We start from the raw sequence: 144,179 nt of genomic DNA, 5'->3' as shown, positions 1-144,179 counted from the left end.
AAACTATAGTAGCTTATAGTTAACATACCTAGAAAAATGCAAATTCGGCCCTTAGTAGAGTTTCGCTTTGTGCTACCCGAATTCCCTGAAAGGCTCGCCAGTAAGTTTCGGTAACAACCAGAACTCGAATATCAAATTTCAAGAAATTTCGTTAATTCGTTTCGTAGATATGGTAAAAAATGTAAAATCGCCTTCAGATCAGTTTCCGAGCCCTGATTTTCCAAAAAAATTATATGTTCATTGTTTAAATACCTCGAATTTAAATATTAAATTTCAATGAAATTGGTTGATTATTTCTTCTTTATACGCCTCATTTCTCCCAAAAGTTAGGAGGTTTCGCGGACGGTCGAGCGAAGCTTATATATGAAATTTCAAGTAAATCTGTTGAATATTTTCCAAAAGTTGATCAATTCGAGACATAGTCGAAATAAATTTACATATAAAATTTCATCAAAATCGGTTCAGCCGAACTTGCGAATCGTGCACACACAGACAGACAGACCAACGGTCTGACAGATCGACAGACTGACAGCTTGCTAAAAATAGTTTATTTACGTTTCCCTACCACGGAGAAGTGCCCACCAAAAACCCGATATGCAAAATTTGTTGCCATCACATAACCTACCTATTGTATACACAATGTGGTCGGTAATGAGTAAAGCAAATATCTCAATAATAAATTCTATGAATCCTTACGATTAAATATATTTTGGAAAATATTTTTGCAAAATCTATATGTCGGCACAGTGATTTATTATTAAACACAAATTATTTAAAAAAATTTTATTTTGAATTTATTTTTCCAATAATTGTACCATTTTTGATACAGGACTTCGATTATTCCTCAAATAATATAATTTAGTAAGAAGTCGAATAGTTAAATGTCAGCCTGGATTTATGCAAACTGTATTTTTAGTGCATAATTTCTTAAAAGACATACAGCCGAAACCAATGTTAAGTGGAAAATTGTCCAGAAATTTGTAATTTTAAGAGGGTTATGTAAGTAGCAGCCTATATTTTTTTTATGGAAAATTTTGTTTTTAGCGCGGATTTTCTTTAAGAGATTTCTTAAATATTACTAGTTATTGAAGTTTAGAGTTACTTAAACAATTCAGTTTTCGCATTTCAAACGAAAACCATAAACGTAAGAAGAGAGTACACCAGTGTGATGTGTTTTTCGAATATACAAGGTTAAAATAACTTTTTGAGCTTCAACTTTAACATGAATCTTTTCTATATATTGGTAGTCATTTTTTTTTCTTCTATTTTAAACGTAAATAAAAACTATTTATACAAGGTAAAGTTAGAATTTTTATTTTTCTTAACAGGATTTGAAATTTTATCCTGAAAAATTATTATAGATTACAGTAATGTTCTTCCTACAGTAAAACAAAAAGTATAAAGAGGGTGAAGAAAAAAAAAAAAAATTGAAATCAAAATTGGGGGAGTAAAAGTATTAAAATATACTATCGTAATAAATCGTTAAGTTGGAGAAAAGAGGAAAGAGATATTACCAAGAGAATTATTACAGTTATCGCTATATGCGTTGATGTGATGATGAGTTGTAAAAAATCCATCAAGAAGCCATTTGGCGAGGTAATTAAGTGTGTAAAAAGATTACGGTTATTTTAGTGTTCTATAATATATTTTTTTTTTTTTCGTCACTTTTTAACTTATTTTTAACGAATTACGTCTGGGGTCTTTCCAACAGTTTCGTTTTTTTTTTCTTATTTTACACTTATATTTTATTCAAAATCTCATATTTCTAATCTAAATTGCTTAATAGTATAAATGTATATACTTACATACATATGTATGTATAAGCGTTACGCTGATTATAATAATGGCAATGAAGATGTGATTATTAGTGATGATAACAATTTTCATTCGTTTTGTATATGAATTAAAAAAATAAATGTTAATAATGACATCATTTTAATGACACAATCGTTATAATTTAATATTTTACTGATTTCAGTTATAGGTACACGCTTTCTTCATTAGAATTTTATAATCGGGGTTGACCATTTTTTTTATATGGGAATGTAATTTTGATTGTGTATTGTGAGAAATAAGATAAAAATTGAATAGCATATCGTGTGTATTACAAGAGTTTTAAATGTTTTAACTTTTGTTTTACGAATTTGTATAAAAATTAATTATTATATAAATGTGTTTGTTTTAAACCTATACGTAATGAGAAATGTAAGAAAATTAGAAAGGAAAAGGTTACTTCATGAAACTGATTTTGATGTTGTAGAAACGCGGGAATAGTAGCTGGTGAATTGATTCTTATTGCAATTATTTGAAAAAATGTAAAAAACTCCCAGTGTTAAGAATTATAAATTTTTCTTTTTAAAAACTCGGATTTTTAAAATCAACCTTTTTTTGATTATTCTCTTTGAATTTATGTTAAATTATAGATGACTGTCATGCAGAATGTAATATTTTTGACTACAGCATATACAATAATAATTGCCTATAACTATATAATGTAGTAGAATATGTCTGTTTTGTCAGCTATTTGTCTTGAAATTGAGGATCTTAGATTATCTTATTTACAATTACTTGATCGAGTTCCACAATATTTAAATAAATCATAAAAATACCTAAAAAATTAGTTATTTTTTTGAAAATTGTCAATCTTAGCTTACATTACTTGAACTAAACAAGGTTAATTTTAATAATTTAAACAATTAAAATACTGGGTTTTGATTTTTTCCGGTTTTTGAAAATTCATTGTTCTTTAGTTACGTTAATGTTTAAACCTTTAGTCAAGGATTAGAATATTTTGGTAAAAAAAATAATGTAGTATAAGTTTAAAAATTTTATACTCGTATAAGGAAAAATATTAATTAAATATACTCAGGATAATTACAAATCTAAAGAACAAGACAAAGTAATGTATGTATGAACTATAATGTAATGTAATTTTTGTAAAACCAACTGTTAAATATTAAAAATTACTGATAACTGTAATTTTACTGGGTTGTATACTATTATAAATGTTGTATTTTATTGCAAAATATGCATACAATGGAAAAATAAAATAAAAACTTATTTAAAATTTTTATAAAAGAAATTAATTAAAAAACTTATAAATATCAATTCTAATTAAAAACAACTTGCGGTTATGAATTCAAAAAAAGAAGAAAAACGTCATATTTTAAACAATTAAAATCAATTAATCTGATTCGATCTAGTATGCATACAAGTATTGTGCATCCTAATATAAAGAATTGAAAAGGCGAACTGCAAAAAATAAACTATTTAAATTGTGAATATTGTGACGTTATCTCTGTTGATTTAATATAAATTTTCGAAAAAAAAACCAATTTCCATTTTATTAAAATTTAATTGAATTTTTTTTTATTACAATTTGTTTTCCATCATTTTTTTATTTGAGTTTTCCAATTATCTCAATCATTTTATATTGAAAAAACAAAAAAAAAAATACCTAGAATTTTCAAAATAACAAAAATATATAATTTGTACACTAGAAAAAGAAACGACGCAAGTCAAGAAAAATTTGTTTCTGCAAGAGTTTGAAAAATTAATCAATTAAATAATGTCTTTAATGAAAACGTTTTTGAAATAAAAGCGTTTTCACTAATGCATAGTGAAAACGCTTATATTTCAAAAATTGTAACAAATATTTTTATTTTACATTTCTAGAAGTAATTTTCAATAATTTTTATTGTGACATTATGCGCGATAACAAAATAATCGCCAACTTTACATATTCCACTTAAGTGGCAACAAAATTTAAATAAAACAAATTTACAAAACCACCATTGTCCTTTTCTACTCTTTTTAAAGAGAGCAATATGAAATTTTTCGGGAAAATCGGTGAGATTCAAAATTTCTCAAATGCGTAAAATATTTATGTCAGAGTCAGGAATTTCGATTTTTTGACTTATGCTATTATTCTTGTAAACGAACGAGATTCTTTTTAGCATATAATATAAAAATGAATAAAAATAAAATTATAATTGAATCATTTCCATATCATGTGAGCGTATCTATGTGTTAAAATTTGATTATTTCCTCTTTTACGTATACGTAACGTACGTATGATTGCATGTTTGAAAAGAAGAAGAGTAAAGAAATCGTTTGTGTCGATTTCAGGTAGGGGTGTGGTGAGTTGATATACTGAAAAAATAATGAAATATTTTATTTTTTTAATCAATTTGTGTGTCAGAATATTTTTACCTTTATTTTTCCAATATTTTTTTTTTAATTTTTTTCATGAATGCATTTTATTTTATTTGTTATTAAATAACATGTCGTAGCTATTGTGGTAAATAAACCATTTTTATATAAAATATCAACTTACCACAAGGGGTTTGGATGTAAATATGTATTTGCTTATGTACATATTATATTGAATAATGCACAACAAATTTATGTGCTTTTATAATGTATATATGTATATGTATATAAATATATGTCATCTTTTGTTCTGATCATTATTACATGACATAGAATATTGAATGTTCTTCTCATTATTATTATATATTTTATATATTTTGAAATTAACATACATACACAGATATGTATGTATATTTTGTCAGCTAGGAGTATTCCATTCAATTTGAATTTTTGTCTGTATTTAAATTTTTTTTTTATTTTGTTATTTTGACTCCGTCACAAATGTGTGATTGAATCCAAATAAAAAATAATGGGGCTTGTATATTATTATTTTTTCATTGAATTCATAAATCGGAATACGCTTTACATTCACCTGTGTATGTATACATATGAGTTATATAACATAATAAAAAAAATTAAATAAAATTATTAATAAAAATAAAAAACAGACCAAGAGAAATAAAATGTTCCTTTTTTTTATCTCAAAAATAATTTTACAAACATTACAATTCAATCCAATTCCCATCCTATTAGTGAATAAAAAGCCAATCAAGATTGTACATACATAGATATAGGTTTTATTTCAATTTATTTTATTTATTTCGTATTATGTGTTCTTTTTTTAACAATATGTTGATGTAAATATGGTTAAAAAAGATTTAATATATTTGTGAGTATTGTAAATTTAAATTAAATCCTTGAGTTTTGTCTTCACATTTTAAATAATACTGTTGGTGTACGTCAGAGGTTTACACATCAAATTCTATTCATGGATTTGATTTCATGATGATTTTGAGGAAATTTAAGGAATTATAAATTGCCATTTAATTTTCAGATAATTTTAAGGCAAAAACTACTGCAGGTCTAACTCTCAGATCACTTTTATCGAATTTAATTCAAATGTTCACACATAATATAGCTGCCTATAGGCTTTCTATAAATCCAATTCAAATCAAAATGATTCTGTTATTTTCATACTGCCAGAATTGTGAGTATTTAAAGAAAATATTTTAAATGTATTTGTGCATCTTCCGAAATTCACCTTTAAAACTCTTTGTTATTTTTATTACATTTCTACAAGAAATTAACTTCTTTTGTTTTAAATTTTCCTTATTATTTTTATTCTAAGTATTTTTCATTTTATTTTTTTAAATTTATTCCTTATATTGTTATAATCGTTTTACTGTTTAAACTTAACAAATCGTGAAAAGTGACCATATATATGAAAAAAAAAAAGAAAATTTATATGAAATTTATACAAAACACAAGAAATTCAATTCAACATCCAATTCTCGAAAATGTTATGAGCTAAAGTGTCGTGTGGTGAATTGTTTATCAATTGGCTAGCAATAAACATCGTCCATTAGTTTGGCATTCAATTAAAGCATTCTTCATAAAGGCGCTTATCTTCTTTATTTCTATTTGGAAAATTTTTTAAACAAAAGTTTACAATATATTCATATTTACCTATATAATATTTATAAATAATTTGAGATATTTGACAGAGTCGGGTAAAAAATTTAAAGGTGAGGCAAGTTGATTCATAAGTGTGAAGTAATCATGTGCGAAATTTCGTTCTATAAATTTTTTCGATGAGCAGATGGAAAATAAATTGTCCTAGTGATTTATAAGTTAAAAGCAAAATTTTATGCAATATTTAAATAATCTTTGTATCTTTGAGAGTTTTCTACACATTACTTAACATTTTTATATCTACTTATTTGGTATGTTTCAATTTCTATGCTTAAATAAGCCGAAGCTGGCAATTTTTGTTAAATATTTTAATACACACAAAAAAGGATATTAAACATTACCATAAACATAAGCCTTCACTCGAGTACAACTCTGTTATTGCTTCCAAAAATACACATCTTTTAATAATTCTAAAGACATATCCAAATATATAGATAACTCTTAGTGCAAATTCAATATTAAAGCGGACATATTTATATAATATTAAACTCAAGCGAAAATAAAAGAAAATTATATACAAGGTTTATGCCCTTGAAATCTTCAAGTGATAACCACGATCGTATAATTTTTCTCTAATTTTTTCTTTTGATTTTCATAAGTTTTTGTTCGCTTATTCTGAATTTTTTCATCATTATTTCCCATTAAGGTAGCAAGAAACAAAGAAAACAAAAACCTTCAAATATATTCACCTTTAGTTATTGCTATTCTTCTTTGTGCCTTTTCTTTTGAATTATTTTGAGTTGCAGTTGATGGCTCAATAAAAGTATGTGTATATACGAAAAAAGATTTTCGTGTAAACGTTGGAGTACCATATATTAGAGTGCATATAATATGCAAATTAATGAGCATTTTCCTCAATAACAAAATATTGAAAACAGCTTCCAAGAAGATAAAAATTTTTCTTTTTATTATATTCTTACTAACTGCTATTTATTGAGTTAATAATCTTGTTAAAATTTTGTTTTTTCAAATTTAATCGACGTTAATACTTAAGATACACGTAATTGTATGTTCTCGCTCTTAGTAAAAATATGCGATTAGTTCGTTGCTTCAATTTTAATTTTGTTTTTAAATATAAGCAGAAGATTTAATTTTATATACTAAAGGTAACAATTTTTAAAGTTCATTAAGTGTAATTGAGTTATTTTCTTTTGGAATTACATGAAGATCAATTTAGGATATTTCAACCTATGTAAAATTTCATATTCTACTTTCGAATATTGATGATAATTTTATCAAGGTTTTATTGCGAATTTCACAAAAAGCTTGGCTTTCTCTTTAGAAATTTTGAAGTTTATAGATATAATTTTCCTAAACTGTTAAAAATTTTGTGAAAATCCAAATATTATTAGTCATTTTAAATTTTTTGTTATCTTATACTAATTGGAAAGTGACACCAGAGTCCGCAGTGGTAGATAATTGGATGAAATTATAAATGCATAATGAACTACCATTTCGTAATTATAATTTTTGAATTCGCATTGTATAAAATATCTAAGTTTTCTGTCTCTCAGGTTCCTCCCTCCTGAATATTATGATGTTAAATAAATTAGTTTTGTTTTTTTTTTTTTAACATTTTAACGTTACACACGAGCAGCGCTTTTGTAATCTAAAATTTAATAATTTTTATTTATCAATTCACATTTATTATTTATCAAACCTACATTTAATATAATTACAAATAAATTCGGATACATAATTACTTACTCCTCGTATGTAAATTGTATATATTCAATATCAAAGATCATACAAGGGAATATGTATTGTCAAAACACTTTATGTTAATTTTTGCTCTAAGTCTTATATAGCTTTGCAAACGTAGTCATTTTTAATAAAAATTGCCAATTTATCTCCCAAGTCAACTCCCTACAAAAAATTGAAAAAATTTCATATCTACGGCTATAGTGCAATGCTACAATAAACATTAGTTTTTAAATGTTGAAATAAAGAAAGTATGATTAAAGTGAAGGGCTGTGCTTAAATCTAGCAACTAATAATACAAAAATTGTTTCATATATAAATGCATAACACCTGAGTCCCGGGACCCTAAAAGCCTTTTGTTTTCATATTCCAAATAAATAAAACGTTATATAGAAAATACTATTTGGACTTTTATTTCAATTGAATACGAAGGAGAATAAATCTAAAAACCACTGTTTTGCTTTTCTTGTTTTTTTTTTCAATAAAAAAAAAATTAGCAAACAGACTTATTCATACTTTCAATGAATTGAAATACCCAAAAATATACATACATCATGGACAGACCTCAGGACTCTTGTGTTCTTCTTCTAATTTATTTTGTTTTCGTTTGTTCTTTTGCTTCTTCCTATATCTGCCATTATAAAAGAAAACATATATGTACACCTATGATCCCTTAAATTGCAACAATCGACTGTATTTTTTTTTCATAAACAATGTACATATAAGTAATATTTATAATGGAATAGCATATTGTGCCATGCCATCATACAGATAGTTTAATTCCTAATATATATGTATGTTTTTCTGATATTTTGATGTCTTAATTCTTAAGAAAAAGCGTGCGTTTCTTTTCAATTTCATTTTTATAATGTTGTCTTGTTTTAATGTAAGCAGAGAAAAAAGAAAAATTTTTTACCATAAAACAGAAAAAAATAAAATATTTTTTTATTTAATCACACAATAGAGACCTTATAATGCTCAATATGTAAAATATGCACACAAACATACATGTGTATACTTTCTTAATATCAATATACAAATGACTTGAAAGCAAGAAGCAAAAAATCGACCAAGTATAAGAAAAACAAAATAAAATCCACAAAATATTAAAAGCATCTTAAATTTACGTCAACAACGAAAAAGAGAGTAAAAACTTATCCGAATTATGTTAAAACTAAAGATTTTTTCTTTAATTCTGTTATGTTGTTGTTTAACTATAAAAAGTCAGTGTATGTCAAAGACTCAAAGGTATGTATATATATGTATATAGAAAAAGGAACAGCAGCGCTACCTATTGATAAGAGAAAAATAAAATTAAAAATTATTATTTTTTTTTTATTTTTTTTTGTTCTTTTTACTTTTAAATAGTAATGTTTTTATTATAAATTTCAACCTGACGTTAAAATGAACTGCAATACAAATTATTTGTACATGTGAATTCACTTAATTCGATTTATTCGATATTAAATTTTCATTAACATACATATAAACACACATCCATATATTATGTACATTTAATGAACATAAAATTTACGAAGAAAACAACTTCTTGTTTTCAACTACATTTACCATAAGAAGTGAATATCTACATCATAACGTCAACGTTTTGGATTTTGGAACTTATTTCCTGTGCTTGCATCGTATATGACTGTAAATTTATTGCAGCTTGAATTGACATCAATTACTTTACTAATGTAGCATCACCCATTTAGTATAATGCAGATGTTCATGGGTGGATGCCTGAAATTTATGTATAAAAAATTTAAAATTATTTATTATATTGCATCCCTTTTATGGCTATAGTAACTTCGCAATAGTGACCGCAGCTATTCCGCGATTCTGTCACTAAGCTTGTTTAGGGTATCATCGCTGTTGGTGATGGGGTTATACGTCCGCCATAGTGTTTCACTCCTTCGTTTTCGGGCCACCATAACGTGGCGGGAGTCGTACGGGCGGATAAGCTCGCAAGGTTTGGCTCAGCTATGGATATTTCTGTAGCGGGACATCAAAAAGATGTAGTCAAAACATGACCTCAGGAAATCGAAGGGACTCCTGGCGATGTCTGACAACGTGATGCAGATGCCCGGAAATGGACAAGAAGGAGACCATTTTTCATTCTCTGCGAACGTAAGGTTCTGGGCGGGATATACTGGTTATGTGAGGCAGAGCATGTGTGATTGGGCCGCATGAGATATCGAAGATTTGTTTCGGGGTTTTAGATAGATTCCTCAAGAGAATTGACTTATAATAAGTGCCTTAGATAGGACACATATAGCGCACTCAATGACGGCCTAGTGATCATAGGCTAGTCATAGCAAAACGGCACATTTGTGCTAATTAGGATGCGGAGTACCTGATGCATCGGCCACATCAACTAACCAACCAATATTGTATTATAATACATAGTGGAATTATGTTGTCTTAACTGTTAAGGAAAATAATATTATAATATTGAAAAATTGGCAATTTATTATAATGTTTATAATGTTAATGTTATTGTAAAATTATTATAATTTGTTTTTGCAAACAAAAAATATTTAACATTGATTAACAGTAGTCTCAAAAAAACATGATATTTTATAAAATAATGTATAATTTCTTGTAATCTAAGTACCTTAAAGATTCCTTCACAATTTAAGGTGATCGATACTTTTTAAATTATCAATAACATTTTCAGATTTTTTTGCAGGCCCGCACTAATATTATATACGAAATATAAATACATACATACGAATTAATTTTGTTATTTATTTAGGAAATTATTTTGTGAAATAACCATTATTTCAGATGACACCAATAATGAGATCATTATTTTCAAATTTCGTTTAAATGCTTTCACTGTTACTACTTGTAGTTTACTTTTGAACAAAAACATCTACTCATAGGTTTAATATATAAGAGCATTGCAGCAGCATTATAACTGTACACAATACATATATAGAAAAATATATTGAATTTAATTATATTTGTTGCAACTATATTTTGACTAAAATTAAACAATTTCGCGAATAATTTTAGTTGTTGCATAACATGGAACATAATTTAACTATACGCAATATAAGACTTAAAGTCTTATATGCGTAAATGGTTGCATTTTCAATTCTAAATTTTCTACTGTTTCATCACACTGTAATTTTAAAATAAATTTCGTAAAAAATATAAAATTATAATAACCGTTATGTTAATAAAAATTTCCTAGCTGAAAAAACATTTTAGAGAATATGTCATCCAATTTTCGCTCACAAATGCAGTTCGGAATTTTGACCACACCATTACAAGTGATTTTATATGCATACCAAATAATTTTTAAGTGTTACGAAATCTGTGTAAAATTCTAATCAGACCTCAATTGTATACTTATCACTATGCAGAACTAGGCCAGTGTTAAATAAGTTCTATAAAATAACCATATTAATTTTATACATTGAAAATATGGACAAAAAATTTTAATTTAAATATTTGAAAAACTTTATTCATAAAAAATTTTAAAATTTATTATTTAATTCGTCTATATTATTTAATACGGCTTATAATGTAAAAATGTCTATATACTAAAAAATTTTATTCTTATAAATATTTTATACAATATATTCTATTACTATTATTAATCACTATCTTTTGCTAATTTTTAATCATTTATTAATCATATTTTTTGATTCATAATGGTTTTTTAAAATTTCTACAATCCTTTTGTATTTTTTAGCAATACAACATGGACAATGACCAATATCTAATATTGTTTGACCACGTTGGACGTAAATATCTCCTGATTCCATATTATGTGCCGAATATCTCCAATAAGTAATTTCTTGACCAAATATAATATCAATTGTATTAAAACAGTTTCCATTAAATTTAAAAATAGAATCATCTCCGGTCACAATATGACGATGTGGTAAAATAAAAATCACCTTTTCTATATCCATAGTTATATCTGATCGAATTCTATCTGAATACCAACTAACTGTATTGTCATCTAATTCGTGATTTAATTGAAAGAAACCAAATGTATACGTTTCTGATTTCCATGTAGGCAAATTTTCATTATATTGAATTCGAATTGATAAAATTTCTATTTTACATGATAAAGTGTCACTATTAGACGATGATATCGATAATGTTGAATCATTGTCACTTGAATCATTAAAACTATTATTGGCAGACATTTTTCTTTATAATATTGAAAAATTTATATATAATTATAATATATTTTTTTAAAATTAATTTTTTTAATTTTCAAGCTACTGTTTATCACTCTCCGATGACAAATTGAAACTGTGCAATATTGTCTTTTGTCACCCTCTTTATAACAACAATTCTTTTCAAAATTACTTAGGTATACCATGAATTCTTCAATAATCATAATACATCCAGTAATTATATTAGAATAAAGGATTTTAGCAAAACACCTGTTAAAATTTCATCAAATTTTAAAAAAATTTTTTACCTGTTATAATTGAATTTTTATGACCTGAAATAAATTTTAAATTCTGACGATTTTGAAAGTTACAAAATTTTATTGGAAAAATATTTTTATGTACCTGAGTAAATTTCATGTTAACTTTATCATTATTTTACTTATAATTAGACTGTGTTATTATGAAAACCATCATCCTAATGAATATTATGATGGCCTAAATTAATTATGATGTATGTACACCTTGATAATTTATGACAAAATAGATATATATGTACATGCTTTGAATGTAGTAAAATAGACACACATGATTTTGGGAATCCTTTAAAAATTTCTTTGATCCTTCTTATAATTCTTATACGAGTAATATAGTATAAATATGACTTCGGGAATAAAAATAAAAAAATTTTAATTCAGAATGGTTTTAAGTAAGAATTTTTTGTCTAGAACAATTCGGAGTGCATTAATTGAGAATATTTGAATTTCAAAAACGGAATTGGTGTAAAAAGTCAAAAAAGCATATAAACAATAACGATTTGTAATAGAATTTACAAAATTTTTTCTTTACAAATGAAGCTATAACATCAATTTAATAACTTTTAGATACCTTGGTTATTTTTACCGACCGTATTGTGTATACAATAGGTAGGTTATGTGATGGCAACAAATTTTGCATATCGAGTTTTCGGTGGGAGCGCACTTCTCCATGTTAGGGAAGTATAAATAAACTATTTTTGGTAACCTGTCGGTCTGTGTGTACACGCGTGTATCTCAAGTTGGGCTGAACCGATTTTGATGAAATTTTATATGTAAGTTTGTTTTCGACCATGGCATAGGTTTTTGGGATATATCAGGCCTCGGGAACTGCGCTTTTTAGAGGGCCTGTTTTACATTTTTGACTATTTTGAAGAAAATATTCAACCGATTTACTTGAAATTTCATATATATGCTTCGCTCGACCGTCCGCGAAACCTCCTAACTTTTGGAAGAAATCAGGCGTCAGCAACTATATAAAGATATTTGCGCATATAAAGAGAAATAATCAACCGATTTCATTGAAATTTAATATTTCAATTCTTCGTACTAAAACAATTAGTATATAAATTTTTTGGAAAGATCAGGGCTCGAAAAATGATCTGTGAAACGAATTGATGTACTTTCTTGAAATTTGATATTTGAGTTCTGGTTGTTACCCAAACTAACTGGCGAGCATTTCAGGGAATTCGGGTAGCACGAAGCGAAACTCTATTAAGAGCCAAATTTACATTTTTCTAGGTGTGTTAATTATAAGCTTACTAATGCCCTAAAAATTGGAAAGAAGTATTTAACAGGCATTTTTATAGTATTCTGTAACAATTTCACTTAACTGGACAATACACATTGCAGTCGGTTGTGTGCTGAACACATCAGATTTTTTTAATAAATTTGTTTCAGAAAAATTTTTAAGAGTGGCAATGCTGAGTAGAACGTCGTATGTAGAATTTATAAAAGCTTGTTATATTTTAAAAGAGAACATACCTAAGTCTTCTCTACTATTATGAAAGGACTGCATAATTATCTTTAATTTGGTTACAAAATGAAATGAAGTTTATTTAGCAATAAACAATTCAAAGAAAAATTTATTTAATAAAACCAGGTTTAAGGAATATGTAACCACCCAGGTAATGTTATTTTCAATGCGAATTTTAAGAATTGCAATATTATTTTGTACTTTTTTGGCAATATACGATTGGCATCTTCCCAGTCTTAAAGAAAAAGAGTGGGGGAAAATAACACCTGCAGAAATTAAGATGTTATGATTATTCAAAATTGAATTATTTGTTGGCATTCTTAAGTAAAATTGAAATTAAATACTAGTAAAATTTCATTTCAATCTACAATCAACAAAAAAATACACGTTCAATAAACATCATGCTCTTAAATGCATTGATTTTTCACTTTCTTTTTATAAATCAGGGTAATCAAAAGCCTGCAATGATAAAGCTTTGTACCAAAATACTTCTCATCAAAGCCGATCCATACAACTACATATTTCTTTTACATTTTGTTTATTTTTCTCACAGTAATTTAGCTGTTAACTATTTAATCCTTAATTTATCTTTGATTTTTTAATATTTTCTAATTGAAATTGACCCACTCGTCTATACATAAAATCTTTTCAAATAAAAAACTTAATAATAAAAAAAAAATAAAAAACTAAAATTATTTTTATTTCACTTCCTAATATGTGAAAGTCAACAATAATATTTGTTATATAATATACAACCCCTTGATGTCCTTTTTCCCCTATTGTGATAAAACATTAAACATCCTTTAATCCGATTAAATACAACACATAAGTTTGCCAGGAATAATTATTCCTTGCAAAGGATATTTTATATAAAAAAAAGGATATGTTATGATTGAAAAAATTGATTTCAACAAAATTATTTTTTATAAGGATTGCTTTGCGCATTGATAAGAAGACTAAATAAAAATAATTCCAATTGTATACTATTTCTATATACAGAGTTATCTCAGTGTACAGTGTAAATTTCGCGAATTAGTATTAGTCAAAAATCATCATTTGCGGGAATAAAAAATGTGGAAAACGTTAAGGATTATATTATTCAATTAAAAGGATCACTTAAAGCATACGTTTTTCATTGTTTACTTTATTTAAAAGTTTATATACGTACGTAAAAAACTATTGTTTGTGTACAAATATTTATTTAAAGAGTATAACAATTTTTATAATGAAATTTATTTTTTTTGAATTGTATATGCAAAGACCAAGAAAAATTTTAATTAATATTTACATATTATATCCTTAAAATATATCCTTTGAAAAAATCAAAGGGAAAACCAATGTTAAATAGTTTTGTATTTTTTATAATTTTGATTAATTAAAAATCATTACATGATAAAGAGTATGAGCGGATGCATTGTACAAACAATAAATTTTCGGGAAAAATTAATATAAGGGAAAATTTTATACGTGTGATAACGAAATAAATAAATAAAGCATTTTTTAGTAAGAACAGTAAATAAAGGTCTATGCCGTTTTATTGAATAATTATGAAAGAAAAATAAAAACTTCGAAAAGAAGAGATTTCGAAATTTAAGTAAATAATGTAAGTCTATACCCTTTGTTGATTGAATAGGTTAGAAGATATACAACATTTTGAGTTTGTAGAGAAATTTCGGAAAATATACCAAATTATTGGTTAATTAATTGATGGTAGAAATTTACTGCATTATTATGCTTACTTGGCACTTATGTAAAGTTATTCATAATCAAAGTTACACTTATACTTAAATAATTAATATAATTATACTTAATAATTACACTAAAGTTTCACTTAAAAAAAATTATGGCACAATATTACTTCTTGCCTTTACTACGCTTTTGTGTCGATTAATTCAGCTTTCAATTTTCCTAGTTTTTAAACTCATCAAAAGGCTCAAATTAGCAAGAAGAAACGCAAAATACAACATATAGTTGAAATAAATAAGCAAGTCTCTCATTATTTCATCGGTCAAGCACTATTAAAATTACAAATGTTTAACATAAAAATCTTTGTCGAGTAAATAACTTGGTTTCATCGTATACTTCTTCAGCACTGAACAAATGTACAGTAAATATTCTTATTCCGAGTATTTCAAGTACGAAACCTTATGTTAAGTAAATTAAGTAGCCATAAGTTTTCCAAATATGAAATATCCGAATATTATCTACCTCCTGACTCTTATTAATTTAATTTGTTTTGTCAAGTTGAAAACAGTAAGTTGTCATCGGCTAATTAAGTTGCTTGATATATGAAAAATATTTTAAGGTACAAATTTATATACACTAGTAATACATGCCAATATAAGTACATACATGCAATACATACAACGCAAACATAAGATACTTCTATTCTAAAGATGCTCCAGTTGATTTTTTTTTAAATTTTTCAAGCGTTTGAACTTTACATAAAATTGAGTGGTTATCAAAGTCAAAAACAAGATGAACAACAAGAACAAGAAATTCATTCTCAAGATTCAAAGTGTCCTTAAATAAGTATACACAATTCAGTATAGATGCAGATATGCTTCTTTGGACACAATTTCTATTTAGAAAACCTTAGAGGTTTTTATTTGTCAAAATATTCCTATTGAAAATTCAAAAATTTTGTAATATTCAAAAGTTACTATGGCTGTGCCATAGTAACTTTTCACACGGAATTCAACATTAGTTTTTTATCAAAGATAATTTTTATGAATCTTAAACAATTTTCTAATAAAAAACAAAAACCCTAAAATATGTTAGAGTACATAATATTATTTATTTGTAGATGCTTCGATTACAACCAAATTATTTTCCGGAAAAAAATATTAACATTCTTCGCCATAATGAACAATTTGCATTCCCATAATTAAAATTAAAAATGTCTCAGAAAAATTCCTTGAGAGCAGTTAAAATGTAACATTTTAATAGCTTGTCCTATATCGTGGGACATTATAATAATGAGAACAAACACACACACAAATACTTCGTTTCATATTAATTTACTTGTTATGACCTGAAAATGATTTAATTAACTTTTACACGTCAAACAAACAGTTATAGTTATTATTTCTCAGGTGGTTGCACACCTTTATTATATTCAATATAGCTACTTAGTAGAAAAAGTACACTTTATTAATTTCAAGTTATTTTTCTGCAATTTAATTTAAGTTCTTTTCATTTTTTTATTTAAGGTGCACGCATCCGTAATTACAATAATAATAAAAAAAAACCATTTTTAACTTAGTTACTGTTGATTTTAATGGTTTTTTTTTTCTAAGTTACTTGACGGTGTTCCCTGATAATGACTTGAAAAATAAATTTTTATTTGTGCGGTAAGTAAATATAAAAATAAAATTAAAATATTTATTAACAATTATTGCTGCAATATTTGAATAATTGGATTCAAAACGAAATGAAAATTTAATTGTTAACATTTTATCTCTTCGAAATTATTCAATTATTTTATTTTTAAAAGTATAAGTAAATAAGATCGTACATAATACTTTTTTGAATTTGAATTACTTAATTAATTAATAATGGAAATATTTTCTTAAAATTTGAAAGCAAGTACTCAAACAGTTAATTGGATTTCATGTAAATAGTCTATACATAAAATATAACAAGGTTATTTTATACGGAATCATAGCGAAAACACTATTTACGACGGCAATTTACTTATTGGAATAGTTCCCTATTTGAACTTGTTGAATATTTCATTAGGACTTTAATTGCTAATTTGCAACGCTGAAGAATGATTTTTTTTTGAATAGCCTATTCTATAGGAATTTATATACTTCTATTCTATAGGAATTTTGAAATTGTAAGCTAACTTTTAAAAATTACCTTACATGTTTATGACTATAACAAATGATTAAAGACCAATTTAATTCACTCAAGAATCTGTCACAGAGAAAAATTTATTTGAAATTACTGATCTTCTCAATTGCCTCATAGGTTTGTCAGTGTTAGCACTCTGAGCGTTTGAAATTTTTGGGAAAATTTAATAAAAATCAATTTATACTTATTATAGAGTGTTGATAATTGTTATTTTAATCTATATATTAATTGACGTCGTTATAATGACAAGGAATATGTAGTGTTTTTTACTGAAATTATTATTTAATCTATTCTCATAAGCAGTTTTCTATCTATATATTAAAAATTTCAACAAAACTGGTGCGGTACTCTGCTTTAAATAAAAATTTATTTTTAAGTTTTTCAATTCTTTATTTTTTACTCTACTCATTAAACACTTATTATAATATAGGCCTATATTAATAATTAAAATACGAAAAAGTCCTTAAACTGCGATAATAAACCAAATAAAATTTAAAAAGGAATGAAAAGAAAAAAAAGTATAACGAAAAATTAATTAAAAAATTTTCCATAAAATTTTATTTTATTTTGCGATAACAGTTTTTACGAGAAAAGTTATACATATCTTGCCCCAAAGACACAACAAACATCGTTCTACATAATTAATGCCCATGAATTATTATAATTATAAAATTGTTAAAAAGCACTCAAAATAAACAATGAATTTTGAAAAAATATTTCATTTTATGTGAATTTTATCTAATTTCCATAATTTTAATAATTTTGGTAATTAAAAATTTAATTTTAAAGTCAAAGAAAAATAAATAGAGAAAAAAAAATTACCCTGATTATTATCTTCGTACACATAAAGTGTAGGCAGTGAAATAATAATTTTTTTCATAGAAAAAATTTTATGAACAATTTTTTTTTTAAATGATATAGGAACCATTAGAATGCTCGAAAAATATTTCGTTATATGGGCTGCGGGACTTTGCCAAATTATTTCAAATTCAAAATTTAAAAATTGCAATACAGTATAATTCATTCGAGTACCTTTGTACTTTTGAATTATTCGCAAAATATTGGCTAATGATGTATAAAGATCAACTTAAAATATAATTGGTTCTATTGTGATTTCAATGCGTTTGAATGTTATTGCAATTTTCTATTGCCGAATATACAAACGTAATGATTATACTAAACGATTGAGAACAGACCAAAGTTTTTTATTAAGTTTTTATTAGAGAAATGCAATGTTATGTCAGTCGAAGTAAGCATGAAAACAGGTATGCAATTTATAACAAAAGTTGTTTCATAACAAAAAGTTGTTTTTTGTATGAAACCGATGAAAAGAATGAGGCCCACTTATCCATCCTCACTTTGGCGCTCACGATTTCTGTTATTACAAAAAAAAAAAACTGATTAAAATTCTCGAGTCAGTCAGTCGATTTATATGCTATTAACATGACATATAAAAATTGCATTTTTTAAACTTTGCTTTGCTAAGCTTTACTGTTGTATGCACATTTTCTATTCGTCAAAATCATCAAAGAAACGAAAAGGCGGCGAAATGAAATATTTTTTAATTGTTTTTTCACTTGTTTCATAATTTAATTTTAATTAGAAAAATAAAATCGCGATAAGAATATTTAAAAAAAAAATTTCTAATTTATTTTTTTCAAAGCTTCAAAAAACAATGAAAAACTAGAATTTTTTTAAAATATTTTTTCGTTCTAAAAGATTCGCATTTTTTTCTCAAATAGTGTGGAGTTTTTAATGATTGTTTAGATATTGCAATTGATTTTGTTTTAAAAAATTCAAATTGTAGTGTGCGGCAGAAATCCTTTGAAATTTATTGAAACAAATTGCCGATATTTTATATTACCATGCTAAAAATGTTACAACATTAAAATTAAATGCAAAATAGTTTTAAACACTTGTAATAATCTTTCAAGCGTGTCTTAAAGTAATTTACATATTAAAAACATATTATTTAAGTAATATAGAAATTATTAATAAAAAATATATTAAATTGTTTATATGATTATTGATAAATAATGGGTCTTTTGATGAACAGTTGAAGCCGCTTTGTAATGCTAAAAAAATTTTATTATAAAATTAGTTAAAATTCTGTTTAGCTATGTAGTTATATTTTTGCATGACCTAGACATTCTATATGGCAAATAAATTGAGTACAAATATTTATTCATTTTTATATAGATCTATATACTCATATTGAAATTAAAATTTATTTGTTTAGCTAATTGTTACACATTTCATATTTTTTTTGTTATACCATCATGGATTTGAATGCAATATAATATTTAAGTTGGGCAAAATTGTTTTCACAACACACCAACACTTCTGCAATCCTTTAAATGTTTTGCATTAAATGTTCAATACATTTACTTCATGCATTAGATTCTATCACTCTAAAATCTTTATGCATTCTAATATATATTTTAATTTTAATTAAAACAAGAACAGATATAGTTGATCGTGATACGCGTACGAATAAATGATTTTAAATGTCGAAGACAGTTGACATACAATTTCGTAGAAACTCCTGCTTTTATATAAAATGGTAGTTATCATATAAACCTAGACAATCTAAAGGAGATTTATTGAAAATGTTGACCACTTCACCAAATCCGTTTCTTTAACACTTCATAGCTTTATAGCTACGTATATTATAACACCTTATGAAGTTGAATGGCAGCTACCACATGCAGTCGAGGAATTTCAATAACTTTTTTAAAACATAACAGCCTCAACAATATATTTGCTTATGAAAATTTTTAAAACTATGCTCTGAATGATTTTTGAGATATGATCAAATAACTTTTGGAGTGGCAGCTATCATGAGATCTCAAGAACATTTAACGAATAAAGCTGCAATTTATCATCGTCAAAATAGCGAGTTTCCGAACTATAGATTTTATTTTATTGCAATGATTTTTATATGTTGCCGAAAAAGATAGTAACAGCTAATATGCATGATTAATTTTCTTAATTGAAATCTAAAAATTGTGCCTGAAATCTAAAAATTGTTGCTTATAAAATTTTCATATTAATTAACATTCTTGATTACATCGAATAACCATATTTATAAATTATTATTCAATATTAGTGTTACTTAAAAAATCTGTAAATGCTACTTTACTTCTCAAAATCTACTTTATTAATAACTTCATGAAATGTGTCATTATTTAAATAATCTACTTCAATACTATCCCTAATCTAATTTTAGATTTCATGTATTTATTTCAATAATTAAAAAAAATGTAATAAAATTATTAAGAACCTTGTGAAAATCAATACAAAAAATTCATCTTTTTGTATAAAATTTAGTCATAAATTAAATCCTTTCTTTTGTGTTGCTCTAAATCATTTTACTCTAAAACATATTACAAGCAAGCATACACATATACACTTATTTATTATCTTTGCATATATCCTACAAAAAAAATGCAATGACCCTTTTAAAGCATTTTAAACCATAATAAGAGAATTAAAAAAAATATTTTAATTTTTATTTTTTTTTGCTTCAAATAAATGAAAAGCCACAATATTCTCAATTTTCCATTACAAAAACTATGTGTTGAATTGCAAGAATAAAAATATCTGATAACATTATTATTTTTCGCCAAAAATTGCAACATAAATCTAAAGTTTTTTTTCTGTTTTTATATTTTTTTTTTACTGTTTTTATGTACTTCTTTTAAAGCCTTTTTTATATCATTTCAATTTTATATACCACAAACACATTTGTTATTTGTTATAGTTTTTAATGTATACGAGCTCAAAAAAATTCATATCAAGGAATATGTTGCATATATAAATCTACAATTTGCATACTATGTATGTATACACATAATATATATAAAAATATAGATATAAAACCACAAAATCCCGTTCGTTAATATTTCATCGGAGATCGTTTTATTTTATGACTCCTTTATTTACCCTAAAAAAATATATGTAAAACGAAAAATTGAAAAAAATTGTGTTCCTACTTCTTTATTTTCAATAATTTTCATACTCCCAATCAAATTCTCCTCTTCTGAATCCCTAAAAATACAATACAAATAAATATATCGACATACACACATACCTCTTTCCACATTATTTTTTTCCCATTATTAATAATAATATTATATGTAAAAATGTGATGTAATATATAAAAAGAACACGTCAACACTACCTCCCATTTTCAATCCCATTTGCTTTAAAAAAAAACCAAACAGTAAAACAACATGAAATATTAAAATATCAGCATTCATCTAACCACCCTGTCCCTCCTCCCACAAATAATAATCAGGAATTGTCACAATATCCTTATTCATTGAAATTTGATTATAATAAAAGAAAAGAAAAAATGTTAAAAATCCTTTCATATTTTTACAACAAGATGGTACCTACCATATTATACACTGTTTACTTATTTTATTCTAATTTTTTTTTGTATTTATTTTTTTGGTTCAAACCCTATAACTCTAGCACTTGTATTGTATAACTACTTGTATAAATATTGCATCACACCAATATTATCTCAAAAATTCTTTAGAGAGCTCATTTTTATTCATTTTTCAAATTTTCATTTATAATATATTGTTATATATACATAGATTGATTTATGTACGTGCTCAAAATACATAATACACATACATAGTTTATTATATAAATAATGCTTTTATTATAATATTAAAAGGATGAACAAAGATAATGAAATTATAAATATAAATTGTATACAATTATGTACATATATATGTATGTATATATTTTGTTATACTTTGTACATAATATTTGAAAGTACGAGAAAATATTTCACCTTGGAGACCACTCAGTTGCTCGTTCATCGTCCTTAATTACGTAATTTTTTAATTACGGTTAATATACTTCTAATTGTTTTGCCCCCCAACCAAATTTTCGATTACTATATATTATAAAAATTCTGAAATTATAAATGTATGTACATATTATATATAGAACTTCAATTATATTCAGTTCATTTAGAAAATAATATAGAGATATATTTATACATAACACCATTTATAGACATTTTATGTAGTTATAAGTTAAGTTTGTGTACCAACACCTATTTCCTTTTTCATTTTATTTTTCATCCTTCCGTTTATTTTTTCATGCTACATCACAAGTCTAATACTATTGTAGTGCGTTTTTGTACATAAGGATCTCTATGCACAATGCCACACTTTATATACATTAATATAAATACAAATATACGTGCCAACTTTATAACATTTCATTTGATTACTCTTTTTTTAAAGGAAAACCATTAATAGTTTCCAACTTATTAAAAATATTATTTAAAAATGAAAATTTATTTAAAATTAATTGTTTTAATATTAATTATTTTAAAAATACTTACTCATAAACTTAAGAAAAATAAAATTTAATTTTCCTTTTAAATTGAGCATACACCAAAAAATCTGCTAACATGCATTCAAAGGATATAAGAATTCTCAAAAGAAGCACTTTTTTTAACTACGATTATATTACTCGTAGCTATTGCTCTAAGCAATTTTCGAAGAAAAAACTTAAAAATTTAGCGAATTTTTAACCCATATGATTAATGTTACTGTTATACATAATATATTGCACCACTAAACTCAATAAATTCATTTTTTTTGCAAAAATTTTACTTATAAGTATGTACATTGATCATGAGACAACCTCTGAATTATTGAACCTACATATGTAATTCGAAATTTGTTAATATAGATTTTAAATATATTTAGATACAGCACTGAATTTTGAAACATTTTATTCAATAAAACAAAATTTTGTGCGATAATTCATAAGCACAAATGCTAAAATTATTGTTACTCGAACACTACTTAATTTGAATCCGATTGAGACCGCAGGTGAAAAAAAGCTTCAAAAGTAAGGGAAATAACGCATTGGTTGTGTCGAAAACTAATTGCACTGAGTAGCTCTAAAATTTGAATCGAAGTATATTTTGCAAAAAATTGGCATTTCAAATTTGAATTGATATTGCAAGGAGTTGATAATATGATCAAGTCTACAATTTCCATTCTGAAATGATTTTACCTAATTTTTGTTATTTCTCTTTGAAAATTTATAGGTTTCTTTAAGCTGTTCTATTATAGTGCTAGAAAACTAAAATTATTTATTTTTTTTTTACATAACATAATTTGCCAAACAAAAGTAATTTTTTAATGGAGTTTTAAGCATGTACCAATAAAAATTTTTTATATGTATATAAAAAATATAATTATTTAATATAGATATATGTATATGTTTGCACTCTTTTGCATTACATAAATTATATAAGCACACATATATAAAATATGTGTGTGAATCTATATGTGAAAAAAAAAATTCCAAACAAAAAACCAAAAACTGACAAAGCATTTTAATTTAATAAAGAACCAAAAATTATTATTGTCTCACTTTTATATTAAAGCTGATAAAAGTTAAATTTTGCAATGGTATAAGTAAATTTTTTCATATTATCCTTGTTCTACTGAATACTATTGTAATAATAAATGTACATACTGTATATTATATAAAAAAAACCATGAAGAATAAGAATTTACACATATTGAGCGTACATATTGAGCGTACGTGCACTCTTAATACATATGTACAAAAAAGGAACAAAGAGCAATCAAGAAAAAAAAAGAAAAATTTTAAGATATTTTTTTCATATATTTTCATGCTTTAACACATAATAAAAGAGAGAACAGTTGGGAAAATCTTTAAAACATGGAAAATTCAATAAAATTTCCATGAAATTTCTTTTTAATTTCTTATTTTTCACTAATACTCACTCATATTATAAGAAAATTTTATATATAACGCATGCGCATCAACTCATTAATTTGCAATCTCCGTGTGTCAGTAGATTTTACGAACACAAAGAAAATATTGCAAAAAACCTGCACTGCAATATTTAGAACAAGCGTTTTTATTTTTTTATAATTTCTAGTATAACTTTTAAAATGTCTATTTAATAATGTGCGGTTGTATATAAATTATATTTTTTGATTATTTTATTATGTTTTATTTTCTATTTTTTCTTTCAGTCAATAAAAAACTAATCTTTCCAACAACTCTCTTGGGGCAATAAAATATAAGAAATATCAATATGTCCAAATGTGGAAAATAATTACATTGTAACAAATTTTTCACTCAAACCCACCATAAATATTCTGAAATGGAGATTTTAGTTATTTCTACTTTTGTACATAAGTATAAATTTGAATATATGTAACTAGTTTATGTACATATGGCGAATACAGGATAAAAGGTATTTATGTTGTTATTTTATGTAAATAATAGAGAAAATAACAATAATGTGGCAAGGAAAAAGTTTTTAATTTTTTTTTATTTTTTTCGAATTTTCTTCAGCCTGTGAAATTTAATATAAAAATGTCATTATAATTTAATTTACTCTACTAAACTTAAGGATAATTAAGTACTCATACCAATTTTGCAAAATTTTAGTACAGTTAAAGGGAGGCATTTTATTTAAAAAAAAAAATCGGTTGCCATTATGTAGAACTAAATTTAAAAGATCTGGGATTGTTTGGTTACAATATACACATTGTCTATTTGTATATATGCGTATATTGTAAATTACAATTAAAATATTTAGGTTACGTTTATAATAACCATTGTATGATAGTGTAAAATGTAACATAAAAAATATAATTTAAAGTGAAGATGTAATAAATTATTATATTTTGTAGGGGTTCTATTTTTATAAAAAAATTTTAAATTGTAAAAAAATTTATGTGAACTAAATATTATTGAAAAGCATATTAATAAATTTTTTATAAATTAGGTTTCAAAGAAATTTGAAAATAAAAGTTTCTGACTAGAAAATTTAGAAAACTGAATTCATAAAATACGTCTGTATTTTGTAACAAAATCTTGCTGTATATAAGAAGATTTCTTATGTACACTGTAGGTGCAATAAATTTTGTGAATTTTGTGCCTGCAGCACATTTTTACCTCCATAGGAGGAATATTTTGCTCTCGAAAAATGTTCGTGAGATTTTGTTTTATTTAGGAACATTTTGTTTTTTTCGTCCATTACAGGAGAACTTTAAAAACAAATTGAGAAAAATCAAACCGGACCATCAACAAATTCTCTAAAATTATTTTAGGCAATTATCCAATTTAGATTTTATTTGAATAATTGAGTTCGGATCTTATTGATTCAGCTATTAATATAATATTATGTAGCTATTATCCACCTTCAAAAATTCTATCAGACAACTTTTGAAATAAAGTCAATATTTAGATATAATTTTAAATTCTGTTGCTCAAGTTTTTATATTTAGTTGTTCAACAGATAGCTCTGTTATATTTTAGAATCAATTTTGAATTTCAGAATCAAAAATTGCAATGCTTTCTGAAAATATCTACACAAATACCTAAGAGTTGTAGTGGTCTACATTTTTTTTCATCACTTTTAAATTCAATAAAAATACACATATGTGTATATGGGTCAAATAAAATACAAAATCTTTTTTTTCTTCAAAAAAAAAAATATATTCTTGTTTTCAAAGCTGCCAATAAATGAAAGCAATCTGTTCTATTCCATAATTGATGTGTCAAGAGATTTATAAATGCGACGATGAATAAATAATGACAAAATTCTTACATAAAATCTCGTATAACGGAATGCATTACAGATGATTCGATTGCAAGATTTTATTTAATTGCATTTTTCCATCTGAACACGTACCTGGTTGCTTTCGGTTTTGTTATGATTGTGTATAGCAGTAAATTGATGCTAACACAATCATTATTAGTTTTTATTTCTTGAATCTTTGATATTCCGCTAATATTTTAAAGTTTTAAGTGATAAAATAAATAAAATTGCTGTACCAAACAAAAACATGAATTACACAATCACTTATATTTCGTATAAAAACATCTTTTTACCATTTGATCGTGTGTGTGTATGAACGACAGAGCTGATATATTTTTGACAAGGAAATTCAATTTATAATTTTAATATAAAAATCATAAAATAAATTAAGTTCAGAAAGGAAATGGCAAATTATTTTAAAACTTAATCCGTTAAATAAATTTTTAAGCATGTAAAAGTACAACACATAACTTACATATATATAGGGTTATTCAGTAATCAGTAAGATAAAGATAACATCACTTAAAAGCATCAAATATGAGTAAAATTTTTGTTCAGGACTGGGTGTCAAATTTCAACGGTTTCCGAGGTACAGGGATTTCAAAGAATTTTCATGAAATTTCTACTTGCCCATGCTCTTTTGCTTGAAAAGATAGAAGCTTCTAATAAATAGATTTTGAAAGGGCTAAAACAAATCACTTGATTTTGTATTTTATGTACATTCGGAATACCAAACATTCCAACTTTGGAATAAATCTAATCTTTCCTTTCATTAGTTTCTTATTTTTCTCCAACCTGATAATTTCGTACGAAATTTTTTTGAAACTTCGAATTTTTTTTGTAGAATTTGGCTACCTTTCTAAACTTTAATTTAAGTTGCTAAATGTTAAAATATTTTGTATGGTATAGGAGACAAGTGAAAAAAACCATTTATAGTTTGATTGTATTGTAAGATTGTAAATGCCTAAATAAAATGTGTAAGCTCAAAAAATTATCGTTATTTTAAATATGTATGCTTGACATACATGTGTCATGCATACATATTTATAAGTAGATACTCATGTACAAGGTTAGCATTATTAATACTTATATATGTGGAAGTTTGAAATTAAACTATCAATTTCTTCTAGCTAATCTCTATATAATCTTATTATTAAAGTAAGTTATTATAAGAGAGTCATGATCAAAAACTTTCCTATGCAACTATAATTATACACAAGATGTATTTAGAGGTCTTATTCTCTATCTCACTTTTCAGCTCACGGAATGAAAGGTAATTTCTCACAATATTACTCCTAATGGAAAAGAATATGCTTTTTGTATTACTTATAACTGTAATAAATGAAACATTTTTCCGAAAATGGGATTGAAAGATGGCAACTTTTTACTTACGATACTTGCAACGTGTTTAACCGTTTAAGTATTAATTTTAATAAAATAAGCTAATTTAGAAAGTAATGAAATCCTAAAAATTTTCGTTGAACGGATTTTTAAATTTAGGTTAATCCTCTGGTATATTTTTATCCAAACAAAGAATTGGTGTGATAATGTTGCCCTTTTGATAATTGCTTGAGTTAAAAATATTTTGAATTATACAAATTTTTAAAGGCTGGTCTTTAATATTTTTAAATTTTTTAAAGTTTATCGCAAAAATTATTGATCAAACAAAAAATAGAAGCATAAAAAATTTCCTCTTTAAAAGAAAAACAAAAATAATCGGATTTCACTTCACCATAGAGAAGAAGACTTATTTTGCAAATAAATTGCCTGATTTTTCATCTTTTTCGTTTTTTTTTTTTCATTTTCGTCTCTTGTTCGTGTTTGCCTTCCAACCAACCATTTTATCTAAAAATTAAATCAAAAAATCGATTCTATTCTTTTTATTTAGTACACCTACAACATAGAAAATTTATAAAAATAACGGTATATGAATGCGGAGGACATTGTACTTTTTTACTTGCATACAACACTACACACGTACTTATGTATGGTATATATTAGTATTATAATAACGATTTTTAATTTTTATTTTTTTTCTTGGTACATAAAATCACTTGTCGTTTTATTTTCAAATTGGTTGCTAGGAACCATTTAGACAGAGAAATGGTGTATATCAAATGGTGTTAATGTATATATATACAAAATTCAATATCAGTATAATCAAGTACTGCTGCTGTCAGTTATAAAATTTATACAGACAACAAAATATATCAATAAAATTGAGAGTAAAAAAAATTTACAAGTACCTTCACTGATAACAAAGAAAGAAAAAACAAGTGAGACAATAATACATAGAATTTCTCATAGACATACCCATTCGATTACACCTACACATACTCCTGTAAATTTATGTACATACCAAAGATGAAATTCACCGATATAATTTCAATTAAAATTGTCTTTTCTAAAAAAAAAAAAGCATGAACTAATTCAAAAAGGATAATAGATAATTTTAAATGTATATAATTTTTTATATAGCGCATACGTGATATACAATGTAGCAACTGTTATACAAAAAGCATTTATATAAATTATATGACGGCTATAAATTCGAAGAGTTTTTATGAAATAGAGATTTCATAATGACTCTCTTTAAAACAGAATTTGAAAATTGGTTCTCTTATAAATTGAAAGTAATTCAGAATTTATTGAATAGCAAATGGTAATTAATAGGGATATGGTAAACATTGAAAATATGATCGAAACTAGATTGTCTTAAATAGATGAACTCATCTATTCTAAATCATTGTCATAAGAATTTCGTTAGTGAAAATTTAACTTTAAAGAATTTCCCGAATAATAATTAATTTAAATTCCAAATAAATAAATTTATTTTTAATTACTTACATAATATGTTCTAAAACAGCAATGTTATAAAGCAGGATTTAAGAAATTAATATTTTGTAACGAATTCTAGTCCTTTTTGTGATGAATGAAAGCAATAAATGGGAAACGACTCAGTTTAGTTTCTCCTTTATTGTAGAAAGACTCTTGATTCTATAAAACAAAAGTTTTAGGTCATTTAATAATTGAAGTATAGAGATGTTTCGATGGTCATTTAACCTCAGGTTTTCGAGTCGCGTTTGCTCGTTTAAATTAATAAACGTGTGACCTGCCCCCATTTCAAATCATCAAAAATATTTTTTCATTAATAAAACATTTTTTAGATGTTCACCATATATTTTTAATCTCTTTATATTTTTTTTTTTCTATTTCTGAAATTTTTGCAACATTTTTGTTTTTAATTACCTTTGATATTAATTATAATTTTATTTTTTCATTAGATTTCAATCACGAAAATTTTCAGACATTAAAAAATATAATTTCCATTTAAATTTCTCTCTCTTTCTCTTTCTCCTTTTAATTTTTTCCATCTTTATCTTATTAATACAATTTCCTTCACATCTTATCAATCTTTGCACATTGCCTTTTTGAACTCTAAATTAATTTTAAAGAAATTTTTCACTAATTGCGTAAATTTTTTCGCTTTAAATTTCTATATAAAATTAAATTTTTGCCAAGAATTTTTTAGACTGTGCAAAAAATATAAACTTATATGATTTTATGTATGTATATGTATGCTTAAAATTATTTATATAAATTGTGTTATTTAAGGGTAAATAAAATAATTATGTTGGCAATTATTTTATATTACGGTTAATTTACTTTATGTCAAATTTATCAGTGTAGTGTCATCTCTTAGGGTATAACATTGTGTATTCTTTTTGTTTCTATATTAAAAACTTTTATAGCAACTATGTAGGGATGTGCGTGAATAAAACTAGTAGCATTTTAATCTCAATATCTATATGTAATAGTGATTTAATTTTTTTTATTTAATTTAATGAAAGAAATATTTATTCTAGTGAATTAAATTTGACAAGATAACAATAAATTTTAAACGTCGTACATTTACGTACAAATATGTGTATGAAAAATTACATACAACTCATATATTTATTTCATAATTTAAACTAAATCAATTAATTTCAAATTTTAAGCAAATACCAATATGTATATTAATAAAAGCATAAGTCTAAATAGATTGCTAAGATTTTCTCATAAAATTTAGATTAAAAAATTTCAAAATTATTTAAATTAAAAAAATTTTTACAACACTCTTGCCTGTTCTTGTATGTACTCAATATCAGTGATTTTTCCTCTTTCTTGTGATATAACTAAACTTGTTTTTAGACCCGCCTATTTATGTAAATGATAGAGGAAAGAAATTCTTAAAGAAATAATATTTTTAAATATTTGAGTTTTCTTAGTTCAGTTGAATTCAGTTTCTCTTTCTTCGATTATAATACTGCTGTTAATTTCATCATAATCTTCGAGAAGCAAAACTACATAAATAATAATGTATAAAAAAAATTTTTAAAAGAAACATCAAAACTTGAACAGTGACAAACAATAAATGACATATAGTTTGTTGCTCTTAAAGCACGGAAGCCGACAAACCTCACTTTCTTGATTTATTGGGAAGTTGTAAAAAATGTTTAAATTGGGCTTTAAGGAAATAATCACTCATTGCTAAAAAAAAAAAAACTTACTTAAAAAAAAAAAAATTCCTTCACTAAAATCAAATTGCTCACCAAACTACGAGTATATCACTTTATCACGAATTTTGCAAACAGACACGAATGGAATCGGACAGAAGGGTGGATAAAATTTCTTGGAAATGTGCGGAAAATTTATAAAATTTACAAATTAAGAGAATTTTCTTTTAAATTTTATCTTCTTTTTCATATTACATTTGGTTTTGAATGTATTCAATTTTGATGTGAAAGGTATAATTGGAGAGGAACCAATAATTTATTGTTGGCGACTTCTGTAGGTTTTACAATTACAAAATATTGATATGTGTTAAAGTTGATGAATTTAACACGGTTCACAAAGGGAAATCCCCTTCAAAATTCTTTCAAATCAGCAGATTTGAAAGAAGATTATGTATACGGGCTTACATAATTTTTTTCCAAAATTTCTCGCAAGCTTAAAAATATGCAATTTTTTTATAATTAAATAATTGTTTGAATTATGATTTTTTCATTAAAACAGTGTGTTCTTTTAGGTAAAGAAAACTCATTCAAATTAGTAGTTCTGATTTTTTAAAGGTTGATAAATTTTTCAGACTTTTCATCCCTTGTGAACAAAACTTAATATTTCTGGGTCACCATTTAAAATTTGTTTATTTCCTCACTTTTTTCATTTAAAAAAATTTTCAATCAAAATAATTATACTCAGCAATAATGTCTTTTAATAGAATTTCCAAAACTGGCAATGCTAATTCTATGCTCGTTCATATATTAATCGAAATCAATTTTCCTCTGAAGTGTTAAATGAACATTTAAATTGAAACTCTGAAAAGTGGGAGAGCGTATGTAAATTTTGTTCAGTTAATATTTTTCCCTGGGTATCAGCTCTCCAACAAACAAAACTACACAAAAATTTGTCAAAGTTGCAAATGTTTTTTGTTTTTCAGATTCAAATCAACATGATTTCGCGAACCTATTAATTAATTTATAAACTCAAGTATTTATGTCATACTTACATTTTTTTCATATTATAACCGTTATAAACGTAATTTATGTTTGGATAGCATATTTCACATTCGCTTACAAAATAAGCTAAAGCTAAAAATTCATGAATTAAATTATATTGTAAAATTTTCCTTAAAAACAGACACTGATCAATTCCATATCAGATTACACTTCTTCACTATAAAATATCTGATTGTAGTTTATGCTTGTTTTTACCTTTTTTACCTTCATTCTAATAAAAAAAATATATTCTCAACCGTTAAAAAAAATTAACGACAAGAATGGTAAAATATGAATAAAAATTCAAAGATCCGGTTTTTAATTTGGCAAACAATACACATTCACATATACCATTATTTAGTTGAGAAAACTATAACGATTTGAACATCGAATTAATTCTTAAATCTTGACAAGAAGAAGAAAAAAGCAAAAGCCTAGTGAAACTAAATTGAATTTATGAATGAATTTATATGAATGAAATTTTTTGTTAAAACAAAACGAATAAAAAAAATAAAATTTTAAAAATAATGTAAAAATGAGATTATCACCTTGTTGTCGCCAGTTGATTCCTTTAAAAATTTTAAGTGGGGAATTTAAGATTAAAACGATCTGTACCTTTTTTTAACATTATTAATTTCATTTCAGGTACCTGGAAATTTATTCAAAACTTAAATATTTTTTCATATTAACATAAAATTGGAGTAAAATTTGCATAAATTTGCGTTCATTACAGTATTCTATTATACATAAGTATTTGTATAACTAGCTGTGGGCCCATATACATTATGATCTTTGTTTAGATACGATAAAATTTTATTCGAAACAAATCTGACTTGATAAAGCATAATTGAAGAAGAAGCAACACAAATACAAAAGTAATTGGTTCTTGGCATTCTACATGTATAAAATATAATAACATGTAAATATGTGTGTGGTTATCAATACGACTCTCAATCTATTCTCTCATTCATAAGTAAAAACTTTAATTTCTGTGATTTTTAAAATGAAATTTCTTTACTTCACATTCAAAATAATTTTAAATATTGTTAGATCTCGAGATAGATTTACATTTGTAACATATTTTTAAAAATTGAGAATAATCAAAAAAATTCATAAGCGTACTCAATTGTTCCATTCTTCTATCCCAATTATATTGTAATCCATTTAATAAACTACTAATTTACAGCTCTTACCATCTTAAGACGCCTAACTATACAGCTCTTACTGAAAGTGTCCGGTTAAAATTTGGGATATTACATTACAATGTCTAGACGGAACTGCATTTCCAATACGTTTTACTCTGCTAAAAGTATATACAGAATGTCTTTTGCATCTTTTCTTTAAATTTCTTGTAGCATTCTTAATTAGTATAGTTTTTTCATTACACTTTTTTACAATAAGATTCAGGTTTCGGCTTATTTGATTACCGATAAAATTTTCTCGCAAGACTAAAACGTAATAAGTCTAGAAGAAATCAGAACGAGATTTCTTTGAGAAGGTTATTAATTTTGTAACTAACTCCGTACTGTTCAGTTCGGTTTTAACAATGTTCCAACTCAAAATCCTTTATATAATTGAGATTTTTCAAGGTTTTTGATAAACTCATTCATTTACAAGCAAATATTTACAGTTCGACAGTCACTGTAATCTACAGAAATATTCATTTAACGTGATAGAAAACAAAAGAAATGCCTCATTTATTTTCCTTTAAACATTATTGTGAATGGTTCGCTTCCACTGTTGTTTTCATATCCACTAGCAAAGTAGATCTTATTTGAATTTTCGCAAAATTGATGCGCAACTAGAACAATATATTTTTTGTTTTTTATTTTAAAAAATTTAACAAAACGCCACACATTTTAATGACTTGTAACTACAATTTAAAAGATTTGTTTAAATTTAAATGATTTATAAAGAAAATTTAATTGTTCTTAATTACAATGAATTTGACACAAAACATAAAGTATAATTAAATGAGCTGTGGCATAGTGTCTTTTTTGTTATTATTATTATATCATTTGCTGCTTCTGTTTGTGTTTTATAGTTAATTAAATTACTAGAGCCCCGAATTTTATAATTAAGATTCACACATAATTACATGCACTTGATATGAGGCTAAAATAGAACAAAGTACTAAGTGTAATTTGTTTTTAAAAAAAATAAATAATTAAAAAAGATATATATATATGTGCATATATTTTTCTATAAGAATTATTTTTCAGATTGTTGAAAGTAAATTAGCATTTTATTTTAAAATCTTCTAAATTATATGCCTTTGGTTTATCCATAGTACACGTTTGTGTCTTGTACAATTTAAATTTATTTTATTCTGAGGCGAAGTTTTCCCAGCGTGTTATTTTTAATTCACTTCCGAGTAATTTTTGGTTTCAGGTGAAATGAAGTTAGATCTCAGCAACGCAAGTGTTATAGAAAAGATGACTAAATATAGCTTCATAAAGAAATGAAAAGGACAATTTGATGGATTAGTTAGAGTCATCGGGGTGGTTGAGAACCTTTATAGGTAGGAATACAATGAGAAGAGATTCTTTGAACCTGATACTACATAAACATCATGTCAGGAAACCAAACTGAAGTTATTTTCGAGAGTATATTCCATTCCAACAATTCCATATCAGATTACACTTCTTCACTATAAAATATCTGATTGTAGTTTATGCTTGTTTTTTCCTTTTTTACCCTCATTCTAATAAAAAAAATATATTCTCAATTCACAACAACAAAGCTCAATGTAGTTTGCCTTGAATTCTTCTTTTTAAACAAAAATTTTTCGCTATCCACTACCCTTCGATATGACAGACAGATTTTCTATCAATTTTGCCGACTGATTATCTTAAAGTTGCTATGAACGTTAAATATTTAAATTGTATGTAAGATCAGAGTTAAAAATATTACTCAATTTTCTTAACACAAATAATTTCCACGAATCGTTGTAATTATATCTTTCATACAAATTTGTAAATCATTTTTGATTTACTCTCCCAGCTTGTGTTTATATGGTATTAGACCGACGTACAGTACAGATAATAAAGACGTACAGGAGAACAAAGTATTATATTTTAAGAAGGGCAAGGCAACTATATAAAACTTGATATTGTCTCATTGTATTTTAATCAGGATTTAGTCATATCTTGAATTTAGTCATGAAAGTTGGGTAGTTTTAACATGAAGGAATGCGTAATAGTGGTTCAAAGTTGGACCTCTTATTGTGTTACTGCTGAACGCTCTTGTAGTAGTAAAATATGGTATCCCAATTTTATACCAATTTTCCAATTATTTGGTCTTGGAAGTAATAATATCATTATTACTATATTTTGTTTCCAATTTCCCATATTTCTTTTAAAATTACAAAATAGTTATCACTCATCTGCAACTTCACAATTATAGTAATCCGAAAGGTGTACACAAGAAAAACAAACAAGAGAATTTAATTTTAATCCTCAATCTATCATTTTTTTTAAATTGAAAGAAAAAAAAAATTTCCAACTTATTAAAAAATTATCAAATTAACGAATAAAGTATTTAGTGTTTTATTTTTTCATCTCGTATTGGAAACCAACCTAATATATAATTTTTGTAAAAATCACCCAGCTGGATATTATTTTTTAAAAACACAAGATTACTATCAATAACTAATTTAAGACTATCTATAACATTTTTCGATACCCTGGCATTAAAAGCGCACTTATTGTTATTTTGTTAACTGTAAATAGTTTTTAAAAAAAAAAACAAGTCTTAAATAGCACAACCAATTTAACTTTATTTTTTAAATTTTTATTTGAAAAAAGTATGCGTCTAGGTACAAATTTGGTATCGGAATATTTTATAATCCCATGTGAAATTTTTAATATTAAGAACTAAATGAAAAAGTATTTAAAAATTTATTTTTATAATGCAATCTGTCAATCTTAAATATGACATGTGTCAATGCGAAAAAAATAATTTAATAATGTTAAAAGAAACCATCAAAATCCATATTGACTTAAATGAACTGAAATGGATTTTTTTTTTGTGAAAAAAAGATAATGATGATAGCTATTAAACAGTAATATTTCAAACGGTTTAAATTTTTCCAAAATTGTACAAAACATATTATATTTTATCGGTATTCAAGCACATTCATACAACCAAACACATTCCTATGTACAAATTCTTATTATCTACAAGGGATAATCCTTAATTGTTCTAAACTGTAACTTTCTTTATTGATCTCATGTTGACTTCTAAAGTTTATAATACTTATTGTGTTCTTTATATAGATACCACCCTCATCACAAATCAAACAAAAGGAGTGTATAACTTATAAAAATTTAATAAAAACAAATACTTGAAAATTTCAAGAACCGTTCAGGGAATGAGAATTTAAATTTTAAAGGATATTTTTTCTAGTCAACAAACAAAAAAAAAACGTAAAAGAAAAACAAAACAGAATACAAGAATTAGGCATGCGTCTTTAAAATTATTCTCAAAAGATTGACTTCTTTTCAAGTGCTCACCATAGGTAATTCGATTGTGTTATTAAAATGACAAAAGTTTAAATTTCAAGATGGTAATAAGTTTTTCACATATAATTTTAAAGAATCTACTTTCTCAAAAAAAAAAAGAGAAATTTTAATAAACAAACAAAAATAATTTAAGTATTATTCAAGGATTATAGGATTTGAACAATAGAGTGACAAGATCTTTTATTTTTGTAATTTTTGTAAGACTTTAAGCGGTTTAACACAAAAATCAAACATTATAGAAGAAACACTCGCATTGTACACATTTAAAAAATAGTAATAGTTTGACAATGGCAATACCTGAAATAAGAAAAAATTCATTTTACAGGACCCTTAAAGTACACAGAAATAACAACAATCGGTGTCCTACAAACACCATAATATCTACACCATACATGTCCAATGCACATACACTTCACCTACACATTAAACTTTAAGGTTTAACAAATAAATTGGTTTGATAATTTAATTCCCAATTGAAATTAAATAAATTTCATTTTTGTCAGTTGTTCTTTTTTCAGGATAACATGAAATTTATTATATTTACAATTTTAAAATTTTTTTCTTTTTATGAATAACATTTTAATTAAATGAGAAATGGCTAAATGGAAAAAATTATTTTTTATAGGATTGGATTATAATTTGACAGTCAAATGATATTTTAATTTTATTTAATAATTATTACAGTCTACTGCTATATTAATGGCATGTTTGTTGTAAATGTGTACGGCATGTAACTAAGTATAATATATAGATATACTATTTTAATAAACGCAAGGCTTGACATGATATCATGTTCATGCTTAATTAAAATAATTTCATTAAATTATTTTAAGTATATGGGAATGCATTTTCAAATTATCCGGGTTAGAAATGAACATATTATTATAGTTTAACAAATTTCATGTCGTCTAGCTTTCATTAAATCTTACTCATTAAAATTAGAAGTCATTATATTGCAATATACCACATGTAGAATACAGCATTAAAGTAGCTGCAAGGAATATTAAACTTTACTGGTCGAAATTAATAGCAAAATTATTATAGAAGTTTTTCATTGCAAACCAACTGCCGGAAGAACTGAATTGATTAAAGTCTTAGGTTGAATTGGTGTTTGCATTTCTGACTGCGAGCAATAGAACTACTGAAGCAGCGCTGCGAACGAAAACACTATAATCATTTTTTAATTATTAAAAAAATTTGACACTATATTATATTTAAATAATGTGTTCTCTACTAATTGAAGTTATGAATATAAAAGCAGAAGAAGATTTCATGGTGTCGATTTGGAAAGAAATCTTTTGCAGTTCTACCAACAAAAACGGAATGCTTTTTGCAGCAAAATACAGAAATGTGCTGCATTTGCAGATTTTGTTATTGAATCCCAAACTCGGATTCAATCTAATTTAATTCAATACTATTTTAAAGGAATTTAGTGTGTTTTTTGGAATAGATATAAAAAGTACTTTGCTTTGAATAACATAAAAAATATTTTATATGAAAATTTTAACTTTAATAAAACCGCGATTTTGAATAAAGTTAATAAAACTGAAGAAAAATAAAGAACTGCAAATAAATTACACGAAAATTTGAAAATTGAATTTAGGTGAAATTCTAGTAACTCCCCGTTGCAACAATTGCATTTAAGTGTAATTACAATTTTATAGTGAAAATTTTTTTCGTGGTTCGAGTATGTAGGCGTCATGCCATTCATACATCCGAACATTCTGATTTCAATAATCGACGAATAAGCTTTTGGTCACATAAAGTCTTTATAGTCAATAATAGTAGAAAATCTTTTAAGTTGAAAGAAATTTTTTGTTTTAACTTAATTTTTTTAATAGTTTTAACAAAAGCTAGTTTTTAAATTTAAATTATTAAGAATAAAAAGATAAACGAAACGTAATTTCTATTTTATATAACTAGAGTAAACAATTAATTTAAAAATAAATCAGGCCTGTTTATGTCGAACCCAATCCTACTTTCCAGCAAATACTACTTTCTTGTTACTGAAACGGTAAACAAGAAAAATCTGGTCCGTGTCGTTTCTTTAACCTAAGAATTAAATTATTCTTCCAGGGCTCACATTAAAACAACTTTGATATTTAAAGTAAACAATTTTACAATATAAATTTAAGGTTGCTATTTGGTACATAAATTCTCCTAAAATATTCCATATTTAATTCATAATTAATAAAAATAATTAAAAAAACCTACTTAAATATAAAATTGTATGTCTTTTATAAGTTCCCGCATTGAGAAAAAAAACAATCAAAACTAAAAAAAAACAAAATTGAACTAATCAAAATTCAATATTAATTTCTGATCGGTCATTATCTCACAGATGGTGGCGTATGGTTTCATATTTGCCTTGAAATTATTTCACATTTAAATCACGTTGTTCAACGAAAAGAGTATATAAAATCCATACAGAGGAAAATTTACGAATGAAAAGAATGTAATCCTGTTGGGTAAACCAAATAATTCTAAATATATACATACAATACAATTTACGTGCATATGCTGATATATAAGAGATATACAGAAATAGTTGTATATAAATTTTATATATACAACATTTTTGAATCAATGATGAAAGCATTTTAAGAAAGAAAATCCTTATGATTGCATATAAAATCAAATTAAAATGATTGCGTCAAAGATATCCAACTGTGTTGGGGTGGTTGATCACCCGCTGGGCATTTTGTGTATTTACACATATCTATATATAGTATTTATATTGGGTACGCATACGTTGGTATGTATGTTAACATAAACAATTCATAATGTATTTATTATATACAATATTGTTGTATGACTCTCAATATCTGATTATTATTATTATTTATACTTTCATGCACACATCTAAATGTACTGCAAATATTTAGTACGTATTTGCAACACGAGGCAGAATGATTTTGGATACAATATAATTATTATCAAAAGAAAAGGCAAAAAAAAATTATAAAACCCAAAATGAATAAATAAAATAAAACCTTAACCCCATTTAACGGAAATTTTTTCTTAATTGCTTCCCAAACAAAAGTCCTGCGGGGTACCAAAATTACTTCATTATTACACCATTTATGTGTATGTATAGAGTGCATAAAATTTTTCAATTTGAAATTTAATTCGTAAGTCAATTTCAAATTTAAGTTAAGCAGAAAAATTGTGAAATCATGGCCCTCACAAATTATTGTACTTATTAAAGGAGAGAATGCTTTTCCTGAAGCCCAGTTTAAAACATCTGTAATTTTCCTAAATTACCCAAAAATCCACGAGTTACTAGGAAACTATATAAACAAAAACTATATAAATTTCACAATATGGTTGTGGAATGACTAAATTGTAGTTGTTATTGTTCCGAGTTGTTACCCCCTATCAGACCCTGCACATTATTAGACCTATTCATTTATTTTGAAAGAAGTAAAGGTTTCTTATTAAATAATTCTTAACATTTTGATTAACGTCAATCACTCTGTCCAGTAAACGTTTTTTTTTGCGTGGTAACGCATATTAATATTTAAATAATAAAACAAGAGAGAATGAAATAATGTTGGTGATTTGGCGCAATGAAAAGAAAAACAAAATAATTGAAAATAAACAAAAATATCTTTATTTTGTGTGAATTTAAGGACAAAATGAGGTGGCGCTGTTTATGTGCAAATACAAACAAAAAATAAAAATTATTTCCAGTTATCAACAAGAAAATCACTTTAAGGAAAGAAATGAGAACAATTGTATATTAAACATACAATATAAATTTCAAATGTTCATGTTCCTTATTCCTTTAAGTTCCTGAGTATAGCTACATGGTTCATATTTTTGTTGGTTTTAGAATTAAATTTTGGAATACGCCGTGTAGAATTATTCATTATAAAATTTAATTTTTATTATTGAGCAGAAATATATTTTGGGCAAATGTTAAAGGAAGTTACTTAAGTAATATGCGTATAACAAAAACAAACAAAAAAACCGTAAAATAATCTTTTATTACCTCAAAAATTTTTCTACTAAATTTAGAATAAATTTTCATTAAACTATTTAAAATGGAACAAAGTTGGAAAATAGTTGATTACCTTACCTAACCGTGAAAGGGTATGCAGACACTTGTATTTATTTGATGTTATCATAACTTTTTTACAGCCCGGAATATGAAAATTTTTCAAATTATTAAAAAATTATTTGGTCCTATGAGATATATGTATTTTGTATCTATGTATTTTCATCTTCAATGTCAGAATGAAAATTTGAACCTTACGACCTCTGTATTTGGCATTGATATTGTAAATTTGTAACATTTATTTTCTTGTTGAGGCATAATTATTTTATAGTTTAGTTTTTCGCCATTTATGTTAAATAAATTTGAGAATTATCCGCCATGTAGGAACTACGCTTTTTTAAACTTCTTCAGTAAAAAACAAATTTCATAATATTGTCCTTAAAGTTAGGCTTGAAATTTCTTATTCACATCCGGTATTGATCGTAGATTTTAAAAAATATTTTCGAAACACAATTCGATCCAAAATGTAGAAAAAACTAACTCAAATGTTAGCCAGTCGAGTGAACTATTTTAAACATGGAAATGAATTAAATAGATGTTACATGTAAATTTAGAATTTCTTCAAATGCAAAAAAAAAAAAACAAATTTATTTAAAATCTTTGTTCTGAAAATAAATATTTAGAAAATTTCAATTATTTGTTAACGATGCAGTTATTATTTTTAGTTTAACTTTTTTAAATATAGTTCGGTAAAGAACACCTTAAAATAAACATTAAGTTTTCCACTCAATAAAATTTTAAAACTATTTGAATTTCTTTTGAAGAACGAAAAAAGAAAATCAAAGAAAATTTCTTGGAAAATCTAATTAGTTTTTTAATATTGTTATACAATGTAGAATTTTTAAAGAAAATAAGAAAATTATTTTAGAATGTTGAAGTATTTTAATTGCTCTTTTGCTTTAATGATAAGCAATTTATGTAATTAAATTATATTTCAATATTTTATTTTTTACTTTTAAAAAATATTATGCATTCATACACTAATTTATAATGCATTTAATCAATAGCAATTAATTGATTTTTAATTTTATAATAATCATTATTGGACTTTGTTTTGTATTTACTCTAAAAACCAAAAGGAAAAAAATTAATAAATTACGCAATATACCAATTATTAAAAATGCAATTTAATAATTTATTGTCAAAGAACATTAAAATTTTTATTAATTAAAAATTGCCTGATTAATAATTATCACGACTTGTAAGGGCTTGTAAGATTAATCCATTTGGAAATTAAGATTTTCTGATGAGATTTTCACCAAAGCGTTAAAAATAAAAGCTAAAAAATTAATGCAGCTAAAAAAAATCTGATGTAATCAGCATATAACCAACTGCAATATCTAATATCTAGTTAAACGGAAGTGTTACAGGCAATTATGAAATCGCCTTTTAAGCAGTTATTTCCAATTTTAAAGGCGTTAGTAAGGTTTTAATTATCTTACCTAGAGAAATGTAAATTTGGTTCTTAGTAGAGTTTGACTTTGTACCTTGAATGTAGAGTTTCGCTTTGTACCACCCGAATTCCTTGAAAAGCAAATATTAAATTTCAGAAAATTTCACCAATTAGTTGAATAGATATGATAAAAAATTCCGTCACCAGTTTCATTTTCGCCATAGTCAAAACAAAACTCACATCGGTTCAGCCGAAATTGAGATACACGTGCTCTCACACACCAACAAAACGACATCTTTCTAAAAACAGTTTATTTACACATCACTGACATGAAGAAGTGCGTTCCCACCGAAAACTCAATATGTAAAATTTGTTGTCATCACATCACTTTCCTTATTGTAAGCAATGCAGTCGGTCATAATGAGATGAATCAAATAATGTAAAGCTGCACTTCGTAACTACCTAAATAGGTCACTTAATAAAGATAAATTTTTCTTTTGTTTTTTGAAACTCTTGAAAAAGATGACAACTTGTTACAGTTAAAAGATAGAGGGGAAACACTACGAAATTTTTAAGTATCTTCAATCAAAACTGAAACGATTAAATTATAATAATTATCGCAAGTACACATGCACTGTAAATGTCACCAAAAATTTCCATTTTCCCGAATGAAGCTAAATTTCCGTATGTTAAAATTAAAATGCTAAAAAATTTTGATAATATAACTTTATGAACGGGCAAAGGAAGACGAAATAGTCCCCCAGACAGAATAAAATTCGTTAAGAATTTAGCAAAGCAACAAAGTTAAGATTAATTTCAATGAATAACATGATAAGAATTTCAATAAAAAATGGAAAAAAAACTGACTTATTAAAATTAAAAATAATTTAGCGATAATTTAGAAAAATGTCGTAATTAAAATTTATAAATTAATTTTTCAAATTAATTTTTATATTTATTTTTATAAATTTTTTTTTTTATTTTCAATTTCTTTTTTTTTTTTGTTTTGTTTCATTTTGCAACATTTTAATTACTTAATTAGTTTCTTAACTTGAAAAAGGAGACCAAAATGAAATATTTATTATTTGTTCTAGACTGCCCTCATAACGATAAGAGTGCTCTTATTCAGTAGATGTTTATAAATTTTTTGCCTTTGATTACAACTGATTTATAATAAAACTTTGATGATTTATTAACTTACATAATAAAATCAACAAGTTGCCTCCTAATTAATTTTATAGAAATAAAATATAAGTATAGTGTGAATAAAATGTAAGCAGAAATGCTAGGTAGTCCGAGTATGTTCTATAGATACACGTACAGTATACGTATAGAACGTGGAAGCTTTTATTTAAGGCGGTTACTAATATAAGGAAATATGGGAACCGTTTAATAAAGAGCAGCTCTTGAAAATTTAGAACTTAAAATCAACTCCAGTATAGTATAAAACATGTAGTCTGTATCAAAGACTATAAGTTCAGTACTAGAAAGACTATTTTCATTGTTGTTGGATGAAAAGCAGAAGGCATAATTTCACAACAAAAATCTTTGTCTGCAGATGTAATTTTTTAAAACTTTCTAAAATATATCAAATGCATTGGACTGTATTTATAGGGACCTGAGGCTTATCACCGCTGAATCATAAAAATCTCAACTTTAAAGTTAAGTATAACCGAATTTAAAAGCGATCAAATAATTTGTTATTACTTTCGCAACGACACGTTTTCGAAGTTTTTTTTCATTTAATTTTTTTTTATCATTACGGGACTGTTTTAAAAAATTTGACGAAATTGTTTCAAATGAGCGATTTATTAGTGAGGTGTTTAATAAAGAGAAGTACAATATGGTTGTACAGAGGAAACCTCGAAACGAACCATTTAAATATTGACATTATAAAATATTTAGTTATTGAAATTTCGAAATTTTATCACAAGAAAAAAATGAACGTATTTGCCAATATATCACTGAAAAACATTGTGGAAAAAATTTTTATTTTTATTTCATTCAAGTGAATGATGTCAAGCACAAAATTTTGCTAAAGAAATCATTCAAAAAAAAATTAAAATTTTAAAAGTTACTTTGTTGCAGTTTGAAAAATTATAAATGGAATTGAATATTTTTTGGCAATTTAAATAGCAAAAAATAGTATTATTAGCAACTACGTATAATTTGTAATGGGCATAGGTATACTTACATTAATTGAAGTGCCAGAAAACTTTGGAACTTTTCTTAACAGTTAAATATGTTGTTATAGGTATGACAATTTAAATTTTAATCTGAACAAGGTGTATAGAAAAGCCTAATTCTATATTAGTAAAATACGAATTTTTCACAAAGTTCACAAGTTTTCGTGTACTTCGTCTTGTACCCATAGCAAAATTTTATTGTTACGTTTCACTTTAAAAATCATTTCTTTTTGGAGGCACTATCGATTTTGTAAACGAATCAAAATGCAATCCAAATCGAATTAATCTATAAAACTAAATTTGAATAAAAAATAGCGAAAAACGGATTGCATATTCCGAATGATCATTATCGAAAACCTGTGTTTTTAAGTCAAACATCACGAAAATGCCGTCAATCAAATTAACGAAAGTGCCATCTAATTTACCTTTGATCGGATTACCTTCATGTATCTTAGCTGTAACAAAGTCATTTTTAATTAACAAAACCACGAAAAGCATATTGATGCATTTCTTTCGAAAGTTCACCTTCAAAGGTCCCCTTAGATGTAGATAAAATATTTTATGATTTGGCATAATTGACCAAATATTTGGCATAATTTGGCATAATTGATGATTGACAGTAGGTACCACTACTGTGTCAATTTAACAACATAATCAATATATCCAAAAAAAAAAACTCTGCAGTTTAACTTGTTATATATACATATGTATATTTATTTAAAAATTAACGTGTATGTGTATTGATGATAAGCACTGTAAACAATCGTATATAATTATTAATGAAATTTGTTTTTTATTCCCACGATTTTAAAGTTTTATCATTGACAATATACCAATAACAAACTGGCTTTGTTTTAAATATTAACAATAAACATAATACAACAAATCAAACCACAGGAAACCAGAACTAAAACTAGAAAACAAAAACTAAAAAATACCAAAAAAAAACAATTCCGACAATTCAATTATTTTTAAATCAAATATTTTGATCTCAATTTAAACAAAAAAACCACTAATTTAATTTTATAATTAAAATGTAAAAAAAAAATTATAAAACAAATTTTAATATCACAATAAAATACAAAAAAAAAAAACGAAAATAGGTGGATTTGATCGTGTCAACCGAGTGGTACCCGTACGAATCAATCATTTAAAGAGTTAATTAAACTACATTTAGTAGCTACCACGTATTTTTGCTCAAGTAATTTTTATCGAAATTATTGGACATACTACTAGATTTATATATTAAAATTTTCATTACTGTTGGTTTAAGCCGAAGATGCAGTAGGTTCATCGCACCTCAATTAACACAAACGTGCCGTTTTGCTACCTATACCCCTTGATCATCAGGCCATATCATTAGGCGTACGATTACAAGTGGCCTATCTAAGCCATCCGGTTCTCTTTAAATCCGCGATGCTAAATTTCGATATTTAATCCAGCCCCTTCACACAAGCTCTGCCTCATTACTGTTCTTTCAATAGAGTTTCTAAAATATGACACAAACTACTTTTGAAATTCTATGACATTGAACTATGAATTCCATGATTCTACTCGATCATATTCTTCATAAAATTTGGTAAGCTTAAATCACTTTGAAGTTATTTCTGGGACGGTTGGACATACATAGTATCATGGACTGTATCAAGCCAAAGTTTCACTCTGAACAAGAATATACATAATATGCATAAATACATTCCTATATCTTAGGTTGTTATTTTTCAGCATTACAAACGATAACATTAACTAATAACAACCCGAGCAAGCGTTCATACCGGTATAAAAACCCACAAATACCAAAGATTTGATTTTTTTTTTATATTTTGAATAATTTATGACACTAATTAATAATGCCAAATTTTTATTGAATTGACAAAAAAAAAAAGCGGGCCAAAAATTTTTTTAAAAAAAAAAAACAACAAGAATACCAACAACAATTCAACTCTTATAGATTTCTCTGTACGCCCTAAATTGTTTTTGTGCTTAATTTATTCAAATTAAATTCAAATTTGAAAAACTTTTTTTTTTGTTTAATTATAGTTGTATTTATCAAAATTTGGCATAATCTGCCATTTTGAGATCGAAAACATAAAAATGTTTTAACGATTTTTTTTAAATGGTCAAATTGTGTATACGAAATGGAGGCAAAAACAAGGAAAAGAAGAAAAATTTGCTGTAATTTTCCAATTAATATTTTTGTTTGCTTTTGTTTTTTTAATTTTCTATCCTCCTATTTCTGATTTCATACAATATGGTCTATACTTACGTACATAAATAATCTTGTGTCATAGAAATAATTTAACAATGTCAAAAATGGTGTATAATATGTCTAAAATAATAATGGAGGTTTTAAGTTTACTGTGGGGGCATGTTTTTTTTTGTTTAATGGGTACATAAAAATCTTATGCTATGAATGGTATTTATTTTTCACTTTTCATGTATAATTTTTTTAAATTAAATGCGTAGGATTTTGTAAAATTTGATGACAAAATGTTTTATTGCTTGAAATTAAAAATTTAAGGTTTTTAGTTTATTAATACCAAGGCATAGGCAAATTGTCATTTTTTTTAATTTTTTTTTATTAAACCAATATATGAATGTTAAAGTCGCTTTACACTGAAATCTACATAAATATAATGCAAAGGGAAATTGGTAATTTTTAAATCAAAATTAATTGGAAAACAAGTAAAAAAGTTAATTTTGGTGTTTGCTAAAACTGAAATTGAAATCGAAGAACTTTAAAGCTTTTATACTAGATCGAGAACCCTACTGGATCTATTTTCAAAAAAGTTGCCGAAAAAAAGTTCAAGATTTTTTCGAGATCTTTTTTGAAGAATGTGTATAAGGCATATAAGGTATATGCCACCCAAATTTTTTTAAAGACCTGGCTGTGACTTTAGAGAAATAATGTTAAAGAATTTGTACAACAAAAATTGTATAGATTTCGCTGGCTTTTTTTAAATTTAATCTGCTTAACCACATACTTGGTGAATTTTACCTTCTAGCTTTTACCGGGATTATGCAATTTTGGTCCGATCTGTATGCTGTAAAAATATGCATTTGTATCAAATTTCAAGTCTTTAGCTGATAACGTTCTCGAATCAGTTCTTTCGAAACAGATGGACCGATAGGTATAGTTAGCTAGATCGACTCAGAATATAAACTATTATTGCAAAATGCATTATTGGCTTTGAAAATGGAGTATACAACTCAGTTAATTTGTCTGAACTTAAATATCAAAGTTTAAGTAATCATAAGAACATTATGACTTCAATATTAATAGAATTAATTTCAAACTAAATATGTATAAATGGAAGGAACTTTTTACGAATATGAAATTTTTTTTTATTAACTTTTATAATTTAATGTTGGATTACACAATTTCACTATAATGATGAAATTTTAAATAAATAAGTTATACATTAACGTCATGTAATATGAAATTTATAGGAGATTCTAATAAAAATATGATAACAGAATAATATAGATAATCTAGATAAGAAGAAGAAAGCGAGAAATAGTTCACCACTAAGAGAATTAGTGATAAATATTACTTAGAATTTATCGAAGCTATATATAATCTGAAAATTTGCTATATTTGTTTGTCAATATAACATTAAGCTAGCGGTGTGTTTCTTCTAAATTTCCATAATATATATATATGTACATTATATATGTGTATGATTGTTAAGTGAAGCAATTTAATCATAATGTTTTTAGAAAATTAAAAAAAACTGCCTTAGCTACATTCAAATCACAATTAGTTAAGTTTCACTTTAAAATTATTTTCAGATTTAAACAATGCTAATTTTTTCACAAAATTTTCTGTGGCTGCAAATTTATTTTTAAAAAGAATTCTTTGTAAATTAGATAATATCAATTTATAGGTGATTTCTCTAAATATTTTTTGTATAAAAATACAAACTATAAAACTGAAAATCTTGATGTTTATTGAAATTGCAATTAAACAGACCTGCCTTATATCATTCAATATTTTAAAATTATAAAATCTACTTCACGAATCAAAAGCAAACAACTATATATGAATATATTTTTTGCGTATTTATAGGCGTTTATATACAATATCTTAAATCTTGTACAACATACCAACGAGTACCTATGCATATAAATAAGTAGTCTAATTATTATTTTTAAGTTAATAATGATAAAAGATAAATTTTAATAAAAATTTTTAACATTTGGGAGACTAAACTTGTTTTCAACATTTTAAGATTATTTTTAACAAATTAATTTTTTATTTTGTGTTCTCGTGCTTTATATATTATATAAATGTGTGTTTATATATGTATTTGTAGTTGTACATACTACGTTATTATTAATATTGTTTTTTTTTGGCTGAAAATAACAAGTAGGTGGGCCTTTATAAAATAATTTAAGTTAAAACTCAAAGAATATATTTTATGTTTTATGAATAAATTAAATTCAATATGACTGAATGAAATAACCACAATAATTTGGTATTTAATAGCTTTTAGATTAACATAAATTTTGATAAATTTAAAATGAAAAAAAAATATAGCTAATTCTATTTTAAAAAAGTTTATTTTCTTTGATTAAATTATTACATTAATTAACTTAAATAAATTTATTAGGAAATTTCTATTAAGAAATTAATTTAAATGGAGTTTAAAAATTATGAGTCGTCTTAAGTGAATATTGTCATAATTTAATGGGGATCAAAGGCGATTTTCTCAATACATATATATATGTATACAAACATGAAATATTGTTGATTACTTTATTTGCTGATTAGTCATCTAAAAATTTGAATCATCATTTGGAATTTAAGAGGTTAATCATTGAAATTGAAAATTCTATACATTTTTCTAATATAAAATTTGAAAATGTTTTTTCTTTTTCACTTTATGTATGGTACTTTGCTTTTACTTTAGAAATTAATTAAGAAACTTAATAAATAAGTGGTACTCAAAATAAATTGTTACACTTAATAAATATGTTAAGTTACTGAAATAATAAGTGAGATTCGCTCAAATAAAATTTAGAATTGCCCAAATTTTAAAAAAAAATTTGATAAAATATTTGGCTTAAAAAATAAAATTGAGATTTCATTCTGATTTGAGATAGTCATGCAAAAATTGTAGTTCACAGAGAAGAGAATGTTTGAAAAAAATCTACAGCATAGCAAACAAATTTCCTAAAATACTTGCAACATAAACTTGTTCTTTTTTTACTGATTTTCAAGTTTTAGTAATTTTTTATTTTGACTGGTTCTCTAAAATCTCAGATACAATCATATTTTTAAAATTAAGGTATACCATAAAGCTCCACGTCCCGTATGAAAATAAACTTATAGTTTTATGATTTTCTAACTACTATAAACGCACTTATTGTGTCATAGACTATTATAAAATACTCACTTTTTTGCATTTATAATACTCTGGGATCATCTAAAACAGCTACTCTTTGCAAATATTCATATTATTTAAAACTTAAAATTCATTTAAATGCAAAAATTATGTTTAGCGATGAAGTTCATATTTTATCTTCATGAGTTTATTGATAATACTGAACATTGTTTTTGTAATAATACTTGAAACGAGTTTATTGAAAAACCTTGTACTGATAGAAGCTCTCTTAAAGTAGTAAATATGCCGCTTGTTGAAGCTTAGAATTAATGACTTTGTGAATCTTATTTTTTGTGAAATCTATAAGGCTGTGAACGTTATAATATGGAAATTGGTACTGCATCCCAATCACATCTTCTTTATTTCCAAAGTATAGGTAAATGAAATATGAATTTAGCGAACAAATACACCGCACTATCATTTCATTTAAATCAAAATTTATAGAATTCCCTTATATGAGGGTCCTGTCTCATATTCAAAAAATTTTTCAAATGTAAATTCTGCATTTCTTTATTTTTTGTTATTATTTTATTTCTTTTAAATTTAATTTCAATTGGGTTCAAAAAATACGTTATACTTTATTTTAATTTATATGCTCTTAATTTAGGATTTTGATTTCTTTATGAGTGCCACTGAAATTAATTTCTATAATATCGTTGCTTGTTACCCTCATAATGAAAACATGGAACAAAGTAGTAATTCATATAAATTTTAGATATATTTCAATAGTTCACATTACTTGATTTCTTGCAACGATTATTGTTCCTTTTGTAAATTAAATAAAGATAGAAACCTCTCTCATGAAAGACAAATAATATTCAAAAATTTCGTCTGCTCTCTCTGTTCAAGCAAATTTCAATATAATTTTATTCATCGAAATGAAAAATGAAACACGTTTTATTTTCAATTAAAATTCTTATAATTTTTATTTATTCACATTAAAATTCTATCTTATATTTTTTTTATGTCATCATTTCTCTCTTTGTTTAATATGTTTTTCATAGTTTTTATTTTTTGTTTAATTAATTCTTTTTTGTTTTCTTTGTTTATTTCATTTTTAAGTACTAAAACGACTTTCCAATATTTTTAAAATTTAATTTTTACATTTAAATATTTTTTTTATAATATATTTTACTTAATAGACTAAAATTAAATTTAAATATTATTTATTTTATTTTTTTTTTATCAATTAATTATTAATATCAATTAAATTTTTTTAATATTTTACATACTCTTTTTTTTTTCTTTTTTTCCTTTTTAATAATTTTACATTTAATTTTTTAGCTATTTTTGTGTTTTTACTTTAAAAACTATTAAATAAATATCGAAACAAATTATAAATTTTTCTTTATTTTTCCCATATTTAATTTTTGTTTTTTATTTTTATTTTACAAATTTAAAAAATGATATTTTACAATACAAGATTATTGCAGTGCAACAATATATACAAACATTTTTTTAAATTTAATTACAAAAAAAAATAATTATTTAATTTGCAATTTTTTTTTTAATTTTCATCTTTGATTTTTGAATTTAATATATTTGAGTTCCAAGATCGATTGAAATCCAAGAAAAAATGTATGTATGTGTGTATGTATTTGTATAATAAAAATAAGAAACATAAAATTTCTTAACTGTTAATAGGAAACTAAATTATGTAAAAATGTATGTATTTAATGGGGAAGGTGGTGGCTTAAAAGAAAAAAACAAAACAAACATAAAAATGGCGATTGACTAGTATACAAAATTAAAAAATTTTTATTATTTTTATTGAATTTTAATTAATTTTAAAAAAAAAATAAAAATTATAAAATGAATTCATATTTTATTGGATATTTTTTTTCTCAAATGGTTATAATATCTATTATAATTTTAATGTTTTGCAGAATAAATTTTGGGAGCGCACAAAGTTATAAAAATATTATTAAAACATTAAAATTTTATGCAAAACTGAAGAAAAAAGTGTCAAAAGCCGAAAAATTTATTATTGTTAAATTTCTTGATTGAGTGTTTTTAGTTTATTAACAATATTAGCATTTTAGGTATACGTAATTAAAATTAATTAATTCAAGATTTTTCCAAAATTTGCAGGAGTGTGAATAATATTTTTTTCAGCATATTGTTCGATCTCAATAGAACAATACTCGTATTAAAGTAAAATATGCGAATTTAACTAAAATCACGATCATACAAGATTTTTTTCTATTTACATATTATCATTCAAAAAAATAGCAATAAAACATACATTGGAGCACCATAACTATGTAAGGAAAAGTACAATGTAAGGAAAATATATTGTATACATATTATGTGAAAAATTGTGCTGATATCATGTGGCCATTCTAAAAATTATGGAACCAGTAATTTCATATCTTTGCTTTAAATTAATCTAAAAATTATTTGGGATTCGTCTTAAAATTTTTCTTAATTAATTCGAATTATAATATTTAACAAATTTTCATACGAATTAAAATTATCATTTTAAAAATTTTTCGCTTTAAATTTTGAAATTCTTAATTAATTTTTAATTTAGTTGAATGAAATATTTTGTCAATATTATTTTTAATCAAGAAATTTAACAATTAATTACGACAATTTTAATAAATTTTATTTATTGTTATGTGATTAAACTGGAAATAAGTAAAAATAAGAAAATGTAGTTGTTGCATTTTATAAATTATTTAAAATAAAATATTTTCAATTACATATATTTTCATTTTTATTGATAGATTTCTTTCCTATGCCGTTTTATTTATTAAAAAATATTGAAATTTTAATCTTAATTTATAATTAACTAATAATATAATATATAAAGTATTTTATATATATACACAGTTCCGTTTTTATTTAATTTTATTAACTAATCTATACTACATATAGCATTTAAATTTGAAAACTAAAAAATCTTTTAGTTTAATATTTACAATTACTATTTACCATTTTTTTCAATTTTTTCAACTTATTTTGCTTATTATTTGCTTCATAAACACGTTTTGTCTTATAAAAAAAAACATTTTTTTTTTTGTTTTTTTATTTTAAATAATAAATTATAATTAATATTGAATTTAATAATTTTAAAAATAATAAACAATTATAATTAATTTGGCTCGATTTTCTTTTGCACATCTACACATATACAAATATTGTTATGCATGAATATGCATTATTCACTGGAAATTTTTACAAAATGAATTTTGAGCGCATAATAATTAATAAAATAATATAGGCTTCAAATGCGAGAGTGAGTGTTTAATTTATTGTGCTCTCACATTTCTCTCAATTTTTTTGTTTTTGTTTTGATGAAACTCCTAATTTTATTTAATGAGACTTAGTTAGATTTTAAGAAATTAAAAGTAAAGTTTTACATTTTTTTTAATTGTATTAGAATTATGTAGAACAGATCTAGTGGTGAAATATCTCAGTCGACAAAATATGGTTTTAGAGAAAATTGGATTTTAAAATTTTTAATTATTTTAGTTTTTAAGTTTCTGTAATTCATTAATAACTAAAATTCAAACTATAATTGCTTCATCACGTAAATTTTAATTTTGTGCGCTTGGACTATTCAACACTACTTGGAAAATTAGAATGTTGTTCTACATTAGTTTCAATAACAATGTCTTTTTGTTAGGAAATTCTTTGGTTTAAATTTTAAATATCTAGTTTATAATAATTAAAATTATACTCTGTTTAAAATTTTATAGGAAAAGAAATTTTTAATTGAAATTTTTTAACCATATGTTCTTTAAATTTTTCTTTATTTTCCGGAAATTAAAATTTTTAGGAATTATTTTAAAAAAAAAAAACAAATTGTTTTTTATAATTTTGAAATTTTATATAATGTATAGTATTTGATTTATAATTATTTATAAATATAAAAGTAAATTTTTACATTTAAATATTTTGGAAAAAAAAAATCATAATTATAATATTTTAAACTTTTTACCCTAAATGCATTAAACTTGGATGAAAATAGCCCATATATAATTGTGCAGCACCAGCTGGTCCAGCTCTACCTAATGCTGCCATTTTAATTTTTTCAATTTCAGCTTCTTGTAAACGTTTCGCTTTTGCTCTTCTATTTTGAAACCAAATTTTTACTTGTGTTTCAGTCAGTCTCAATGATGATGAAAATTCAGCACGTTCAGCAATACTTAAATATTGTTTTTCACGAAATTTCTTTTCCAATGATAATAATTGTTGTGTTGTAAAAGGCGTTCTTGGTTTACGATTTGGTTTATGTTTTCGTAAATTGCACTTAATACGTGGTGGTTCATTACTATCTATAGATTTAAATAAGAAAAAGAGAAAGAAAATAAATTGTTAATATTATTTTTATTTTTGATATATAAAAATAAATAAATTAATTAAATAATTTTAATTATCAAAAACAAAAAAAAAATTTTTAATTCTAAGAAATAATTTTTTTAATTGCTTGTTTTTTTTCCTTCGCATTTATATAATATGTTTTTGATTTATTGCTCGTGTATAACGCGTTTATATATATATATAAGCTTAAATTTTTAATGACATCAATTGTATTTTTTCTCTTTTTACCAAAATTTTTATATAAATATTCCGCTTTCGTTATCAGTTTATATTCAAGGTCAAATATTTGTTATTAATTAAAAATTAAAAATTGTATACAATTTATCAGTATTATTAAAAATAATATACACATATGAAAGATACATATACATACATTATGTTATTTTTAAAATCCAATGTTTATGCATGTGTAAGCATATACTCAGAATCTTATTGGAAACTATCAACAATACTAGCATTTAGCTTAAAAATTATTTAATTTTGCACACATCTGCGTATACACAATAATTTATATTAAATAAAGCACTCACATATTTTAATTAAACTCATTAGATACTATAAAAAAATTTAATACAAGATTAATAAAATTAATAATTTATTACAGATTAAAATTAAATATTTATATGAAATCGATTACTGATTTTTTAATGAATTTATTCATAATGATCTTAATGAAAATTAATTTTAATAATTAATTTTAAATTAGTATAAATATGTAAATAATTTCCGATGAATATTGTTTTTATTTATTTTTTTTTAAATAATTATTATAGAATTAATAATCTGACCTAATAAATTCTTATTATATAAAATTAACATTATATTTTGTATATAAGAGAAAATAATTTTTAATTATCGTGTATAATAAAATGCGAATAGAAAATTTAATTTCAAAATACATTATTATTATTAATTATATACATAATCAATTTAAATTTAAATAATACGAGACATGAATTTGATTCTACTTTAATTATTTAATGTTATTTAATTGGATAGCTTATATCCAATGATATTTGAATATGAAATTAGGAGGAAATAATCAATTATAGTTCCAGAATTATATTTGCAAATTAAACTATACAAAGTTACAAAAAAAATTTTTAAAATATTTTTGAATTAAATATTTTGATAAAATATTGTTTTATTATTGATAATTATCCAAAATAATATACCTAATTCGCACGAATAGTTCTAATGTGTCAAAACGTACAAATATAAAACTGTGACAACAATTTATTGCTTTAATAGGATATTATTCGCAAAAATATAAGATTGAATTTTTCATGTAGCTCAAAATCTAAATAATCAATATAACTCAAAATTTCATTATTGTTCCCGATATCTCCGGCTCTAGTACTAATTAGAACTCTTCATACAAACACTGATCAAATTGAATAATAATAATTGAATTCTTTCAAATGGTTGCAATAAATTTTAACAATAAACTTTCATTATAATATTAACATTTTAAAAACATTGAATAAAATTTTAAAATTTTAAAAATTTGTAATTCCGACGGCTTACGAAAAAGATAAACATAAAATTTTCACAAAATTTCGATAAAATTATTTACGAAAACCGAAAATTAACAAAGTAACTAATGAAAAACAACCATTCTTTATTTTAAAATTGAACAAATTAATTAAAAACAGAAAACCTAAAAAGTGCATTAAATTAAAAATAAAAGAAAAAAATTATAAAAATATGTATTATGTATGAATAAACAAACATCAATTGATAGAATAAAATCCCAACAAATTAAGCAGTAATTTGCATTCACATTGCACAATTTCACTAATTTGATTAACTACAAGTCTAAGTTGCGGCATTGTATAGAACATTGGAAACATACAAATATGTATTTTGGTGGAGCAGAATCAGAATAAGTAGGAATTAACATCTTCATTATTATCTTCTGACATCTGGTAATCTGGGAGCATTCAATTTAGAATTTCTTTACATTAAAAAAAAAATTTTGTTTTTTCCTTAATAAATTCTTTCCTTCCTCTTTGTTAATGTTTTTCTGTTACACATAATTTTTATATGTATATAGTTTTATATTTATATAGTTTTTTAACCCTCTTACTCATATTTCTGTCCAAAACAAAATATAATACAGAATAAAAAATATAAAAAAATTTGTTAGAACACAAAAAAAAGCACAATTTTTTCTTTCCTTATTAAAATCCTTAAAACGCCGTTTTTATACACATCTGACAGTTATTGCGTTGAAACTCACGCTAAATTTCGTCTTAAAATGAAAAACAAAGAAAAAACAACAAGCAACAAACAAGAAATGAGATATTGGAAGAAAATCAGGACTATAAATGAAGAGATGTTCTAAAGATGCGTTGCGGTATTTCAAAAATTTGTAATAAATCTTTTCTCCTTGTCTTGTATTTTCTTCTTTCTGCTTGTTTTTATTTTTGCTTTTTGTTATTACTTGTTTTTCTGTTACTCTATATACAAAAGTAATATATTAGTTTGGAATAAAACACTTTTATAAACGAAACGTTTTTTTTTTAATATCATTTAATTTTTCACTTTCTTTGCGCCCATTTCAAACGTAGAAGCAGCACTAAAAAATAATGAATTACCACCAATAAAATTGAAAATAAAAGAAATAATTAATACCAATTGCAAGTTATCCATTACATTTGTTCCAAACAACGTTTCTTAAACTGCAATCTAAAATCTAAGAATTACATGAAAATTTTGTTTTCCATTGACACAAAAACAAGAGCTGCCTTTATGGGTGCATGGTAGTATAAAAACTTTTTTCTAAAAATATACTTAATTTCTAAAATTGTGCTTTAGGAGAAACTATATCAAAATTGTATTCCGCAATGATGAAAGTGTAAAATCCTTTAATCTAATCTACAATTCTCGACATGTTTAATATTTTTTAAATTAAGTTTAGCACTGCGTTGAACGAAATTAAATTAAAAAACAAAATGCGCTTGAAAAACGAAAAAAATTTCGATAAATCGGCAATAGGTGTCACAGCCCAGTTTGAAACTTTTCATATTTATTTTCATTATTTTTTATCTTTAGTAAGAATTTAGTTTTACAATCATTTAATTCTCTTCTCCAAGTAAACAAACTGCTTTAATTTGCTCAAAAATGTCGTAATATACGTACGCATTCGACAAACAACGTTTTATAATTTTTTGCCATAGTTCAATATATTTAGTTGTGCTAACCTTTAATATTTCAATAGATTGAAAATATCGGTTGGTTTCAATAAAGTTCCTTTAGTTACACTTTATTGTTATACTTGTATTGGGTAGAAAATAATTGCCTCTCTTTAAAAAATATTATAAACCTTCTGTCAAAATATTTATGCCTATAAAAATAAAATAAACCCGTTATCATTTATTCAAATTGAGAACAACTTTTTCTTAAATCAGAATTGCGTTAAGCACTTTTGTAAAATATTTCATTAGTACCAAAAAAAAAAAAAAAAAATGTTAATACGTAATAATAAATAAAAAAAATGAGAAATGAGTAAAAGAAAACATCCAAAATGCAGTGAAATGACATTTTCACTTGTGGCGGAAAAATTTCCTTTTAAAATACTTTTTCCATTTTGGTTTGTTTTTTTTTGTTTCTGCTTTTATAATTTGTGTACACCAATTTATATTAGAACTAAAAAGTATTGCACTAATTTATCTATCAAAAGAATTTAAGAGAATAAAAAGAAAAAGAGAAAAAGTAAAAATTAAAAATGTGAATTGTCATTATTAAAATTTTAAAGTATACGAGTACAAAATATAAAAAAGTCGAACTTCTGAAATGTGATTAAAATAAAATACGGCATTTTGAATTTATTTTAGTTCCACACACACGCATGGAAACACACACATACATACATATATACGTGTATAAAATGTAAAAAAAAAATTGAAAAGAAAGAGTACGGCCGAAATTTGAAATTTCATGTTCCACAGCTTATAACAGAAACATTTTTTGCACCAAATTTTTCACTTTATTTCAAATAAACTCAATAAATAAGACAGTGATTTTACTCTTCATTTTTCTCTGAAATTTGAATGAAATTTTTCAGCGAGGTTCTATATTGCAGTAATACTGTCTTTTAATTCAGTTTAAGTAGAAATTGTTGAATTCAGATTGAACATCATAATTATACATACTATACATTATGTAACTCACGTGTAATGAATATCTAATCTTAGCGGCGCAAATCTGCTTACTTAGATACATAGGAATTTTACTGTATAAGAATAGGCGCATAAAATATATGACGTTAGGTTTGTGTACGTACTTATAATAGCTTTGAAAATACTGAATTAAAACATTTTTTGCTCCTTAAAAATATTTATTTTTTTTCATTTTATTTACATATTTGGAGAAAATATTTTGAAACAAACAAAATTTTATTTTGAAGTTTAATGCATTTTATATTTTCTAAAAGAAATAACAAAAAAAATAAAAAAAATTTATGAGTTTTTCCAGTTCCCATATTGTGCGTGCATGGTGCAAACTGCAAACACACACACAAGATGCCCATAAATGTGCACTATTTTGAATATATAAAATTATTTATATTTATGTAATGTCAAACTTCTGTTTTGTTAATAGGTATTAATGGGATCGTAAATGATTTTTTTTCTTCTTACTTTTTCTTTTTTATGTTTTTGGTATTTTTTTGGTATTTAATGCTTTATTATTAGTGTATTATAAGTACACTTTCTTATATAGTGATATTTTATTTCTTTTGAAACATTAAATTATCACCCAACATAATTTAAATTTTAATGAACTGAAAAGAAATAAATTATTTAAATGAAACTTTTAGTAATAGTGGTGTGCGTATGTTGTATGGAGTCTTCTATTATTGTAAATACACATTGATTTCTTATGGGTGATTATTACATTTTGTATATTTAAAAAAATTATCATTAAAATCAGATTTTTTTTAAGGTATAAGAAATTTCGTTATTGCATTAAAAATTAGAAATACTTAAAATATTCAAGTAAAAATTTTTAATTGAATATTCAATAATGTATTTATTTTACTACAGCTATTATATACAGCTTTTTATGAAGCGAAAAAAATTAATTGCAAAATTTCGACATATTCAGTAATAGTCATAGGGAATATAAAACAGGCACACTGTTAAAATTTTATAATTTATTCACATATATTTAATTACAGCAGACCCTATGATATTATCTGGAATGTTTGTAATTATTTTATATAATTTTTTGTAATTTACACTGATATAAATTTATTGTTAGGTACTCAACTTCAATTAAAATTTTTAGATATGTGAACTTTAATCGAGGCCTGAATTGAATTTTCTCAAAATAGGTTCTGTTCATACAACATTTGACAGTAAACATTTTTAAATAGGTCGAAAAATTTGATTATGCCGCAATTCAACTTTTAAATTCAAATTTATTGAATACATTGGACCAGTTAACAGAGTGTAACCTATTTCAAAATTTTAATAGAACGTTTTAAACTCTCTTTCCAACAATGACTTTTTCTAGTACTTTGTCTTTGAAAAAACTGGAAATTGGAATTTTTTTGACTTAAAACTTTCTGTCATTTCACTTCGAAAATATAAAGATTTCAATATTTTATACCATTATAAAATTTAAACTTATCACAATTTATAATGAAAACTTCCCTAATCTTCTACCTTTGAATTAGAAATAAATTATAGCATCGAGTCCAATGTAATGTTACTTTGCCTCAAATAATTTTATTATAGAAATAAATAAAATTTATTTCATAGTAAGTTCGAGACTATTGCATTGTGCAAGCACAATTGATTATTTTTGATTTCTTTCTTCTGTTTTTTTTTCTTTTACAAAAATCAACTATAATTTGATTACTTTAATCTAAAAAAGAAAATCTTTAAAAATTTTAATTACAAATTACTAAAATATTTTAAATTTTTCTTTGAATTTAATTGAAAGAAAAACAAAAAAAACGAGAAAAAAAATAGAGTTGACCTTGTCAACTCTGTGATACCCGTACGAATTTGTTATCCTATGTGCGAATAACTAATGTGCCATAACTAACTATGGGGCAGACTGTGACTTTAAGTTGCCGTATTACCATATTAATTTATGCAAAATTTCAGTACTATGTGTTTTTCAATACTGGTTGTGCCAAACTACTATTGAAGTTGTATGGCAGCTACCAGAAAGAGCCAAGAAATTTTAGCGAATTTTATCAAGCACATCGGCCCTGCTAATATAAAAGTCGCTTGTGTGAAATTTCAATATCACAGCTTTAATAGTTTCTGAGATATAGCCAAATAACTTTTGAAGTTGTATGGCAGGTACCAGAAGTAGCCAAATAATTTCAACGACTTTTATGAGACACATTGGCCTTACAAATATATTCGTTTGTGTGAAATTTCTATACCATAGCTTTAATAGTTTCTGAAATATAGTCAAATAACTTTTGAAGTTGTATGGCAGGTACCAGAAGGAGCCAAGTAATTCCAACGACTTTTATGAGACACATTGGCACTACTAATATATTCGTTTGTGTGAAATTTCAAAACCATAGCTTTAATAGTTTCTGAGCTATAGTCAAATAACTTTTGCAGTTGTATGACAGGTACCAGAAGGAGCCAAGTAATTCCAACGACTTTTATGAGACACATTGGCACTACTAATATATTCGTTTGTGTGAAATTTCAATACCACAGCTTTTATAGTTTCTGAGATATAGCCAAATAAATTTTGAAGTTGTATGGGAGCTACCCGAACCGGTACCCCGATCATGTCCAATTTAAATAGGGTTCTGGCACTTACTACAATAAATCATTTGTGAAAATTTGGTGAATTTAGCTCAATTAGTTTTTGAGTTATCGTTCGGACGGACGGACGGACTGACGGACGGACAGACAAAGCTAAATCAACTCAGAATTTGACGCTGATCAAAAACATACACTTGAGTCTATATCTAAGACCGTTATTTCTTAGCGTTACAAACGGTAAGGCAAATTTAGTATACCCTTCGAACATACGTTCGTACGGGTATAAAAAGGGACAAATGAAATATCCGCGACTTTAAATTAATCTTTACAGGGAAAATTCTTAAAAAACAGAAAAAAGAAAATTTTCTTTTTTTTTTGGCAAAATTTCAATATTATTTTTATATTATTTTTAATTTTATCTTGATTGAAAGAAAATTCATTTTTTTTTGTTCTGTTCAATAAAATCCTTTAATTATTCAACCAAAATATTTTAGATTGGATAACATATATATATACATAAACATTTAATAGTGCATATTTTGCATGACATTACATTTGGTTGCACCTATCTTGCAATGAATTTTTATTTACAAATTACTTTAATCAACACCTTTAAATTAAATAACTAATTTGATTTAATTTTAATTAAATTTATATTATGTTTGTGTATGCTCAGTTTTTTTTTCATTTTTATTTCGATTTAAATTGAAATTTAATTGAAATATATTTAAAGATTGACATTTTAATGTTTAATGTACATAGGTATGGTATGTACATATGTATACGTGAAAGAAAAATTATTTACAATGTAGTAGACAGAAGATTTAATAAACCATAATATTTTAGGAGAAAAATTAAAAACAAATGGCTACATATATAAAATATTTTAATTAAATTCATTTAAAAATATGAAAACTTTGAAATTGCTTAATTTAGGATATAGCGGGTTTGTACTGCTATTTATAAATGAAATATGCTTTTATATGAGTAAAACTCTAAAGATCTTGTTCTAAACATAAATATAATATATAGAATTTTAGCATCATGGAAGACAATATTACTTACAATAACAACAGTAAGACATAAAATTTGAGGAGAAGTTCAGGTTGAAAAATTTCGAATAAAGAGAGCTTAATAGTATAAAACATTTTTTTATAATAAATTCAGGGTATTAACAGTCGCTAATAAATTGCACACAGTATAATTTAATAGTGACTGTTATGTACGAGTATAGAATATAAAGTATATCAAAAGTATCAAGATTAATATAATAAATAAAATATGGTTGAACCTGTCTTCTTTTATAAAATGTTAATTTTCTTTATAATTAAAATTCTTTGCAGAAATATTTTGTTATTAGAATTAATAATTTTGCCGATTTAATTGCATATTTATGGTATTCGAATACCAATATTAAAAATTTCTATATATAAATATTTCTGTAATAAATTTTGTCAAAACTAATGTAAATAACTATATAACATTATCAATACATAATCAAAATAAAGAGGCGGGAATGTGAATATTGACGAGATTCTTAAATTAAATGTTTCAATTAAAAATCTGCATTAAAATTTATTATTTTTCGAGAAAAATAATAAATTCATTCACTTTAAATGTATATGTGGAAAATCAAATGGGATCTAAAATCTATGTGTTTATAACATTAAACTATTGAACATATGTGCATATTTCGACATACACGTACAATATGTATATTAAAACTTTTAAAGTTCAATTACGTTACCACAGAGTTTCTTTATTTTTTTCTTTCTTAAATCTTATTAATTTTGTTCTCACGTTTTTATTAAATGAATTTTTATTTGATTTTTAAATTTGTACTAATTTCGCATCTCTGTTTTTTATTTTTGCTATACATAATAATGTGCAATGCATGAAAAATTTACAAGATTTTAATATGAATGTTATCGCGTATATACATAAATACTTGCATTGCATGCTTCTGTATCCTATATACGAGGCCAAATCTTAAATTATTTAAAACAATATAATCTATAATACTTGTAATACTATACTCTAATGATGAGATCTTTGGTCACAAAATTTATAGAAAAAATATTTTTTTTTTTCATTTTTTTATCAATTGTATATATGTAAAAGTAAGAGAAACAAAAATGGAATTTTCAAATTAATATTTAAAGGCTTGGCCCGATATAACTACTATCGCGTTGTATTCATTAATAAAATGAGAAATAAAAGGCAAGAACAAAAAAGAAAAATTTCATTAATAATGTGACAATTTTCACAAATTATCCAAATTGCAGCAATAAATTTTTTTATAGCATTTTATAATGTCTTCAGTGTTAAGGTCTTAAAATTTATTTGATTAAAATAATAGATTGATTATAAAAAAACAAAAACAAATTATTTTGTAAAAGAAGTTTAATTCGTGTTTTTAGATAAAAACTAAATAATAAAAAAAATTTTATTATTTGTGTAAAGAATTTAATTTGAAATTTTAATAAAAATGCTAAAAACATTTTGTACAAGATGTCATACATATAAAAAAATAATAAAATTTATTTAATATATATGTAAGTAAGCATATAATATAAACTTGTTCTGAAAAAATAGTTAATGTTTAATTCAAATATTTGTCTGGTCATTTTATTGCATAATTTTAGGGAAATTATTTAATTTATTTAAAAGTTCGGAAAAAACAAGTTTAATATTACTGTTTATTTCAAGACCTATCTTGTCATTGTGACTTTAGAATGTTACCGTAAAAAATGTTTGTTTCTATGAGGGGCTCAAAAGCAGAGTGGCATATCCCACATTCACATTATTTTGCAGAAAATTCAATTCAACAAAATATATTACACCAAGCAAAATCAGTATTACAGCTCCATTGACTTAAAAAAATATATTTTTATTCTTAGTTTTTTTCGTAGTTTAGCTAGTTTAATAGAGTACGTAGTTTAGAGTGTACTAATACACTCTATTTTAAAAAAGTCCGCTTCTTTTGTGGCTTACACCACTCTGCTTCTGAGCCACTCATGTATGGGTCAGTAAAGGAGACATGAAATTTTTTATATTAAACCTTTCATCTATCGATACCCATATTAACTGTAATAAAAAATGTTTTTATATTATTAACCTGAAAATTTACAATAAGAAATATTTGCAATAAAACTTCCCGTCTTTAATATCCGATTTTTTAAGTTTTAATTAAATTTAATTTTGCTTAAATTTTTCACTAAAATCATGGGTTATTTAAATTTTTAGTTAAATTAAATTAAAGGAATCGTAAATTCTTCACCTAGACTTCATATTTCTTAAATAATTGTTTTTTTTTTCATGAAAACATTTTAATAATTTCACCGATTTACAATAAATTATAAAAACCAAAGTTAAAAAATTAAAAATGTTCTCGCCTCTTTAACATTAATTACAAAAACTATTTAAATATCCATTAAAAAAATAGAGAATAATGTAAAATTATATTATGTATTTCATTAACTATAAGTATGTATACATATTTGAAATATTTATAGTAAATTAAATACACCATTAATCAATTTTTCACTTTCTCCCCTCCATTATTACACTCATACTCATTTCTATATTTAAAAGATCAAACGAAAATAATTAAATGAAATTGAAAAAAAGTAGAAGGGAAACTGAGAAACTGTAATTCCTTTTTCTCAGTTAAGTATAAAAATATTGTTGAAGCAGTGTTAAACACCCAAATGCAATAAAATATTTTATTTGGCTCAACAGTTTTCTTCCTCTTATAATTTTTATGTTATGCTTAACGTATATTGCTACTTAAATATGAAAAATTGTATATACCTAGTCATACACAACACACCATTAATATTGACTTTGAAATGGAAAAGAGATTTTTCCAAAAACCAAAATGAAAAAAGAAAAATATTTAAGGGAAAAATTTCTTATTAGTCAAAGAGAATGCAATGTTTATTAAATTTATACTGTCAAATACAATAAACACACTAACAAATATATTTTTTTCCTTGTTTAATATTATTATTGTGGCACATAATTTACGACACAATTATTAAAGAGGTGGGGAAGGAATTTAATAGACTATGTTGTTATCTCTATTAATAATTCCTATATTGTATTAAATACGAAATTTATACCAATTTTATATTGTATCCATATTTGTTTTATATGATACATGCATTATGTTAAACGCGATATTTAACATCAACTTAACCAAAACATATTATCGTATCTAATAATATTATTATTATGATTGAAGAATATATAGTTGTAAAATATTTAAATTACAAAATATGTATATATATTATTATTTCAAATGATTTTTTGAGAATGAAAAATATTTCCTCCTTCAACACTCCATGTTCTTTTACATCTTCTTGATTCTCTAGAATAGAAAGCAAACAATTTTAAATTTGGTTTTTTGTTCCTAATAATGTTTTTCGAAAAACGAAAAAAGAAAAACAGAAAAAGACGATACGACTCTATAAATATTTAATTGATCTTCCGGTAAAATATAAAACCATCATCAAATGTATTCATCGTCATCTTATATTTTAAACGCGTGTATATTTACAGTGCGAACAACGTTATTACAGAAATAAAAATATTTAAATGCTAAATAAATATTTTCAATTAAGTTATAAAGAAAGATCATCTCCAACTATATTAATATTAATAATAATTTTCTATAATAGAATAAAAACAATTATAGTAAAATATCCAACAGATTAGACTTTGGTCAAAAATTCTATATTTAAAAAAGAAAATGAGAGTTTTATGATTTAAATTCGTTATGGAATACTCTGAGTTCAAAAATACGGTGTTAGTACGTTATACGGTATTAGTATTTAAGTGTTGAAAACTTAACACAGCTATCCCTCAATTCTAAATAAAAATTTGTAAAAATTGCATCTTTAAAATATCCAAAAGACTTTTGATTACGATCCAAGTTATCTGAATAAAATTCAAAACATATATCGGTTATGCCGACGGCTTTTAAAAAAATTCAGGTTACTCTTTTTATTTAAAAAAATTTAGACGGCTTTAAAAAAAACAAAATTACTCTTTGATGACAAATTCAAATCCATTTTTATTGTATTTTAGAAATTTATTATTTAGAAATTAATTCTAGATGTCATGGGGCTTGGTTAGCATTTTATACGTCAAATTTATTTAAATTAATTGGGGGCAACTTATTTAACCCGGTTTTCGAATTTTAACAATTTACTGGTACACACATATGTGTACCAGCCGGTTCGAAAGACTTAATTTAATTCTGTACTATAACAAAGAAAGAATTAAGGCAAAACTTTTCTAAAATTTTAATTAAGTGCTATAATCCCACTGTATTTAGTCCATTTGAAATCTAGTTGCATTTAGTTCGACATCAGAACTGTCAATACATTTAAATGCCAACAAATTGTCAAAAATCACATAAATTGTCAAAAACATTAAATTAAATAACCGTTGAAAATTCTGATATATTGAGAAAATATTTTGGAAACATACAACTTTTGTATCAACAGCAACGCCTGGTTAAATAACAATATTTTATTTCCTAATTTCCTTTGGAATTTTATTCCGGAAAACTCATCAAATTGTTAATTGAGAATATATGACCTACGTACATACCTCATGATATGCAGTGCATATTTATAAACCTATAAAAAATTTTCTAGTATTTCTAGTATAACCTATAAAATATAGTCTAGTAAAGCAAATAATATTTTCTCTAATCGGGAAAAAAATAAATTCAATTGTACGTTAAGTAGCGCACACGAGTAAAATCCAGTCAACATTTTTTTTCTTTAGAAGTTGAAAAGAATAATTTTTTTTTTTATTTTATTTTTTAATTTTTATTTTTTTGTTGTAATTTTCAAAGTCAAAAATTGTTACCAATTTTTCAATTTACATTTATCATTGTTCACTTATTTTGGTTTTTATTCTTTTATTATATAAATAGACGATAATTTAAATGGAAGTAAATTACATATATAGTTAATAATAATGACATTTTAATATAAATTAAAGGCCATGTCCTTTACCAACATATTTTTTACTAAGTAAAATAATAAAAATACTTAATATTTTACATTAATATATATGTATATAATTTGTATATACGAGTGCATATATAAATAATACAATTATATACACTTCATATATATTAAGTTTATTATCGTATTAATAAATTGACATTTTGTATAGTATAAATGAATCCAATTTATTTTAATAAATTTAATAAATCTTCATAATAAAATTCTCATATATAAAATTGAAATTGATTGAAATTATCAAATTTATTATGAAAATGAATGGATTTCGGCGATTTTAAGGGGGATATCTTTATTATAGTGGGATTTAGAATAAAATTAGATTTTATTTATTTTTTTTTTAAATTATTTTTTTAGTTAATTTTATTTTATATAATATATTAAATTATATTTTATTATCATAATATTAATCTTGTTTATTTTTAGCAATCAAATTAAAAAAGAAAATTTTATTAAATTAATAATATAACCTACGTATATTTATGTAAAATTTTCTATATGAGTGTATGAAACTGCGTCAACTAGAGAGAATTCATATACGATAAAAGTAAAATTTCAAAAAGTTTTTATAATTTTTATAACGAAAATAATATGTTTAATGTAAGAGTACCTTATGGCACAACATGAAAGTATAAAATTGAATTTAAATATCGTGTGCGCGATAACAGCTTAATTGAAATAAATTGAATGTAATGTAATAAATATTTTAGTTAAGAGGAAATAAAATAAAATAATGAAAAAAATTTGAAAATTAAATTAAAAAAAAAGAAAGAAACGAACAATTGCAATTTGTCTATTTAAGAGTAATTTTATGTAGGTGGTTATTTTATTATAACACTTTAAATTTAAATAAATTATTATTAAATTGTTAATAATATTGTTTGGAATGTGTATAGGTACTTAATATTTTTTAAGAGTATTTTATTTTTTTTAACAGAAAAGAGAAAAGATTTTAAAATGTTTTTTATACCCTGCACTTTGTGAAGGGTATATTAACTTTGGTATGGAGTTTGTAACTACTTGAAGGAGTCATCTACGGTATGGACATATATATATATTCTTGCTCAGCGCAAAATTCTGCGGCGATTTAGACATGTCCGTCTGTCCGTCCGTCCGTCCGTCCGAGCGCACGATAACTCAAAAACGAATAATGCAATCGATACCAAACTTTCACAAGTTTTTTCTTTTGTGCCAAGGACGAGCTCTATTGTTATTGGACTAATTCGGACAACGGGTTCGGGTAGCTGCCATACAATTCAAAGAGTTTATTTTAAATATTTCAAAAACTAATAAAGCTTTTGTATACATGTGTCCAATTATATTTTACACATGCTCTAAAAATAATAATGGCAAAATAATAAAGTCAGATTCTTGAAACTTAGCAGTCATGTGTCCAATTATAGGTCAAATATATTTCTGAAGTTTTAGAGGAATTGCTTGACAGGTTCGGGTACCTGCCATACAACTCCAGAAGCTAATTTTAAATATTTGGAAAAATAATAAAGTCAGATTCATGAAACTTGGCAGTTGTGTGTCAAGTTATAGGTCAGATATATTTCTGAAGTTTTTGGTTGAATTGCTTGACATTTTCGAGTAGCTCCCATACAAGTCTAAAAGCTAATTCTTAATATTTGGAAAAATAATAAAGTCAGATTCATGAAACTTGGCAGTTGTATGTCGAGTTATAGGTCACATATATTTCTGAAGTTTTGGTGGAATTGCTTAACAGGTTCGAGTAGATTCCATACAAGTCCCAAGGTTTAAATATTTGGAAAAATAAAGTCAGATTCATGAAACTTGGCAGTTGTGTGTCCTATTATGAATCAGACATATCCGTGAAATTTCTATAGAATGGTTTCACAGGTTTGAGTAATTGCTATACAACAACGAAAGGTGCAGGGTATAATTCAATCGGTTTATACCGACTGAAACGTTTTTACTTGTTATATATTCGAATTGCAACTAGAACATAAGAAATGCACTAATATGCATTGAAGTCGTATGTTAAAACTGTCCTGTAATGTGAAATTATACACGTTTCGAAGTAGTTATTTTCTCTTCCGACTCATACTTGATAATAAAAAGAGAGGCGAAATATTAATTAATACTAAGCTAAGCGTATATAAAAAAAATTTAAAATGTAAAATTTTCTCTGTTTCTCAATAAATTACCCAAACTAATATTGGAAATCAAATGATAATATGAACTATATTGCAAAATGCGACAATTTACTCCTTCACCAGAGTAGAAATCTACAAATCTTTGAGATTTTTAAAGTTTATCATAATCAAATCAAGTACATTCACTCAAAATTTTCAAAGCAATAACTATATTTTAATATTGTAAAAAAAAAATTTAGAATGCCTATAAATTTTCATATTATCGTAAAATTGTTCATTTACCGACGGCAAGTTTTTATAGAGAGGAAAATAAAGCATATCTTATATATAATTTGATATTTCGAGCTTTATACGTCAAAAAAATTTGCAAAATAATTCTAATTTAAATTTAGAAATATTTTGCCCGTAATTTTTTAACACATTGTTGATATAATAAATTCAAATAATAATTTATAAAACTTCAAAGAAGTGAGAAAAAACTAAATAAAATGAATTTAAATATTTCGAATTCCTTAAAAACATTATATCGCAGTTGATTCATATAAAATGGATTCTTAAGATTTCAAGTTAAACTTCTTTCATTATTTAAATTCTATATTCGATTTCTTATTTTTTGTATAAAGAGATTGAAGCGATTTTATATCAAATATCGTCAACCGCACATATTGCTATCTTAACAAGGAATTTATTGTCTATATATTATGATAGTATCGCTGTTACATTTTATCGTAAATATCATGGAAATCAAAATATTTTATTCTCCTCTTGTATTTTTGTTTGTATTTAGTTTAAATTTATAATGTCGTTTGAAGTTTAATAGCTGTCATGAACTTTAAAATGCCAAAAACATTAATTTGTATCCGTTAATATAAACGTGACTCGAACGAAACACAAAAATTATTCGATTTGATGGGATATTCGAAATTTGCCCAAAAAAAAAATAACATTTTATATATCACAATTTTTTCTTTTTGTTTTTTGCTGTTCGTACTTTTAAGAGCAGTCTTTCATGAGTAGTGTTGTCTGTAATTTGCAAATATAATAATTTTGTAAAACTTTATGCGAAACCAAAATCACTTTAAGGAAAATTGTTTTGTTATCAGACGCCTTGTTCTATTGATGGGAAGAAAATGGTGTATGTGTGTATGCAAAATTTGTGGATAAATATTTTGGCATGACGAAAAAATATTTGCAGGGATTCAAAATTATTTCAGAGGCGAAAAATATTCTTTTATTTAATTTTATTTTTTTTGTTTTCATTGTATCTTGTGAGCCTTCGTCTTAATTTTAATCAGTAGAACAAACAGCAGCAGCCAAGTTCCCAGACAAATATGTATATGTAGTTTTCTTTCTTTTCTTTTATTTTTCCTATTTTGTTTTTATATAAATTTCGGCGTTGCATTAAATTTGATTTTTAATTTTTATTGTCCTGTTTTGTTTTTTTTTTTTTAAAGAAAAAACAGCAAAAAGTCATTTGTTTTCACTCCAATTTTAAGAAAAAATGCTGAATTCATTTTTTTTTCTTCTGATATTTTGAATTTGGTATCATTTGGCTTTTTTTCTTGTACAATATTTACGAGAAATTAATTCAGACCTATTTGCTCTGAATACAGAAAACAATAAATTTTTGCAAAAAAAATAAAAAAAAATAAAATAAAATTTAAAATAAAATTAAAAGAATTCGCGGTAGACCATTTTAATTACACACTTAATTAACAATTTGATGTGGTAAATTTCCAATTTCATTTATAACCTTTTCTTGTTGAGATATTTGACATATTTTTCACTGAAGTAATCGACTCATAAGCACAAAAGAAATAAAAAATAAAAGTGATTTTAAGTGAACAAATTTTTTCGTAAATAGGGAAAAATAAGAAAACAGCAACAGCAACAACAACAAATTTTTGCAAAATGAAATACGATTTGGTCCTCTCAGACACAATAAGAATAAAAACAAAAAAAAAAACTTTTTAATTTATTTCTCACAAAAGAATACAAACATTTTATTTTATTTTTTATGGAAATGTTCCGAAAAAAAAATTTGGGCGATCTCGTTTTTTGGGAAACTATTTTAACAGTTAACAAAGAATTCCAGTGATGTTTATCTAGTCATTCCCTAAATTAAGGTTTAGAAATCAATAATTTTTCTCGGATTTCCTTGACTAAATTTGGATTACGTTCAATCTTATCCATCAAATACAAACAAAATTCATAAACCAGTTTGATATCAGCTTTAAAAGTTTGATATAAGTTTCGGTATTTGAAATACGGCTAATTCAAGTTAAATTGTCCTTATGCGTGTCAGTAATTGCATAATTAACGCTATTAAATAAATTTTTTAATTAAACAGGTATACGTGCGTATGGTTTACAATGAAATTATGCCATGCAATGATAATATAATGAAATACATTATTTTTATTCTACTTTATTCGGATATACAACACGTATATAATGTTTATTATCACAAAACGTAACCTTTTCGAAAACCAAAAGAAATTATGAAATTCATTTAAAGTTAATTTTTACTTGAAATAGATTGATAACACTAAAAGGTTAATTTTTTTATCATTTTAATGAATTACTCTCATATTGCATTAGTTTGCTTTTGACTAAATGAAATGTACGTGATATTGAAAATTTTTTTAAAACTTGAACTTAGAAAATCTTCACGCATCTTTAATTCTAATAGCTGATAAGATTTTTTTTTACTTCATATTACTTTTTCATAATATTTCGTTTTTCAATACAATGCAAGTTTGAAAATGAATTAAAAATTTCAATAAGTTGAAAGAAAACTAAGTTTGTTCAATATGTGTTGAAATTATGAAGTTACGTACAAATATTTAGTAGTCCAAAGAATAGATGTGTATGAACAAAAAATTATATAAATCCGATGGCTGAGAAGTCAATCGATATAAGTATAAAAAAGAAACAAAATGAAATTAGACACTAGAACAATGTTAAAAACGTAGATAATTAATTTTCCTTTTACAAAATACCAACAACTAAAAAGATACGAACGCAGAAATCGAAAAATAACTAATTTTTGGTTTAAAAGTAACTTACATTGATTGATTTTTGAGCACTTCAATTATAAAGAGACATTCTATTCGAGATTTATATGAATATGTCTCACCTACAAGAATATTCCTACTATTCAAACTTCTCCATCGCGCCCAATTACATATGTGAGCAAATAAATTAGTACATGCATAGCTTATTTATAACCTACCTATCTTCCGCACTATGAATAGTTTTTAAATTTCGAAGTTTCATTAATACTTTAGGAATGAATTTTCACATTTCTTGGTCAACGCGATTAACCTTTTTGTGACACAATTTCCATTTTTTTTTTCACAAATATTTTCAATGTATATATAGGAATAGAAATAAGACATCATTTTTATGAATAATGTAATATTGAGGAACTCAAGTATATCATAAAATTAAATTTTTAATTATATTTTATAAAATCCCTTTATTTTCATTACAAAATTCGTAGAAAAATTTTCAAAGCGATTAATAAGAAAATGAAAGACAATATGATTTCAAATGAAAAATTAATTTATTTATTCTTTTGAAATTTTTAAATTTAAATGTGCTAATTTTTCACTTTTGAAAAATAGGATTTTAAATTAAAAAATTAAATTTATGACATTCTAAATTTAATACCAATTATTTAACATTTTAAATTTATTTAGTTTTTCCCTATTCTGTGGAGCAAATTTATTTAGTTTTTCCCTATTCTGTGGAGCAAAATTTTTACGTTTCACACCATTCCTTTAAGTTATAGTTTGATATACTATTTTCACCAAAATCGTGAAAACAGGTTTAAACTTTTGACAAATAATTGTGTCAAAATGAAAGGTTATATCATTTAAATTTTGGTTATATCATTTGATTTTGAAAGTTAGAGAAATAGGTATGAGATCCGTATTATTATCTAAATTTGTTAAAGAAGCTAATCTACTGGTTTTCCCAACTCTTAATTGAAATATTTTAATCAAAATATATACACTTGCATACATATATGTACGTTTCTTTTATTTCATTAAAGTTTCATTTCTACAGCAGATAAAGCACTTTCTACTACAATTTACGTTCGAACAAAGAATGATAATTTTTCTGTTAATTTTACTTAATCTTCACTTTACATTATTTTGAATTAAATAAGTAATTCTTAAATTTATTAAATGATAATTAATTTAATTACATTTCCAAATTTAATTTTATTTTTTTTTAATTTATTATTGCTACGCCATTGCACATGCATTTTTAATATTTTTAATGTCTCTTTAAAATTCTTTTACCCTTCCGTTTTGTTCTATGTTTTTCACATGATAACAAAACGATAATTAAATAACACAACAAAATGTTAAAATTAAATTTATAGATCTCTAAAATGAGAATTATTATTTTAAAGACAAATAAAGATAAAAGAGATAGAAAAATTACAAAAACAAAAAATTAAATTCTCAATTCTCATATCAATTAAAAATTAAATAAAAAAAATAACAATTATAAGATGTGAAAAGAAAATCCCAAAATAATGAAATAACAGTAAAAACAAATTTATGAGCATATCAAAAGACATGATAATTACTTTTATCACATATTATTACAGCAACAGTAATCGTTGCAACTATACAAATTATATGTACAGCAACAATTTTTTTTAAGTGTTACCATTGTTAAAAAAAATTTTTTCTGAGAATATAAAAAGTGAAAATAATTTGAAATAATATCATTGTCAATTGAAATTATAATTTTAATTTTGAGTTTCATAATGCATTAATATGGTTTTCAAATTCAATTCAAAAATTTATCTTAAGCCTTAATTTAATTATTTTAAAATTTTAAAAGCTATCTTGAAAGTCACGGCTGCATCATACTTTGTTTAGAATAAATTTGACCGCATTCTTTATTCTTATTTCATAGCTTCATATTGTTTTTAGTAAATGAATTCTTAATCATATGGACCGTCGTCCTGACTTGCTGACTTCAGCTTACATAATATGTAAGCTTATATTATAAGTTGAATAAAACTTAAAAAATTATATTTTGCATTTTATTGGACAATCGAAGGTGATTCGACGGGAAACGAGAATTTCTCTTGTTTTATTAACACTCTCAGTGAGCTGTTGACAATAGTCTCCAAAATTTCTTATAATTGCATTGTATTATTCAATCACTTTTGTCCTGCTCTATATAATATTACTTTATTAACCTTCTACAGCTCTTCTTTTTTTTTACAATTTGAATGTTCTTTAATTGCCATATCTTCATTTTATTTTAAATAAAAATACCTAATTCTGCTTATTTAATTGTTTCTTAATTTTTTTTTTAGTTTTTATTTAAAATCTTCCCTTTTTTTCTTCAATTTTTTTTTCATTTTTGTACGTATTCCATTCCTCCACTAAGTTATTAGATTCATTAAAAAAATATACGGGCTTCTGTGTTAAAAACTAATTAGGTGTTAAAATTTGTGAATCTTATCTAATTTTAAGAATCTGTTCTTTTCTTCTTCTTTCAATATACTTAAAAGCATCCAAATTTGAATATAAAAATTAACTTTTAGTTTTTAGATTTCATTTTTTTTATTTTTTAGTTTTCCTTATGGAGACCCTTTAAGATAATAAAAGAGTTTTAAGTTTAATATTTTGACTTCATTAGACTTCTTTAATCTTAAGTGCATGTTGATTTTATGTTGTATCGTTTACACATTTATGGGATCATAAACTAGTATGTACACATTTATTTATACTTATATAATTCTATACTCAAAATAGCGTTATATTTATACGAATATACAATTTACTGCCTGTCTTATTGAAATGAAGCTTCTTTATAATCTTCAGCTCAGTTTTTGTATTCTTGGTTTTTATATGAAATTTTAAAATTTATGAGATTGTTCGTAAATTATATTTATCAGTTCTTTCCTTCCAAATTTCAGAATACAAAAAATAATGTTAATGATAATGGTAGTTTAGTTATTGGACGATTTATCGAAAAATAAAAACAAAGAAATAAAATACAAAAAATAAAATATCTTTATTTGACGTTTTTATAATTTTGAAAAACGTACATACTTTTATATTAGTGAGTAAATAAAAGAATTAAAACAGTTAATAAAAAAGTGTGTGTAAAAATTAGAAGAAAAATAGAAAAATCATTCGAATTTTTTGTTTTCCTTCTGTTCCAATGTTGATATTGACAGTTGGTGGACTATTTTGGGTTGTTCTTTTAAATTGATAATAAGACAATTAATTAAATTCAAAGGGTTAACAAAAATTTTTAACCATTTCGGTTTTATTTTGGAAACATATAAGACTCATGATTATGACCAATACTTTTTATGTTTTAAATTTATAAAATAAAAAATAAAAGGATTGAAAAACAATATTTTTGGGTCTTTCCTTATATTTATTGCTTCTTTTTTCTAAAAAAAATAAAAACCAAAACTATATAAAATTAAAATTATTTGATTGTTTAACCTTTTCCTTTATTGATTATTTGATTGTTTCGTAGAACGAACAAAATATATTGTACTACAGTTTGGAAGGGGATAAGAAACCGAATATAAAAAATTGATTTTCTCGTCTAGTTTATTGTATTTTATTGATACACTATTGAATTTTTTTTCTTAAAGGTTATACCAAATGTTAAACAATGGTTCTTTAGTAATAGAAATAATTAATTTCAATTCTATTTTCATACTGTTTTTCACTCATCAATAGAATTTTGTTTGATAACAGAATGTTATAGAGGGCATCTATTAATTTTTTTGAAATTGTCTACAAAAAATAAATAATTGTAAACGAAACGGTTGAATTATCAAATTTAAAGATAAAGTTGGGCCTGAATTAAGTGAAAACTTTTTTACGATGTAAATTGAGGCAAATATTACGATGTAAATTGAGGCGACCTGGAACGATAATAATTTTTTAAAATATAATAGCAAAGATATAATGAAAAACGTTCTCTGGTACAATTTTAGGAAGCCGGAAATACATAATTCCTCAAAGAATCGCATGTGGCTCGTGAACCTTATAGTTTGAATACTTATGTTCTAAAAATTTAATAATCTTTAAGAGATATTCCTTTGCCCTCTACAAGCCCATCAAATTTTATTAAAACTACTCTAAATTTATAAAGCTTTTAAAACATCGAAGCATAAGAGTAAAGTTAAAGGACGTTTAGAATCGATTGAACGAAATCAGTCGATTTTAGTTTGTTTCATCTCGGTTTTAAAAAATTCCCTTTTGTTTAAGTTTAAGCAAACTCTTTTACTTGCTATTTGTACATTTGAATATTAATAATTAAATTAATAAATTTTGGTATCATAAGTGATTTTTTCTATTGAGTAAAAAAATTATTTCGAAAACTACACAATATTATTAATAATAAATAAAAATAAACCCAATCAATAAATATAATTGAGAATTAGTAATGCCACCATATTTCATAATATTATTTAGAAAATATTTACATATTTTTATAAAATAAAAAATTTATTGTAAAATAGTTAAGCAAATATTTTTATTTATTTTTCTTTTTTTTATATTATAGCTGCAAGTCTATTTTTTTAATATGAAATCAGGTACATACTTAAATAGAATTTTTAATTAAAACCAAAATTGGTTATTAAATTGATGTTTTAACAAATTTTACAAGTTGAAAAAATTCCAATTAAAGTCAAATAAATTACAAATTACTTGAAAATTAAATATAAAATTTCCATATTTGAATTTTCAAGTTTCTTAAAAGAAAATTTATAATAAAATGAAGAAAAATGGGATCGCAATTAAAATTATCTAAACATAATGAGGAATTTTATTTTTTATACTCAAAAATAGTAAAAATTTATAATTAATTTATAAATTGCCATTTGCCGCCTTTTGTTTTTTCTTTAGTTAGTACAATAATTGCAATGACTTCGAAAACATTTAATAGATTGTAAAAAATTATAATTTGCATTTTGTTATACGCGCATAAGTGGAAAGAAAAAGATAAACTTGTTTGATTTTTTTACGTAGATTTTTTAAAATCTACGTAAAAACACGATTAATCAATACGAAACACTTTCGAATTTTATGCTTGATTTATCCATTTCACTAACTAAAATTTTAAACAATTTACTGTATATTATAGTTTGGGTTTATAACATTATGCGACAAAGTGGTAGAAACAGGAACTACAATAAATAATCAGCAATTATAATAGTTGATAATTTTCTTTTCATACTTTTATATTTTATTTGTTTTTCTTGAAAGCAGTTTAACGTACGAGTATAACAAAACAATTTCAAAATTTTATTATTACTAATCAGACAATCATTTCCGATCAAACAACATTCTGTTTTTCAACAATAATATATCAATTTAGATAATTTAATAAAAAATATTTAATTGTACATCTTTTATGTTTATGAGCATGTTAAACAATTGATTACAAACGCACACATTTATAATATATGTATATTATAGAATTTTGCACCCCAAATAGTATACTGTTAAAAATTAGCAAAATTTCATAAAATCTAGATATGTAGATGGAATATAGATATAAATATCTGGTTTTTGATAAAATTTTTAAGGTTGCATTCATTATGTTGAAATGTTGTCGTATATCACGGAATATATTCCGAATCTTAATTGCAGAATGTGTGTAAATCAATATGAATAATTGCACATCTAGAAAAGGTATGCGACTGAAACATGCGACACTTTTGATTGAATTAAAAATACATTTGAGTAATTATTTTGATAGAAGTAAAATTTAAGAGCTATAAGCAAAAAACTTTTTTACCTAATTAGTTTTAAGAAAGCTAATGGTAATTTTGTTAAGAAGTAGATTTTTGAATATCACACATTCTTAACAACATTCTTTTTCTTCAATATTTGAACATTTGCGTATTATTTTGAATTTTTAAATTTTCTGCAGCAGAAATAGAAGTTTTTCAAATTTGGTAATAAATTTAATTTTACACTTGATAAATTGTAAACTAATTTATTATTTATTTATTAACAATAAAATCTAAGAGCCCCCACTCCTTTTGGGTTTCCGTGTGCTTGTAAACTAAATAACCTGACTCACAAACATTTGTATATTCAACGAACAACAATTTTCATACTGCAAACCTTTGCAAACAGTGTAGATGAATTTAATTCGCATTCTTTTAGAGATGCGAATCATCCATATTTTATTTTATAAAATATGTATTAAATAATTAATATTGTATATTATATAAATGTATGTGTGCGATTCAAATTAATTATGTTATAATGTGCTTACATTTCAATGAATTTAATGTCATCTATATGTGGAGTTTTTGTCAAACAAGTCTTGCAATGAACTCGTAAAATAGTGTAAAAGATGCATTCAAATTTGACAATCAATATAATAATAATATTTCGCAGTGTTACATACATAAAACATTAATTAATAACATTTTTGTGAATGATTAATATTATCGATTAATTAATTTAAATTTAATATTATTTTTTTATTGTTTATGTTTATATTAAATTTCAAATTATTATTTTTTTTCCATGTACATTTTATGAGATTACAAGGTTTATATTTTTTTTCTACTTATTGAATTTCATGTTTTAAATAAATTTTTATTTGTATTTTATTTTTCCTTAAAAATATTTTTTTTTTTATTTCATTTAATTTGTGTATAATTATTATTATAACAATAATTTATGGTAAAAACAAGTTTTATAACAGAAATCAAAATATTATTATAATAATAAAATAAATGAGTGATTTGCTCAAAATGCAATAGAAGCGGTAACATTAACAGAGAATTTGTTTTATCTCCGCATAAACGCTAAAATAAAGGGTGTGCCAAAATTCACGCAAGATTTGAATTTCGCGCCATTTGTGCGGTAAAGTACTTCCAACCAAAAAAAAAAAAATTTAGCGTAACAGATGACCGTTCAGGGTTATTAGAAATGGAGCGCTATACACAAAAGAGTAACACATTTTTATTGTTGTGGAATATTTTGTAAATAATGAAAGTTTTTGAACAAGCGATTAGGCTCATTTTCATCTTGATGGCCTTATACTTTTTTCTTTGGGGTTTATGTCAACCTGTCCATGATCACCCACGCCTTGAAAGACGTAATTCAGCCCTGTTTCAACGAAATTCAGCCACATTTGTGCAAAACAATCATGGAAAATTTCAACAAAAGTATTCCATATACATAACCCTGTACTGTATAGTATAGGGTTATGTATATGGAATACATATACAAAACAATAAAAAATTATAACATATATAAAATAATAAAAAATTAAAAATTTTATTTATAAACCTGTGTTTTCTATCAAAATAATTTCTTGTGTGAATTTTGAGACACCCTTTATTATGAGTTCAAAATAATTTCATGCTACTATATACTTACATTATAATATGTAAAATTTGCAACATTTATTGTGTTTATTAAATGTATTCAATTTTATATTATTGTATATAAATATATATATATATATATATATATATATATATTATATATTAATAGTTGACTATAATTGAATAATAGATGACAATTAAAAATCATGTTTTAATGTTTAATTGGATAACTTAATACTGATTTATGGCTTTTTTCAATAAATCTGTACAAAATATACAAAAAAAGAAAAAAAGTCATTATAGGTGCGTCACGATCTTTAGCTTAGCTGGCATTAATTTGATTTGAATGCAATTTTGTATACACAAACAAACTAACACAATTATTATAAAGAATATAAGTACTTGTATACTTATATTTTTTACATACTTTTATTATTTTTACTCTTATACTGTTATTTTTATTATTGCTCTTTAAATATTTTAATATAAGCGAATCTAATTTTTTTTCTTGAATACCATAGACAACTTGTTCATGTCAATAAATGGTAAATTGCAACACGTTTCTTTCCATATCAAATTGTGTATAAGTATGTATAAATAAAGTGAATAAAATATGAAATTAACTATTATAACATAGCAAGAAAGGACATTGTATAGTTTTGTAGTCAATGTTCAATATATTTAATATTTTTTTACTAAAATTTATAATTTTTAGTTATAATTGAATATCTATGTATGTATACATAAAATTAATTATAATATTTAATATAAATTATAAAATTTGAAGTTTCCATTAGATGAGTTTCGTTTTTCATTGAAAATATATATATAATAATAATTTGTTGTCATTCTAATGTAATTTTCATTTAATTCTTAAGTTGGCTGCCAATTTTAGAATATTTATAAATTACTGTTCTCTATATATTCATTCAATAAATTATTCGCTAATTCGAAATAATTATTAGTAAAAATTGTATGAAAAAGTCATAAATATAAAAAAACTAATTAATTGATTCGTTAAGATTTTCATTTTTTCGTATGTTTTTATTAAGATTAAATTACTTACATTTCATGGATATCAGCATATTCTAATAGTAATTTAATTGTTCCAAAATACCTCCTGTGGGAGGCGTCTTATTATTCACAATTTATCTGAATGCGTCAGAATGGGATTAATATATATTAATCCAAGTAATGCATAGGAAAATTATTTATTTTATCATCGTTGACAATCTATTTCAATATAGATAATGCAACAAAGCTGATTGGCAGTAAGAAAATTACATGTACGTGGTTCACCGTGTTTGCGAAGTACAGTCTCACGAGGGCAATATCCAGTAAATCTAAATTAATGAACTCATTTGTACATTAATTCGACGAGTGATCATCTTCCCCCCTACAAGTTCTAAGAAATGAAATTTTAATGTCTATTAATATTCTACTATTCTTTTTTGTGCTTTCTACACCTTTATCTTTCCTACTCATGCACTTTAAAGTGACGAAGATCAAAGAAATTTATTGAATAGAGATATAATTTTGAAATCAAAAATTAATTATGATTTTTCCAATATATTCTTGATTTGTAAAAAAAGTTTGCTATTAAATAGCGTGTGTACATAATATACATAGATATATACATTAATATATGCACATAATAAGTAATTTTATTAATTTAAAGTCATACTTTTCCTCTATTTCATATTAATTATAGCGTTATAATTTAACGATAAAGAAAAAAGTCTCTAATTAACAATTTTAATTATTCAATATGAGTACCGAAATTCAGTTTTTCTCACTTGTAAATCAAATTCAACTTAACATTTAATAATCAAATCCACTCAATTTTTCTGACGTTCGATATTTTCCGGCTTTTTTAGCACTTTTCCAAAAAATTTTTGAAAAAAAGTGTTTATTAGTTTCACTCTGTCCGTCCATCCGTGGACACTTTTTTTGTTTACAAAACTTCTACACCCTTGAAGATAGAAAGCTGAAATTTTACATGTACATAGATCTTTACTAGAAACTTATTTTCGTAGAACAAAATTTTTACCTATCTCCTCCCCTCTAGAAGTTATACCCCCTCAAAACTCTAAAAATGGCCTTTTTTAACTATTTGTTGCAATGAAGCTATAAGTATTTTTGAAATTTTTCAAACGCAGAAAGGCTGTGGGTTGCATCCCCTAATCCAATATACTATAGTTAAACTTTAGAAAAACAAAATGGCCGCTCAAATTTACCGTTTTCTAAAGTCCTTTTTTTCCAAATTTTTGATTTCGTTTTTCTTCTAGACCCCAGCCTGTAGAAGCTTGAAATTTTAGAAGCTTTTAGACATTAACCAATAGTTCATTTTGTTAGAAGAAAATTTTTTTTCATATCGACCCCCTCTCAAGGTATCGCCTCGTGAAATTTGTAAAATTTGAATTTTTGACACCTTATAATTCAGAAACCGCAAGCTTTTTCAAATTTCTATAAACGCAAAAAGCTAACGGTAAAAAATATAACTATTTATATATAATTATTTTTCTTAACTGGCACAATTAACCCTTAAAATCGAGCATTATGTTAACCCCACTTTATATTAATTTTTTCTTTATTTCAAAGACTGCATAAATCGTTCATCCTAAATATATGCAATCCTAAAAATAGTTTTATATATGAATGAAAATAATTTTAATAGTGTGGTAAGTATACACTTTTAAGTACAGATTGTATTTAAAAGCAGTATTTTCACTTGTTGAAGAGAAAAGTGCTACAATACAAACCATTGGTTTGACCAAACTTTATTATTTTATCTATTGACGAAGTATAGGTATTTTATTATTTTGACACTTATAATAATTAATTTTACTCGGTAAATATAATTTCCCTATATTTTATCAAGATTGTTATAATTAATATTATAAAAAAGTTTATTTTAAATAATGTAAGTATAAATTAATAGGCATATAAAATTTTATATAACAATTTTGTAGCACAAAATCTTTTTTATATTTAAAAAAAAATTGCTCATATCAAACAAAAATCAAAAAAAAAACAGCAAAATATTTTTATAACCAATTTTACATTTAGAAAACTACACAAATGGCAAGTACTTATTGTATCCATATGTTATCACCTCTAATGAAAAACTATTGTATTTTGAAAAATATTAAAGTTGACATTTAATTGGTCAAATTAATTGATAAAAGACTGTAATTAAATTTAAAACTAAATATTCTTTGTATACTTTTCATATACAAAGCAATTATACATGACTTCTATAGTAAGTAAATATTCAGTGTCGTTAATACATATAACATTAAAATATTTTTTATATATTAATCAAAACCTAAGTGTTCTCTACTATTTCAAAAAAAAAGGAAAAAAAAGGACAAAAATTACATTTACCTTTTTACTCCCAAAAATTTGTTAAGCCTCTTTTTCTCTTGAAAAAAGAAATTGATTCACATGTAAACTCATTTAGCTCTTTGTAATATTTCGAAAAGTAAAAGTTTTCTAAAATATTTTCTAAATAAGTTCTTTAAAGTTCTCTTTTACCAATCGAATGTTCTTTTAAAGGTTAATTTCCATTTAATATGCAGCTGTCCAAACAATAACATTTTTACACGTAAAGAGAAAATACTATTGCATATAAATATTTTAACTAAAAAACTCGATAAACAAGTTCTACAACCATTTCAGTTTTCCATATGAGTCAGTAAAATTTAAATTCTTGACTGTTTAAAAAAATTCCCTTACGCCCGGATATTGAATAGATTTTCATTAAAGCCACAATTCGTAGACAAATATACTAGTAAATGTGATTTTTTTTTAAAAAAAGTAATATAAAATTAAAACAAATAAGTTCAAAATTTAAAAAGAATAAAATTTCTCAAAATTTAAAATTTTAAGATGGAGCAATCTTTTATTTGCAGTGCGAAATATTTAAATAAATAAGCGTGTATACACATTAAATATAAAAATTTTTTTGAATACCATTACCAAACTAATATAATCATTATTTATGTATACATATAGATTTGTACAATGTATGTATACCTAATTTATATACAATTAAAGAAAAAACTGGTATTTTGTGAAATAGTGTACCATTATTTTATATTTTATTAAATTAATTAATTAATTTTAACCTGTTTGTAATTAGTTTAATTAATTTGAGAAAATAAATTAAAAAATATATATATATTCGTATAATATGACGAAAAAAAAAATAACAATGAAGAGAATAAAAACATTCAAAGCAGCAACAATTACTTGCAAATGAATTTTTAATGCAACTTTGTATTTAATTGAAAATTTTCGAAACTCTTAATTTTTTTTTTTAAATTTATTTAAAAAAAAAAAACTTATTTGTAATTTGTAATTTTATGGTCATCGCTTTTCATTTTAAAATGAAGCTTCCAACCAAATTCAATTACTTCAATAGTTTACCGATCGCAGAGTTATTCAACATATTTGACTGAATAAAAGCAGTGTTTACATTTTTATTTAAAAAAGGTATTGACATAAATAAATTAATTGAAGAAATAAGGGTATATTTTTTGTTGGAAAAAAAATTTCAATTAATTAAAATAAGACCATAAATATGAACATAACCTATAAGTAATACCAATGCACTCATATTACCATTTAGGAAGACTCTTATATAACATGTATTTTAATTTCAACGAAATTTTAAAATAATTTCGTATATTAAGGAAAATAAACATAAACTTTAGAAACAAATTATGCCAATTCGAACGAAAAAAATTATTATAATTATTTTTTATGCTTACTAATTTTATAATAATTAATAAAATAATTCTTTTTTGTACCTAACATATGTGTTTGAACTGAAAAATTTAATTTATTTAAATTTTTTTTTCGTAAATGTATCTATAATTTTTGATTTATAAGATAACAATTAATTTTCCCACGATCTTGAATATATTTAAGTATATATATAGTATAGAGTAATAAATTTAAAATTCATAAAATCAAAAATTAATTAATTAATTTTGTTATAAAGAAAAAATATATTGCAAAAAAATTAATTTGTTTATCTATATCTTTTTAATATTAAATTAATTTTAATATTTGAATAAAATATTTTTTTTTTAATTTTATACACAAATGTATTACTAATTTCGTTTTAAATTTGAAACATACGTATATATACATATACTTATAAGTTGACGAGCACAGAAAATAAAAATAAAAATCAATAAAACAAATTAATTTTTTTCTAATTAAATGAATTTTTTTAATAACTATTTAATTCACTAATTAAAAACTAATATGAATGTTTAAATAAATAAAATAAAAATATAATATACATTATGTAACTAATATATATAGATAACAAATTGAAATTCACGTAGTTTTTCGAAAAGTCTGTTATTTTTTTGTATAATATATAGAAAGTATTTGAACAGAGAGTTCGATTTGTTGAATTTACAGCTGAACACATGAACATTGTAATTTATGTTAATATTATTTATTTTGAATTATAATATATGCAAAACATTATAAATAAAACAATAAATTATTAAAATTTTACAATATGGGAGGTAAAAATTGATTTTAAACTATTTCCATGCCATTTCCCAATTATATAGAAGATTTTTAAATTGCATACACTGACAAAATTTGTCGTCAAAAATTATGACGTTCGAAGCGAGAGTTTATATACAAAAATTACATAGAAAAATTACAGTAGTTCCGAAAATTTCAAGTAAGTAATTTAGTTAGTTTAGTTTTTGATGTTTTTAAAGAAAATTTGCTTAAGTTTTCATGCTTTGAGTAAATTAAATTTAAAAAAAAAAGTTAAAATAAAAAACAAAATTATAAATTTCGATAATATTCTTTACACATATTGAAGTATATGCGAGCCTCATTGACAAACTTTTTGGGACAAGACGTACATAAATCAATTCGGCTTATTTAATCAACTAAGATAAAATCAGTAAAAAAACATGGGTCTTTTCCATTTTTTCCCAATATGAATTCTAAATTACCTGAGGTACATTAATCAAAATTTTAACAAAATATTTTAAATGTAGATTAATCTATGTACTTTTTACTGTCAACTTATTAGAAACATACTTTTTTTACTAATTTGTATTTGTGTATGAGGTGATTAAAAACTACAGGGTCCAGATTTGACTCATTAAGTTATTTCTTGTACTTACAGAATACTAATGTTTACACAATACGTTAAGGCATACATGAATGTTAGAAAATTTTATTATTCGTTTTTAATTTAATTACCATTATAAAAATTTAAAATAAAACTTTAACTTACTGTTAATTTATGAATTGACAAAAAATTAATTTCGTTATTGTTTTCTTGGTTAACAATGAAATTTTAATTTTTTTCAATAATTTTAAATTGTTTAATTCCGACATTTTTTTTATTCACTTAATTTAAATAAAAAGACTAATGTTGATTATAATTAATTTCAATTATTCGATTTCTTTCTTTGTTTTTTTTTTGTGTGTTGCTGCAAGTTGGCAACATAATTCAGTCATTTAATTTCGAATATTATTAACTTTGTAGTTCATATTAAAAGAATAAAATTGTTTTTTTTTTTTTTAAATATCCCACAATATTTTTAACTAAAAAAAAATAAAACCAAAAACCGATAAAAATCTTTAAAAGTGACATAAATTTTCTTTTATTTTAACTGATTTTTTAACCATATTGTTAAAAAGGAATCAAAAATCAAAAACAAAAGCAAACAAAAACAATAAAATAAAATGAATGCATAAAGATAAAAAGGTAACAAAACTTTACAAAAAACATAGTTAAGAAAAATTAATAAAACAAGATTTTTATCTCGAGAAATTAATTACTCCTTTTCAAAATATGATAATTTTATGATAAATACATGTATACGTATATATATATACAAATATGGAAATTATATAGAATAATAATGTGCGTGTGTGTTTAGGTATATGCATAATTAAATACAAAGAAAAAAGTCTACTACTGTCATTCATAAATTTTTTTTCTTATTTTTATTAACAAATTCGACAAAACAAGATTTTGAATTCCTATTCAACTTTATACTTACTCTTTTCTCTTACCATTTTGTTAGATTTTATAGGAATATAATCTCAAAATCAGGGACGTGATCACCAAAAATTATACAGCTTATTGCAGATTTGTAATAACATTATAAAATAATTATAATTTTCTTATATTATACGTGAATGAGAGTATTAAAATGCACTTGTCTCCAGAATTCATAAAATACTTGATATTGATTAAATTTTCATTTTCAATCGAATTCCGTAAAAAAACCATTTCTTATCTCTTACAATTTTGTACCAATTTATTAAAATGTGTGATGCTTTGTACACACACCTTATGTATGCCATATTTCATATTAAAATTAAGTTGAATATTTTGAAAAAATTTTATTTTCAATAGTTTGACATATTTTTAAGATACATATATTATATTCGAAACTAGGTTAGTTCGAAAGCTGAAATAAATTATTTATATTTTATATAAATATATAAATTATTTATAATTTCATATTATAAAGCTGAAAATTTTTATTATGACATGACTCCATTATTGCAATATAGAATAATAACAAACAAAGTAAATTCTAGGTGAAATTATTTAAAAAAATAAGTTGGCTAATGATGAAGAGTTTGCGAAGTCGGCAAAAAAAACTGAAGAATGAAAATATTTTGTGACAAGCATGCAAATTTTCCATAAGATATTGTGAAGAATTTTATTACGGTTGTTTATCTTAAAATACTGTTAATAATGTAAAATGCTGCTATTGTACAAAAAATTTAGTGAAAAAATTCATTCACCATACCTAACACCAAATGCTAGCGTATTCGCCAGCTTAAAAGAAGTCAACAAGTTAACGAATTCACCAAGCATAAAAGACCTATTAAAAATAAAAATGTATTCTACGTCTCTGATGATCAAATTAGGTTTTTTTTTTGTATAATATAATATTTAATAATTATATTAAAATAAATTGGATTTTATATTTTTGTAGATTTTTTGAAAAGACCTTCAGATTAGTAACAGTAGCTATAAAAAATTTTATTTAATAAAAAAAAAATTTTCAAGAATGAAATTCTTTCTTATTAAAATAACTTGAATATGCAATCATTATCATCATTACCATCACTGTTATTAGAATCATTTTTATTATAATCATCTTGTATGGCAGCTAGCAAACAGAATTTTTGATGACACAGAATTTACTATTGCAAAGTCACTTTTGTAATTTGATTTTTTGTTTTTTTTTTTTCTTTTCATTTTCATATAGCAATTTGTGTAAATTAAATATTTTTATTAATAAAAAATCTTGGGAGAACAAACTCAGAGAAAAAAAATTTTTTTTTTGAAATCTTATCTTAAACAGAAATGGTGTAATGTTTAACTCGAATAATTTTTTTTTGGTTTTTAATCAGGTAATAATAACATGGTAAATCCCCTTCCTTCTTATATATTCATATACAGCTCATAAACATAATCTAATATTGTTGAGATATTTAAAATACTATATTATGTGAATCCAACATATGCTTACATAAATATGAAAACAAAATTAGTAAATTAATTTAAATAAGTAAAAAAGAAAAAAATTTATAATAAAAAATCGAAAAAAAATTCAACCAACTGGTTTTACACATTTTAATTTTTTTTGTTTTTACATATTCTTTTATAATATTTGAGAATGTAGGCTTATCATCATGGAATTAATTATACATATTATATATGTTTTTTTTGTGTATATTCCTGACATGCTGCAGGTGAACACGCCGCGGTATAAACACTATAAAAAAGAATAAAAAAAATATTAATGGTTTTTGTTATTTTTTGAATAATAATTTTTCTTTTCTTTAAAGTGATGATCTGTTGAAAAACTGTTAGTTTAGTTTATTGAATTAAAAACCATGATAAAGGTCTAACAACTTAGTATGTATATAGATATACATACTTATAAATATATGTACATATACGGTTTTCACAGTGGAGAATGTATGGGAATATTTCACACTTGCCTCATATTTGTACACAAAAAATAAATAAAGTAGTGCGTTAATCTGTAAAAGGTTAATTATAATAATAAAACAAAAACAAAAGACAAAATCTGATACATAATTTTTGATAAGAATTCTTACAGAAAAAATTAATTTTTTAAAAACCAACAAAAAAACATTTAATGAAATTTTGTCATATTTTTTTTATTCAAATACAAGTATAGCGACAATTTGATATTTTGTTAAAGATTTTCATTAATTAAGAAAAAGAAAAAAAAATAAGAATTTAAAATGTGTATATTAAAAAATGATGACAATCTAACTTCCGGTCGACCTGTGGTGATTTTATTATTTTAAAAGCATACTTATATGCAGTATGAAAAATTCATTTATTTTTTGTTGAATGTATAAAATAATTATGAATTAAAAATAAAGATGGTGAATAGACGCGATTAATAAACTTTGATTTCTTTATTTTTTATTTTTTTTTCAATTATAATTTCTGTGATCTCAGACTGTTTGTCTCTGTTGTATAGCTTAATATATTTTAATATTACAGAATATTGTTTTATGATTTTATATTATACATAATTTATTGGTAGGTATATACATATGGATTTCGATAATGTATTTTCGAAATATGTGTTATTCAATGTATTAATTAACTCTTTATTATTCTACTCTATATTGTTGCAATTATTAATACATAATTATTAATTTTACTTAGGCAAAAAGTTTTTTCTTTTAAAATTAACATTTCAAACAAAATAAATATCGCAAGTTGTTAGAACAGCACCTAAGGACAAAAATTAGATTTACAAACATATTTTAATTATATTATTTTAGTATATGTATAAAAAGCTTTTGTCCAAAAGCGAATAACATGAAAAAATTCTTCATACTTTTGAAGGATATTACTATCAACGTTTAATTAGCAATTTTTTTTTTTTTTTTCCTTATTCACTCCTAGAAGGAGCATAGGGCTAGTACATGATTTCTCATGCACTAGTTTCACAGCGTCATAGAGTTTAACTAAGTAGGTGACTAACCTGCCGTAGTTTTATTTATATTAATTATTTGAGGTTATTAATATTTACTGTTTATTTTTCTTAGTTTTTTTTTTTAATATCGAATATTACGAATATTTGAAAATTACTTGTATAATATTTATTAGTATTGTATACTTATTAAGTTATAATAATATTGAATATAATTAGCAATTAATATAGGGTTAAAATTTAGTCAGCTTTTACTACTTTTAAAACTGATAATTAAAAATTGTATTTTCGAGTTATATTGTCGTTCTTCCGAATGTTCGACCTAAATTATTTATTACTTTAAAATTATATTGCATAGTTTTAGGATATCATATTAGTTTTTAAAGAGCGTCTGATAAAGACATTTGCTATATGAATAATATTTGAAATTGGAATACAATGGTAAATTTATATGGTAAATTTAATTAACAAAATAAATAAATTCAAAATACCTTAATACTATGGGATATTAATTGTATTTGCTCGAACTCTTTTCAATAAAAAATTAATATTTCATTTTAATAATTTTTATAATTTAATAAAAATTTGCGAAATGAATGAATGGACAAGAATTGTTGTATTGGTTTTAAAATCTAAAAAATTTCATTTTTCATCATTTGATTTGATTGCTTTAACTTGCTTTTTTTAATTATAATTAATGTTAGATTTTTCCTTGTAAAATTGCTAAATCATTTCAATTTTATTAATATTTTATAGCTTGTGGAATAATTTACTTTTTTTTTTGCCTAATTCATGTTAACTAATTTAATTTAGCAAAATATTTAGCAAACATTTTTTTTTAATTAATTGAATAAAATAATTAAATTTTGATCAACACATTAAGATAAGGCGTGATTAAATACAAAGCAAATCAAAAAAAAAAAATGAAAATAAACTGCAAAGTTTTGACTTTATTTTATTGGAACATAAAATTAATAATGATTTTAATAATTATATCAGATGTTAGATTTTATAAAATAAACTAATCATAAATTTTTATAACTGATATTATAATGGGTATAGTTATACATTATTAGCATAATTAAGTTGGTTTATGTTATAAAAATTAAAAATGTAGTCAATTTAATTTTGCAATGAATGCAAGTTGCTTATGAAGTTAATTACTTGAATATTTGAATATGAAAGCGTCATATTAATTTCTTAACAAATTTTATATATAATTGTAGACGCACAACAGGGTACTATACTGTAATTTTTGTATTTTTTGAATTCGACTTTTATTCTAACCTTAAATGTAATAATAAAAGAATAATTTTGTGCTCTTGCTTACTTAATACACATACGGAAAACCCACAATATCATTTAAGATTTTTTTTAAAAAAAAGTAAAATTAAAAATCACCCACTTCATTTTTAGCACATTACTTTATATTTTGTTTATTTTCTTTTATAAAATTTACACATTACATATTTAACCTTGACACTTTTTTAGACCATAATATTTTGTTTCTTTTATACTTAGATATTGTTCGTACTTACCTCATAGCATAAAGTGAAAGCAAGAAATTAAAAAAAAAAAGTTGAAAATTGTTGTTGAACCTTTACAAAATGTGCGAATTAGCAAATAAATATATATTGTACTCGTATACACACACTTACAGATATAGCTGGAAATTTTAAATATTTTCGTTTTTATTCGCTTTTTTTAGCAAAATGTTAAAAAAAATCTATTTAAACTCTTTAAACACTTTAAGAACTGAGATGAAAAAAAATATTATAAATTTACACATTTATTTCTATATATAACATACACATGTATAATTATATATAAAGCAAGTACCCACAAAATCTTTAATGTATATTTCAATATATAGAAGGCCACAAAGATGAAAATGTAAACGATGAAAATTTTCTGTAATTTTCTTGATAAAAATCCTTCTTGCGCGCCGTGTTTTTATGCACATACATATATATATATATATATATATATATATATATATATGAATCTACGTGAGAATGTATTTTTTATAAGATAAATTCATTTACATTTGCAAAATTTTATGTGTGTATGTATCACCGGTCCTCTTCTCTTATGATGATTATTTTGAAAGATTTTCGATTATTGTACAAAACGGTAGCAATTTTGGAAAATTTCATATAAATTAATAGCAGTTTTGGATTATAAGGAAAAATTATCTTAAGCGGAACAAAATTAAAAAAAAATACAAAAGTAAAAATTTATCAAAAAATAAAGTTAAATACAAACTTACGTAATTAAAATACTTATGTAAAATAAGTAATTCCAAGAATTTCATTCTAAATTTTCCACATTTTTTTTTTTCATTTTTAAGTACTTATTTTTATTATCGGAAAACAAAGAATTACGTATTGGATATTCATAACACACTGAAAGGAAAAATTTAACAGAAAACTAAGTAATTGGAAAAATTTGTATTAAATTGCATGTTTTCGAAAACGGATTTAAAACAAATTTCTGGCAAATTGACGTAATTGAAAGAAACTCGTTGGAATATTTCTATATTTTACAGTACTAGGCGAAAAATTTCTAAAATTGAATTTGCTATGTTATTATAAAGCATTACTTAAACTAGATTTAACATAAAATTTGAAATCCGCATACATACATGTACTTTGTAAATCAATAATCCTAATAATTAATGAAAATCGAGCTTCCGTTTTGAAGATAATCACGGCAATAAGGCAAATTTTATCTCCAGCAAATGGAAATATTAAAGCAAAATAATGGCTTTTTTTTCTAGAAATAATTATCACTAACCATTCTGGGAATTTCAATATAGCGAAACTTTGATTATTGTCAAGTCCTAATTTTGTGTGATAGTTTAAACTACAAGTATTAATGTTCGTAAATGATTTTATTCCCAGAAATCTGTAAAAATTAAACAAATTTGCTATTTTGATAATAATTTAAGGATCCGTAAATGGTTGGCTCCACGGTATTATATAATAGGAGTTTTTTAAAATCAAATACATATGTACAAACAAACGTAAAAGAAGCACAAAAAAATTTATTGCCAACACTATAAAAGAAAAAATCTAAGAAGAATTTTCGGAGAAAAATAAAATTATCAGAAAAAAAGGAGGAAAAAAAATAAAAGTGAATTAATTAATCTCACCAAGAAACATTAATTAGCAGCAGTAATTGGTCGTGCAAAAAGCATAAAAAATATAAAAAACAAAATGACAAAGAGTTTTAAAAGAAACGAAAGAAGAATGGTTGTGTTCTGGAGTCGATCGATGCAAGGAAAGAAGAGGAGAGAATAAAAAATGAAAAAAATTTAATCATTCAAGAGATCTTCTTCATTTCCCTTTTTTTATAATATAAGTATTACAATTGTATAATATAACGTATAAATTCTGAATGTATATAAGTGTATATACTTGTGTACACGTAAATTTTATTCAAGGAGAATTTTTTGAACTCACCAAAAATATTTACAAAGAAGAAAATTGGTTATTAATTGTTAAGACTGACTCTCTTCATAATGGCAATTGTATAAAATGAAATACAACGCACACATTTATATATGAATGTATAAAAAACAGCATGTACTTTTGTACACAATGATGCCCCAGAAGAAATTCACAAGCCATTTTCTTAAATATATTTTTTTTTCTTATTTGTATATGTATGTACATATATAACTTCATTTGTGTTATAAACAAGCGGTGCATAAAAATATACATAATACATAAATATTCTATTGACACTAAAAACTATCTATTCTTGTTTAACTTTTATATAAAAATTAAGCGCATGCGTATCGCCTTATGTATCAGGTTTCTTTGTATATAATTATGTGTATATAAAAATTTTTTTATATATGGAAGTATATAATCTATTTTCCACTATTTTAACTCCATTATTCAATATTCTTCTTTTGATACTTGTGTCAAATTATAATATTATTAGTTGCACTTATGTATTATATTCATTTTCCTAATAGCTTGTTCATATAATCTATGCTACAAAATACGCATGTAAAATAATTCTCCGTTGAAGTTAATAATGGTAGAATTTTTTAAAAATTTTCCCAATATTTGGTATATTATAATATGTATTGCTTTTAAATTAATCTAAGGAAGCATCTTAATGCAGTAAAATGAATGCACTATAGATAATTAAAAGAATATAGAATAATTAAAATTTTTAAATTTTGTAATTGGAGTCAGATGAAGTAAAAAACATGTATTTTTTGGAAACATGTATTTTAAGTTATGTACCGCACGCCTTTTGTATAAATTTGACTTAATAGTTATAAATCGGATACAATTGATCCTCTATTTGATTATACCATTGTATGACTCTGAGAGATTAAGGAGAACAACTATAAGGTTTCACATCCATTCATATTATTATTGTGTGTTCTTAGGCGTGGCTATAGTAATTATCACCAAAGTAGTTAGCATATGAATATAACATAAATGAAATCTTAATGTTCTCTGAAAAATTACAGAGCAGAAGTCAAAATGACGTATAGAATCTTGAAATGAATTTATTCAAAGATTGTTGTGCTGTATTATTAAAACTTTTCCTGAAAACACTGTAAAATAAAATTTATTTTGAAGGTATATTAATTGGAACTACATGAAATGCCGTCCAGATTGCAACAAATTAAAATAAGCGATTGTACTTTACTCATCGACCATTTTTGAAAATTTTACAAACTTTACTTAATTCATTTTTGAGTTACAATTAGGGAGGGATGACAACAACAACGACGACGTAAGGCAAACCGATATACAAAGAAAACAACTCAAATTTTGACACTCAGCAATAATATTTAAATACAAATATTTCTATTTATATATCGAGAAATATATAACTGGGAAATAATCCCAGTGTAACAAACGGAATTATGAATTTTAACATTATAAAGATTTAGCATTTAAATGCTCTGAATAAAACAATCAAAGACAGTTAAAAAATTAAAGAAGTAAACAGTACTTTCTTTCAGTTTTCATTTTCGAGAAAAATTAATTTTCATGTTCAGATTTATGTTTATGAGCTGCTTATACTTGTACATGAAATTTAGATATTTGTGATTTTTGTCTCTTAATCTTTAAAAAAAAGGCTTTCTGGAAGATTGCAAGAACAGTTATTCGGAACATAGTGTTTAGAAAATTGTTACTCAGTTTCCTTTTTGTTAACCCCCTCAGTAACTGGTTACTATCCGTTTTATTTCGCAATGCAGTGCAAAACAATAAAATTAATTTCATAAAAAAAGAAATTTTTTCTTTATAATTGCAAAAAATTTTACTGCATTTCTTTTATTGATTTAAATTATACAAAAATCTTTCGACACGGAAAATACTTGTTTATTTTGAGTTCCACTTTCATTTTTTAATTTTAAAAATTTTTATTCACTTTCATGCAGAGATTTTTTCTTAAAAAGGGAAAAAAATAAATAATAAAATTTAAATTTTTTTTAATTACTAAATAATTATCTTTTTCCTTTACTTTTTTTAACTACTTCATAATTATTTTACCTCCATTTATTTTCTATAATTATTTGTTTTTCAATTTTCATTCTTTAAAAATATTTTTCTTTTGAGTAGCTTACTGTTATAATTATGATGTCCCTTTGAATACCTTGCATACAAAATAGCGATAATACCGAACAACAACTGCAGTTGTTAAATACATCTCTTTGTTTTTGCTTATTATATAATTTTTTTCCATAATTTTTCAATTAACTTCAAGAAATTGTCCAATTAATATTGTAAGAACAAAAAGAAATGCTGTTCTTTTCCCTATATACTCTCAAAACTATAATTATAGAGAGAAAAAAATCCAATGAGAATTTTACTAAGTATAAGCATAAAAGTAAAAACTCTTAAGAAAATTAAAACACACAAATCGTTATTAAAAAAAAAAAAGACTTATTTGAATATTATAAGACATACTAATGGGCACATATTAAAGTGTATAGATGTGTGTATGCATATACAAAAAAAACTGAAAATTTATAATACATCCAATTAATTGCATGCAATTTTCACTCCTTGATTAAAGCGCGATATAATAAATTATGTTTTTATTTATAATAATTGTATATACTTTTATATAATTGCTATGTTATTAATGGGACTAATTCATGAATGCATCTTATTAAAATATATACTATAATAATAAAATGAGAAAAAGAGAAGGTTAATCTCAAATGAGTTTCCTTCTTTTTTACACTACAGTGTGTTATTGTTTATTTTCGCCATAATTTACACGAAATGTCCTAAAATGTGTTGAAAAGTGGAAAAAAAGAAATTGAAAGAAATTGAAATAAAAATGTCTAGCGTTTTATTTTATTCAAACAAAATGTTCATACGTATGTTAATTATTTAGTAAACATATTAATTTATATTGCTGTATATACTTACAATATTTTGTTTACATATAATTATGTATCTGTATATAAGGATGGTATGCAGGAAATTCTGTGAGTGTTGGAAAATACGCCGTCAACAACAAAGTGAAGATTTAAAAGGGGCAAAATCCCGGAAAAAATAACAACAAGAGAACATAGAATCAAAAATTTTTAATTCGCTCTCTATTTAAGATGTATAAATGTAAAAGTATAGATGTACATTATTAGGTATATCCCATTTTGATCGGATAAACTGAATTGTAACCAAATGCAAGTGTTTAATTATGCGTTTACATAAATAACGCCTTAAAATATGCAATGTAAAAAATGTTATTATTAATATTATAAAATTTATTATTTTAATATTTATTTTAAATTGCAATATTAAATATCGATTAATGTTAACTGAGACACTTGAAGTTGGAAAAACGAAAAATTTGTTAAATTTCAAAAATTTTAGTTCATATTTTAATTTCTATTTAAATTTTTAAGTTAAATTGTAATTTTGAACGCTATATTACAAAAGTCACATTAAGAGAAATTGGGTTTGAACGAATATATTTTTCTGAGTTCTGACTCTGCTCTTTGAAATGCAAAACGGCATACCCTGCACAACATAATATTCATAAAGTAGTTTAAATACGTCTGTGCATATTATTATACACCGTATTCAAATCAAATGTAAAAAAAATTGCTATATTATTTCTAAATCAAAAAAAAAATTATAAAATAAAAATAATTATTCTTTTTTTTTATTTGAAAAGATCCAACACGTTATAAAAATCGCGTTTTATGCACAAAAACAAATAAAAAACAAAGTTAAACTGCTAGTAATAAAATATTGCATGCAATTCGCTCACTTATTATTTATATTTTTTCTTCTATATATGTTAGGTACATGATTCATATATTTTTTTTCGCATACTATGCAAAAATTCATTATATACCCTCACACATATATACTTATATATATATTCATGATTATAAACATGCTGCTAATATAATGTTACTGTAATGTTTTAACATAATTTATGAACAAATGATGCATACTTTTATAAGTGAATTTAATATTTTGCTGTTGTTCATTGTAATACCCGCTAATGTAATACTTGAAGACAACAAAAAAAAAACAAAATATTTACTAAATAAAAATAATAAAAAAAACACAATGTATCTATGTGTATGTGTGCAATAATAATAGTCAATGCGAACCATCATGATAACATTTTGATTTTATTATTTTGTTATGCATTATAAATGTTACACTCAGAATGCTGTATTTGCATATAAAATGTAACAAGCATTATTAATTTAATATATTATTAAGTACAAAATGCAATTTACAATTTATTTTATTATTATTGTATAATGCGATAAACAAATATAAAATATGATAAATTACAAAATAAAGCATACACCTAGCGCCGAAAAAACTCTTACAATGTACACTCTATTTAGAATTATGTTTTAAATTATAATAAAATTTTCAAGTACCCCTGAGTACCCCACAAAAAAAACTTTTACAAGAAGAACCTTCTATGTTTAAGGTGAAAACATAACTGTTGGAAAAATGCCAATTAGACCAAATGTGCCAAATCCAATTAAACTCTTAAAATTTAAGCTTTTTGATTCTGATTTAAATTCTCATTCTTGAATTTTTGAAAACTTGAATTTTTTATACGAAAATTAAATATTTTTACAGGAAAAAAAATTACTGCTTTTATAAAAAAAAATTAAATGCCGGATATTTTCTGCACTAGGTGTATTTGTACATAGGTGCATATGAACATATATATATTATAAGAACAAAAATGTGAACATAATATTTAAGCAAATTCATTTAATGTGGCATCTAAAACAGTTTTTGATTCAAAATGAGGGCCGTGCCAGTCTTCATACCTATATTATATTATTAGATCATTATTATTACATAAATATATGAAAATACTATTAGAAATACATGCATGTATAGGGATATATATTTGACTACATACATAATAATTTTTAGTACTTTGAAAATAAAAATAAAAGAAACTGCCATCTTTTATAAATATTGTTTAGACTTATTTAATTGTTCTGCCCATTTTCATCGTAAATTCTCTTATCCACTACACCCTAGTTATTTTACAATTTTTTAATTTAAATTTATTATGTCAAGATATGAAAAATTATTAATTAATTTATGGTTAATTTGGATAATTAATTGTTTTAATGCTTTCATAACAAATTATAGCAAAAAAAAAGCAAACATAATTGTAATTTTATAAAATATAAAATTGCATTTATAAAAATAGCAAATTTATTGTATGTTTATTCAAATTTGCATAAAAATTATATTGTAAAGGACAATTAGAAAAACTATGCACAGTAGAGTCTTTATATAACAAACAATTTCTATAATATTTAATTTCTAATAAAATTTTTAAAAATCTGGCAAATATTTTGTAATGCAATGTCTTTGGTATATTGTGTACGAAATTTCTGTGATTTTTAAATGTTCATTATATAAAGATCCTATTGTATTCATAATATATGTATTTACATATGTATGTATAAAAAAGTTGCAGTAAATTTAGTGAAAATAATTAATTTTTATTTTATTTTCCTTTTTAATGCATTTAATAACGACATTATATTGCGCCTCCTCTTAAATATTTTTAGTGAAGATATGAAAACAAAAATAATAAAATCCCACCTAAAATAATAAGAATTATATTATACTCGTAATATTTTGTTTGACGAATATTAAATATTGTAATGGTATGGATGTTAAAGTGCCAAATGAAAAACAAGAAAAAAACGTGAATTAAAAGCAAAAAATTCAAATTTAAAACAACTAAAAAGAAAATCTTTAATTTTATAAAGATCTGTGTAATGTTGTTGCACTTCTTCATGCTCTTTTGAATACTAAGAATTCACGCTATTTGTTTTTTAATTTTAGCGGAACCATAAAAAAAGAAAAACAAAAAACTAAAATTATTTTTAACACAATAATTGTTATTTGTATTAATACTTATGATATGTATATGTGAATGTGTACTTACATTTTATTCAAAAAGATGTGGTGTATAATATGTACCTACATATGTATGTCCAAGAGAATGCATTTAATGTATGCTATATAGTATACAATACAAATGGTTGAAAGTTTAATATTCCGCAGCATTTATTCAAAAAAAGAAATACAAATTTTTAAATGCATTTTTATGAATTTCTTACATGCACTTTTGACACTATACGTTTCTTATTACAATTTGTATGTATACATACATACATTCACATACGTATACATTATTATTATGCTAATTACTTTATAAATATAATTATATTTTATATTATATAAATTGTAAACTCTAAATTATATTGCAACTTTTCGATTGCAATGATTGTGTATTTTTCTAAAAAATTAAAATTTCCAAATAAGAAAAGCTGAAAAATTACAAATATTTCATGCGAAAGTAAATATGACATTGTGCATCATTTTGTACATATAATATATTATACTTTATTTATTCTATTAGAATTAAATTCATTTCCTTTATTGTAAAATATAATTTAAAAAATAAATAAAGAAATTAATAAGTAAATAAATTACTCATATGTAATTATTAATAAAAATATGTGATAATTGGAACGTAATTCAATTACAATATATGAAATTATAAATGATAATTGATGAATAATTAAATACAAATATGCAATATTTTGTATATTGAAACGTTTAACATTATATATTCTTCATATTTGCAGAACGAACTACAATTCTGTGAAATCTAATTTGTATACTTGCATAAGATTGCTTTATATGAATAAAATATGTGTAAATTTTTGTTTATAATTCAAAAAATCAATAGGTGATTATTGTACCTTGTTCAATTTGCTTAAAATTCAAGAATGAAATTCTAAATAAATAAAGTGGGGTCAAACCAATGGTTTGTATTGTAGCACTTTTCCCTTCAACAAGTGAAAATTCTGCTTTTAAATACAGTCTATGTATACATATCACACTATTAAAATTATTTTTATTCATATACTCGTACAAAACTATTTGTAGGATTCCATACATTTAGAATGATCGATTTACGCAGTCTTTGAAATAAAGCAAAAATTAATATAAAGTGGGGTTAACATAATGCTCGATTTTAAGGGCTAATTGTGTGAGTTAAGAAAAATAATTATATTTTTTAATGTCATGGAATTTACCGCTAGCTTTTTATGTTTATAGAAATTTGAAAACGTTTGCGGTTTCGGAAATATAAGGAGCCAAAAATTCAAATTTTACAAATTTCAAGAGGCGATAACTTGAGAGGGGGTGGAGATGGAAAAAAAATTTCTTCTAACGAAATGAACTATTTGTTAGTGTCTATAAGACTCTAAAATTTCAAGCTTCTAGAAGAAGAACGAAATCAAAAATTAGGAAAAAAAAGACTTTAGATAACGGTAATTTTAAACGGCCGTTTTGTTTTTCTAAAGTTTAACTATAGTATACCGCGCTAGGGGAAGCAAGCCGCTGCCTTTATGCGTTTGCAAAATTTCAAAAATGCTTATGGTTTCATTGCAACAAACAGTTAAAAAAGGCCATTTTTAGGATTTTGGGGGGGTATAACTTCTACAGGGGGGATATAGGTAAAAATTTTGTTCTACGGAAATAAGTTTCTAGTAAAGATCGACGTACATACAAAATTTCAGCTTTCTTTCTTCAAGGGTGTAGAAGTTTTGTAAACAGACACACGGACAGACGGACGGACGGACTAACGGACGGACGGACAGAGTGAAACTAATAAGCACTTTTTTTCAAAAATTTTTTGGAAGGGTGCTAAAAATTTGTCTATGTTAAAATTAAGTTAACAAGAGTTATGTCTTCTTTCACAGTGTTGTCATTTTACATTTATGGTTTCGGTTATGTTTTCCAAAAAATCTATAGTTGAGACTACAAACGAATTTGTGTTGAACATCGCCGAGCCTGGGGTATACAATTGAAATGAAATTTGTGTTGTGTTGAAATGAAATTTGTGGTAAGACTGAATTTAAAGTTTAAATAAAGTTTAAATAAAAATTTTCATATACTAATTTTGTTTTTCATCTAAACCGAAAGAAAAAAAATTGTGTAGCAAATTAAGTATGTCATAAAATATGAAATAAAAAATATTTAATTTCACTCAAAATAAAATTAATTTTGAAACCAAATCTTTTATTCAAACAAGAAAAAAATGATTATTCTTATTAATTTTATGGAAACATTCCGGGCCGAGTGACTCATAAATGATTTGAAATTAATCTTACATACAACAGCTCTTTTTTTGTTTTTGTATACTTTTTACATTTTCACTTTATTGTTTCTTATTGGATTTAATCGCTATATTTCAATAAGCGAATAACAATATGAATTTCTTTTAAAACTATGTACCTTTCCCTATTAAAATAATTTTGCAATGTACTGCGTATATATTGGTGACACAGTATATTATGCACAGTGTAGCGTGCAAATACTTTAACATCTAAAATGTTCATTAACGCTCAGTAAATAAAGAAATGTAAAATAATAAATATGCAAAGTATAATTATAAAGCATAAGTACATACTTACAACATATAAGATAATTCTACAATACCACACTTTATTTTGTATATAATGAATTTGCAACCTGTATAACAATACCAAATTTCAAAAGTGGCGCTGCACTGGTATATTATTAAAATATAAAAAAATTATAATAATGATAATAAAAATTACAAAGTGATTGGTAGAATTAATAATTAAATACATATAAAAGATAAAACGCGTGCACGTACAGGGTATGTTTTCTGTTTAAATAACAGTGTAGTTTTAAATTTTTTGAATACGTAGAGTTTATTTTTTCGGCAGAATTTTTATATTAGTTTTTGAGATTCTTAGCATTAATTAATGTCAATTAATGGGTAAAACGCAACAAGATCTTTATTGCGTTTAACGCATGTGCTGAATGTAATGGTAGAAAAGTGTATAAGTATAGTTACACAAGTTTTTGTCAGTAGATTACTTTACTTATATGCAATTAGTTTATTAAAATAAATTTCTGCAATGAAATTCCTGATGTTTAATTCTGAAAGTTATTTTTTATTGCTGTATAATAGAATAAAATGTAGTCGAAAACTTTAATGTGCATTAATACAATGCATTTACGGATATATATTTAGCGTTCAAACATATTCAAACGGATATATATCAACAAAAAAAGCCTCAGACATAATGTATTTTCCTTTAAATTTTTTGTCCCCTATATGTGTATAAAATGCAACGTGCAAATGTGCCATTTCTATTCATTATTCAAACCATAATTATTATAATCTACATTACCGTTTAAATGATGGATTGAATAAAATAAACTAAGAGAAATATGAAAACTAATTTAATTAAATTTGAGTGCATAATTATAGCAAACCACACATTTACTAAAATTTGTGTTCCTCACAATTATTTTATGCGTTCCCACATCTATATTAATAATTTTTTTATATATAAGTATATTGTACATTTATTTTATTTTATTTTTACACTTTAGTGTTATTATAAATTTTACAATAATATTTCAAATTTGCTACTTTCTGTATTTAATTGCAATATTTTAAAATAAATAAATTAAAGTTAAATAAAATATAAATCAGAAGCTTTTTGTTAGATTTTCATTTATAAGTTCGTGAATGATATAAAAAAAATGTATATACTTAAGTACATAGTATATTGTTGTTTAGAGCTTAGTTCTTACCCGTTCATAGTGTACTTTATATTGTTGTAAATCTCTATTGACGAAAATTTTTTCTCCTTCATTTAAAGATATGAAAATCAAAATTATATAAGAATTATTTTACCTTATTACAATTTTAAGAAGGCAAGAAATTGTTTTAAAAGTCACACAAAAAAATTTTGTTAGTAAGTATGCAATATTAGTTAGTATGGTTTTGTTTGTAGTTAGTTAAATTTCATAAATTTATTTTTAAATGCTTGAACAGCTTTGTCTTCTGCTTTTTCAATATAAGTTTTAAAAATATATTTTGTTTTTTTATTCAATGAATTTTATAAAGAAATTTAATTCAATTTTTACTTCGTAGTTAACCAACAATAATTAATTATAAAAATTAATTTCTTTCAAGGATTTTAAGGTAAACACACGTTTTTTACAATTATTTTTAAACATATGGTTTTTATTCTCGAATAACAAAGGAATTATTTTGAAAAACAAAAGTTTATTAATATAAAATTCGAATTAAAGAAAAAAAAATATTAAATTTTGTTTACATAACGTGTTTTTTTTTAGGATTTAAGGTGAAGCACGTGTTTAATGTATGTTTTTTCATATTTCACCGTTAAATTAATTTTATATTTAAATAATGCAAATGAAACAAATAAGATTTATATTGTTGTAATTTAAAAATTTTTATGTCAATGATCGCATATCACAAGTCAATGTACATATTATTTTGTTTTTATTTTTTTTTAATTACGTACAATTATGAAAGTTAAAATAAAATTATATTACAATAAAAATATGTAACAATTACTTTAGCTATAAGTTTAAAACTTATGTACGAATGCTTTCTATAAGAGTTGAATGATAACTGACATGATTTTTCATTCTGCTCCCCATTAAATTTTTGCTGAATATTATCCCTGTTATTAAGCTTATTATATTGAAATTCACCACATTTAAAATTTAACAATTTTGAATTCTTTTACAGCTATGGTATAGGGGGCTTTTATTTTCGTTAGTAAGAATATATGAAGAACCAATTCATATCCGAAAGTTGTATAAAAAGCTAGATAACCTTATCCGGTATTTATATTTTGTCAAATTTTCATATTAGAATTAATCTTTTTTTTTTCATTCTTATTTTCTCTTTGTATATTATGCACAAATTTTTAATTATAGAGACAAATTAATCAACGGTTTGTATGTACTCACCAACATTTTCGAACAAACCATAAACGATACGTGTATATAAAAAAGTGAATGAAGAATAAAGAATCTTAAATTATAAACGCTATACCAAAAATAGGTAAGAAATTTTCGATTAAATTTTAACACAATGCTCTTCTCCCGTTTTTTGGATATATAAAATTCATTAAAAACTTGAATTGAATTTCATAATACTTGATTCTATATTTTTTATTGTTTCAGTCATATATTCTTAATATTAATTTAATTTATAAAAATATTAACGGTTTCGCACTAATTGAAATTATTCTGAATTTCTAATATAACTTTGAAACGCCAATACAAAAATTAGTACAATTATTACAAAAGACTGACGTACAATATTTACAGAACTGATAAATTCTGAATAAGCTCAAAGGTAGAAGGAACACTGATACTGCCAAAAATGTTTTAAAATTACGTTAATTTTTTTTTTGTTTTGTCAATTTGGAGCTTCTATTGAACTTTAAAATTTAAGCATCTGAGCAAACAAATAATCAATAAATAAATTTCAGAATGCTTTTTATTTAATCTATTCTTATATTTATTCAAATATAGAAGCTTGCAAATACAAAAAAAAAGTAAGAAAACAGAACAAAGTAAAATATTTTTCAATATTTTTCTTATTTTTCTGAATAAAACAAAAATAAATAAATAATTTTATTATTTTATTTAATTTTTGTTTTTTTAATTTGTTTAAATTGTTTTAAAATTGGAGTTAATATTGACAGTCACTGGACTCTAAAAGTAAAATAATTTAAATTTTAAAAATGAATATTGTTTCAATTTGTAGCTAAGAATGTTGAAGATTTTTTAAAAATATTGTTGACAAATTCGTGTGCGATAAAGTTTAAATTCATAAATTGATACAAGCGAATTGGTGATTATTGAATTGAAAAAAAAAGTTGAAACCGCGTTCAAAATAAATTTCTTTTAACCTTGTCAAGTTTAATAAACTTATACATGTAGCTGAAAAATATAAACAGATATAAGAACTGTTTGAAATATAGAAACAAGCCTTATTATTGTTATAAATTTGATGAACTTGTGTCATATAACAAAAGTAAAACATTGCATTTTATTTTTCAATATTATTAATTATTATTAGCAACAACCAATTTGATGTCGAAGCGAATAAACTAAGCTTCAAAATGAGTGATAGTAAAAGATCGTAGGCGATTTATAATATATTAAAAAATATTAGACTGCGCTTAAAACTCTGACAACTTATATTGAAAAAAAAGTTATTGACATTGTTAAAGAAACCAAAGACAACTTGTAAATTCTGAAAAAATTCCTAGTTATCTTAGAATGCCTAGAATGGCTCTCTTAATTTCTAATTTTATTCGAGTTATAATATCTACTAGAAATAAATTTTTTCGCCAAGTTATTTCCTCTCAAATTTGGAAACATTTCTGTTTGTCAATTTTTCTTCGAAAGTTTAACGTTCGTTCAGCCTCTGTAACAGCAGAAACCGAGCAATAAACATCTTCTTTCCCAAAATCTAGCCGCGAAAGATCTGACTTAACTGATTAGTAATCTAATTCCTAATGCTTGTATAACTTTTTTCAAAACTATTATGATTTAAGATTCCTCCTAAATGTATGCAACATAATATGGCATTAAACGAATAATTGCAGTACAATATCTAACCTAAAGAAGACTTTATAAATTAGTATTTAAATTCTAGACTTAAATTCTTTTTAATTCATGTTATATAGCACGTACACCTGCCTAAATTTTGCTACGCGCATACTTATAAAAAATTATTTAAAATGATTATTTTGTTGTCAGCAGCCATACTGCAATTAAAAAGTTTTATCATAAAATATTTTATTGTATCCTGTCGAATCGAATTTTGAAACATGTCTAATAAAATTTTAAACAAAAAAAATTATTTAAAAAGTCACTTTAAATGCTCTAATAATAAAATATAATTAATTTAAGAAATAAAATGGTAATACAAATATGTAGATAGTCCTTGATTTTATATGACATAAATTAGTGACATAAGTAAAACTTTGGAAAGATTAACTATAATAAACAGGTGCTACATGACATAAACTTATTATCATTTATATTATTGTAATAAGATATCGGAGGCATAAACTTAATCTTAAGTACATCCCTTTTAAATGTCACATGCGTATAAATACATTTTAAGATAACTAATCTATTTTTAAACCTACGCTCTAAATTGATCACATACCGAATGAGAATCATACAAATTTGTAATTTTATTTATTTATAAATACATATACATTCATACATTAGGATGGGATCAATCTATGTTCCGATGCACAAATCATTTTCTATTTAATTTAATTTAAAATGCCGTTTATAACATAAATTTTCTAAAGTGAAATTCTAGTTTTATTTCTCTCTCTTTTCCTTTATCTTTTACGTTTTTTTTTTTGTTTTTTTGTGTTTTATTGAACTAATAAATTTTAACTTCTGTTTTCCAGGAATCACCTTTTAATTTTCTTGTTTTGTTTTTTTATTATTTGATATTTAAGGCATAAGTGAAAATTTACTTAGATTTTTTGACTTCATTCTCTATAATATACGCGCGTAAATTGATATAAGATCCAAATTTTTTTTCTATCTTCATGCAACAATTAAATAATAAGAAGTCGTGAAATTTAAACGAGGGACATAAATTTTTTTTTATTTTATAGTTCAGATCGTTATCCATAGTATAAATTGTTATAAATATACTCCAAACAATCGATTTAATCATTTTATTTAAACAAAGAAACTATTGTATATATATATATATATACATAATATGTGTGCATGCATATATGTATGTATATAAATAAATAAACTGTCAGCAGGTATTTTATATCTATAATTTAAATATCTATTAAAAAATATACAAATACGGGTATAAATGCGTATGAACCATAAACACACTGACAAACATATATTATTGTATGTATAAGTATAAGGATGAGATAACGAAAGGAAAAAAGACAAAATACCGAAGAATTAATTATGAAATAAAAAAAAAATTCAATTAAAAAAAAAGTCACCAACAAGATGTGCACACGTTACCATCTAATTGGGTCAACAAGATGAGAAATTAGATAAGAATCTCTGAAAAAGGAAAAAAAATTAAAAATGATTCCTTTTTTTTCATTCCTTTTGGTTTTCAAATTTTTATATTTTAATCATTAATTAAAACATTTTTAAAATATTAGGTTCTTTCGCTATTATTGCCATCACTGCCAATGCTATAGCACTCGCATCATCGTAAGGGTTCGTTTTTTTACCATTTCATATTTTTGAAAATTTAATACGAAAAAAAAACAAGAAAAACCCACACTGGTAGGCAAACAATAAAGAGAATTGATGATATTATTGACCACATCAACCGAAAAAAAGGATAAGAAGTTTAAAATGATTAAAGGACATATGAAAGAATAATAAAAAAATTTTAACAAACTATTAGTCAAGTTCGTTTCTTATTTTTGTTTTTTTTGCGCTACCTAATTTTTTGTATCAAAAGAATATTAAAAAGTTTTGTTTTATTTGTTGTTGCTTAGATATTACACACTATATGTATGTGTCTCTGTATATCACTTTCAAATTTAATAAGAGGTTTCTTTGAAAAATAAAGGTTTGTTAAATTATTTTATTAATTAATTTGACATTTTCTATATTGAAATTTATTAGAAGTTCGTAAGTTTAGGCGCCTTCAAAATTTTAAAATGTTTTCATTAATTAATTCACATATAAGTTGTAATTTTGATGAAAACATAATAATGATTACCATACTACTTTATGTTTGTCAGCAAAATTCTTATGTATTATATCTAATGCAAGATTAGCTAAACTCAAGTCAGGTGAAAATGAATCTAAACTATTAAATATTAAAATATATACTTATTAGTCATTTTTTTAAATGTTGGCTTTTTAGGGAATGTCCGTAGTAATCAATGGGTTAAGTAATCATTTATGAATTGATTTGAAATTGAAAATTTTAGTTCTGCATATTCATCTGTGAAATTTTACTTCAGAGTTCTATTGTTTTAAAAATCTTAAAGTTATATTTTGACTCAAAAATTTATAGAATTGCGTAAAAGTAGAATTGTAGTTTGCGGTAATATAATTTCCGTAACATGAACTCCAAATTGCGTTAGCCTCAACCTATTCTGTTACGAAACATTACGTTAGTACCTACAACATATTTTATAATTTTTTCAAAATTTAGTTGTTAAAGTTAAAACAGAAAAGCTTTACAAACTCTTGATTTAACTTTAATTTGTATACAAATGCTTATTTCTTTTATATACTTACTTCTAACTTGAAATTGAATTTTTTTTTAATCCTAATTTATATTGAAAACTTTTCACATCTCCTTGTAAATCTCAAGTATACTCGTATTATTTACAAAAGTATTTAATAAGTATAATAATTTTGTATATATGTATATATATAAAATTAAAATTAACAGCATTGGCAAAATCAAATATTACAAATTTATTATGTATAAATCAAAGTATTATTTTAAATAAATCTTATAAAGCTGACATCAGCACCTGCAATACAGATAATCCACTTTAAATTTTTATCATATTTTATTCTTTAAGTAATATTCAACTTCTATTTACCATATTGTTATTATGGTGTTGTTAGGATCCAAAATGTCTATAAATTTCAGTAGACGCATATATATATGTATTATACCCTAATGTAATGTTGAAATTTGGAATATAGTTATGCAAATTATTTATTTAACTTATTTTCTTTTCAAATCTAATATAATACTCATTCACATGAGATGATCTTGAATGGGAAAAGTTTTAGTATACTTGTCCAACTACGTATTCATATGACTAGGTTCTGTTTATTTATTCAGAATAATAACAGACCGACCGGCAATTTTTAAACCATGTAAAGGTGAAAAACAATAAAAAAACATTCCATAAAAATACTTTGGTATCCAAAATAAATTTAACAAATAAACAGAAATTTTTAATTTTTTTTTATTTTCTTTATTTTTTCATTTTAAAAGAAATTAGTCAAATAATATGTAAAATATTTTGAAAAATTCTTTGTTTTCAATTAAAAGACAAAAAGTCTTTGTACCTATTTGATTTTGAAATAATCTTGAATGCTGAAAATTTTCCAAATAATTCCGAATAAGAAGTAAATTTGAATCAAGCGAAAAAAAATTATTAGTAAAATTAAAATAATGTTTTTTTGAGAAGCACAAACGTATTCAAATACTTAGGATTTCTCAACAAAAACTTAGTATTAGGGTAGGAGTGTATGTCTGGTATGAAGGAATTGGAAAACATGTTACTGGAAAATACCGAATATTCTACTTCTGTACATAAAAGTAGCATAAGTAATAAAAAACAAATTCTAATGCGAATTAGAGCAATACTATTATGTACATTGCCATGTACATTTGTTGTAAGAAATGCTTTAATTCAATTTAAATATAGTACAACAACAGTTAATTTAAAATCTAATATATAACATTAATTTAGTTACCTGAAAATCCATATACAAGTCTCAATAAAACTAATGAAGTAAATCATAAAGACAAAAAAGTGAGTTCTAAAAAGTCAAGAAATAACAGATAGAGCTGTTGATTTTTTCAATTTTTTTACCTTTTGTCATCAACTTGTCTTATAGAAAGCCGAAACTCACTTTTGAACAATCGTATTTTACAACTTATATAGGCTCTCTCAACCATACAGCCAAATTTAACCAGCAAGCACATTTTTTCCTCAAATGAGTTTGCTTCTTTAGTTTTAAAATATTCCTAAAAATTAAATAAGTAACATTTTAACTGTGAAATTTACAGTCATTGTTTAATCAATTTAATTTCTCAACACAAATATTTGATTTTTGTGTTTCTTTTTTGATACTTTTACCTCTTTAAACAAAAAAACAGCGCAGGCAACAAATCGATTCAAAAAAAATAATCAAAAAATTCTTAAAATAATTTCAAAAAATTTTGATCATTTTTAACACCATCGTCATCAAACTGAAAAAAGTGGTAATAAAAAAAGACATGATATTTGTTCCTATATGTTGCACAATACGTTTACTGTTGGGCAACTAATAAAGTTCACTAATTTTCCCATGAATTCTCCTTATTTAATATATTGTTGGGTTGATTATCTTATTTTATGTTCTAACAATGTATGTTCATAAAAATGCATCCGAAATCGACTAAACACTAAATACATACTTTAATACTAAATTATTCAAGCCTTATTGTTAACTTTTTTTTTTTGGTACAAAACAAACAAAGGAAGTCTTGATTAAAAATTAATGTTCAACATTTAGGTTACAATGGCAATGACAATAATGATAATAATAATGATGACAAAGAAGAAATTGATAGAAATGTTGTCGATGCCGATTAGCTAATAACAATCTTTAAATTTCATTATGAAGATATTCATTGTACTGTAAAAGCAAAAAATGTATGAAGGCACTTAAAGTGTCGAGTACCCTTTGAATTTAAATTTTGATTTGTTTTTCTATTTCTACAGTTTATACGAAAAAATACTATTGAGAATTGTTGAAACATTAAGTGTTATATTCAAAACGCCTATCATCAAAATCATCAAAAAGCAAATCATTCAAATCAAAATTAAAAAATTATTCGTTTTCCTATTGCTTGTCATTTTGTACTTAAAAGTAACTTTTATTCTCTTTTGTATAAGAACCATTTTTTTTTTACTTTTTGTAATTTTTATTATAATTCTTAAGGAGCAAAAAGAAACGAGTACATAATAAATAAATTAATTTTAGAGAAAGAGATACAAAAATTTAAGACTTAATAGTGCGCATCCACCAGTTTTAATGGTATAAAAAATATTATTTGGGTTTAAGTATATACAATTTATTTCGGTACTTAACTCTTTATTATTGTACACATATGTATGATGCTGACATAAAATGTGGTAATGTACAATTTATAAAATCTTCATGTATTTGCACATGCCTAAGTATTACAGCATCTTTATATAATATTGGAATTTTATCTTTCAATTGCAACATTATAAATTAATACAATTAAGTTGTTGTAATTAATTTAATTGTATGATATATTCGATAATATACCAATTAAGATGGAATTGCCAAATCAGTTAAAAAAAATATTTAGTATCCATAATTTAGTTTGAAGGCAATGAAAATTTCTACTAGATTTTCGGCAAAAATTTCTAAAAATTCACCAAAGTTGAATAGTCGAAATATGCATAGGCAAAAGGATCTACTAATTGAGCATTTTGCTTGATTACTATATAAAACTATAATTAAATTCAAAAATTCAATGGCATTCTCAATTCAAATTATTGCATTATTTTCAATTATTCAGTTATAATTAAAAAAAATTCTGCTATATTATATGTGGTATGGTCACTCTTTAACAATTTTCTATTGAGTTTTAAAATTATCTACTTTTTGTTATAAAAGGGTGTTGTTTAATAATAGAATATTTTATTTATTATTAAATTATTTTGTTAACCCCTCTAAAAATTTATGTTAGCCATTTAATTTAAATTGACATTTTATTTGACATTATGTATTGTCAAATAAAGTGAAATCTTTAAATGTTTAATTATTTAATTTTGTTTTTGCTTCTAATTTTCTTGTTCTCCCTTTTAATATTACATGGTTACAACATTAATTGATGTTGGGAGTTTTCTTGAGTGATGAGCAATGGAATATAAAATAATAAAAATAATTTAATGATTATCTTGGATTCACACTAACACAATTAAGTATTGTAGTCGATTATTTTAGTTTAAGAGGATACTTTCGGGCGTTTATAAGAACATATGAGTAATAATATTTCGGCATGAATTCAAATGCATTTAATTTAAACATTTTATAAATAAAAAATAAATTTTATCAAAAATATTGTTTGATTCCACAATATGTATATAGTAAAAGTTAATTAGGATTTTATAGATAAAGAAGAAATTACAATTAAAGTTAAATTTTATTGCATTACTTATAAATTGCTGGAATTTATGTATGTTTTCATCTTTAATCTCAATTCTAATTAATTGGAAATTTGTAAGCTTTGCTGAAGTGAAATGCTTTTTGCTTCAATATCGTGCTTTTCAATTGGCCAAATATGATTGAAATAATCGTTAGACTCTTTTAAATCATATTTTGTCTTAATAAAGAAGTAAAAATAACCAAAATGATGAAATATATTCTGCTCTATGTGCATCTAATTAGTATATCATGATACTTGAATTACAACTAATTTCTTAAAAGTATACGAGTATAACCATTTAAAATTTAACAATTTTTAATTAAATTTAATTTGCATAAGATTTAGAATAACATGTAATATTAAAAGTGTATATGAATTAGTTTGAATAAAATTGTCAAATAGTAATGTGGTCATTAATCTAATTTTTTGTAAGCTACCAAATATTCTATTAAGTAAATTCAATTAAAATGACGAATTTAAATTTGAGACCAAAATAATTAACTAAACCATTCTTAGTACTTATTTGAGTGATTTCAATATTTAAAATATTCACTTCTTAAAATTTATTTAAATATAGCTACGATTGTGAATAATAATTAATCAAATGGGGAAAACTAACAAATAATTAATATATGTATACGTACATAGATAAATTATGCAGTTCGATTTACTAATATGGTTAATGGCAGATATCATGTTTCATATTATTTTCTTATCTGGTTTTATTTTCTCCTTGATCTAGTTTAATTAATTAAGAAAAATTATAATATTTACAAAGATATTTTAATCCCAATAACCTTAAAAAATGCTTTATTATAATTATTAAAATAAGTTTTCGCCACATCACAAACCAAGTGTATTTTAAAGTATTTCATACTTAATAAGAAAAAAATTATAATATAATAATACTATAATAATTAAGTTCTTGAAAAAATTTAAGCCGAAGTAAAAAAGTAATTACCCGAAATGGTATATGGTTTTTAGAATTCTGGAAAATTTTGGGCCAGTTTTTGGTCATAACTCAAGTAAAATAAATTATCGAATTAATTCTATCTTAAATTTTGTTAGTAAAATAAGATTCCTACTGAAATTGCAAATAACATCGATAATTTAAAATTCATTTAAAAAGTATAGCCTGCAGTTTTAGGATTAGATTAATTTTTTTTCGAAATTAATTTGGAAAAAAATTTAGTTGAAAATAATTTTCCATCTTTTGTCTTACATTGTTTCCAAAATTTAATTTTAATTTTCTCAGCTTTCCATTAACCAATTTAAATTTATTAAATTTATGTGTATATACATATAGATATTTACATATAACTATTATTTACATCTTTAATGTAATAATTAAATCCTTTAACAAATTCTAATATTTTTGTTTCCTTTGTATAAAGTATTGTTTAAAATATTTTGGCATTAAGCATTTAACACACATTCAAACATTCATTCCTAAAATTTACTTGTGAACTTTTAAAATTCCATTAACCTTCTAATTATTTTTATATATAAAAACCCTATAATCCTTTTGTTGTTTATTTTAATTTATAATTTTTTGAAAATTTTATGTGTTTTCAATTAAAAATTTACATTTTTATTTTGTAGTTAACAACAGAACTACATAAATTTTCTTGTAAATTCTAATAATTCTATATTATGAATTCTATGTAAACTAAAAATATAGCTGTATTAAATAAAAATATTAGAGTATACAGGGATGGACAAGGTTAAAAATTTACCAAATAATATTGTTTCGGATGAGTCAAATATTAAAGTAATAATATCTATATAGCAAAAATTTAAGTAGCTAAAAATTTTTTAAGGTTTTTTTGAGAGACCCAAACTATGGAAAAAACTTTAGATTTATGAATTGAAATATAGATTTCTGAATTAATAGTACTGCATTTCGTCAAATGGTCATTGAGACGTAATTAAAATTTTTCATAGAAAATGCTATTTATTGGGCACAATTACATTACAGAATAATTTTAGTTCGACCCTGGCATAATAACAAATTACTTTTATACATTTGTAATATTCTGTTTGTATATTTGTTCCTTTCTTAATTCAAATCTAATTAGCATATTTTGTGGACTTTCCATTCTAAGTGTATTTAACTTAAATAATAAGGGACAAATATATAATGTCTAGGAAAAACAAACAAAAAGAATACTTCCTTACTGTTTTTTCCTTTTTTTCAATAATTAAAAAATCAAAAACAAAAAGATTTTTTAAATGACAGTGGCATCTTAAGCTTACATATTAATTTACTATGTATTTCATATTATTCATATATATATGAACAAATATATAACGCATATGTATGATAAATACCAGTACTAGAGCAATCAAAATCAATAGATATATTATACATGCATACATATTTATATTTTATCGTTCTATATGGTATAATTGACATGTTTTAGCTAACTTCTTTTGTTTAGAAACTTTCATTGAAATTAAATTCAATGTATATTTTTGATTTTACATGTTGATAGTGAAAAATATCCTTTAAAATTTAATTTATACTCAAAATATTCATTGTATATATTTTATAAGTTATAAGTATAATAAGAAACAACAACAAGGATATTCAAAAGTTGTTAGTAAAATTAAAAATATTGTGTTTCTTTACATTTTTCAGACTTATGTTAAAATTTCATATCCTTTTCTTCTTCTGTTGTACACATTTTTTCATTTTTTTCTTAGTTTTGTTCATAAATTTCAATTCTACTCTAAGTGTGTGTGTATATTATGTACAATATGTACAAATGAACACGTTGTACATAAGTACATATTGTGTGTGTACTGAAATAGAAAATTTTAAAGTGTTGTAACTTTTTTAATATATTTCGGTATTCTGGTTATTGATTTCATAAGAATTTTAAAATGGAAACGGCTCCTTTTATTTTTTCATTTATTTCTGTTATAGCTTTAAAAGGATATTCCAAACACCTTCAAATCTAGTGCTGTTTTGACAGCATTTTCTAAAAAAAATAGAATTATTTCGCATATTGAATATTCTGTTTTTTAAAATAGACTTTTATTTACTATTAAGTAGTTATTCAATTTTTCAAGTTGATAAATTTCAAATAAATATTGTTCTTTGTCCTTTTTTACTGTTTGTTTAATACTTGATGTTTTTCTTATTTATTTTTTTTCCTTCGATTTGAAGTCTAAAGTTACGGTATGTTTTTGTTAAGAATATTTATGTTGTGGCAAAACTGATATCTTATAGGGAATTAAAATCGGGTCTATTAGTAATAGAAATGCCGACCTTTAGGAAAATAGAAAAGGAACAACAGCTCTAATTTGACATTATAAAAAATTTCAATTGGAAACTGGTGTCCATTGACTAAATAATTGAAAATATTTTTTGAAGGAGGGAAAAAAAAAATTGTTAGATATTTTCTTTGACAAATTTTTCGCTGTCATCAAAATTTGTCAAGTAAATTTTATAAAAGTTTGTATGTCATGTTGCTTTTTTTAAAACTATTACAAGGTTATTAAAATGTATACTGTATGCATAATTGATTTTTTTTTTAAATATAGTTTAACTTCTTATGATTTTTCTTCGTTTTTTTTCAAATAGGTTGATTTACAAATATTTTAAAATATTTTAAAGCGTTTTTTCTATAATGCAAGCAATTGTTTGACATCAAGGAAAAAAATAAGTGTATACTTTCCAAACTATAAAGTGTTTTATTTGACATGTAAAAAATTTACACACTTAGGAAAAAATTGATATGAATCTGACAAATTAACAAATAATGTAAAAGGATCTTGATTTATATTAAGTTTATTTTGTAATTTAATTTTATTGTGTAAATTTAAAAAAAAAATTTCTATAGCGAAAAAAAAACTAGTGAAAATAATTTGAGTTTTTTTTGGGCTTTGCTTAAAGTTTTTAGTTATTTTTAATTATACTTTAAAATTGTTATTGTGCAGAAATTTCACTATCAGCCAAAAAATTATTCGATGAAATCAATTAGTGCATTGAAATCCAATCAACGAAATAATATTGTTATATCATTAGTCGCGAATATTTTATCTTAACATAAGAGAAATTAAATAAAGAAAGCTTAGTACCGATATAAGCTCTCGTAGTTATGTTTCTAAATTATTGCGGTTGGGTAGCTCTGTATATTATTAAAAATTAAATTAGGACGAGGCATTTAAAATATTACAGATTATGCTAAAAGTATTGGTAATTAATACGACAGCATCTCCACCTAAATTAAATTCTTAGCAATTTTTGAAGTATTTTGCACACATGTGTACGTATTTTATGAGCACATGCTTACTTTATGAGCATGTTCAGAAAGCTCAAAAATATTATCATTTGACAAACCGCTAATAGTATAATTATTAACAACCATGCAAAGACTCTTATTTAGACATACTTAAGCAATTCATTGCAAGTATCCATTAACCCTAATACAGTAAAAGTTGAAAAATGCACTGATAAGACTTGTACACTGTGAATACAAATTAATGTTTACGTCTTAATTGAAATTGCTGTAATTTATACATGTAGAGTAAAATATCACGCAGATTTTTAAGGAAGAGTCTAAAATCAAATAATATTTATTAATTTGATTTTAAAATTTTTGTATATAAGAAATGAAATTTATTAATGTGCGCAATAAGTGCCGGTTAAAAATTTTAAAATTTCGTTATGCAGTTTGTATAATTTAATTATTTTAATATAATTTTAAAATTAAATTATTTTAATATAAATATATTAAAATTTGTGCAATTTGTATAATTTTTTTTTATCGGAAAATTAAATATGATTTCTATTAAAAGCTATATTTAAATTGGTTGAATTAAAATAAATAGAATGAAATTCTTAAAACATTTTTAGCATTAAAATTTTTATATTCAGTTCTGATATTATGAAAATTTTTTTTCTCTTTCTCCACCTATTAGTTAACATAAAAACTACATAAAATACAAATATAATTTACAGGTGTTTCATATTAAGTATGTACAATATGATTTTAAAAAATACGTTTCTGTTATTCATAATTAAATTAAAAATCAGCTTTCATTATCAAACTGAGCTTTCTTGGAATGCAAATGAACAATAAAAATTAATTTCATGACATGATAATGAACCTGATAAAAATATTATTCAATATGCATTTATTATGAATAATAATGGAATAATAAATATGACAATATTTATTAATATAAAATTTATGAATACGAGCTTTGTATTTAATCAACTCGGCCAATTAATCAAACATTTAACTATACTGAAATTGTTTAAAAACGCCTTGAATTTACCATGCGAATAAATATGAGAACGATATTGGTTCCATTAATTATTCAGTTGTCTGCACTAATTTATTTTGAATTTATGAATATCAAAATAATTAAAGAAATGTGTGCACTCATCGTACAATGAAATAACCGCTATAAATTAGAACCACTTGTACTAAACGAATGCAAATCAAACATGAAAAATCTTTATTAAAAAGAAATGTTTCTTTAAGCACGTTTTGCCGACGGCTTTTTACTTTTTTTTTGAATACTTTTAATTTATAACAAATATAAGAACGTTTCGCATAAAAAAAAACAAGCAATACTTAGTTTTAAAAAATTTAATTATTTTATAAAAGCTAAAAAAATATAATCACTTACCTCCACCAATTCCAGAACCAAAAGGCCCTTGACCAGGAAATAAACCGGGTGGACCAAATGGGGGTAATTGTCTACCGGCAGCTGCTGCAGCTGCAGCTGACCATGACATTCCACCACCCATATTACCCCATGCTGCTGCTGCTGCAGCTAATGCACTAAATGGAGTTGGTCTTATTGGAACATGACCAGCTAAACCTGGTGGTCCAGTTAACATTTGTTGTGTAGCACCAGTCATTGCTGACATAACAGATACCGGTGGTGATTTACTATCTAGTCCTGGTGTTGAACGATCATCGTCAGCATTCATATCTTCAATATCTACTATTGAATCTTCTTCTTCTTGAGCTGAATCATATTCAATTTCTGATTCAGCACCAGAACTATGTGGTGTATGACGTTCATTTTTTGTAATTGATGTCGCTGTTGTTAAACTACTATGATTACTTTCTTGTTGATGATGTAACAATGATACTGGTGATGTACTACTGGCCTGTTGTTGTTGCTGTTGTTGCGATGATTGATTCAAATTTGAATTTGGTAAATTAAGTGAGTGTGCATGCGAATGATGTAAATGAGGATTTGATAAAACGGATGCTGTAATTAATGCCGGATGATGATGTAAATTTGTGCTAACATGTATACTAGGTGTACTATTGCTAATTGAATTATTATTATTATTATTATTACAACTATTGTTATTATTATTGTTGTTGTTATTATTATTACTATTATTGTTGTTATTATTATTACTATTATTATTACTATTATTATTATTGTTATTATTATTACTATTATTATTATTTTGATGTAATTTTGATTGAGGTGATGTTGCTAGTGTTGTTGTCGTTGTTGATGCTGTTGTAGATAAATTTGTTGGTAAATCAGAACATTCATTATTATTATTATTCCCATTAGGTGATTTCGGCCTTGTATCAGCTAATAAAGATGCAACACTAAAACTTATTCTGGAGTTAGACTTTTGTTGTTGATGACTACTACTATGATGATGAAGATGATGATTATGATGTTGTATTTGATGATGATGTGACGATTGATTTGTTGTGGTTGTTGTCGTCTGTTGGGGTGATGTCGATGATAATGGAGGAACCGTCGGGCTCGTCATCGTTGAGCGAATACCAGTTACAGTCATTCCTAATTTTATCATATATGGTAGATTTTTTTTGTTTTATTATTGGTTTATTTTATAACTTTGTTTTTTTTTAAATTAAACAGTAAAAATCAATTTAATTATTTTTTATATCAACATTGATATATTTTCCATTTTTTTTTCTTTTAATCCTTAACAAATCTTTCTAATATATTTTAACAAATATCACTTGATATTTTATTAGGTTTCAATAATATTTTCATTTAAATTATACTTGAATCTTCACTTTCTTATATTTTATGTTAATTTGTGCAATAACTGTAAATTTTTTTTTTATTTTATAAAATTTCAAATAATTTTTTTTGTCGCAATTATTGAATAATTGTCATTTTATAATTCATTTAAAAAACAAAATAATTTCAATTTGAATTTATTATTATTTTTTTTTTGTTTTTGTTTTTTCAATTCAATAAATCCAATTAATTAAAACTACTCAGTTTTGAAATTTTTATATTCATTTAAATTAAATAATTGTTATATAAAAGAAATTCAATAATTATCATGTGTGTATTAATGAATTAAAAACACATGTATGTATAATAATTTTTCGAAAAACCAATTTATAAAAAAATTTTTTTTAATATTTTTTCTATTGAGGAAATAAAAACCACGTCTACACGAGATCACGACTTGTGCTAAACTAAAAACATCTGTACAAATCTCAACAGTTTGCTAGGTTTAACTTGATAATTATATTTTTGTTATTTGTTTTTTTCTCTTGTTGGTTTCTTATTGCCTATTACATATATATTCTGTTTAAATAATATATTATTGTTTTGCTTACTCTTTTAATAATATATATTATTCTTCCCTTTCTAAAATCTACTATATTCTTTGTTTTTGTTGTAGATTAATTTATGAAATCGATCGATTTATAATGCAGTAGTGTTGCACGAATGAGTTGTACAACCCAAAATAAATAAATTAGTTATATCTTATGGTGTTTCATATTCGTATAAAACATACACAAATAAACATCTAATTGGATATCTCTTTTTACGTATAGCTTTATCTCTTTTTGTCCTTCGTTAATTATGTATACAGTGTGGATATAAAATTCATTCATTCATTTTTTATCTTGACGTTTTCTAATAAATGAATCATACAAACAAACAATACTATACTTACATACTTTTATGCATTGTACAAACACAAACTTAATTTATGAATTGCATTTTTACAATTCCATTTGTATGCATGTGGTGAATCGGGACTGATGATAGTAGTTGTCATTTTTTTTTGTTTATCTTTTTTTTTTGTTTATGACAAAATGTACATGTGTATTTCCAAATTTCCAATATATGAGAAAATGAACATGATATTTTAAGTGTGGTGAATATTTTTAATAGAGAAAGTTTGATATAATATGGGAGTGGCTTATAAATTTTGAGTATTAAAAAGAACTGTTAGATGAGTTGTAAAATTCCAGTTTTACACCATTTTTATTTGTTTTAAAATGCATGTTAAAATGTAAATCCTGTTTACTAAATGATTATATAGTAGAATAATAAAGAGAAAAAAAGGGAACAGTAGTATAAAACTGTAATGAGAGAGAAATAAACCGTTGTTGAATTTCCAAATTGTAATAAGGATAAATTGTTTTATAGCATTTTACTCTCTGTTTTTATGGTAAATATTGTTGAATTATGATTTTTTTGTTGTACTGAATGAACAACTCAACATTTTGTATCTATCGCGATAATACACGTATAAGTTTTGTTTCTCAAATAATATTTTATTATTCCAATATGGAAATTATTTTTGTATCAAACGCCTCATTTTTTTTTAAGTTTGATGGTATGTTTGAATTAAATATGTTTTTTTTTTATCTTTTTCTAATTATAATATGTACATACATTAGTATACATAGTAAATTTTTTAAATACACTGAAAAAAATTCTTAACCAATCATATTTTAGAGCTATACCATTTTCAATTGAAAATTATAAAATAACAAAAAAAAATGCAAATACTTATTTAAAAAATTATGTTAAAAATTATAAGGTATTTGAATAATTTACATGTATTTGTGAATATTAAATCAAAACGAATAATAAACGAAAATTATAATAATGATGATAATGGTAATAATAATAATAAAAATAATAATTGCAGAGATAGGTGTACATACAAAAATATCTATGTATATTATTTGACTGAGTAGCTGCTGTGCTTGGTTTGGGTTTTCTGACATTATACATTTTTGTTTTTTGTCATACTTTTTTTTTAAGAAGGAGAGAGAGGGGAGAAGAATGACATATTTTCGTTTTGTATTCAGTTGTTTTATTTTTCTTCTTTTTTTTATTTTATTTATCTTCATTCTCTTATATAGTTTGCCGTAGTTTCTCTATTGTATTTTTGTTGTTATGCTAACTGGCTGGATGCCTGTGTGAAGTTATATTAAATGCTTTATTATTAAAATCAATTTTTAGCTTGTTATTTGGAATAAAAAGAGATATCATTATTATAATTTAATTTGACTTATTTTTTTTTTCTCGTTAAAAATATACATGCATACCTACATAGTTACATATATAATAAATATAAATAAATATAATATGTAAAAATTGTATAGAAGATGCTTGATATAAAATATATGTTCTCGTATAATATGTACACTATGTATATTAATATATGTATATAAATGTTAAATTCATAACACAGCTAATTTTGTGTGCTTTTGAATTTTTCTTTAATAATAAAAAGGAAAATAGTGGAGAATAATATGCTATAGATAGAATGTATATACGTACATATATGCATAAATATGTACATATTTGAGAATGTGTAAAGTTTTGTGGGTAGAAAATTTGAGATTTGATATAAAAATATTTGAAGAGAAAGTTAATTTAGGGTGAAATGATAAATTTTTTGAGGTTCATACCTTATGTTATTACTATACGCATATACATATTTACATAATTATATGCATATGTTTATATAATTCTTCTATAATTATTTTTTTTTTGTAAAACAGAATATAAAGGAAGGTTATCAAAGCCAAATTTGAGCAATTTATGAAATTAATTAAAAATTATTTTTCATAATATTATGGAAAAAAAAATTTCTACAGTGCCTAAATATATGCAATATTTGTATTTACAATTTAATTAATTTTTTTTTATTAAGGTTGTGAAGTTTACATACTATGCTTTTTTCTAGAATTTCAGCTTTATTTGGAACGTTGCCGTGTAAGACTCTCAATAATTAAGTATGCTTATACAATAATTAATATCTCAATAAATAAGTATAAGTTCGATTCACTTTTTTGAAGCTCAACTGTAAAGCATATAAAACTAAGTGAGCATGTTCAGAAACAAAGAAAATTAAAGGAATTTAAAAGTAAAAGCTGGTAATTTTTTAATTTAGCTTCAGGCCGGTAAACCTGAGGTATTTAATTTTCATTTAAGAAAATTTTAAACAAATTTGTGAAATTTGAATTAACATACGTACATACGAGCTTAATTTTTATAAGAATTGTTAATAAGGTCTCGTTTCCTTGCAGTTTTAAAGCATTTTGGTGTTAAATACGTACTTTAAGCAAATATGTAACTTCTTTATATAATCGCCATTTATTTTTATGAACATCTTTTAGTATTTGGCTACAAAGAATTATATTAAGCAGAAGAGAGTTGTAAAAGTACCTATGTGGACATGAATTTTATTAATATTATATCGAAGTTAATTTGTGTTTTCTTTTAGTTTTTTTTTTATTGTTGAATAAGGTTAGGTTTTAAATTTTATTTTTATTATTATGTACTTACATAAATAAATAGCTATATAATATAAATATATATAAAGAAAATAAATCTAAAAATTTCTTTTCTTTTCAGCATCCACCACAATACACGGCTTCAAAATAGAAAAAAAATAATTTTCTTTCTTTAATTGACTCAAATTATTTTATACGAGTATTCATGTAGTTAACAGAAAATGATGTATAAAAGCAGATGTGGGAGAAAAAGAAGAATTTGTAAACAACAAAATAATATTATGCTCAATAAAAAATCTATATACTTACATATGAACGTAACGTATATATGAGATGAGCATGAAAGAGGTGTGGGTGAGTTAAAATTTTGATTTGTTTTATAATTTTTGTTATTGGAGTATGGGGACGTCCTGTCTAGGCAACTCATATAAAATATTATCTATCCATATACATCTTCATTTATACACACTTACATTGTGTATACATACATATATATATGTATATTATACTTGATTACAATAGAATAAAAAAAATTATATAAACTGAGCATACCTGCATTTATGTTGAAAAAGTAAAATACAATGGAAGAGAATTACATCTTACATATAAATGTATTTTATTAATAATAAGTATGTAACTGTATATACTTAATATGTATAGGAAAATATAAACCTGCTATGTTAACAAAAATAAATAAGCATATAGTATCTTGTATTTATTTCTCAATTTATGAAAAGCTTTTCTCAGTATAAAAGCATGCACATGCACACAATGTTATAATGAAGTTGTTATTATAAATTGAAAAAAAATTTATACAAATACATATAAAAAATATAAAGTTCACACTTGGTTATACATTATTATATACTTATTTTCAAACAACAGAAAAAAATAAGAAAAATTAACATTTATTTTATTTATTTATTATTATTGTTTCATATACCTATTTTGAAATGTTCAAGTTATTTTCAAAGAGATTAAAATTATACATACAGTCATACCAAGGCTTGTTCACTGTATAGAAAAAAGTATAATAGGATAAATTATATGATAAAATAAGAGAAACATATTTAAAATAAAAACAAAATTTCATTAAATTGTACACAAACACACAAAATATAAATAATATTAATATAATGGAAGAAAATTAAGTCTTTTGTCAACGTTAAGTGCAAAATAATTTTATGTCATGTTATACATTATATATATTATATGTATGTAATTGAATAACATTATTCATTATAATATATTATATAAGTTTGTTAAAGTTATACACCTACACATTATTAGTTGCGTCAGATATATACCTACATATAAATGCACGTGTATCTAATTATGATTCATATTATAAAATATTTATGCGAAATAACAGTATTTCGATTATTAGTAGAGCTTTTATATATTTATATAATAAATTTAGAGATAATGTTAAAATAATATTAATTATCAGCTGTTATACATATAGTATAAAAGATATTAATTATTTCCATTTAAATGTAAGTTTCTAGCTTATACCTTACATTATATAAAAAAATAACAAAAAAATCATAAGGTTATTTTTTATTTAATAATAATTATTACAGTTTCAAAAATTCGTTTAAAGTAAAAATTGAAATGTTATAAAAATAATAGGTGACTATATAGGATCAAATACATTCATATTGTTATTACACTTAATTTGATTGTAAAAATTATGAAAAAGTCAAAATTATATGAAAAATATTTCAAATGAAATTTGATGAAAAATAATTTTCTTTTAATTCTAATTAATATTGTCAAATTTTTCCAACTCGTTTGACTCACTAAAGTCATTGATCACATGGAATAAAGCAACTTTGGGTCTTAAAACTTAAATTAAAATATTGTCCTTAAAAGTTTTGAAAACATTTTTACTACTGTTTTTGAATGTTTGAGAATTGATAAGACAAAGCATTATTTCGAAATATCCCAAGAATTTTGAAGTGAAAAAGATTTTACAAAATATTTTTTCAATTCACTAATATACACTGCATCTTACTATAAAAATTATTCTTAAAAACCTTTTTGTTGGTATGAGAAACCTAGCTGCTGTCAGTGATCCTGAACAAACCGTACACCTAATTTAAAATTTTATTTAGTAAACACTTATTTTGTCTTCAATTTCATTTTCGGAAAAGAAATTAAAAACATTTCACTTTAATGGGCAAATGATATTTGCTTGACAAATTGTAATACAAAATTCAATTGAGCCTTTAATTTGATTGAAACAAATAACATAAAAGTGAACTCAGAATATAATCGATATTTTAAAAAGTTAAAAATTCTGTGTAATTTAATGAATATGTTATCGAAATTTATGTAATTTACACCGTCTAACATCGACATATTGACAATTTTTTTCAAATTTTTGTTTTAAAAAAAAAAAACTTAATAGAGTCTTAGTAATTTCATGTATATGACAAATTCATGAACTTAATATTTGAGTTAAATATTAATAATATTTCGGAGTTCTAACGACACGATATTCTGTCATAAATTTGGTTTTTGAAAATCGAAGAAAATTTTTCAATTATGCATGATTGTGTTTCTATTTATATTTACTCAAAAACAAATTATTACTGCATTTTACAATGTCAAGTCTTTCTAAAAAAAAAATATATTTCACTTTACCGACGGTACTCGGCCAAATCACGCATTTAATTTAGTTTCTTATTTGATTCAAAACATTTGTGTGATATAAATGTTCTAGTGTGTCTTTGTGAATAATTAAAATATTAAGATTTTAATTTTAAATATGCAAGAATACTATTAATTATAAATTCTCAAAAATTAAAAATTTCTAATAAATTTCATTATTTTTGGTAGATTATCTTCGATATATTTCGTCGTAGGAAATAACTATATATCTAATAATTTTCTTTGAACAAATTTTCCGAAATCTGAATTAAATCAGTTCAATATATTAGTTATCGATCTTACATGAAACTGAAATTGTCAAAGATATTTAAAATGTTATTATGGTTAAACTTTTCCAAATGCAGATTTCAACATTCGAAATACCCTTATTGTATTCAATTTTAACATTTAATGACATTACCAAGTTTTAATTTTGCTATAATTTCCTCATCCATAAAAAACTTTAATAATAAATATTTTAGCATTTTCGAAATTAGTTTTAAAATTATCACAATTTCCGTGTGTCTTGTTTATATACCATGTACTTATACATATTTATAGCATGAACAACCCTTTTCTTATCTTTAAAACTTTTTGACAATATACGTTTGTATATCCGTTCAAAATATTTATTAAGAACAAAAATATCAAATTTCAACCAATTGTATATAATAAATATTATACAAAAAATAAACCGAATTGATTTCAACTTTATTAAACCATTTTTTTTTAAGGTAGAAAAAAAAGTTAAACAGTTCAACTACAATAATATGCACGCGTTTCCCTTTTACCTCATATCACAATCGGATACCCCATTTCTTACACCAAATATACCATACATATAGGCACTTAAAAAATTATCTATTATCCCTTATTTTGTTAAGTATGTGTTTCTTAAAGAAAACAAAAATTTATTTTGTAAAATATATTTTTTACAATGATAAAATAAAATAATCAACAGCAATAATAGAAAAAAAAATCACAAAATTTAATTCCGTTCTTTTGTATATTTAAAAGTCAAAAAACCATCTTTTAGCGATATAATAGAAAATTAATCCCCTTGCCCTATTTTAAATTTTCTATTCGAAAATGTGAATACGAAAAAGAAATACAAATATTCTCTTACTTCAATTACTTTACTATTTTTTTTTCTCTTTCCTTAAATCTAATATATCATACCATATCCTTAATTTGAAAAGAGATAGAAAGAAATTTGATAGTCTCTAAAGTAAATTCAAAGTATATAATAGAAAAGAAAAAAAAAAGAAACCTTCCTGAACATGGAAAAACCTCATAAAGTGATAAAATACTTCTTTTCTATCTCTTTCTTTCCTTGTACGATTTAATATACTAGTGGCCAAATTAATAATCCATTTATCACTTTTATATACTTTGCTAAATATTTTACCCCCTTTCCAATCTATCTATTCAATTTTACAGGATACTGAGATAAAGAGACAGAAAATTGTAAAGCATTTTCATATATATATGTATGTGTGTATCTTTGTATATATTTTATATAAAATATGTGAATACTTATTTGTATAATATGAAAGATTTATAGATATTAGGAAAGCAAGGATATAATGTTAGTACGTATATAAATTTTTTGATAGGATAACAATGAATTAACAGCTTTTCAAAAATTTTTTTTTTTTTTTGAAAATTACAAATAATTTTTTAACAAAAATTAAGGAGTATGTTACGTATAAGCACGCACACACACATGCATTAGTATAATATAAATTTATATATTTACTGATATGAATGCATGTATGAAATGTGATATCATGTGGAAATTAAAAGAAAATTAAAAAAAAAAATAAAAGAACAAGGCAAACAAGAAATTATAATCAAGTCACAAATTTCTCAATTTCCGTTTTACAACCCTTGAATAACAAATTTATGAGGATAAAAAAAAAAAAACAAAAACCGAAAAATGGGAGACACGCAGTTGAATATTTTTAATCTTTTTTTTTACTCTCATACCATTTGTACACCATTTTCCGTTTTATATAAAATTTCAACATTAAAATTATATAAAAAAAAAATTCTACAAATAACATTGTTTTTCATAATTTATAATTACACTTCTGTATATATATATGTATGTATGTATTAGTTTTATGTATTGTAAACAAATTTTATATATAAAAATACGTGCTAAAATGAGAGCGGTATGATGTGCATACAGAATAAGTTGAACTTGCTTTACAGGTTGCTTTTTTATCAAAGTACTAATTTTTAGAGTAAATTCACACTTCTAAAAATTAAAACTTTTGTGAAAAAAGATAAACTTTTATAAAATACTAATTTGTTGCATACTTATAGGGACAAGATATGCATAAAAAATATACAACCAAGTGTAAAAAAGTTAATTTTGATCTTTGCCAAAATTCAAATATTCGCCTATTCTCAATGTAATTTGTTGGAATAATTTGATTAAAACAAAAAAATTTAAAAATTTCAAGACTACTCCTTGATTTCTACATTGTGCAACAGAAAAAAATTGACGGTTTAATTTTGACTTTCTCTAGAACCTAAGATCATTTTACAGAATAGATGATTGAGTTCAAGTTCACTTAATCTGGAAGAGTTTGTCAAAAATTGAGATCAAAGTAGAGTTTTGAAAATTTTTTATTATATATTTAAATTTTTTTATAAATATTAAATTGCTGCCGCAATGTTTACAAATAAAACTTATTGGTACCGCTACTTGAACAGGTTTGAAAAAAAATGTTATATATATACCTAGAATGAATAATATATTAATTAATTTAGATTTTTACTTAAACCTAATTTTTAAAATGTTGCATATCATCATCCGCAATTTTATTAACTGGCTTCAATAAAGTAGAAAATAAATTTAATCATCAAAAATTTAATAACATTTTTCATAAATTTGTTGATTTACTGTAGTATTTCTATACTATCTAACTGTAAAATTGGTATTTCTATATACTAGCAAAATTGTTTTTGAATTGTGTTGTGTTCGAACTCTATTAAAAAACTCATTTATGGAAAATTTTATTATGATAGATGATTTACAGTTTTCGAGTTGGGTTATTGTAAGAACTTAAATATCCAAAATAAATTTGTTTATATAAACGGAGTAACAAATTTAGAATTAACTTCGAACGTTCATTAATATAGATGCGAACAAAAAATATAAATAAAATGTAGAAATTTATTTTTAATTTAGTTTTAAAAACTGTAAAAATTGGTCTGATCACGTATAACTGATCTGAATATTATTGGTACGACGTACCTTTAGTGCATTTTTAATACAAGAGGAGAAATTAATTCAGCATTACAGTATTTGTGGCATCAAAGTAAATCTAATTAATCTTTTAATATTATCATCAAGTAAAATAATTAATAATTTCTCATTCTTTCAATTTTTCTTGTAAATTTTTCCAAAATTCGGAAAATAAAGAGAAACAATTCGAACCTACACAAAAATAAATAAAAATTTTATTTTCATTACAAAACATTATTTTTCGCTTAATTTCCTTTATAATTTTTCTTATTTTTCTTTTTATAAATTAAAATACCTTAATTCCAATTTAATTAAATGTATAATAATTTTATATCTTATACAATGTATAGGCACTTACATACTATCATATAGAGATGCGCACACTATCTGTATATAGGAATATTAAACAAGAGTATAGGAAATATTTGTGTATTATGGTTTTATTCTGTATTAAAATGTCAACATTAAACCGCCTATACAGTAGATGTGGGACATAAAAACTTCCTACTAAAATATTCTATACTATGATAATTATCGTGCACAAACACATAAATATGCATATTGTATGAATATAGAAACAGTATATATCTAGTATAATTTTAATATTATCAATATATATCTAATACCACCCCCTCCTAATATCGTCATCATTACTCTGTGTATAATAATTTCCACAGCTTGAATATATTATAATTTTCCTTTTTGATTTTATGAATAATTTTATTATAACAAAGAACATTTCATTTCTAATTAAAAACATTAAATAATATTATTATTTAGTTTTTGTTTTTGTTTTTGTTATTTTTCTCTTATCATCTTCTTCTATTGAAATTGTCTTTAAGAATTAATTAAAAATTATGAAACCATTACAGAATAATTATTTCCTTTCATAGCACTAATTACAATCATTAAATAAACACCAGAATTGTATTTTTGTATATATATATGTATAGCATTTTTATTACAATTTTGGAAAATTTTATGTATGAATTTTAAGATATTTTTAATTGGAACAAAAAAATGAGAAAAAGAGATGAAAAAATTGAATGAAAGAAAGAGAAGAAGTGATATTGTATAAATAATAAGGGAGCAAGCTTAAATATGAAACATTAGATAGAAACATTAGGTGGTTTGGCAATAAATTTTTAAAATAATTATTATGAAATTTTTTTTTTTAATTATGGTACGAGGTTCAAAGTAACACCTGTACAATGTTTTTAATTATTTGATATTCTTTTTTCGCTTAATTACATTACAATTAAATACATTTAAAAAATTTTAAGTTGTGATCTTAAATTTTAAATTTTTTTCAAATTATTTCAAAAATTTTAGCATTTAAAGTAAAAGATATGTATAAATGTACGAATAAATTAAATACAATAATTTTCCTTAATGTTATGAAGAACCAAACGTTCGCCAATCAAAAACAAAATAATTAGCAAATGCAAAATACTTATGAAGAATAGAAAACAAAATAAAGAAGAGCCTCTATATAATATCTTTAATTGTACTCAATAAAAATGTAAATGAAATAAAAATGAAGCAGCAAAATAATGTTGGCTAGCAAGCCAGTATCAAAATGGGATTTTTTCGACGGCATTGACATATTAGAACTGATTTTATAGTATAAAAAGCCAAAATGTTAAAAAATTAATGTGTGAATCGGGAAATTTTTTCTTATTTGTTGAAATTATGAAATATACCTTGAAGGATTTTTAAAAAAAAATACATGGAGTTGTTCAATTTTAAATTTTTTAAAATAATATGTTTCTAGATATGCACATAATCAATAGGCCGAATTGGCGAAAACTTTATTTGAGTTTTGTAAATTTTTTTCTCTTATGTTTCACCCTTATATAATCTTGTAATATTAAAACATTGAATGAATACTAAATGCGTTATGCGCTTACTTAATAGAAATTAAAATATTTTAATTATATTTTACTCAAAATTATATTAATATACTAATTGAATATAAATTTCCTACCAAAAATTAAATTATACTCTTTCTACTTTTTCCAAAAAAAAATCTGAAACAATTTTAATATTGTATAGGTACTATAATTGCGATAGCGACGGTATGATTTTTCCCTTAAAAAAAATTTTGAAGATTACCTAAAAAGCTGCTATCCATCAAAATAGGTAATACTTTTACATTTTACACAACTGAAATATTCAAATTTTAAGCTTAAAAATTGATGAAACTGTAAAATTTAAAATAATTTGAACTAAAAAATTGTGGTGCAAGATTTTAAAAGTAAAATATTTGAATCTATATTAAAATCTATAAGAATTTCAAAGCTTAATTGAATACAGTAGCATAGGTTAATTATTTTTCTGTTATATCATTCAAATAATTTTGTTAAAATTATTTTAATATTTGTTATATGTACAAAAAAGTTATTTTTTGTCGTTTTCTGAATTGAAAATACAAGTAATAATTAGGAAAATGTTGTGAAATTAAGGTTTGTTAAAAAAATTTTTCAAAAAATTCGATTCAAAAATTTAAAAAAAGTTCGAAAAGAATTGAAATTTGAATAATTCGAAGTATTAATGTACTCAGTAGCGAGTACAAAATTTGATAGAGCGTTACCAATGCTCGTGTTCCTGTAAAAGGTGTTCAATAATACAAGCAACTCTGGAACAGTTAGGCATAATTTTTGAAACAATATGTCATTTAAAACTTCAATTGTATGCCAGTAAATATATGTACAATGTATACCAACTCCATTTTATTTGTTAGCAGCAAATAAATTGTTACCTGGGTGGGATAAGAGTAATGTACACAATATTTTTAATACCAGTAAAATTTGTATTCTAATTTAAAAATTTCATAATAACATTTGCATATAAATTAATGGATAATGAAAGGAAATAAATGTTTTCTACCCTGGTAAATGTTAATTAGCCAAGAGAATATAGTTTGTCCTGGCTTCTATCTTTTCACAAGAGGATTTTTGTATTTTTTCAAATTTTTTTTCTTTTCCTTTTTTTTTGCAATTAACAAAAGTTTTTGTTTTCCCTATATATTTTTTATATGTATGTTTGTAATATATTTAGTTACATGATTGTAAAAATGAATAAGGTGGAAAAATGAAAGAAATATATAAAAAGACAAGTAATAAGAATATAATTGCTCAAGTCTCTATAAACATGGTACATGCCGCTCTTTCAATCATGATATCTTATAGAGCTGTTCTATATCTATATATTTTCATTGAATTATCCTTAAGCATTATTTCCTTACTATATGAAAACAAAAATGGCGAAAATTTTTGATATTATATATTTGTGTGTATATTTTATTAAATATATTTTACAAAAGAATAATAAAATTATAATCTCTAAGATATTTACGTAAAATTACCCATTAAAAGGCAGAAAAATAAGAAAAATAAAGAAAAATAATAATTTTGCTAGTAATTAAGTTTTATTTTTTTTTAGTTACAAGATCAGAAACGGAGGAATGAGAAAAGGATAAAATTAGAATAAAAAAGGGACTAAAAGCAGGAAAAAGCGAGAAAATGATTTTAATATCAAAATGGAGACGAAAAATTATTAATTAATTTTTCTTTTCAAAAAAAAATTTTTTTTGGGATTTTCAAATTAGAAAAACAAAACAAAAGATTTCTTTTTTCTTTATTAATTTTGGGTTTATTTTTATTCAGTTAATTGCATGAATATAAAAATTAATAATAAATTTTTATGAATTTAATTCGAAATTTATTTTAGAAACGAATTAAAATGGTGAGTAAGAGAAGTGTGATAAAAAAATATATGATTGAAAATTGAAGAATTATTTTCATAAAAATCAAAGATTTTGAAAATGGAAGAAGAAATTTTATTATGAATTTTTATATTTAAATTTTAACATTGAAATTTAGAATTAATTTTCAAAGACTAAAATAATACAAATTTTTTCGATAGTTGAAAATCTCAGTTTCAACAATGAACTAAAATATTGACATTGCTTCAACATTCTCTTTATTTCTAATTATTATATACTTCGAAATTTACCGAACAGGTTGTTGTATTTCGGATAATTATTTAATAAATTTATAATTATAGTAAATTGCCACTAATTTTGAGTGGTCGTCGGAAAAGAATTTAAACTTAAAGAGAATAAATCAAATGAAATTTTATGAATTATTATGTATTGACGTAATGAGTTTTTGCTGTTTAGAGCTGTCATATACAAGTGAGTTTTAGATTTCATAACAGTAAGTATTTATTAAATTAAACTATTGGAAAAAAAATATAACAAAAGATTTTGCTGTTCTTGAAATTTCGAAATTAATTTTAATTTTTAATTTTCTCTCATAACTTTTGATTTGGTTTTATTCAAACAGAATAATGCATTTTAATACCAGTTTGGTTTTTGAGCAATTAAAGCTACTATTGAATAAGTTTATATGACAAATTATATTGACTATATTATTATATAATAACATTTTACATGTTTTAATTATTTTAGAAAAAATTCATTAATACAATATTAGAATAACTGTTAGTTATAAGTTCATACGCATTCTATTAAAAAATTATTTGTAATTTTGAGTAAAATTGAAGCAAAAAACTAGTACCTAATATGAATTAATTAGAATTCGCTCAGCTTATTAATTCATTCGATACAACAACTGAGATCTTAAAAGCTTTAGCTATATACATATATAATTTTCAAAATGAATTCTCGTCAACTTCACATACATACGTAATTTACTTATTGTAAATTACAACGGTAAGCAATGCAATATGGGATACTCTTTTCTGCTTCTGGTCTATTAAAAACTTGTTTGAGAATGTTAACTATGTATGTGGTATGCTGTAACTATTTTAATAATGGCAGATTGAATTACTTGCACTTGAGTGATTCTTTTGAATTTAATTGAATTTTTTTTCCATCACAATGATCCTTTTTATTTGTAAAGAAAAGGACATCATGTATTATTCAATTCTATATTATATTGTAGATTTGATTTAACTGCGTGTAATTTAAAATTGATTTCAATGTTTTTCATATAAGAAAACAAAACTGTCGTCATCATTTTTTTCCATAATGTGGTACTTAATATATATGAAGCGTAGACAATTAATAAATATAAAAAAAACGAGTCCTTTAATAAATAATTGAAACGTCGGCACTTTTTATTTGCCATTTTCTATTTATTTTATTTGTTATATTTTTAATATTATATAAAAACAAAATGTGTGTGTGTACATTTTGTTTTCTACCACTTTCAATACACATATCTGTGTATTTTCTTCTATATATAAATTATAAAGTCACCATAATAGAGAGTACATAGAAAACTATTTAAAAACTATTTTGTCGCAATTTTATGAAAATAAATTGGCAAAATCAAAGTCAAGATCCTTTTATTTTCATTTAATAAAAAAAAGTACAAAATAATATTTAGGATAATAACATTTATAGCGTGATTTGCGATATATTAATGAACATAGTACACAATCAACTATATATGTACACGTATAAGCATTTATATATGTATAAAACGGTGTTACATTGAACATATTCTATATAAACGGCGTATGGGATGCGACACATTTCATTTTACATACTTAGGTACCAATGTACCATAATTTCGGAATATAATGGTATTAAAAATAAAGTAATTTCTTTTTGTCCCACAACACCATATACGAGTATGTATATATATATTTTGGGTCATTAAATAATGTGTAATAAATTGAAAGGAAATTTTGGAAATAATTTTTGAAAAGATGTTAAAAATTAATATGGCTAAATATTAAAAATACAATAAAATGAGAGAGGAAAATGAACAAAAAATTAAAGAATTTGCTAAATCATTGTTAATTTTTATAAAAATTTTCTATTCATTCGCAATTATGATTGTTAAATGGGGTTTGAAGTTGTTAAAAACATCTTTACATTTTTATATTATATACATATAAATGTGTACATATGTATGTATACAGAATAATGAATGTATGTATATTCCTAAATAGCTGTGGTCCTATATATATTTAAATTGAATTAAAACGGTCAAAATATGGCGACCATATTTAATTAACAAAATGCAAATCATTTTTATTTTATTTAACAAATATTTAATTTTTAAAGTACTTATTTTAAAATAAATAAAATTAAAAATATTTAAATAAAAATTTTAATCATGGTAATGTGTTTTTTTTGGTGGAATCGATCAGCCTCTTAAAGTATACAAACGAGTAACTTGATTTATAACTTGTAACGCCACATACACTATAATAATTGTATAATAAATTAAAATTTTATGCAATCTTTAAAGGTTTCATATAATTTAGACCTTTGGAATTGTGAAGGCCTTTTTTCCTTAATATCGGTATTATGTGTGTGATATATAGAAAGATTTTTTTTTTGAATCCCACAGAGTCCATTTTTATAGTAAAAATGTTATACTAGATAAGTAGGAAAAATTTCTTTATAAAATAAGATCGCCTAATCAAAGCAAATTAAACATGTTTGTTCTTAGTGAGACTATCTCATTCAAAATTTAAGTTTATTAGTTTTGAGGCAACAGCTTCAAAATTTTAAATTCATATAAATTTTACCTTCGAATTGTGAGTACTACATAGGCATACCATGGTTACTAAGGATTCATAGTTTTTTCCACGTTTTATCACAGTAATTATGATTTTACATATTTCATCGAGAATAACGCTTTCTTTTTAAATTTTTGACAGATATAAAAACTACATTTGTAATATTTGTCACTATAAAATATAAAATTTTATATTTAAATCTATTTTTTGGCAGAAATAAAATTGGATGTGTAGATGGGATGTTTTGTGAATTGGCGGTAACTGCAATGTAACTGTACTTCCCATTACATTTCTGTCAATAAATCGTAAAGAAACCTGGTATGACGCAAAAAGCAAAATATGTGATACTGCAATTAAAGTAAAATGCGGGAGAGCTGATTTGGAAGCATATTCTGAGACATTGAAGTATCGAGAAAATTCAAAAATTCCATTTGAGATTTTCTGTAGTAAAACATGATAACTGAATTTGTTTTAATTTTTTTTAAATCAATGCATTTTGCACAAGTTTCAAAACGTTTTTAAACAAATGCAATTTTATAACTAAATTACCTGACGCTTTTGCACATATTATTATATTATCTGCATTGCTATTAACTGTAGGAATAATAGATAAAGCTGGGTTAAACTAATGGTTTATATTGTAGGAATAAAAGATAAAGCTGGGTTAAACTAATGGTTTATATTGTAGCACTATCCCTTCAACAAGTGAAAATACTTCTTTTAAAAACAAAATATGTATATACGTACCACATTTTAAAAATTATTTTCACTCATATACAGAACTATTTCCAGGGTTGCATAAATTTAGCATGAACGATTTGTGCAGTCTTTGAAATAAAGCAAAATTAAATTTAACGAGAAAACGAATAGAGTTGACCTTGTCAACGAATTTGTTATCCTAAATATGTCATAGATGACCATGGTTTATGACTAAATATGGCAGACTATGACTTTAAGTTGCCGTATTACCATATTAATTTATGCAAAATTTCAGTACTGTGTTTTTTAAAATACTGTGTGTGCCAAACTACTATTGAAGTTGTATGGCAGCTATCAGAAAGAGCCAAGCAATTTTAACGAATTTTATCAAACACATTGGCCCTACTTATATATTCGCTTGTGTGAAACTTCAATACCACAGCTTTTATAGTTTCTGAGATATAGCAAAATAACTTTTGAAGTTGTATGATAGCTACCCGAACCAGTACCCCAATCATGTCCATTTGTGAAAATTTGGTGAACTTAGCTCAATTATTTTTTGAGTTATCGCTGGAACGGACGGACGGATGGACAGACAAAGCTAAATAAACTCAGAATTCGACGTTGATCAAAAAAATACACTTAAGTTTATATCTCAGAGCATTATTTCTTAGCGTTACAAACGGCAAGGCAAATTTAGTATACCCTTCGAACATACGTTCGCACGGGTATAAAGAGGGGTTAATATAATGCTAGATTTTAAGGGTTAATTGTGTGAATTAAGAAAAATAGTTATGTTTTTTTAATAGCATTTACCGTTAGCTTTCTGCATTTATAGAAATTTGAGAAAGCTTGCAATTACGAAAACATAAGTGAAGGCGGGAAAAAATTTTTCTAAATATATCAAATATTTATTAGTATCTAAAAGTTGTTTGAAATTCAAACGTTTGCAACCTGGGGGTTATAATTAGATTCTACTTCTTGTAAAGATGAAATACGTATAAAATTTCACCTTTCTATCTTCAAGAGCGTAGAAGTTTTGTAAATATGTTCATGCACAGAGCTAAACTAATAAGCACTTTTTCTCAAAAAATTTTTAAAAAGGTGTTAAAAAAAGAATGTAAGCATTTTCAAAAAATAATTTTTTCTCCCATTCTTCTATTTTTCCTAAATTTATTTCCGTTTATTTCGAAAATAAGCACACATAGAAAATAGAATCTAAAAGATTTATATCCAAATGCGTTAGCGGGTAAGGTACGCTTTTCAGAAAGTTTTAAATTTTACTGTTTATAGAGCATCCCAACCTAACTTTTACTCAAAGACTCCATTGTTAAATTCATTTGTAAACACTGCAACATGTAATTAACGAAATCGTCTTTCACTTACATATATCCCTTCTTTTGAATCATTTGCTTTCCTTAATTTTAAATTAAAACTAAATTTATTCATCTATATTAAAGATAATCTGAAATAATAATGAATTTATCAACCTTATTGTTTTTAAAATTAGTATGAAAAAAAAACCATTTTTATATAGCAACCCCATTTCTATACATACAAATATAAATAAATAAGTAATCATATTATGCCTTGGAGACGCAAAATACCTTCTTAACATTAAAATCAATTGTCTTAATAAAATTTATTTAAAATTGAACACAAGAACAAACAGTAAAACAATAAATTTTATCACTTTATTTTTGCTTAACAAAACTAGAAAATATTTGGTGTTAAACTCCATTTCCCCCACAATTTTAACTAAAAATTTATTTAAAAGAAAAACAATCTCTATCATAAGCTTATTATGCTACCAGTTTACTTGTAATTTAATTTTTCTTTAGTTTTCTTTTAAACCCTTATTACTTTTTCGAAAATTCTTTACAATTTTTGAGTACAAATGCACATATAGACTTTATCTTTTGATACGAATACAGAACATACACTTACACTTGTACAATTATTATTATTTTTTTGTATATATTCTTATCGTTTTGTAAATAAAGTGACTTAAATAAATTGAAGGGGATGAAATATATCACCCTCATTGTGCGTATAATCGTTTTGTTTTTAAGTAAATTTTTAAATACCACATTGTGTAAATATTTTATATACGTAGGTAAATAGCAAATAACATTAATATCTACATACAACTCAAAATTTTAAGATTTTCATAATCGAATATAATTAAAGAATCTGCTGTAACAATATTTTGCAAAATTTATTTACTAACCTTTAAGGTGCTTAAATGTTACACGTGTGATTCTAAAAGAAAATTTTATTTCACTGGTAGACTAAGGTCGCATATTTCAAATATATGTGGAAAGTTTTTTGGTAATCCAATAAGATAATTAATATGCTAATTATAAAAATAATTTCGAACTAAGAGTGACACTAAAATACCTAATTGTTAACATTATATAAGTTAAATAATTGGGAAAACTGAAAAATAGTTTGACTTGATTAGACAACTGCATTCAATTACTTGAATTTTCAACTTATTTCAAATTGAATGTCGTAGAAAATTTTTCATGTGTGCACCATTCAAAATGTTTCAGTTTTCATTCTTCAAATTGTCACATGAAAGTATGGATACATCAAACATTAGAAAATTTTAAACACAAATTGATTACAATTTTTAGGAAGAAACTACACTTTTCATTGTAAAATTTGGGATTGTTCGAAAACTTACACTTAGATGAATAATATGAAAATTCAATAGCTTTGATTTACACAAAAAATATGTATGTATTTATATCTTGTCAAATTTTATTACATTATTGAAACTTAAGTTATGAAATTTTCAATTATTTTGCATTTGGAAAATTTTCATTCAATTACCTTTAAAATTCTAAAGTACAAATAGCGTGTTAATGGAAAATGTGCTGCTTTAAAATTAACTTAATTTATTCTTGGATAACATTCAACAAAACATCCAATATTATTATTACAAGAACACTCATTCAAGTATACACGTAAAAAATTTCATGTATACTTGTGCATTTATCGTGTAAAAATTTAATTCAAAATATTTATTGCAAAGAAAAATTGTTTCGTAATGATATTATACTTGAATGTCGCATTTTATACTTGAATGTCACACTGAATACACACACACACATATATACATTATTCTCGTATATTTTATTCAAGTAATTTCAAATAATAAATTTCTTTCTATGTGTTAGTATTTTCAATTTTACATATGCAATTTTTCTTAATTTATTTTCCGAATATAGAGAAAAACTGTCAAACTGATAAAATTGCAAGGATATTATAATTTTCTTTGTTAAAATATAAAAAGGAAAACTCCCTTGTTATCCTTGTCATTTTCAATTTTATTGTTATAATTTTTATGTTTTTCTTCTTATTAATTTTTAAATTAATTTTATAAATGTATATACATCATTTATATAAAAAAATATAATATAATAATGAAATCTATACTTATAAGAGTAAATATTTATGTATATGTATCATTTATGCAAGATAAAATAAAACTAGTAAACATTTTTATATATACGGTATAAACCGACTGAATAATACTCTGCACTTTGACAATCTGAGTTTAAATATTTTTTTTTTGAAATATTTAGAATTAGCTTTCATTAATAAATGGCAATTTCTCGAACCTGCCAAACCACTCAATAAAAATTTAACGGATGTTATATCTGACTTCTAATTGGACTTGACTCCTAAGCTTAATGAATCTAGCTTTAATATTTTTCCAAATATTTAAAATTTTTTTCTAAAATTGTATAACCAAACCTGTCAAGCCATTCCACCAAAACTTCAAGGGCATATGTGACCTTTTATTCAACACATGTTTGCCAAGTATTTTCCAAATATTAAAAAAACTTTCAGAGTTGTATCTACCCGAACCAGTGCGGAAATTCCTTTAAAATTTTAATATTAGAAAATATGTAGATCTTAATTGGATACACCTTTACAAAATTTGACAATCATGTCACTATGGGTTTTTGGAAATATAAAAAAAAACCTCTTTGGGCTGCCCACAAAGGCAAAGGCAGTAGTCGTTGGTACAAAGAACTTGTGAAAGTCTGGTTTCGATTGCATTATTCGTGTTTGAGGTTTCATGCGATCGGACATACGGACGTGCATGTCTAAATCAAAGCAGAATTTTACGCTGAGAAAGAATATATGTATATACATGTCAATACAGAAGACATTACAAACCCAATACCAAAGAAAATATACCCTTCATGAAGATTCAAGGTATAAAAAACACTCTCTATTATATCCACAATGATTGTCATTCTCTTTTACACTTTTCTTTACTATGTGTTTGTAAGTTTGACACTTTTATAATATGTTCTCAAAGCGAATTTTCATTACTGGTGAAAAAAGAACGAAAGAAAGAGAGAGGGGAATGAGGAAAAGATATAGGTAAGGATTGGTAATAATAAGGGGATAATGGTAGTAATAATAATGATTTTGATAATGATGTTAGTGTTGATGATGATAATTTTTTGATTATAATCAAATAATCATTATAAGAAGTTTAAATGTGTATTATAATATAAAAGGATAACAACAAAATAAACGTGTAATAATGTTTCGTTTAGTTAGTTCACTTATTCAATTTGCCATTTTTCAAATTTAACGATTGCATTGGGATCGTCTATTAACTGTAAATAAAACAAGGGAATCCTTTTTTTCTATTATTATTTTTTTTTGTTATTGTTATTCTATAATGCGTATATTTATTTAACAGGAGGGTTAATAATATTTGATAAGTATAATAATAGAGAATACATAAAATTTTGGTGTGTTGAGATTTTAGAAGGGTAGATTTTTTTTATTTTGAAAATTCAGTAAAAAGGAATGGATTTATTCGAAAAAGAGATAGAAAATGTTCCAAATATTATACAAGTTATACACATATTTTGAATATTATTTATTCTTTTACTCATTAATTCTAATATTCTGAATTATTTGCCTTGTTATTTCTTATCAAATGTTAAATTTAATGAGGGTAATTGTTAAAAAAAACTTTTCTTTATTTTTGCTTTAACAATTTTTATTTTTAACTTAAATGTTTTTATTTTTGTTGTTTAATATTCTTGTTGGTTTGTTTGTATATTATTATCATCTAATTTTTATTTTATTTTTAACCGTATTTTTTCTCAGATAAAAAAAAATATGAAAAGAAAACAAAAGAAAATTAAAAATTAATTTTCATAATAATAATTTTGTTTTTGTTTTATAAATATAAAAAAAATGAAGTTAATATTGTTGAATAGATTTAAAAGAGAGGACAAAGAATTGTAAGGTAAGTTTTTAAAACTGTTAGTTAAATAACAGTATTTTTAGATAAGGCAAGCAAATTCAGAATGGCAAATGGAACAAAATGTGACCGAAGCTAAATTTGAATTCCGCAAGAGATAGGAGTTCTCATAATGGAATCTTGAACATACTACTCTTGATAGCGAACATACTATAGCCGATCATTATTTATTAGTCCCCTTTTCTTATTCTGCTAAATATTAGTCTAAATTTACCTGCAAATATGCTGGTATACCAGAAAGAAAGTAGTTGTCAGAAATGTCATTAACAAGCAACTGCCGAAAATCGTCAAATTGAAAAAACTAACCAGTTACATTATCATTGGTAGCAAAAAAAAAATTTGAACTTGCAAATTTGAATAATTGGTCAAGTGGACGTCTTGCAATTGACTATACTGAAATTTGTTAATTTAATGTAACACTTTTGATATTTTCTTAGTACAAATTTTGGTTTGAAGAATTTTCGGCAATGAGAACTCTAAGATAAGGTCTGACTTAAAGAGATCAAAGATCAAATTAAGAGATGGTTTTGTAAATTTGGTAATTTGGGTGATCGGGCATGTAAACAAATATTTAAATAAGTGTATGGTAGAAAAGTTCAACATTATTATTACACAACAGAGCTCTTTAAAATTATTTCATTATTCCGAAACCATTGTAGCATTCTCTTTAACTAAATGTAAACTGAACTGCAGTGTTCAAAAAGTTTTCCTGTGTTGAAATTTTCCTGAACAGTATGACTAAAATATAGCACAAATTCCTGTTGTTATGTTGAGAAATAAATAGACGAACAGTCGAAAACCCATGTTAATAGCAAACCGATTTTTTTTCCACACTAGCATCAGAAATAAAAATGAAATAAAAAAATTTTTAATTGGATAATGCCAGTTTTCCTTTTTTTTTTGTAAAAAATATAATTCGAATAATTTTTTTCAATGAAAAAAAAACACAAATTCAAGGATTTATTTCTTAAATATTTATTTTTTATGTAAATACCATTAAAAGGATATAAAATTCATTTTTATTTATTTTTTTCCGTGCCTTTTTTTGTCTTTCTTCTTTTAATTTCACTTTGATGTATTTTAAAACGTCAACCTTTTTATAATAATTTTTTATATAAGTATTTTTTAAAATATAATTGGTAAAATCCGATTTGTTAAACAAATAACAAAACATAAAAGACAATTTCAATTCAGAAACGAGAAAATATAGAGTTGGCTCAGTTAATCTTGGGATGTACAACAAAAATATAAAGGATTGTATTTAAATATCTAAAAGAAAAGTGCCAAATTTCAATAGCTGAAAGAAAATTTTTGGGGGATCATAGACAACAACATCAAAATTATTTGTTTAACATTTTTTGGCTTTCAAAATCGATTTACAATTCAATTTATTAAAACATTTTACAATTTAATATATTTTTTATAAAATGAGGATAAGTTGGTTTCTGAAACTGCGATATATTAATTGATATTCAAATGATTTTAAATGAACCACTTCGCTAGTATATACCAGAAATCTAAGTTCCCGCTTAGGCTTTCAATGTTCCTTAAATTACATTGGATTATTAATATAAAATTTTCATCTTGCAATGTCAAAAACTTTTATTCTATTAAACCAAAGAATAAGTATAGCTAGAAACAAAAGTTCTCGAAAATGATAGAAATAATAAAAATTTCCTTCAAAAACGATTGTCAAACCCATAATGTAAGTAAAATCAGTAATAAAATCGCTAGATAATTTATTACATAGAAAAATCAGAAATTCAGAAAATTTATTTTCTGAATTTCCGATTTTTCGAATATTTAAAATTTAATTTATAATTATGTTATAAAAGTTTTAATGTATAGAAAAGATGACGATGGAAAAGCACCTTTTTTAAAGTAAGCAATAAATTTTAAATTTAAAAAAAGAAAACATGTGTTTTGTTCTAGGACTTAGCAATGGTATGAATAATAAATCTTTCTGAATCCTCGATGCTATTCTTCGATATTTTGCCCGGCCCCGCCAAATTTTCTCTGCCTCTGTTAGCAGCCTAACCCCGCCCAGAGCCGGTTGACTTAGTAATATAGTCAAATTAGTAATTCTAATTTTTCTTAAATGTTGCTAAAAATTTTCTACTTTTACGGAGAATAAAAAAATAACGTCATACCTTTTTTTTCACCTATTTTGGATCTTATTTTAGTTGTCCATAACGTATTTAATAGTGTAAAAATAACACAAATGAGTATATTCTGTTAAATTTCGTTGATCTTTTATAATTTATTTTATTTTTCTATTCTAATAACCTTCCTTCTGCACAGAGTGGTAAAATTTTATTATTGCTCCATTTAAATGGAGATAAAACTAGCTCGAATCCCATATTTAGAACTGATTTTCAAAGAAAGTCTAATATATTTTACATTGAAAAACAAAAAATGAAATGAGATTCCGGTAAACTGAAATGATTTCAGAACCTTAAACTGAACTTATACATCTTGTTATTCAAAGGGGTAAGATTTTACCACAAGATCATAATTAAATAGAAATAAAACTTACTGGTACGCAGATTCCGAGTAGACCTTCAAAGAGAACTTACTAACGAAAGCTTTGGCACTTTAATTTTGACAGATTTTACGCTCTAAAACTAAACCTTCACGTGTGTATAGAAAGCAACTTGTGACTGAAAAAAATTACTAAGGTTGAAGCATTTTGGTTTTAAGGCCCATAAATTGATTACTCTAGAAGATGAAAATCAATAAATTACTGACTTAGTTCTATTGTTTCAATTTCAATATTAATATAAAAGAAAACTGGTTTATCAGTCTAGAATCTTGATATAGTATACAATTTCAAAAATTACATTTATTCTAAAGCGTTTCATAATAAAATTTGTCAAGTTTTAATAAAAATTATGAATGACTTTTAATATTTTTCCATTAAATCTGTATAATTTAAGTAAAAATCCAATTTAAAAATAAAAACTACATGCACATTTTTTGATTCTCATTTTTTTCTTATCCAATTTGTTGTAAAATTATAACTTAAGATAATTTTTAAATTAGTTTTAAATTCTAAAATATCTTAATAAATATAATTATGTTAAATTTACACCATAAAAGTGATAAAAAATTTCCAACCTTCACAATAATTACATTAATCTTTTGGAACAAAATACTTACATAACAATTTTCTTTCATTCGGTTCTTTCTTGTATTCACTTGAATGGATTTAACCATTAAATTGTTTATACACTCAATATTCTGTACGAGTTTTTACCTCTACTTAAATATAAAAGACTTATTTACTCTCTTTGATATTAAAGTTACAAATAACTATAATTATGTGAAATTTAAAAAGAAAAGCAAAAAGAGTTTAAAACACTTGCATTCTGTGCATAATGTAATTTTCTTTAGTGACTTAATTTAATCGACTATTTTTTTTTTATAAGTATAAAGAATTTTCTGATATATTTATAAAGATGGATTGCTAGAGTATACAATGTTATAATGTTAAGAATTTAAAAGATAATTTGCACTTGTTTGCCTGTTGAGCTCTTGTAGAAATTTAGAACAATTTTTTTGATTTGTTTAATAATAGCAATTACTTTACAAATATATTATATTGGGAAAAAATTTTTTCATTACAAATTTTATATAACTCATTTATGAAAAGAAAATAAAACAGACTTTCTCAATTATTTGAGAAGGTTTTAATATTCACTGGGTTTTAATGTTCATATTCATATTAGAAATGATAATTTAACTATACGTACATATATACAGAGAATCATATCTGGCATTTGAATTTTGAGTACGTCTTACCATTCCCGCTTTAACGCAGCTCAAAAACAATATCCCGATTTATTTAACACTCTGTATGATATTCTGCACGTTCTGTATAATATTTTGCATAGTGTTTTAAAATATTAATTTTAAAAATTGATTTTATTTATAAAGGAATAAAGTTGGGATTAAAAGTAATTTTAGTTAAATAATGACTTTTCTTATTTAAAAAACGAGAAAAAATAGAGTTGACCTCGTCAACTCTGTTATACCCGCACGAATTTGTTATCCTATGTGCAAATAATTATGCCATAGCTGATTATGGGACAGAGTATAACTTTGAGTTGCCATATTAATTTAGGCAAAATTTCAGTATTGCGTTTTCGATATTTTCTAAGAAATGGCCAAACTACTATTGTAGTTGTATGGC

General features: G+C 23.9%; 1 protein-coding gene across 1 annotated transcript; it reads right to left on the bottom strand.

The window, feature by feature from the left end:
• Nucleotides 1–52,025: 52,025 nt before the first annotated feature.
• LOC129608492 (muscle segmentation homeobox) lies at nt 52,026–117,951 on the bottom strand. The gene is made up of 2 exons (XM_055520006.1): nt 116,626–117,951; nt 52,026–53,331 (listed from the first exon to the last, which is right to left on the bottom strand). Exons 1-2 carry the CDS (start codon nt 117,788–117,790, stop codon nt 52,991–52,993), a joined length of 1,506 nt encoding a protein of 501 aa, XP_055375981.1. The 5' UTR covers nt 117,791–117,951; the 3' UTR covers nt 52,026–52,990.
• Between the last annotated feature and the right edge of the window lie 26,228 nt (nt 117,952–144,179).

The sequence above is a fragment of the Condylostylus longicornis genome, unplaced genomic scaffold, assembly GCF_029603195.1.
Source record: "Condylostylus longicornis isolate FDR11 unplaced genomic scaffold, ASM2960319v2 ptg000004l, whole genome shotgun sequence".
NCBI lineage: Eukaryota > Metazoa > Arthropoda > Insecta > Diptera > Dolichopodidae > Condylostylus > Condylostylus longicornis.
This window is presented reverse-complemented; position numbering and strand designations above follow the sequence as displayed.

Bases quoted from the DNA above. Each gene is read 5' to 3' on its own strand.
- LOC129608492 (XM_055520006.1), bottom strand. From the start codon at position 117,790: ATGATAAAATTAGGAATGACTGTAACTGGTATTCGCTCAACGATGACG. The intron at 53,332-116,625 runs GTAAGTGATTAT...TTAAATCTATAG, and splicing joins TGGTTCTGGAATTGGTGGAG to ATAGTAATGAACCACCACGT.